Genomic DNA, 123332 nt, shown 5'->3' with positions numbered 1-123332 from the left:
ACAACTCTCTATCACGCACTTAATTGAATGAGAAGATTTTAAATGGTTCGCATACTTAATTTTAAATAGAGTCTTGCTATATTGATGCAGTTGCACATTTTTTCTTCCATTTTTTATGATTAAAAAAATGTAATGGTTATGAGAATTAATATTTGACTTTACCTTCGGCATTCGGCACAGGTAGCTAATTTTAATAGTGGTTCGGTTAAGAATTTTATGTAGTAAATGACCAACTTAAAAGTTTACGTCAATGATACTTAAAAATCGTTTATTTTTGTTGCGACGTTTTTACTGAAAAGGGGTTGCACAACATTATGTTACTTTTGTGATTTTTGCTATGAACTAATTTTTTTATTGTACTGATATTTGAGTTTGGAGGGAAAACCCGATTTTGAAGGAAAAACTTAATGCGTCGTGATAGGGTGGAGCAGTTTTTCCAAAAATTTCTTTGTTTGAAGTTGTGGTAGAAAAGTCTAGTTTGTTGGTTTGTGTTAGACTTTTTAATGCCCTTGATGGTTGGGGCACTGGAAATCATACAATCCTTCATCTTGAATATGTTGTCTTTGCCTTGATGAGAAGTTTTAACTCTCAACGCATTCAGGGAAAAGTCTGTTAAACAAAATTATTTGCAAAATGCAGACAAAAATAATATTCTTTTTTTTTTCTGAATGCACTTTAAATCCATATGGGGGTATCGGGATGCATATTTTGAAACCCTATACAGGCTCAGAATAGGCAGAAAAATGAGCAATCTGATTCGCTGGTTTTGAAAGAGAGGCAAGTGCGATTTTGTTGAAAAATATAATGAAAATCAAAACAAACAGATTTTTGAAATAAATTTCAAAGTTATGATATACTAAGTTTATCAATACAAGTCATGTGTTACTATTAACACAGGAAATTCATTTTTTTTTAATACTCTTCAGAGTATTTAAAATGTATCAAAATCTATTTGTACAAGAGAATTTTCACTCGTAAAAATTTCAATAAAGTTTATCTTGGTGATGAAGATTTTATCTATTGTTAATTTTAAGAAACGAAAAAAAAATGTGTTGAAGTAAATTTGAAAAAATCTACAAATGTGTTTCTCCTAAAATATGCTCTTGGCCTTAAAGCATTCTCAAATACATAGTTTATATAAGTATGTTGTACGAGACTAATAGTGAAGCACTTTTGCATACAAAGTTTATATGCAGTTTTATGTGACTACTGAAGTAAAGTTTTATGTGACTACTGGTGAAGAACTTTATTTATAAACTGATTTACATGTTTATTATAAAGAGTTGAAAATTAGAGTTTTTTAAAATAGAAAATTTTTACTAATTGCAAAACTAGCTTACATGTTCCATGTCAATATATGAGCTCTGAGGAGATTTTGTTTTCATGCTTTGTTTCAACCTTAGTTTGGAGGAGGCTGATATATTTTTTTATTACGTAACTTTAATAAAACATCGAGTTAAACCATTAAAAACTTTTTTTAAATTTATAAAAATTTTGGCAGGCTGCATTAAGTTATAAAATATTTGAAAATTTAACAAAATAAGTGATATTTATGTTTGTCTACAGAACAGTAATTTTTGTACAGTTTCATATAAACACTGACATTAAAAGCAAGAAAAAGTATTGAAGTCAAATAAGTTAACCAAATAAAAGTGGATTATGGCATAAATAAAAGTAGATTATGGCAAATGATTGTGGCATTTTTGTATTGCAGTAATTGAAAGAAAAAAAGATTTAAAAAACTAAACTAAGTGGTTAAAATCAATCGTTTTAATGAAAAAAGAGTAATAAAAAAAAGAAAAAAGAATTATCAAAAAAAAAGCTATTATAAAATGTGTTTTGTATGTATAAACTCTTGAAATATTTCACTTGAATTTGCATGTGTGCAATTTTGCAAGATTTCTAAATGTGTTTCTCATCAAATATAATGTCCGTGTTTTATAAAGCATACTCAATACAAAGTTTATATGCAATTGCACCAGACTTCTGGTAAAGTACTTATAATATGAAAAGTATAAATTTTAAGCTGATGTAGAGGTTGTTCTAAGCTCATTACTGCATCTTTATACCAACTTGTTAATTATAAACAGTTTAACATTTAAAATTTTGGAAAAAGAAAATTTTTACAGATGTTTTGCCAAACTAGCTTACATGTTCCATATAAATCTATGAACCCTGAAGAAGTTACTGTTCAACCTAAATTTTGAGAAGGCTGATAAGGCGTACATCAATATTTTTCTTTATATATATTATATAGGATGAAAATTGGATATTAATCTAGTGGAAATAATTTGAATAATAAATTGGATAAAAATCTAATGGAAAATTTAACAAAAAAAGTGATATTTGTTTTTTCACTGAACATTAAAACTGTACTGAGTATTAAAGTCAAAAAATTTAACCAAATAAAGGTGAATTATGGCAATTTTTGTAATAAAAATAACTTCATCAAAATTAGCTTTTACATTTGAAGTAGCAAGTTTTAAAAAAAAGATATTAATATTACATCAAAATAAAACATAACGCATCTCTGTTTTTATATTAATAAACAAGAGATATTAACAGAAATTTAAAAAAAGAACACTTGTTTTTATTGGTTATATTAAAAATTACATAATAAAACTATGAATAAAAATTGTAAATATGAAGTACATTTTATTTAAAATTTTTTTTCTAATTTTTTTAGAGCAGACATATTTTCTTTTTTTTCTGGAATATATAATGTAAAATAAATTATTAGCATTATAAATTTATAAAATTTATCAAAGTTTGCTGCTTTATTTAATATTATTTACCATCAGTTGCTATTAAAGGATACACATTTTATATTAATTATAGAATACAATAACAAGTATTTTGTTCAGGTTAAAAGCTATTTACCAACAAACATGTATTAAGTTTTGAAATTGAAATAAACAACAACATGAACTTGCATGTTGGCAATCTTTCTTGTTTCCGCCTTTTTACACTTAGTTTTTCATAAAGGTGTGTTAAGTTGAGATTTATTGCTTTTGGTAATCAGTTTACTATATCAAAACACACTTGTGTACATCAGGTTATAGATTTTTTCTAATAGCTTATTATGCTGCAATGCTTTGTGATCTTTTATTACTATACATTACCAAAGGATATCTAAATTCGCTCTTGCTTACAATTGCTTTTAATTTAAGAGTGTTGCAAATCATCTGGGCTAGCTATAACAACCAATAAGCAATATTCTCAAACTTTTTTAGTGTTGTATATAATTTATATATGGGAGTAATAAGTGTAAAGTTCTAAAAAGAAATTAGGTTATTTTTTCAAAATACTTTTTTTGCTAAATGATTGGATAAATGGGAACTTAATTTGAAAAATAATTATACCAAGTTAATAATAGTCTATTGATATTAGTAGGTAAATTTTAAAACTGTTTTAAAAAATCTATCGTATGAGAATCACAGCATAGTCAAGTTTCACCATCTGGTTTATAGTTTGTTACAATGGTTGTCTTTTTTATATCTTAGAATTATAAAAACAATTAGAAAAACAACTTAATTTTTTCAAATCTTTATTTTTAAGAAAAAATTCTGAAAAACACGAATGTTTGAGTTGTGAGGGTTTGTATAAGTATTTGTACTATATTTCACAAAATTGGATAGAAAAATCATAACTTTTTTTTGCTATTATTATTTGGTTTTATATGAAGTTACTCAAATTCACTTTTATTATTTAATACGTTTTTTGACATTTGTTTTGATTTAAACATACGCGCAATAGCCTCTCTTTCAAAATCAGCGAATCAGATTGCGCAAATTTCTGCCTATTCTGAGTCTGTATAGGGTTTCAAAATATGCGCAATCTGATTCGCTGATTTTGAAAGAGAGGCTATTGCGCGTATGTTTAAATCAAAACAAATGTCAAAAAACGTATTAAATAATAAAAGTGAATTTGAGTAACTTCATATAAAACCAAATAATAATAGCAAAAAAAAGTTATGATTTTTCTATCCAATTTTGTGAAATATAGTACAAATACTTATACAAACCCTCACAACTCAAACATTCGTGTTTTTCAGAATTTTTTCTTAAAAATAAAGATTTGAAAAAATTAAGTTGTTTTTCTAATTGTTTTTATAATTCTAAGATATAAAAAAGACAACCATTGTAACAAACTATAAACCAGATGGTGAAACTTGACTATGCTGTGATTCTCATACGATAGATTTTTTAAAACAGTTTTAAAATTTACCTACTAATATCAATAGACTATTATTAACTTGGTATAATTATTTTTCAAATTAAGTTCCCATTTATCCAATCATTTAGCAAAAAAAGTATTTTGAAAAAATAACCTAATTTCTTTTTAGAACTTTACACTTATTACTCCCATATATAAATTATATACAACACTAAAAAAGTTTGAGAATATTGCTTATTGGTTGTTATAGCTAGCCCAGATGATTTGCAACACTCTTAAATTAAAAGCAATTGTAAGCAAGAGCGAATTTAGATATCCTTTGGTAATGTATAGTAATAAAAGATCACAAAGCATTGCAGCATAATAAGCTATTAGAAAAAATCTATAACCTGATGTACACAAGTGTGTTTTGATATAGTAAACTGATTACCAAAAGCAATAAATCTCAACTTAACACACCTTTATGAAAAACTAAGTGTAAAAAGGCGGAAACAAGAAAGATTGCCAACATGCAAGTTCATGTTGTTGTTTATTTCAATTTCAAAACTTAATACATGTTTGTTGGTAAATAGCTTTTAACCTGAACAAAATACTTGTTATTGTATTCTATAATTAATATAAAATGTGTATCCTTTAATAGCAACTGATGGTAAATAATATTAAATAAAGCAGCAAACTTTGATAAATTTTATAAATTTATAATGCTAATAATTTATTTTACATTATATATTCCAGAAAAAAAAGAAAATATGTCTGCTCTAAAAAAATTAGAAAAAAAATTTTAAATAAAATGTACTTCATATTTACAATTTTTATTCATAGTTTTATTATGTAATTTTTAATATAACCAATAAAAACAAGTGTTCTTTTTTTAAATTTCTGTTAATATCTCTTGTTTATTAATATAAAAACAGAGATGCGTTATGTTTTATTTTGATGTAATATTAATATCTTTTTTTTAAAACTTGCTACTTCAAATGTAAAAGCTAATTTTGATGAAGTTATTTTTATTACAAAAATTGCCATAATTCACCTTTATTTGGTTAAATTTTTTGACTTTAATACTCAGTACAGTTTTAATGTTCAGTGAAAAAACAAATATCACTTTTTTTGTTAAATTTTCCATTAGATTTTTATCCAATTTATTATTCAAATTATTTCCACTAGATTAATATCCAATTTTCATCCTATATAATATATATAAAGAAAAATATTGATGTACGCCTTATCAGCCTTCTCAAAATTTAGGTTGAACAGTAACTTCTTCAGGGTTCATAGATTTATATGGAACATGTAAGCTAGTTTGGCAAAACATCTGTAAAAATTTTCTTTTTCCAAAATTTTAAATGTTAAACTGTTTATAATTAACAAGTTGGTATAAAGATGCAGTAATGAGCTTAGAACAACCTCTACATCAGCTTAAAATTTATACTTTTCATATTATAAGTACTTTACCAGAAGTCTGGTGCAATTGCATATAAACTTTGTATTGAGTATGCTTTATAAAACACGGACATTATATTTGATGAGAAACACATTTAGAAATCTTGCAAAATTGCACACATGCAAATTCAAGTGAAATATTTCAAGAGTTTATACATACAAAACACATTTTATAATAGCTTTTTTTTTGATAATTCTTTTTTCTTTTTTTTATTACTCTTTTTTCATTAAAACGATTGATTTTAACCACTTAGTTTAGTTTTTTAAATCTTTTTTTCTTTCAATTACTGCAATACAAAAATGCCACAATCATTTGCCATAATCTACTTTTATTTATGCCATAATCCACTTTTATTTGGTTAACTTATTTGACTTCAATACTTTTTCTTGCTTTTAATGTCAGTGTTTATATGAAACTGTACAAAAATTACTGTTCTGTAGACAAACATAAATATCACTTATTTTGTTAAATTTTCAAATATTTTATAACTTAATGCAGCCTGCCAAAATTTTTATAAATTTAAAAAAAGTTTTTAATGGTTTAACTCGATGTTTTATTAAAGTTACGTAATAAAAAAATATATCAGCCTCCTCCAAACTAAGGTTGAAACAAAGCATGAAAACAAAATCTCCTCAGAGCTCATATATTGACATGGAACATGTAAGCTAGTTTTGCAATTAGTAAAAATTTTCTATTTTAAAAAACTCTAATTTTCAACTCTTTATAATAAACATGTAAATCAGTTTATAAATAAAGTTCTTCACCAGTAGTCACATAAAACTTTACTTCAGTAGTCACATAAAACTGCATATAAACTTTGTATGCAAAAGTGCTTCACTATTAGTCTCGTACAACATACTTATATAAACTATGTATTTGAGAATGCTTTAAGGCCAAGAGCATATTTTAGGAGAAACACATTTGTAGATTTTTTCAAATTTACTTCAACACATTTTTTTTTCGTTTCTTAAAATTAACAATAGATAAAATCTTCATCACCAAGATAAACTTTATTAAAATTTTTACGAGTGAAAATTCTCTTGTACAAATAGATTTTGATACATTTTAAATACTCTGAAGAGTATTAAAAAAAAATGAATTTCCTGTGTTAATAGTAACACATGACTTGTATTGATAAACTTAGTATATCATAACTTTGAAATTTATTTCAAAAATCTGTTTGTTTTGATTTTCATTATATTTTTCAACAAAATCGCACTTGCCTCTCTTTCAAAACCAGCGAATCAGATTGCTCATTTTTCTGCCTATTCTGAGCCTGTATAGGGTTTCAAAATATGCTATCGGGATGTATTTGAAGGGTTATTTACTGTTGAGCAAATAGAAAGATGCGTCAAAGCACTTTAAAAGTTTAAAACGGCATGAAAAAAATAATTAATGAGCTCAAACTAATTAAAAACAGATCGAAAATAATTTCTTGATCGACTTGATCAGGAATATATACTAGAAACAATCTTTGTTCCTGATAGTGTAAATTAAAGTGGAAAAAGTGTGATATTATTTCAATATTTAAATGTTTGCCCAAGTCAATTTTAAATAAAGAAATTGTAATGTATTATTACTATTATGTATACATAAGAATGACAAAAAGAAATACCTAAAGCAAAAACATCAATAATACTTAAACGCCGTCACAAAGAGATATCCAGAAACAGTAGCTCTAACACAGTCAGACAACAATATCTTAAGCATACTGCATGTCATTTTTAATGAAAAAGAGAAGAAAGTTGATTCTGTTCAATATGAAAACTTGTTCAAAGACAACTAGTGATTGGGCTAAAATCTAATTCTATCACCTAAAGACCGTGATATTCAAAAAACCTATTATTAATGCTTTTGATTGCTTGATATACAAAGTAAGTTAAGTCAGAAAATGTAAAACATCCAACGATAGACTAGTTCTATCAGAAAAAGTCAAGTTCAAAAAAAGTAAACTTAACATGCAAAAGTGTGAACATACCGTAAATAAAAGAAATTTCTTTTTATTTATGAGTGCTTTATTGCCAGATGTTGTTACAAAATGGTACGGTGTTACAAAAGTGATGCTTGATAGTGGAGACGCACAGGAAGTATCACATGCTATTTTTACTACAAAGTTTAGCCACAAAATATCTTTTATGTCTTCAAAGCAGCAAAATAAATGGTTAATTTCATATTGATTTTAATCATACATTTCCAAAAATTACTATTAACAAAAATAGTTGTGTTAAAATTTATAAATGTAATCACTCAGACTGCAGACACAATAAGTATTAAAATTATCTTTTTTTAGTCTCGCCATTTTGTACTTTTTTAGTCTCGTCTAGCTCAGATAAAGTGTTAAGTGTTTTAAACGTCTTTCCGAATTAGCATCTTATCCCGTTTCTGCATAAATATTTAAGATACTTTTTTTTTGATGAGCTAGACAAGATAAAATCAATGACTAAAAAAATACGTCTTTATTAAGTCATTCTAAAGACTTTCGCCTTAAATCCAAATTACTTGTTAAGTCGCTTTTTTTACGCATTTAAGGATCGTTTCATTTATGAATATTTATGTATGGCTAAATATCACTCGTGATTACTATTAAAAAATATCTCTAAACCGTTATTCACTAAAAAATAAAGTTCTTGAAAATATATTTTGCTTTAAAAATGTATTGAATTTTAATCATTAAAATCCATTGTGGTCTTTCTTTATCCAAAAAATTGTTTTTATTATCAATAGAATATATTTATCGAAAAATAAAAATTAATGAAATAAAATTAAGCAGAATAAATAAAAATAAAAAATAAGATATTTATATTTTATGGGAGTTGTAAAATTTATTTTAACCAACAAAAATTTACAAAGCGTCAAAAAAAGAAAAAGAAAAAAAATAAAAAAATAAAAAAAAAAACGTTTTTAAATAAATTACACCATTGTCATAAAATTTCCACAAATAACAAAGTTATGTTATAAATATTTTATAAAAGCTAAATAAGAATATTTTATAAGAAACATCAACAAAACGTTTAAAATACGTTTTTGTTAGAGTAGTGAAGCGTTATGAAGTGTTATTTTGCAGCAAAGTTTAAATCTCGGTTTAACTGTAGTGCTACGTTGGCAGCAAGAAAAATGTTTAAGAACAAGCTGACTGGGGCAAGTAGAAGTCAAAATGACTTATCATCAAGCCTCTTTGTGAAATACAAGAAAAATACAATTAAATTTTACATCTTCCAATATTACATAAAAAAGTGAAATTAATAAGTTTAAAGAAAAAAAAAAATTGGGTTAGAAATTTTAGAAGGTTAAAAAAGAACTTAAAGTTAAAAAAAGAAGAATTTTAAGATAAAGTTAAAATATAAAATAACAAATAAAAAATTACAAATCTGTACATATTCGTATACATATTAAAGACAATAAACAAAAAAAAAAAAAAATTTAATTCGCTTCATATGCATATACATATTCAATACAATATTAAAATTAAATAAAGTACATAAAAAATTAAAAATACAAAATTATTTCGATTTTTTTTTAAAAAAAATGAGAGAATGTACGTAATGTTTAAATTTAGTAAGTGCTTTTTTATAGTTCTTTTAAATGTAGCAATAGATTTTATTTTTTTCATATTTTCGTCAAGAACCGAATTCCACAAGCGTGGTCCCCGGCATATAGTCGAGAAGTCAGATTTTTTGAGTGATGTTAGTGGGATGTAGTAATTACTCATTGAATGTCTTGTTTCATATTTATGATTAATTCGAGTGAAACTTTTAAAAAAGTATTTTGGAATCATTTCGTTTTGAAGTTTAAACATAAATAACAAGTTATGGTATATATTTGATTTGTATACATTTAGAGCATTTATTTCCTTGAGTAACGGCTCGGCACTTTCGTATCTACTTGCGCCCAAAACTAATCTACTTGCTTGCTTTTGTTTTGTATAAATAATTTTTAGGAAAGATAAATGATTGTTTGCCCAGGCAATATTACAATAGTTAATATGACTATGTATAAATAAAAAGTATAAATTTTTTAAACATAAATTATTTAAAAGATGTTTTGTCTCGTACATAATCCCCAGGGTCTTTGAAGGGTCTTTGTTCTCGACTAGCTTTATTTGGCTTTTCCAATTTAAATTCTCATCGAAAATTATTCCTAGTATTTTCATTGAAAAAACTCTTTTTATTTTAATATTGTTAATTGTTAGTTCAGGTAATTTGAGTGGAAGGTTCTCGGATTTAGATGACTTAGCAAACAAAATATATTTCGTTTTTTTAATATTTAATAAAAGTTTATTTGCTTCAAACCACTCATTAAGATATATTAATTCTGTGTTTACAATATAAAAAATATTTTTTTAATTTGAGTCAGAAAAGAAAATATTTGTGTCATCAGCAAAAATAATATAATTAAGTATTTTTGAAGACAAATAAATATCATTAATATAAATTAAAAACAGCAGGGGTCCAAGTATTGATCCTTGGGGAACTCCGCAATTTATTGATTCAAATGGGGAACATGTTAAGTCATATGGTACTCCTTGTTTACGATTTTGTAAATAACATTGCAGCCACTTTAAATTGGAGTGAACTACTCCATAATTGTGTAGTTTATAAATTAGAATCTTGTGGTTGACAGTATTAAATGCTTTTGATAGATCTAGAAAAATTCCGAGTGTGTAACTGTCGTTATCAAAACCATTTAAAATTTGGTTGGCAAGATCAATTACTGCATGTTCCGTGGAATGGTTGTTGCTCAAGGGTCAAAAACCAAAACGGCCTATTTCTTTATTTTACTTCAGATTAGTAAGTTATTTTGTCGGCGTAGAAAAAAATAAAAATAGAATTTTTTTTTCAATGTTTTATTAAATATAAATTCAATATATTTTACTTTTAATATTAAATTCACGTTAAAATGCGTAAATCTTAAACAAAAGCTCAGAGGAATTAGTTTTGAAAATCAAAGATCCAGAAAAAAACATTTAGATAAAAAAAGGTTAGATATTCAACTAAAACAACAACAGAGCAAGCATAGTGTAAAGAGATATTGAAAGTAAGAATGTTCAAAAAATGTTTAACTTCAATACAACGAACTTATCATATAAATTTCTGGAAAACAATAAACATTTTGTATGACAAATATTTTTTTGTCATGTTTATCATCTGCCCAAGCGCATAACAGTTTGTTTTTTAATTATAAAAGTTAGATGTTATCATATATTTTATGGTTCTTTATGGTGCTTGAGGCTTTCACTAGATGGTAAATTCGGTAAAACTTTAAAAGCGACGTCAATGAGGACGGCATCGGGAAACCTTTCTCATTTAATGCTATTTCGTGGTGCTCTTTGACCGCAAATTAGATCTTCGTGGAAGCCTTAAAAACACATAAAAAGGTTTGTTGACTTGGCTAAATAATTTATGAGCACTAATTAACTTTTTTTAAACTATAAACATAAGTTTAAATTCATGTTTATTAGAATGTGTAAGGGAAAGTTTTTATTCAAGTTAAAAATGTTTGGTTATAGTTTTTAATTAAGAACCATTGCCTGAGAATTCTAGGCAAAATAGGGCATAATCTATAAAAGATGTTTTCAAAATATCTTCATTTTCAGATATTTTGTACAAAACAATGAAAGTTGTCTTCAGGTAAACTTTTTTGTATACTCTTATTTAATCCAGAGATATTGGACCCTGAAGTTTATCCTACTTTGTTAAAAATTTGTCACGTTAAATGGGAAAATTTAGTTGTTAAAATACGATTGAAGTATTTCATTGTAATTTTTCTGCAAACATTTCTTTTGGTAAACTTCTACAGCGGGAGGCTGAAGAAGTGAGATTTTTATAAGTGCGAACTAGCATAAGTGCGAAGCAGTTGCAAAAACTGGCATAAGTGTGAACTGCATAAGTGCAAACTGGCTTAGTGCGCCAAAAGAATATGCAAACATTTGCATAAGTGCAAAGCAGTTACAAAAACTGGCATAAGTGTGAACTGCATAAGTGCAAACTGGTATAAGTGCACTAAAAGACTTAGCAGACTTAAACATTAGTACAAACTGGCATAAATGCAAACTAATGTGAGTGCGAATTGGCATAAGTGCAAAGCAAATACAAAAACTGGCATAAGTGCGAATCAGCATAAATGCAAAGCATAAATTGGCATATGTATGAACTGGCATATGCGCACCGAAAAAATTCGCACTAATGTTAAAGTTTGCTAATTCTTTTAGAGTACTTATGCCAGTTTGCACTTGTGCCAGCTCACACTTATGCCAGTTTTTGCAACTGATTCGCACTTGTGCCAGTTTGCACTTATGTCAATTCGCACTTATCTCAGTTTGCACTTATGTTATTTTCACTTATGCCAGTTCGAACATATGAAATTTGCACTTATTCACTCGCCTCCTTCTACAGTACTAGTAAATAATTAAGTTACAGTTTATTTTGTGAAGAAATCAAGGTCCGACGAAAAAAAATTTTGCATTTTTTCTTTGAGTATCATTATCATTTAAAGCTATAGTTTACAAAAATGTTTTTGGAACTTTACTGATTAAACAAGATGAATCAATTACAACTAATGTTAAGGAAGCACACATGATTAAAAGTTTTATACCCCGTTCATGCTGACCATAAAACGCTTAAAAAGAAAATAATATTCAGATAAAACTTTTTTCAGATAAAAAATAATGAGAAAACAGAAAAAAGTTTTCAATGAACTATAAACAAATGACAAACATTATTATTGTCCAATAAAATTTTCGTTTTTTATAAGAGAATAATCTTTGTCAATTGTAGTTAGTGCATTAGTTCTATAAACAACTTCTATATAGAGCTGAGTAAGACAAAATATTTTTTTTTTGGTTGGCGACCTGGTTGGCCATCTAGGTGGAGCAGCTGTTCCATATTCTTTACAGAAATGTAAGCTAATTTTAGAACTTCTGTTGACTTTTTTAACACAGGAACTCATTAAATTTTTGCATAAAAACAATGTAGTTTTTATAGCTAAAAATATCTAAGAAAGTTAAATATGTGTAAGATAAATATATTAGTGCAAGATATCGTTGCATAACTATGATTAGATAAATGTGGGAAGACAGTTTTTTTGTGAAAAAAAGCCGATAAACTTATAAGTTTATCGGCTTTTTTTCATAATCTTTTTTGCGTAATCTTACATTTTTAAATTTTCGGTACGCATAAGTTATAGCGCATCATTTATAACCATAAGCATAAGTTATAACCCATCGGATTTAACTAATTAGTTACCTAATTAGTTAAATCCGATGGGTTGTTGCGCTATTACTTATGCGTACCGAAAATTTAAAAATGTAAGATTATGCAAACCATAATGTTTGGTTAAGGAGTCAGTTAAACTGAAATACTATTGAATATTTTGTGTTGCATTTATAAACAAAATCAAATTGATCAAAGGATTTCTCGAAATATTGAAATACTTTTATAACAACAAATTTAAAGTAACTTGTGTTTAACACAAGTTATACATTCATTTTATGTTATTACAATTTCATTTATATGGAAACAGTTGCTTACTATTCTTATTGCAGAAACTGTACATTTACTTATGAAGGTACTGTAAATTTATATTATTATAAGCAAAAAGTCTATATATTTTTTAATTTATTTAAAAAAAAAAGTTTTAAGAATTGTTTTTTCGAAAATGAATTATTTAGTTCTTAACATATACTATTTAAATTATTTTATTAAACAATTACATAAAACTCTTGTTTGTCTATAAGGAATATTATTAGTGTAATGTTTCAATCCAATAATATTGCCAATATATTCAAAAAAAAAATCCTTGCCAACTCTTCGATAAAAAATTATGTTTAAAAGATATACAAAATCTATAATTTATTTCTATATATATATATATATATATATATATATATATATATATATATATATATATATATATATATATATATATATATATATATATATATATATAGTATATATATATATATATATATAACTTAGTTAGCTTATTATTATTATTGTTGTGTGTGTGTGTATATATATACATATACACACACAACAACAACAATAATAATAAGTTAATTAAGTTATATATATACATATACATATATATATATATATATAAATATATATATATACATATATATATATACATATATATACATGCTACAACAAGATAATAAGGTTATATATATATATATATATATATATATATATATATATATATATATATATATATATATATATATATATATATATATATATATGTGTGTGTAGACACACACATAACAACAACAATAATAATAAGCTAATTAAGTTAAAACATTGAAAGTTTATTTTACTGGCAAACAATTTACAACATCCTCTACTATTGATAATTCTATATTCGAAGTCTTGATTACAGGTTCTTCTCCTTTAAACTCTTGAAGGAAATCAGGATAAATTACAAAGACATTTCCTATATTATCTTCAGTTTTGATTTTTTCTACTGGTATTATTTGCTTGTTAATAATGCATTTTTTCCAACATTCTTATAGATTTTTTGTTTCCAATTTTATAGAAGATGATCTAAAATGCCTTAGTTGAAGTAACGAATCAGTTGGTCTTGAATCATCTTGAAATTTTATTCCTTTATCGGTTTCATAGCACCATACATATTGCTCACAAATATAGTCAGATATTCTTTCCAAATGACTTTGCCATCTCCATGGGTATTTTTTGATTATCCAAAAGGGAATATGTGATTTTTTTCTTTCAAAATGTAAGGCATTCTTACTTACATGGTGTTAATCTTCTTGATGATTGGAATATCCTTTATTAAATAAATGACGACTTTGTAATCGTAAAAGGCTATTCACAATAACATGATCATTATAGTGGTTTGTTGTGGTTCTATTGATAGTTTTTAACTCATTAAAAGTGTGCTCTTCTTCCTCTGTATTAGATGAGATTCCAAACACAATTCTTAACATTTGAGGACTGTGAACAGATAATGCATGTAAATATTTTCCATACAAAACTCACATGGTAATTGATCTTGGTTTATCTTTCATTAGTTCTTTTAAATATATCAAGTGAAGAAAACTTTGGTTATGAAGGTAACAAATGTTTTTTATAGACCTTGTTGATTCATTGGAATATAAAATGCTCTGTATATTAACCATTGTAGATATCAATTCAAATGCTAGTTGACCAATCTTACCCTTCAACACCAATACTAATTTTAACAAACTTTTTCTATAGTCGTCTCCACGTTTGCACTCTTTGTTATCAAAAGACAAGGTAACCATATCTTTAAAATATTTTTTTTTCGTCTTTACTGAGATGATTACCTATTTCATCATACAAATTTGATATATGACCTTTTATGTCATGTAATGGTTCACATGGTAAAACTTCATATCTATCTAGATTTAAATTTTTCATTGATGTATTATCTTCTTGGTTTAAAAGAGAAGGCAATCTTTGAATGCTATGCATTTCTTCATCAAGTTTAATTTGTAAACTGTTTTTATTTTATTTACAATAAAAGTGCTTTCCTCTTTCATGTAATTCGGTAACAATTTCATACTTCTTTAAATTTTTATAAAGTTTGTTTTGATTTTGGCGTATTTTTTCCTCGCTGCAATTAGTGCTCAAGATTTTTTCAATTCTGTCCTGAACACAGAATACTGTTTGGATAAATGAATAAGTTATATTTGCAGATTGGTGAATGTTTATTGGACACAACCAATGGATATTCACCCCCTTTTCATTGACCAATCTCTAATTGACAAGCTGGGGCATTACCATGAAAAAATCTCATCTTATCAAATAATAAAATGCCATCTACACTAATTGGATATTTTAGAAACCGATTTCTAGTTTTTGTGTACAAAAGTTGAGCATCAGAAGATTGACAACGTGCCAATATATAAAGTTCAGGTTTTTCGACAAATTGATTGGACATCTTTAAAATATTTTATATGAAACAACCATCGCCTTAAACGTTAAAAAAAAACCAAAAGCAATTTATGAGTATAAAAAGTTAAAGAAGGAATTAACGCATTAAATGTAAACGGCAAACTTGAAACAAATTATTTATCAATAGCGCATTCCTTAAATAACTATTTTAGCTCTGTTTTCACCAATGAAATTAGTGACAATATGCCATTCTTTAAAAATAGAACAAACATTATTTGTGATGACCCTACATTTTTACCGGACACAGTTTATATAATCCTGAAGTCACTAAATCCAAATAAATGTACAGGAGTAGATGGAGTTCACCCATTTCCTTTAAAGTGTTGCGCAGATGCATTCTCACTTCCTTTATCACTTATTTTTAATAAATGGTATGACACTGGAATAATTCCATCGATGTGGTTAAATGCTAATATAACACCATTATTTAAAAGTGGAGATAAATCGGAACCATCAAGTTATCGACCAGTATCACTTACTTCAGTTATAAGTAAAGTAATGGAACGTATCTTAAAAGCTACATTTATGTCGCACTTAGAAAATAACAATCTCTTGACTAAGGAACAACATGGATTTTCTAAAAAAAAAACTGTTGTACAAAACTTATAGAATCTATGGATCTAAAAACTCAAGCAATGGAAGATAATTTAGTAGATATCATTTTCCTAGATATGAAAAAAGCTTTCGATTCCCTGCCTCACAACAGATTGTGTCTTAAACTAAAAAGTTATGGATTTAACAAAAAAGCAGTTAGATGGTGCAAAAATTTCATAAGTAACAGAGTGCAATGTGTCGTCTGCAACGGCGGATTTTTAAATTGGTCTCCAGTTACAAGTGGAGTACCACAAGGGTCTGTCTTGGGTCCGTTTATGTTTATTGTTTATATAAACGACTTACCGAATGAGTTATCAACGAACTGTAAAATGTATGCTGATGATATTAAACTAATTAACATAATTAGATCATCTTCTGATATAGAAAAGACTCAAACAGGTCTAAACAAATTAATGACATGGTCACAATTATGGCTATTAAAATTTAATGTCAGCAAATGTAAATGCATGCATATAGGTAGCAAAAATACTAGGCATATATACACAATGTATGATTCAGTGCTAAATAGAGTTGAACTACCAGAAACAAAAGTTGAAAAAGATTTAAAAATTATGATTTCAAACGACTTAAAATGGTATAGTCAAGTTAGTTATGCGTCTGGTAAAGCTAATAAAATGTTAGGAATAATAAAACATTCATTTAAAAACTTAGACATAAACGCATCTAAATTGTTGTACACCTCTCTTGTAAGACCGCATCTAGACTACGCAAATTCAGTGTGGTGTCCTTACTTAGAACAAGATAAAAAAAAAATTGAATCGATACAACGTAAAGCAACACGAACAAAATGTCTTCAAGGGAAAAACTATGAAAGTAGACTAACCTACTTTAAATTAACGACTCTTGAATAAAGACGCGAACGTAATGACTTAATCCAACTTTTCAAAATAGTAAAAAAAATAGATAACTTAACATTGGAATACCCACCAGATTTAATAACTTCAAATACGAGAGGTCACAATACGAGGTTTCAAAGACAATTAATTAAAAATCCAAAGAGGTACTATTTCATAACAAACCGTGTTATTAACAGCTGGAATAATTTGGATCAAAACATTGTAGATTCTAAAACACTTAAAGAATTTAAATCAAAGTTGGACTTATTTTTAACATAAATTGGCTATTAAAACCTAGATTACCTAGGCTCCGTACATTGTCATTGTACATGTACACAGTTATTATTGAATGAATAAATGAATGAATTAACTTGCTCTTTATATTTTGTAAAATATTCATCATCTTTTAAATATATGGCTGGGTCATATAAACAGTTAACCATGAATAAAACATGAGTGTGATTGTTAATTGTAGATCCATTATGCCATAATTGAAGGTGGCGTTTACAACTGAAACTTTTCAATTTTTATAACAATAACTCTGTTGTTGTGTCCATAATATATGAAAATTCATTAATTCTAGTAAGTTCAAAGATTATATCTTCTCTTGACATATTTTGAAATTCTTCAGTGCTGTGCACTGAACTTTTTATGTTACTCTTCAAACTTTTTTCCTTATTTCAATTCAAGGGATTTTTCTTCCATAAAGCTCAGTTAAGATTTTTTCATACGAATTATCATTATTAATTTTTAATATTTCAAATGATTGTGGAGTTATTAGTTCTCCTATTGTGTAATCTCCAGAGCTTATTTTTATTTCATATTTTGTTTAATTTTGTTATTCGTAGGTTCTGTTTTACCCTTGTAATCAAACTTTTTTAAATCAATGCCTTTTTTTCAAGAAATTCTTTAACAACTTGACACCTGTTTGAAGGCAAAGCACCAGCCTTATTTTTCATTTGGAACTTTTGTGATAGTTTAGTAAAATTTGTATATGTTCCTATTTCATAATTCTCAACTACAGCAAAACATTCACTGTCCAACCAACTATATGAACCTATATGATTTCTTCTAGTTTTATTTTGCTTCGCACTTGCTTGTTGTTTTGCATGTTCAAATGTTTCAAAACTTTGACTTAGTCTCAGTTTTTTATGTTTAGAAAATAACATTTCTGTTCCAAACAACCTAAATGAAAAACTATTTTTGTTATACCTTAAAAATTATCTTAGATATAATAAATAAAAAAAATGAAAATACAACACTAGTGAAAAATTTAAATACTAGAACTCTTAGGCAGTGGCGTAATTTCAAATTTTGCTACTCCCCCTCCCCCCCCCCTACTTGCAAGATTTTCAAAACGGGACCCAAATCATAATAATAATACCCATACAAACTGAAAATACCCTACAACCTAAAAATAGCTTGAAAATAGGTCCTAATATAACCTAAAATCAGCTTTAAAATGGGCCTTCCTTTGCCTGCCCTTCCCCCCTTATTTATAGTTTTACTACTGGTCTGAGGGTTTAAAAAATTAATAATAAATTTTTTTTCAGTTTGAATAAATAATAATTTGTCAACTGCTGTTTCCTGTAAATGTGTGTCTATACTTGATTTAAATAACCTTGCATAACTATTTTTTTGAGCCATAACTACACTTTTTGAAGGTTTAGCTACAAGGGAGCTCTTTGGAATAGATGGCACTAAACACTCAATTGGAGTTTATGGAAATTTCTTTTTAAGTTCATTATCAGCCTTTTTTAAAAGAATTTTGGCATCATCAACCATTTTTGATTTTTCTTCGCCTGACTGACATAGTGTTAATGCTGCTTTTCTTCCATAAGTGATGCATTTTACTGGATATAATGTTAATAGATGTTTATAGATTTTACTTTTGATACAACCCTTGCAATTTGAAAAACAGTGCTGGGATTTTTCCGTTTCTCCTAGTTTATACCTGCTTTTGCTCGAAAACGATTCTAATTTTGTATTCTTGTTTGTTTTACTTGATTTCGCCATAGATTGAATTGGATTTTTAATTTTTGGAAAGTTGCGACGATGAATATCCGATGATACCATGAAGTGCTTGTTAAATATTAAATCGTAGCGATCTATTTGCTCTTTCAGTGTTACTCTCAATAAAACAAGCTCGTATGCAACCACTTTGGCAAAACCACATGTTGTTGGATCAATAATAGACATCTCAAATCACAATTTAAAATAAATCTGGCAATTTAAAAGTAAATATTGTACGCTAAAGATTTATATAAATGCAATAATCATACATATTATTATATATATTACATGTAAAATTACATATAAGATTATATATGATATTATAAATCTAATAATATTCATATGAATATTATTAGATTTATAATATATACACACATAACAATATAACAAATATAAAATATAGCACATAACAAATATAAAATATAGATTTCTAAAAACTTTTTTGTAAAAACTAAACGTTTTTGTAAAAAATATTTTGTTTTGAAATTTGAAATATTTCCCGCAATATCTATAAAACAGTTCCAAAACGAACGACTCAAATAATTAAATAATCAATTTACCGAAAATTATAGCCGAGCATAAGCGGAAATATAAAACAACCGAAACCATAAATAATTTATAAAATTGTATTACTTTTAGTGAACACGATAGACGATGTTTCGTCTGACTTTTTTTTTCCCGTGAACTTTGGGAAGTCAGACGAGAAAACTTTGGTTTTTGCGCTAATGCAATTTATCATCTACCGGAACAAATATGTTCCTGCGGCTTCGCTTTGATCTTTATGAAATATCGTAAAGTTTCGGGGGTTTTTATTTTAAAAATGCGTTATTTTATTAAATTATCAGTGCTATTCAGAAGCTATATAACAAGCAAAAAAGATAATTTAGAGTATGTTTTTAAATAGTTTCTGAGTTATTTTGTATTAAATCTTTGCAGGATTACCAAAAATAATCTTTAATAGCTCTCAGCAATTGGGTAAATTGTTTCGTTTGCCAACCAACAGGCAGTGAAAAATCAATTGTGTTTCAATGTCTACCCTTTTTTACCTTCTCTTTAAACTTGTTAAAATAAAGACAAGCACCTGATAGTATTCGATATGAATATGTATTAAGATGTGCAATAATAAAGTTTTAGTTGTTTCTCCGCTTTTGAGTTGAATGAAAGATCAAAAAAACAAATCAATTCAAATCAAATCAAATTTATTCTGAATAAAAGATCTTACATCAAGGATATTTACAAATAGTATTCTGAATAAAAGATCTTACATCAAGGATATTTACAAATATTATTCTGAATAAAAGATCTTACATCAAGGATATTTACAAATAGTAGTGATACTAATGTCAAGTAAAAACCTATCAAATTTAATTATATTAAATAGTGATAATAAAAAGAAAAGTAAAGTCAGATAAAAGGTGATAACTGTAAGAAAAAGAAGAAATAATAGTAACTGTAAAAGTTATATAACGATGTTAACCACAAAAATAATACCAACAACAATAATATAAATAATAACTATAAATAGAAATAGTTTCAGTAATAATAACAGGTTAATAATAATAATAGTAATAATATAAAAATAATATTAGTAATAACTGATATTATAATAGTATAAAGTAAATACAAATTAAATTGATATTAATAATAATAAAATATGAATAATAGTAGTAATTATTAGGTATATTATTTATATAATGATATAAAACAATAATAATAAGGAACAACACAAGTATTTATCAAAATTTAACAATAGTAATAGTAATAATAATAATAAAAGTCATTGTTACAAAAAATGTATAACATGTATAAATATATATATATATATATATATATATATATATATATATATATATATATATATATATATGTATACACACACATGAACACATACATACATATATAAATATATACACATACAGACATATACATACACATATACACACATACACTCACACATTTATATATATATATATATATATATATATATATATATATATATATATATACATATGTATATATATACATATGTATGTATGTACATACATACATATATATATACATACACATATACATACACATGCACACACACACATATATATATATGTATATATATATATATATATATATATATGTATATATATATATACATATATATATATATATATATATATATATATATATATATATATATATATATATATATATATATATATATATATATATATATATGTACAAACATACATACATATACATACAAACATACATATACACACATACATACACACATATACATATACATATATATATATATACACACACATACACACACAAAAAACACACACATATATATATACATACACACATACATACACACATACATATACATATGTATACATATACATATATACACATATACATACATACATATACACACGCACATACACATATACACACACACATATACATATAAACACACATATACATACAACATACATACCCATATGCATATACATAAATACATACACATACACACATATATACATACATACATATACACACATACACACGCACTTACATACATATATACAAATAGATACATACCTACATACATATGTACACACACATATACACGCACATATACATACATACACATATACATACACATATAGAATAATGTTATAATAATATTTATATCATGTATAACAATACAAAAGCAATAATAATAATGACCCACAATAATTCCAACATTTTACAAACAGTATCTCTCCAAAAAAAAAAGCATGAAGACAGTTTTAAAGGTGAAGTGTTAATTTATTTCAAGATTTTACGCATTGGTTTGTGATTGATTTATGACCGTACTTATCCGAAGAATGATTTGGGATAGATAATTTAAGGTTACATATACACACTTAGTAAAAAGGGAATCAAAGTAGCTTCTATAAAGCATAATCAACAAAGAAAAAATGTTGAAGATGATCAAACAGTTAATTATCATTAATTATCAAATGTTGAAGATGATCAAACAATAATTATCATTATTATACATTATTTTAGTTACTAAGTAAAGTTTTTCATTTCTCTAGAGAAGGTCTAGTTTTTGCTTGGTAATTACCCTGAGAAATTTTTTTTTCTGAATTATTGTTCATAAATTTTGGAATTTTGATTTCATTTTTCTGTAGAAAATATGTAAAATATTTTTTAGTGAATGCAAATAATTAATCATTTATTAAGAAATTTTTAATGCTAAATGCATTTAGATTGAAATTGCATTGAAGATTAGAAATGCATTATTATATTTCATTTATTCTAAATGTATTAAGCATTTATTATGAAGTATTATATTATTCTGATATTGAATTTAGACATGCTTCAAGTAAATTTTTTTTTTGAATTATGGAGTGTTGTTTATTGTTTAAAAGTATACTGTTTTTTTTAGATAAATTACAATGAAGCAAATGTAATATTTTGTTCACCTGAAGCCATTCTAACAACTTATAGATCAATTGTCAATGACTCTGCCTTTAATCAGAAACTTGTTGCAGTTGCAATTGATGAAAGTCATTGTGCGAAAAAGTGGTAAGTGATTTTGTTATATAGATAAATTTTCTACATAAAGTAAACATTGATATTTACAACTCTAATGTCAGAACTTCTTGTAATACATTAAATTAAATCAAAATTAAAAAAATTTTACTCATTGAAAAAAAAGATAAATACATTACCTATAGCATTATATAAGTAAAATCTTATGATTTACATGATTTTATTTATACCTTATTTGTCTGTGATTGTTATAGATGTTCAAGTACACAATCAGATGCATTTCGGTCTCATTATAATAGACTCTCGAATTGCTATCACTTGTCCCTAAAAGAATTCCAGTATTGGCATCAACAGCAACTGTAGCTAAAAGTACTGCTGACTTTATTATTGATAATCTTTGTATGCATAATTTGGTTATTATATCATCTACACCAGAAAGAAGAATTATTAAATACAGCCTAATACACATTGACTCTAGAGATCCAGAGAAATTTTTCTACCCAGTTGTTTAACATATTCTTTTGAATACTTATTCAGCTAAAAGAACTTTAGTCTTTTTTACAACTATGACTAATGTGAGATCAATTTATTGGTATTTTCACAAAGAACTAGGAGAAAAATATAAAAGCTTGATAGAACATATGGTCAATTTCATTCCAAAACAGATGATGATTTTAATGATGAAAAATATAATAATACAAAGATCAAGTTTCAATTTGTTTGTTCAAAAATATTTTTTGATCAAGCTTCATTTGTTTGTTCTAAAATATTCTACAATCCGTTTCTTCTGCTTTTGGTATAGATATCAATATTCTTTGTGAGTTTTCTTTAAGAATTTCACAACCTCTTGATATGGCATTTATATTTTTTTTTATTTTTGCTAATATTCTTTTTACATTTGTATAGCATGTTTTACAAATACAATGATAGTTATTTAAATAAGTTAGCTTTTCATTTATGATTTTTTCTATATTTAGGTCACCCTCTGTTACTTTTCCCTTATTATCCCATAGATTAATTTTCATAGAATCATCATCATGAATGATGATTTTATGAAAACTTGATAAATACTTTTGATATCATGATGAATACTTGTGATATCATGAAGATATAAAATCCACACGTTTAATGAAGGAGGTAAGAAAACCTTAGAAGGTTGTGACCTTTTTTTTTGTTAATGGTATAATGTTTTGTTTTTTTTTAAGTAATAAAACATTGTGATCATTGCATTGAAAATCAAACAACTTATCATCCATTTATTAAAAATTGGATACCATGTTGCAATAAAAGAGTTCACCGAAACTTATGAGTATATAAAAAGCAAAACAAAATGTTTGAATTGAATAAATTAAATTTGAAGTTAATCCAACTTAATTTGGCCACTTCTTATGAGTAAGAAAAAAAAAATGAATTTATTATTATTTTTATAAATCTGCAATCAGAAAAAACTTTAATAATGTGTCTTTTTTTAGTTTTAAAGTTAAAAATACGGGTTTACAAGATATATTTGACGTGTCTTAAATTTGATAAAATTGTTGATAATTTGTTGAAAATAGTTGGTAATTGGTTTTTAAAAAGTTTATTACCCCCGTCCTTAACCCTGCTAAGCGTAAATATTTTTCGCCATTATTAATTTTTTTAAATAACCAAAGTTTTCTCGTCTGACTTCCCGAAGTTCACGGCAAAAAAAGTCAGACGAATTATCGTCTATGAACACGACTGAAAACTGTGCACAAAAAGTACGTGACAAACGTTATCACTTTTGTTTTTGTACAATAAAAAACAAAGTTTTATTATTGTAAAACAAAAAAAAGATGGTTTTTATTTAATTTTTGAGCTCTATGTTAATTTAAAAGACTTTGACATGATGTAATTGTAGGGCTCAAAGCTCAACGGATATTCTGAAGCAAAATTTAGCCGAAAACGAGCGCTAATCTCTGTGCGCGGACATGTTTTGTAGTAAATATTGGCTACTTTCTAGCGCCTATCCTATCTCGTAGGTTACTTATAAAATATATATTTTAATTGCATCAAGAAATTCATCAATATGTGGCATTTTGTTTAACTTTTAAACAAAATATAAACTATAGCATAAGTACAGTTTTTGTTGAAAAAAACCCCTGGTTTCCCGCCTTAGTTCACTTGAGTACCGTGTATCTGCACACACGGCGGTTATTTTTTACTGTTTTTCTCCAAATGCTTTTTTTTTAAAAATACCAAAATTTATCAAAACTTGATCCAAAACGTTCGCAAATGATTTTTTTTTTTGCTAAATTGCCAAAAATAAAATCTTGAGCATTGAATTCGGGTTATATAATAGTATTTTAAGTATATTTTGTTAAAATGAAAATAAAGTTTGAAAATATATCATTCGTTTTTTCATAAAATCTGCTAGTTAAAAGTTATATAGATATTGAAATTCAATTTTTTTTAAAAACTAGTACTAAAACTAAAAATAACCAGCTTGACGACGTTATTAACTATTAATACTATTACTTATAAAGAGAGCTTTCTAGTTGATCTCAAATTTCAGTTTTCAACTATATGTCTAAATTAGAGTTGTATAGTAGTTTCAACCAAAATAACCATCAAAATGTCTGTTTTTTTTACAAAATACAAATATATTTACGACATCACTTAAAAGAAGATATATATTGTAAACTAGAATTGTAAATTTATATATTAGGAATCCATGCGGGAATTTTCAGATCATATGATTAATCATGGATGAAGGCTGTTTAAGAGTTTGTTAATTAGTTATTTTTTCAATTAAAAAGATGACTCAGAAACCATTATGGATTTTTAAAATATATTATTGTCGTTGTGTTATTAATTGATGCGTAAAAATTTAAATATTGATATTATATCATATGTTTGGTAGGGTAGAAAGTGTAATTTTGTTAATAAATTTTAAATTAAACTTTTTTAAATCTGGAAAATTTTAGTTCAAGATAAGTATGAAAAAAATTAGTTAGTATTTATTTCAACTAACTTTTGCATAACATTTCTGTCAATATCTTTCTATAGCACAATTTAATAACAACTTTTTTATTCAACTAGAAATTTTCCTGATTCAAAAAAAGTTTAAATTATTATATACTTAGTTTTTAAATATTGTATATTTAATAATTATTAATAATAATATAAATTTAACATATTTATTAAATATTTATACATTTTTTTAATTCATTTAATTACCTAACTTTTACACATTAATCTTTCTTTGCAAAGAAGATACTCCAGAAATATCAATAATTTATATTCTGGGGTAACATGGTTAAAGTAAAATTTACTTACAGTATTACTATTTGAAGTGAAAAAAGCTATTCAACTAAACATTGATGCTGACTAAGGTTGCCAGATATCCGGTTTTTACAAAGGAGAACACAGTAAAAAAAGTTATTTTTACAGTTTTGACGCTGATTTCTCCTCCGTAAAAACCGGATGTCTGGCAAACCTATTGCTGACAATTCTGAACAAGCAGACATTAAAAATGAGTTAAATGCATTAATCATCTAATATGAAAAAGACTGATTGACCTATAGTAATATGCAAAATCTAAATGGTCAAATAATTCTTCAACTGACTTTATGACTGTTGATAAACATGTTCAAAAAAATATAAGACAAAATGAGCCATTATTAAAAATTAATAAGAATGATGGTGGTATTTATGGTGTGTAGGATTTTTTGTATAGTAGTACTCTGAATTACGTAGTCATGGCATTATTATCTGGCAAAAAGTCTCTTGCATTATTTCAACATAATTAAATTTAATTGTTTATATTTGTTGTTATCACATACCAATATTTCAATTTTACACGTATTAGAAACTGTATGTATAGTGTGTATGTTTATATTTTTAAAATTTAGCTTTATATACAGTTATTTTATCTCATCTTTGTATTAAGCTTATGTATATAATGTAATATAATTGTTTTAATTTATAAATATATGGTCTTTTGTTTGTTTCATTCATATAGCACTTGTATATATAGTGTACTATAAACAAAATATTTGAGTTTTCCCTTAAGTGCAACCCAACCCTCAACCAGACCTTCATGGTTAGCCCGTTCCATATATTTCGTGTTTTCGTATGAGTTTTCTTTTTATACAAGCCAATTAGGTTTGTGTTTACAAAGTTATATTAAGAGTGTGCAAACATCAATTTTTTCAAAAGAAAACGACTTTTTATAATCTTCCTTTAAAACCTTTTGGCAAAAAGAAGCACCAAAAGTTATGCATGGTAATTTGCATGGTACTACTTTTATGTAATTTTTAAAACAAATTTAGTAAATATGTTTTCGTTACGTCCGTAACTAAATAATTTTTTTAAAACCTCGTAAAACTTAACAAGTGGGAGAAAAATTATTAAAAATAACTGCCGTGACACTACACTATAAAATTTTTTAAAAAAGAATGTTAAATCTTTGTATATTTTTTTGTTTCAGTAGATTTTGGGCTTATTTTGGCTTTTTTTTTCTTTTTTTTTCAATTCTGATTCACTCCCAACAAGGCTGCAAGCAACCACTGTTAAGTTGAGAGTTACTAGAAAAAAAGAATAGAGTTATAGAGGAAGGAAACGGAAAGAAGACAGAAGACTTAAAAAGTTGAAGGTTGTATAAGTCAGGAAAACAGAAGATGGGAGAGAGTTCCAAAGGGTGAGAGGAAAAAACTAAAAGAATAAAAGTTTTTGAAGCATGCAGGGACAGATACAGTAAAAAAATGAGACTTTGATGAATCACGAATCAATCGAGAATGAGTTTTAGTTAATGGAACTAGAGATAATAGCTCCTTTGAGCAGCAACCATGATAGTATTTGTAGAAAAGAGAAAGAGATGCAACTTTACGACGATGGGAAAGAAGCTCAAGCTTAGCAGATAGACCGGGTTCAACTACGTTTACAACGCGTTTTTAGAATCATTAGAAAAACCAGCCCAAATATCTACAGTTTTCTATACAGAGACGAATAAGAGGTTTGTAGAGGTAGAGAATAAAATCAAGAGAGAGAGAGAGAAAATGGTGAGCCCGATAAAGAGAAGCAACCTTAGCAGATGCTAATTTAGAAATCGATTGTACATGTGGTTTCCATGAACGGTCTGTAGTAAATAATAATCCAAGAAGACGTAAAGAAGAAGACTCAGTGAGAGGGTTGCCATTCATCAATATAGGAATGTAGGCAGTACTGCAATAGTTGTTTGCAGTAAATAACTAAGATTTGTTGGATGGAAAATTTACAAACCAAAGTGAGCCTCTGTTACAGAAGTGAGATCAGATTCAAGATGGGCTGCTTGTTCTAAGCGATCGAAAAGAAAAGACTTTTTGTCAAGACAGGAGTATAAAGTCGAGTTATCAGCAAAAATACTAGATAATCTCATAAACTTTTCCAGATACACCATACGAAACAGATTTATGGAGAAAACCAATATGCCAAATTTTGTCGAAAGCCTTAGATATGTCAAGAGCAATAGCCCTAATCCCTCCGCCTTCATCTAATACACAATAAAATCTTTGAGTCACAGCAGTTAGCAAGTCAGTTGTAGAGCATGAGGGTTAAAAACCGTATTGATTGTCTGACGGCAAGTTATTTGACTCAAGGTGGAATGTGAGAAATTCGTTTATCAAAAACTCAAAGACCTTGCTAGTAATAGAAAAAAGACTGATTGGACGATAATTTAACAACGCTGTTGAAGATTTTCCAAAAGTTTCTAGAGATAAGATTCGAGGTTTAGTTACGAGGTTACGTAGGAGGCGCATTTGTCAGCTGAGAGGAGAAAAACATCAGCCCAAGAACCGTCACGAAGAAAATCACGAAAAGAGTCCCAGTCAGCTATAGTAGTATTAAGGGTGAGTTTGAAAATGAAGTACGAGAAGAAAGATTTAAAGAGATCATTGCATGGTCAGAACCAACTAAGGGAAAAAAAGAAGAAACTGAACACAAGCTAGAATTAGAGACCAGACATAAATCAAGGAGTGAAGGTAAATGGTTAGGGTTGTCAGGAAAACGAGTCACATAGTTAACTACCTGAGTAAGAGATTAGAGCCAAGCCATTCAGTGTGATAAGCATTAAAGTCACCAGTAACAATAATATTGGCAGAGGGATAGAGAGAGAGAGAGAGAGAGAGAGAGAGAGAGAGAGAGAGAGAGAGAGAGAGAGAGAGAAAGAGAGAGAGATAGAGAGAGAGCATGGTCAATTTGATCAGAAATTATATCTAAAAGTCTTAGGAAGGAGAACAATAAAGAACAAAGAGAAAGGTGATAGAATGAAGAGATGCTAAGCGGAAACACATAAAAGAATGGTCAAAAGATTTGATCCTGATTTCACGACAAATAGATGAATTGATGCGTATGTATACCCCTAAGCCAAGCGTGTGACTATTAAAGTCTTTGCGAATCAAAGGATTGTACCCATCAACACTGAGATCAGAAGAAGGAATAGCAAAATTTAAATTAGTCTCACTAAGAGCAAGCAAGTCTGCTGAATTTTGCGAGAGGTAAGATTCAACTGATGAAAGGTTGCTTTGCAGACCACGAATATTAGTAAAAGATATTAAAACAGTTAGGTAGTGGACTTAACTTATTCATAAATAGAGCACGGCCTCCTAAGCAATGAGCTATGCAATTTTCTCAGTCCTGTTAATTAACTCTAAGTCGTAACATTGGGCTTCTTATGTGGCCTCGACAATGCACACCAAAAGCATTAACAGGGACACCACCCATTCGCAACATGGCACTATTAACACTCTGATATTTTGCAACTGTTGATAAAATCAGCCTCTCCGAAAGCTACCACAGAGTTTGGGAAACCTTACTACCAGCCAGCCTTAAAACCATTAAACTGAGTTTTAGACCTGTACCCTTATTAAGAGATAACAGGAAGAGTTGCATAGGCACTATCATTGAGGCACAAGCAAAAAACCTATGAAAAAAGTCAAGAAGCTCCAGCATTCATCATCCCAGGTAGGAAACAATGTAACACAGGTTTACATCTACGCCAGCCTAATAGATGAAGAAGGGGTTTAAGGCTGGTAAAGAGAATTATTCTGCGTACCCCTAGAGTCTTTGCCTAGGAGGCCTCCTACAAGACAGTAGCTGGATGCAGTTAACATCTGCCCAAAATGATATTTTTATCGAGACACCATCTCTAGCCTTTACTCAACCAAGAGCCCCAAGGCAGGGGATTTTTAAGTCGGAGGTTGTTTCTCCTAGCCTTTATCTATAAAAGCACACTCTACAAGGCAGCAGAATATGGGGCAGGTAGTACTGGGTTACATAATACCAGTCGTAGAGTAATCATGATGATCCTGATCTTGACCTGGAGTAATTAAAAGCTACTTTCTGTAATCAGCACCTTAAGATATTGGGCATGATATTTTGGAAAATGCACGAGGAAAAATATTACACCCAACAAAATACTAGAGATAGGGGTGAGCGTAGGTTTAATAATTGAAATGTCCAGTTAGTTAATGAGCTCATATTGCATCAAAACAGATTAAAACATTCAAACAGAACACATACACACATAAAGTAACTTACGAGTGAGTAAACACCGCCCCAAAGGTTCAGACAGAACACAAACATTCATATAAACATAAACAGACAGAACACACACATACTGATAGCAAACTTTTTTTGTAATGTCAACAATAGATATTAAGTGTTTAAGTTATTAATTTATATGCTCAATATTAATTAGCCTTATTTGTCAGATACGCTGTATTATCCAATGCTACCCAGCGGCCATTTGTTTTTAAAAGTTACGTTCTAAATGTCTTTTAAATGTCTTTTAAACGTCTTCTAAACATTCTTACGTAAAGAACGTTTAAAAGACGTTTAAAAAACGTTTAAAACACATTTAGAATGTAACTTTTAAAATCAAATGCCCGTAGGGTAGTTACGCGGATTTGCACTATCCCCGACGATATATTAATGCAAAGTTAATGATAAATGCAAAATCTGGTAGTTTCGGACTATTAATTTAGATAACAAAAGGTGTAACGATGTTAATTATTTACTAGTACTCAAGAAACCTACCCATTTTAGCAAAAAATGAATAAAAAGAAAGATGTTTGTCATATTCACGTGCTAAATTTGTCTTTTAAAAAGGCAGTTGCAAAACTCCATGTTTTGTATACATTTCAGGACCCAATAATCTCTAAAATAAATAGGAACTTCCAAAAAAAATTTTACAGGTGGCTGATTTTAATATTGTTGTATTTTTTTTATGGGAGGGGGGGGGGGGGCTGTTTTATAAAGCGGGCTAGACCGGTTGGCTGGGCTGACTAAAATAAATAACAAGAAAATAAATGTATACATTGGAATTTTCATTTAATTTTGAAGTGCCCATTTTTATGTATATTTTATTAGTTGCTTTAAAAGCAATCGAGAATGTTTTTGATTGGATGAAAAAATTAGCGTGATTTTATTTATCTACACTCATAGGCCGGACTAGCTCACTTATTCGTGTTTACATGAAAAAAAATCGTCTCGCCTGAGTGGGATCCCATTGAAATTAGGCGAGATCTCAGTTATCCATTTCTCATGTAAACAAGATTAATTTTTATATATAGATATTAGACATGCCGAGATCTCGTTTAAGTGAGTCAGTCCGACTAACCCGACTGGCCCGCCTCATATAAACAGCCCTTTAGTCATCCCGGCTAACCAGGCTAGACTGCTTCATATAATTATTTTTAATACCTTTGTTATTTTTGAAAATAAAGGCAGTTTAAAGATTTAAACCATAGGATTTTTTTAGACTTAGATTTTTCTGATATTGGCTCATAAAACATGTTTTTTTGGGAAGTGAGAAAAAAAGCACTGGCCTCATGACCCTGGTAACACGCTATAAAAAGTTTTAAACTGATATGTTAAAATAGCAAATAAATCTATTTAATTATTAACTAAAATAGTTTATAAAAATAGATAAGAATTGTCTTTTCTATTATTGATTATTTGACAGTGATTTGATAGTGGCATATCACAATTATATGTCTTTTTGATAAAAAATTAAAAACGAGGAGGGTATAACTATTTCTATTACACATAACTTTTTGATAATATTTTAAGCAAATTTATCGAGTTAAATTCAATAGAAATGAGCATTGTTAAGCATGACAAATGTACGTGCTAAAAGCTATGTAGCATATCATGAAGAAACTCTTCGTTTACTTTCAGCTAGGTATCCACAGTTTCACAAGGAGCATATGTATGTAAATTTTTCTATGGTTACTTTAAATTTACTATAACGGTCGTTTATTTTTTTTTTTTAAGTTAAGAAAATTTTTGAAAATTCTTCAAATTAATTACGTTTTTAATGGTAGTTTGAAATTTATTTAGAAACTAAAGAATCTCTTTTAATTTTTTTTCTTCTGAGTATGGTTTAAATATAACAAAGGATTATCATAAAATGTAATAAAACATAATCTTACAGTAATTATAAATGTAGTTGAGTTTAAATAGTGATTTAAACAATTAAGTTTTTTTTATCAAAGAAGAGTTCAATATATATATATATATATATATATATATATATATATATATATATATATATATATATATATATATATATATATATATATATATATATATATATATATATATATATATATAAAACTTGGGACCATTTCTTTAGAATTATATTAAATTGAATAGTTTCTTTAGAATTATATTAAATTGAATAAAGATAAATAAAAAACTTTCATTCAATGTTTTTAAAGATCTTTATTTATATGCTTGAAAAATGTCAAAATGTTATACATTTTTTTAGCAAACCACACATCTACATATCAAATAAATTTTTAAATTTATCAGTTATGAGCAAACCATATATCTACATATTTCAAACCATATATCTAGTTTTATTTAATAATCTTTTAATTTTCAAAAGTTGTGACCAGGTAAAATTTCAATTCTCCCCAAAATAAATAAATTTCATTTTCATCATTTACTCTTCTAATACAACAGCAGACTGACATTTTTTTATGTGGTAATGAGCAGTTTCAGTATCATGCAAAAAAAGTTGTTTTAATAGATCTCTATTTTTATATCAACATGTTTTCGTTGATTAATCAGTTTTTTTATGAACAGTATGAACAAACCATGTAACTACATTTTATTTTGAAAAATCGATTTAAGCTATGAAGATATTTTAAAGTTTTTTTAGTTTTTTTATTTGACTTGCACCATATAATTCTATTATTTAAACTTGATTTTAAATAATAGAATTAAAAGGATTCCCAGAAAACATCTGTAATTAGTAGTATACCAGTATTGTAATTTTAGAAATACTTATTTTTGAAACAGTATTTTGTAATACAACTGCCATAAAGAAAATGTGCGTGCTTGCATTATACTGAAAAAAACATACTATTATTATACTGTTATTATATTGTTAAACATTATACTCTACCTCTCCAATATCTATATTTTCCCGACTCACACAATTTACCATTTTTAAAGTCTTCCATCAATCTTTTTTTTTTTGTTAACAATTTTTTTGTTTTCTGGTAATTATTAACTTGAATAATGATTGCTGCCAAAAAGCAAGTATAATAGGTGTTTCACTCAGGCGCCAAGGCTTCCAAGGCGATAAATTTTCATTGAGTACTTTTTTTCTTACTGAGAATATAAAAGTATATAATTTATTAGAATAGTTATATAAAAATTGATATACTTATTATATGTAGAATAAGTATATAGAATTTATTTATGATAAAAACTATAATAACTTAAAAAAACTTTTTAAGTTATTATAGTTTTTCTTAAATTTTCTTAACAACAAATTTTCTTAAATTTATTTAGAGTATATTAGTGTACAATTTTTAAAATGTTTTAATTATTTAGAACAAATCATGCATATGCATTTTTCCGGTAACCAATCATTGATATGAATTGATTGATTGATGTTAAAAAGTATTGCTTTTATTTATGCCAATTTAAATAAAGAAAAAAATTATTGGATTGGAATCCTAATGTAGATAATGATGATCGAAAGATGTAGATAGTAGATGTAGAGGATAAGATCGGAGTTCATATTAATGAAAGTTTTCTTGGTTTTCATTTAAGTGAAGGTTCAACATGACTTGAATTATCAAATGTGATTATTAACTCTCTGGAAAAAATTAATTTGTCAGTGGAAAACATAAGGTCAGAGCTATGACAATAGTGCAAGTGTGAAAAAGGTAAGAAATATATTCCATGCTGCGTCATACACTAAATCTAGTAGTTGTTGATGCTGTCAGAGGTTCACCTGAAATTGCTATGTTTTCATTACCATTTATCAAGTTTACAAATTTTTTCTGCTTCAACAAAAAGATAATCTTGCAATCAAAGTGTCCATCTTTAACTGTTTAATCGTTAAGTGATAAGATGAGAAAGCCATATCAATTTTGTAAAAACTCTTTGGTTTGAAGTGCCAAAAACTTATAAAGCACTGCTAGATTTGGCTAAGAATGCTAATGAAACAACTTTTTGAAACAAAAATCAAAGCTTGTTTTTTAAAAAACAAGCTTTGATTTTTGTGTTTAATTGTAATTTGACATAAGTTTTATTTAAATTAGTTTAACAAGCAAACAATGTCAATCAGTTTCAAAGAATATTTCTGAAGCTTTAAAGTTAATGGAAAGAATAATTATTTTTTTAAAGAAATTTACAAACAGATATGTTTTATAGAAAATTAAAATTTTTGAAGCAGAATCTGTATTAAGAGTAAGAAAAAGCAAGGAATCCTTTGACAAACCTGAAAAAAATCTTGGAAAAAAAGACTTGAACAAAACTTTGAAAACATAAACCAAAAGGAAAAGTATAAGTAAGGGGTTTTTAATTAAATATTTGAAGGTGCTACTATTGTACATTCTATTTCATTACTATTGCAATAAAAGATTTCATGCTTTTAATACATCTTTTGCACCTTTTATTTAATTTTGTTAGATGGGCGATTCCATGTGAAAACATCCAGGGCATGCAACCCCAAGTCTCAGATTTTGCTGATTTTTAAACCACTTAAAGATTTTAGTAAATTATGAACATCCTGAAAATTTTATTGTCTAATTTCAATCGGTTCCTAAGATATAGCTGTTTTAAGTTTGCCTCCAACCAACAAAAATCTGCCATTTTTTAAAATGGTTTTTGTCTTAGTTTCTGTTATATGTGTATTGGAAAGCTGAAAATTTGTACCTTTACGTATTTTGGGCCAATGAATCAACTTTATTTAAAACGAACATAACACCTAAAATTTGAATGTTTACCACAGTTTTACTGGGGTGAGTCCAATCACAAAAATGCCGATGTAGCTTGATTTTTTTTTTAGAATTTGTCCTGAATAGTAAAGTTATATTTATTACAAAGAGTTGGAGAGTGGTCTTTTTTAAAACAGAAATAAAAACATGGTCAAATCTACTTAAATTTTGTGCTAAAAAACAGGTATTTTTGATCAATTAAACAAGAGAAAAAAAAGGTGTAATTTGACAGTTTTGTAACTGAAACTGTTTTGGCAACATCAAACTGTTCTTTTAGTTGTTGTTGACTAGCTGTTTCTGTTTTCTTTGTAATTTTATAGAATCTGATCCTAAAAAATTATAGTTTTAAAGGGGGAGAATTATATAATAGAGTTTTATAATATAATATTTTATAATAGAATTATATAATAGAATTATATAGTTTTAAAGGGGGAGAATTATATAAATGCAGATGTATATCACAAATTTAGTTTTTTTTTTCAGAGTTTGTATTAAATAGTTTAGTTGGAGTTATTACAAAGAATCATATTGCGGCCTTAAAACAGAAATAAAAACGTCTTCAAATATACTTAAATTTATTATTTATAAAACATTAGTTTCATATTTATCAAACTAAGACAAATAAACTTTAAAAAAAAAAGGCTCCAAATAGAATAGAGCACTTGGAAAGAAGTTCAAGAAATAAAAGTAATATACAAAATTTACAAATTAAAAAATCAAAAAAATTAAAATTTATTAGTTATAGTGTTATAATCATTTACATCAACGTTATATGTTCGGCCTGATTTTGTTGTTGGGACTTTGATTACTGCAATTAAACTCGACAATGGTACCCAACAGATATCATCTCTCTGTGGCCAAATGAAGTTTTGAGAAGGACCGTGAGGGTGCATAAACTTAATTTGAATATCATTTGTTATAATATATATCTCTGTAACCATACCTATCCACCAAAAGGAATCGTACTTGCATGCAACAAAATCATTTAGGTTGGGTACAATTACAACATCAGGCGTTACTGCTTTTGACAGTATAAATCTGTCATCACATTGATGTTTGCTTGTTCTTTTAAAACTAATTTCAAATTTTGAAATGGGTATGTAATGATGATAACTTCTGGTACCTGGAACAGTTTTTCCTGTTTCAAATCGCTCCTTTAGTTGCTGTCGTCTTTGAATTAACTGTTTTTTTGGTAATTTTATAAAATATGGTTGTGTTTACATTGGTGATGCAAAACTCAAGCATATCATCAACTGTCAATATTTGGTTTTCTAATGATCTTTGCAAACTTGCTCTTGCTGTTATTCTTTTACCCATACCACCTATGCCATTACAAGTGGATTTTCCATGGCTGGTTGCAAAAAAAACCCATTCAGCTGTAATCTCGAAATCTTCTTTAAGGTGGCATAGATTTATAAAGTTTTTACAGTTTTTATAATGAGCAGAACATCCATCAGAAAATATAAATTTTATTGATACCAACTAAATATTCTTTAATGTACTCTACAATTTTCTTTTGAAATTCATACACAAAGCATGTATCATGATCATTGTCATCACTTAAAAAACAGAATGACTTATGCTGAATATTTGTTTTAGAAATTTCCTTAAAATATATAACAACAGGATGTAGTGTATATTGTTGTTTATTCCAATGATAACTTTGTATTTCATCCTGTTTAACAAATTGATAGTTCTCTGCAAAATCTGCCTGTATAATACATTCATTGTAACCTAAATTATTTTTTAGCTCTTTCAAATAGCGAGTTTGGCATTTAGCAATATATGAATGTGAAGTTAGTTGATTAATGTGTGAAGCAACTAGTTCTTTATATTTAAATAAGTTAACTGTCTGAGTAATTAATTGAGATCTATCAGTACTTTGCCATTGATTAAATTGAATTTCTTCTTCTTCGTCAATCTCAATTAACTCCTCATCTAAAAATGCCTTTAAGTTATCATAACCTGGACATTTGGCACATCTATGAACCATGCATTCATTATCGCTTGTATCACAAACTAAGTGTGTACCGCTTGGTCCCACACTAATACACCATTTTGGATGCAAACTACAAAACTTTGAAAATCCTATTTTAAAATTAGGGTATTTACTTTTAAAATCAATATAAAGCTCATGAAACTTTAATCATGCTCAATAATAATCTTTTTTGTTGTGGAGGACCACTTTTAACCTTACCATAATCTTTTTTACCAGGCATAATTCTAGAATGTTCATCTTGTTGAAAAAAATCTTGAACCAAAGCTGTAAGAATGTCAGGTATTTTTTTGCCTATTTTCTTATCAGGTATAGCAAGATTTCCATTTTCACTTTTAAGTTTCCTAGCACATCGTATAAGATGTTCAGAAACTTCAAAATATTATGAAGCATATTTTTTAGACCAAGATTCAGGTGTAAGTGTTAATATTTACATTTTTTTATTAAATGGTTCAACTTTAAGTTTTTTTTTCATTAAAATTGTCAAATGATCAAGATCATTTGCTTTTTTTTATCTGTAGGATGACTAGGAAAAGTTAAGGCTACACTTAAGTTATCTATATTTACTCATTTCAAGAGATATGATTGTTTGACCTAAAATAAAATCATTAATTTTTAATAAACATTATACTATGCTTATATATATATATATATATATATATATATATATATATATATATATATATATATATATATATATATATATATATATATATATATATATATATATATATACATATATATATACATATATATATATATATACATATATATATATATATATACATATATATATGTACATATATATATATATATATATATATATATATATATATATATATATATATATATATATATTATCTTTAACCTTCTTTTTGTATCTTTTTAAAACATCACAACACTTATAATTTTTTAGTAGAAATATTGGTCCTAAAACCTGCTCATGATGATAACAAATAGTTTTTATCTCTTCATATAATGTAGTCTCAAGCAAGCCAGACCTCCAAATATAAGTATCCTGAAAATGCTTTTCTAGATTACAAAAAATTTTTAATCCTTGTTTTCGAACGAAACATATTTTATGACATTCATCATTTAAAATGTTTCCAAATCCTTTTGTTTTACAATATTATAAACATTTCTAAATAATAAAACTATTTAAAAAAACAGAAACAGCAAATCAGCAACATCTAAAAGAACATTTCGGTATAGCCAAAACTGTTTCAGTTACAAAACTGTCAAATTACACCTTTTTTTTTCTCGTTTAGTTTATCAAAATACCTGTTTTTAAGCACTAAATTTAAGTAGATTTGACCATGTTTTTATTTCTGTTTTAGGACATTCAGGACAAGTTTAAAAAAAAAAAAAATATCGAGCTACATCGGCATTTTTGTGATTGGACTCGCCCCAGTAAAATTGTGGTAAACATTCAAATTTTCGGTGTTATGTTCATTTTTAAATTTTTAAAGTTGTTTCATTGGATTCGTTGGCCCAAAATACGTAAAGATACAAATTTTCAGCTTTCCAACACACATATAACAGAAGCTAAAACCAAAACCATTTTTAAAAATGGCAGATTTTTGTTGGATTGAGGCAAACTTAAAATAAGTATATCTTTGGAACCGATTGAAATTAGATGATAAAATTTTCAGGATGTTCATAATTTACTAAAATCTTTAAGTGGTTTAAAAATCAGCAAAATCTGAGACTTAGGGTTGCGTTTTCAAAAAAAGTTGGATGTTTTCACATGGAATCGCCCATATTTGATGCAAGTAATCTGCGGTGTTTGAACTAGACTGAGCAATGAAAGCTCACAGAGAAACATGAAACATTTCTATTGAAAAACTTTTTATATAAAGGTGGATAAATAATAAAAAACAAAGAAAAACGAACAGGTATTCAGAATAAACTTGGAGAGTCACAACCATTATTTTGCTGTGGGACCAGGATGACCTAACGAAGGCCTGATTGCTTTGAGAATTCGTTAAGCATTACCAATAACTGTAGTGCCAAAAGATCTTTTTTGAAATTATAAAAAATTATTTAGAATCAACGATGGACCAGGATAAGTTAAAAAATCTTGCAATGACTGCCATTGAAAATAAAATTGCTGCTGATTTAAATATTGAAGATTTAGATTTAAAATTTTTTCAAATGAAAACTTGAAAAATTTACTTATAATCTTTTTTCAAAAAATTTTAAATTTCTTTTATTAAGATTTAATATAATTATTTTTTGAGCTCAGTTATTTTTATAGTTTTTTAGGAGAAACTTATTTTCATGTCTGCAGGATTTGTTTAAGGATGGACCAATTCAATAAAAAATCATCAATATTTTTATCTTTCAATTCCTATATGTATTTTGACAGCATGGTGTCTTTTGAATACTTTTTATTTTTAAAGGGTTGTTTATGGTTGGCAAAATGTTTTTTCCATTCACCTTCTGTTAAGCCATTATATTGTTTATCGAGTATATTCTTACAGGAAACAACACATTTATATAACACGTATTTTAATAAACATTTTCCACTTATTGGACAATTGTTTTTTTGTTTACAATTACAATTTTCTGTTGTTTTTCAGTTAGGATATCTTTTTTGTTTAGCAAAACATCAATGTGACCTTTTAATATTTCTTTCCATATTTTTTGTGCAACTTTAATTGTATTTTGATTAAAAATTTTATGTAATTTATCGACCAATTTTTAAAACACTTTTCCTATGTTAGTGGAAACATTTTTGCTATATGGGGGGGGGGGGGGTTGAACTAAATTCAATTTCTAGTTCTATTTCGCTTTTTTGTATTCTTTTTTTTTTGTGGTCAAATTTTAAAAAAATGTGAGTTTCAAAATTTTATCGTTTTTTAAAAGGCCACAAAAGCACAACTTTATAGATCGAAATGTTTTTTATTTTTTAATAAAAATAGAAACATTCTAAATGTTTTTATTTTTTTACTGTTTAAATGCATCAACTAACAAATGGTAAGTGACCAGGGCCCTGGCTAAAAATGGGACTTGTTACAAAATTGCAACCGCCTATCAACCCCTGCAAAATTATAAGATTTAGCAGGGGTTGATAGGCGGGACTAGGAAAAAAATTATAATACATTATATATTATAAATTTTTACACTAATTTTATAAAGTAAAAATAAAGATTTAAATAGTTTAAAAATTTATAGTATATATACTTCAAAAAAAATATAGATTACAAATATTTGTTAATAAAATTAATAAAGACATACCATGCACATAACAAACAAGCATCAGGTAACCAAAAACACAAGCTGACTCAATACAATATATAATTTGTAAAAGTGTAAGATAACCATAGCCGGAATAAAGTAGAGCCCAGGAAAGGAAAATTATTTATTATCATAGTTTGTTGTTACACATTAATCACCTCAAAGCAACAAAATACTAACAATATTAAATCTCTTAAACAAAAAACGTATTATAATTGTTGAAAACAACATAAAAAACAAAATACAAAAATAAACACTGGATAACTGAAGCCCTAATATGACACAATTTATGATGCTGTTTCAACTTCTTCAGTTGCTATCATCAGTTGCAATAGCAAATGCTGACAGGTAGTCAGCAGGGAATCTAAAAGAATGTTATTTTACAGGTAGTGTTTCATGTTATTAGACTTGAAATAAATAGCTTGTAAAAAAGGATGATATAGCAAGACTACATTGTTATTATTTAAATTTTTGAGTCCGCTCAAATTAACATAACATCAAATCCTAGTTATCTTGGCTGAGATATTTATATAACTTTATAATTTCAAAAAAATCAATATCAATAACATTTTGATTATATCTGATTAAACATATTATAACTTGAAAAATATTTTGTTTTTTAAAATTTATACATATTGAAATTATTATTGCTACATGCTTGGCCTGGGCGTTTACATTTATAAGAATTCACTCATTTGTCGGGAAACTAGGTTTGAATTCACAGACTGTACTTTTATGTGCTTTCGTGTAGCACCACTTCACTTGATTGCCTTTCTCTTTGTTCTATATCACTCTCCTTTATCTCAAAACTACACTCTTTTTGGTGTTATTTCTTTCAAATTGACTAAGCCCTCTCTCTTTATCCATCAGCCAATATTGTCGTTTTTGGTGACTTTATTGCTCATCACACTGAATGGCTTGGCTCTAGTGTCAGTGACTCTGCAGGCATTAAAGCCTACAAATTTTGCCTTTCTCAATCCCTAACTCAAATAGTCAACTTTCCAACTCGCTTTCCAGACAACCTGAATCATTTACCTTCTTACTCGACTTATGTCTTTTTTCCGATCCTAGTTAGTGCTCAGTTTCTCCACATTTACGGTTTGATCTCTCTAAAACTATTATCTCATTCTTCTTCATCATCTGAATCATTGTACTTCTTACAACTACCTCAAAGCTGACCAGGACTCTTTCTGTTATTTTCTTTGCGATGGCCCTTTGGTAGAAATCTTTCATCTTCCTGTTGACAAATGTGCTTCTTACATAACTTCATTGGTTCAGGCTGGCATGGAATCTTTTATTTTCTCTCGATGATTCCAGGTCAAGCCTCACTCTTCTCCATGGTTTTCCTCACATTGTGCTGCTGCAATTTCCAATTAAAACTGTCACTTCCATATCTATCAGCAAAATAATTCTCCGGAAAACAGACGTCTGTTTATTACTGCTAGAAATCATTGTAAAAAGGTTTTGTCTAACGCCAAAGCCCGCTATTCTCAAGTCATGAAATCTCGTATTTTATCACAAAAATTAGGCTCTCGTGACTTCTGGAGAATCTTTAATAGTATCAATAATAAGGGAAAATCTGTTTTTCCACCTCTCTTGTATGGTTCAGACTTTGTCACTCACCTAAAGACAAAGCTGAATTGTTTGCTAAGAACTTTTTATTAATATCATCTCTTGATTACACTAGTTGGGTTCTACCTATTATAGCCATCAAAATGGTTGATCCATTACTTGACATTCGTATCACTCCAGCATCTGTATCTAAAGTAATTTCCTGCCTGCTTAAACTCTTCTACAGCTTGTAGTGCAGACAACATACCTGTTATAGTCTTGCAGACATTTTCTCTGGAGCTGTTGTCTATACTTTCAAAACTATTCAACAAGTGCTTATCAGAGCCTTGTTTTCTAGCCTGCTGGAAAGCAGCATCTGTTATCCCTATTTTCAAAAATTCCGGAGAGCGATCTGACTCGTTTAATTACCGTCCCATTAGTCTTCTTCCTATCATAAGCAAGGTTTTTGAATCTTTAATTAAAAAACTCTTAATCGTCTTGAATCTAATAACTTTCTGATCATCAATATGGATTTTGATCTTCTCATTCTACAGCTGATTTGCTAACAGTAATAACCGATAGGTTTTATCGTGCATTAGATAAAGGTGGAAAGGTTAAGGCCATCGCTCTTGACATTTCTAAAGCTTTTAATGAAGTTTGGTATGCTGGTCTTCTCCATAAGCTTTCTTCTTACGGTGTATCTGGTAACATCTCTAAGATTATTGAATCCTTTCTTTCCAATCATAGTATAAAAGTTGTCCTCGATGGACAGCATTCTTCATATTCTGTAACTTCAGGGGTTCCTCAAGTTTCAATCCTTGGCCCTATACTCTTTTTAATTTACATTAAGGATCTTCCAGATATTCTCACAACAACAAAGGTGGCATTGTTTGCTGATAATACTACCATTTTTTCTTATCATGATAAGAAGCCAACACTCTCTGATTGCTTGGAGGGGGCATTTGAGCTTGGTAAGGATCTCCCTTCTGCTACAACATGGGGCTCACAGTGGCTGGTGAACTTTAATTCAGATAAAACTCAAATTTTTTCAGCCAATCATTATCACAATAATTTAGATCTTCCTATATTTATGAATGGTAATGTACTCGATGAGTCATCTACCCTTTTACTGCCGATCTTTCTTGGAAGCTGTATATCAAATCCGTGGCAAAATTAGCATCTGCTTAAGTTGCATCTCTTTATCGAGCTGGACACTTTCTTACTCCGGATTCTATTCCTATAGTATGAAATACTGTTGCCATATCTGGGGCAGATCTTCTAATGATGTCCTTTCTCTTTTAGACAAGGTGCAAAAACTCATTGTAAACATAGTTGGGCCTGCTCTTGCAGCCAACCTTCAACCATTATCACATCGTCGTAATGTTGCTTCTCTTTCTCTTTTCTACAAATACTATAATTGGGCACTGCTCTAATGAGCTAGCGCCTCTTATACCATCTACTAAAATTCATTCTCGTGTTACTTGTTTTTCAATCAAATCTCATCCTTTTTTCTGTGACTGTTCCTAAATGCTCCAAAAACTCTTATTCGTCTAGTTTTTTTCGTCGAACATTGGTCCTTTGGAATTTGCTTGCTTGCAGCCTTGTTGGAAGCAAAGATGTTAAAAAAAAAAACTCATTATAGATAACTTAAAAAAATACTTCAGTATGATTGGTGGCTTAACATGAAATTACATGCTACCATATACAATTTGATAAAATTATTACTGAAAAGATATTGCATAAATAACATACGTCCTTTACCATGTATGTGAAAACCCCTGGAATTGTATATTTACTTCAAATTATGTCACATAAGTATATTTATCTTTTTTAAAAGATTTTTTTTTGAGTATTTATTTATAACATTTTATTGAAAACAATGCAAAACAAACTAATCTTAATCTTAAAAAATGTGCAACACCTGAATGTACCATTCACATCTACTTGTAAATAACATCATTTTCTAACCAGCTCAAATCCCGGCCGTAGCCCATTCACAGAAGCCCAGCCTTTGTTTTTTGCTTATTTTATAAATAATATTAAAAGTAGTAAAATTATTTCTTATTATTAGTATTATTTCTTATTAATTATTCTTAGAGAAAAAGCTTTGAGTGCGACGGGTTATAAAAAAATAGAAGATGTAAGCCATTGGTAAGTTTTTTGGAAAATTTATTTCAAGTTATAAATACGTATATGTATGTTTATGTATATGTGTGTGTGTGTATATATATATATATATATATATATATATATATATATATATATATATATATATATATATATATATATATATATATATATATATATATATATATATATATATATCAACCCTTGGAATAAGAATCCGCATTCAACAATGCCAACCTAACTGCCGACCTAAAATTGTTTGAGTTCAGCAAAAAATTGCCGACCTCATTTCTATGTTTTATAGTAAGACCTTTGTATCAAATTTTATTTACCAACCTGATGCCAACCTCTTAAATACTGAGGTCAGCAAATTATTGCATACCTCATTTTTCCTAACTCCGAATGTTTATATATATATATATACACATATATATGCATATGTGTATATATATATATATATATATATATATATATATATATATATATATATATATATATATATACATATATATGCATATGTATATATATATATATATATATATACATATAAATGCATATGTGTATATATATATATATATATATATATATATATATATATATATGTATATATATATATATATATGCGCAGCCGTAGTGAATTGTTTAGCGCGCTTTACTTAGAAACCAGAGATCCGTGGTTCAATGCCACTTCTGGGTAAGCTTAATAACTTCGGTAAGGAAAGAGGCATGAATTTCCTTTCAAATGGTCTTCCGCTGTGCTCTGTGATAAGACTGTAAGGACTTCTTGGGGCACCTAATATAATTAACAATAAAAAAATTAAAAAAATTATATATATATATATATATATATATATATATATATATATATATATATATATATATATATATATATATATACCTATAGTAAAGATGTTAAATATACCATTTGTGGTATATCTATATGCACTAGAGTGTATATATATATATATATATATATATATATATATATATATATATATATATATATATATATATATGTATATATATATATATACAGGCCTTGTTATGATATTTTGTTGCATAATGGAAAAGTGTAGCGTAAGTTAATGTAACTTTACTCAATACTCATATTTACATCTTTAAAAGTTAAATTACGTCAATTGCGTATTTTAAAGGACTGCATTGTAATTAAAATTAACTTGAAACCATGTTAAAAATCATTTAAAGACTTAACATCTTTAAACTAAACAGTATTGTTATAAAAAAAATATATTTTCTTGTTTTAAAAACTTATACAAGTATAAGTTTATACTATTTATTTCTTAAAACATTCAAAACAAAGCATTATTGTCTTTTTTTTTCACGATTTTCTTGAGTGCAAACTTTTGTTTGTTCCAACAAGAGACCATATATAATCTCCCATCATAGTAGTATCCCATTATCCTTATATTTATGTCCTTACTTATATTTTTGCAATGTCCTGATAAAATCATCATGCTCCTCACTGACTTCACCCATGTTTTCGGGGGAAAGAAATCTAGGTGTGAATCTTGAAACTCTTATTCTTGGCCTTGACCTTAAAATTCTTGGTCTTAGCCTTGTCCTCAGCCTTGTAATTTTTGGCCTTGGTCTTAACCTTGACCTTTTAACATGTGGCCTTGGCCTTGCTACTTTTGGCCTTGTTAATAACTCTGCCTCAGATAGCTTTGTAAACATGAGAAGTAAAGAGGTTTTTGCAAACCTTTATAATCTGAGGCTCTTACAAACTGTTTTACCAATCCTAGTTTGTTATGAAGTGGGGGTAATAAGACTTTGTTGGAATCTACTAGAGGCTGCTTGAGAACATAGAACAATCCTGGTTGTAGTTCCACTCATAAAGGCATTGAACTTTCTTGTAATGTTCATTACCAGCCCTGCTGTCCCATTAGCAAATGAAATATCAGGCTTGGTCAGGAAGGCGTGCAATCAGACGCCGTTATATGACCGCACAAATAATATTTTGTTTTGACTATTTGACCACAAAACTTAATTTCAAAAACATGTTGCATAAAATAGATTCTGATTTATACCTTAGAAATAATAACATCAAAACTTTTATCTACACTGATGTTTTTATATTAGCAAAACACTTTTAAATAAAATAATTATTTTTGTTTAAAGTATCAATGAAATTTGTATATAATTGTTTTAGTTTGTGATATTTAAATTATATAAGTATGCATTTTTTATAATAAATGTTATAAAAAAAAAATTATTTAGTTTTTATAAATGACAACTTTTTTAGACAATGATTGAAGTTAATATACTTGAAAAAAATAAAAATTTTATTGAATAAAAATGACAAATGTTTTTGAAAGATGTTACAGTTGAAGAACTTTAATGTTTTTATATTATTGAAATGTTTTTAAAAGAAGTAACCAAACACTTCTAATGATTTTTTAAATGAAGTAATAATGAATATTATATATAGTTTTTTTAATTTATATATTTATGTATTTTTTATGATAAATGTTAATCTTTAAAAACAAGTTTAAAAAAATTTTTATTAATGTAGGTTTAACCAAAGCATGAAATAGTTTTAAAAATAGTTAAATTATCTTTTTATTTTAAAGAGTAATTATTTTCAAGCTTGTGTTTACATGGAAACTATTTTTAAATTAGTATAATAAATACTATAGTTTAAGTTATATGATAATATTTATTAAACAATCATTAGAAGTAAATTGTTCCTTTATTTTAAGGGTTTCCCATAATATTATATAAACATTAAAAATAAAAGATTCAAAGTTTGTTATTCCAAACAAAAATAAAAAATAAATAAACTTTGTGTTTTAATTTTTTGGCTTTTAGTTTAGTTGAATTATATTTTTATTTTTTGTGTTTTAGTTGAGTTCTTTTAATTTTCTCTTTAATTTATATTTCTTTTATCTTTTAAAATAAATTTCACTGAAAGACAACTTTTAATAGTCATATAAAGGTGTGCAGGCCATTACATGACCAAGTCAGGAAACATGAATATTTTGTGAAGATTCATCAGGAAGAATCTGATTCTTCCTGATGTCTTCCTGATGAACCTACTGATGGAGAAACACTGTGTAGAAGAAAGAAAAAATTAGATAAGTGTTTTTACTAATTTATATATATATATATACATATATGTATATATACATATATATATATATATATATATATATATATATATATATATATATATATATATATATATATATATATAGAGAGAGAGAGAGAGAGAGAGAGAGAGAGAGAGAGAGAGAGAGAGAGAGAGTGAGAGAGAGAGAGAGAATATAAATGCATGTGAAATAAAAAAGTAAAACCTTCTGAATTGTCTTTTGAAAACCATTAGTTTACAAATGATTATGTTTATTATAATATGATATGATGATAATATAATATTTTTATTATAGTATTTATCATAATAATGATGTAATGATGAGAAAGCAAAAACTTGTTTTTTTATGTATCTTATGTATGTCATTTGCTGATTAATGGTTTTTTTGTTATTGGCTAATATAATAGTATTTTTGTTATTGGCTGATATAATGATATTTTTGTTATTGGCTCATATAATGATATTTTTGTTATTGGCTGATATAATGATATTTTTGTTATTGGCTGGTATAATGATATTTTTGTTATTGGCTTATGTAATGGTATTTTTGTTATTGGCTGATATAATGATATTTTTGTTATTGGCTGATATAATGACATTTTTGTTATTGGCTGAGATAATGATATTTTTGTTATTGGCTGATATAATGGTATTTTTGTTATTGGCTGATATAATGGTATTTTTGTTATTGGCTTATGTAATGATATTTTTGTTATTGGCTGATATAATGGTATTTTTGTTATTGGCTGATATAATGATATTTTTGTTATTGGCTTATGTAATGGTATTTTTGTTATTGGCTGTTATAATGATATTTTTGTTATTGGCTTATGTAATGATATTTTTGTTATTGGCTGATATAATGATATTTTCGTTATTGGCTGATATAATGATATTTTTGTTATTGGCTTATGTAATGATATTTTTGTTATTGGCTGATATAATGATATTTTTGTTATTGGCTGATATGATGATATTTTTGTTATTGGCTTATGTAATGGTATTTTTGTTATTGGCTGATATAATGATATTTTTGTTATTGGCTGATATAATGGTATTTTTGTTATTGGCTGATATAATGGCATTTTTGTTATTGGCTTATGTAATGATATTTTTGTTATTGGCTGATATAATTATATTTTTGTTATTGGCTGATATAATGATATTTTTGTTATTGGCTGATATAATGATATTTTTGTTATTGGCTGATATAATGATATTTTTGTTATTGGCTGGTATAATGATATTTTTGTTATTGGCTGATATAATGATATTTTTGTTATTGACTGATATAATGGTATTTTTGTTATTGGCTGATATAATGGTATTTTTGTTATTGGCTTATGTAATGATATTTTTGTTATTGGCTGATATAATGGTATTTTTGTTATTGGCTTATGTGATGATATTTTTTTTATTGGCTGATAATAATTAAATAATTAAAGTAAATGCTAGCCATTTGTCATTATTTTTTAAAGAGATTTATTTTAAGAGCTATTTTAGTATACTAGAATGTCCGGACCCATAAAACGGATCATGATAGGTCTGATTCACACCACTTATTTTTTACTCGTTTTCAATATGTTATAGAAAATGGTAAAAAGTAATGATCTTAGCTTCATTAGAGATCTAATTTAACATTTTCTTTTGCGTTGTTCGAGCATTTTATGCATATAGCATAACAATGTCGATATATATAAAAGATGACTTGAATCTTTTGGCCTATAACATCAAAGCCTTTGTTTCCATGTGCGCGTGTGTGTATGTGTGTGTGCGTGTGTTTTAACTATAAAGCTTTTAAACTTGGTTCTGTTCAATTATTTATCTTTATTTAATAAGGCAGCAGAAATTAAAAAAAATACGATAAGGGAATATATCGGCCTAATTTAGAGCTGCCAACCAACATTTAACATATGCCAACCAAACATTTATTTCAGCATTCATCCGAGTTATATTTTACTAATGCGAAAAATATTTAGCAAAAAGTATCCGGAATATATTTTGCCTTGCCTTCATCTTAATTTTGCATTAAAATTATTAGTTTTAATCAAATTTTTTCTTAATTTTTGTTTGTAATGGGCTGAAAAGGTTTGAAAAAAGACATACCTCAAAAAATATATATTTAAACATGTGTTTATGAAAAATCTTCCATATAATCCATAAAAACATTAACTCATTAAATCTTAAGAACAAATTTATTTCAAATGATATATAATTAAATATTTAGTAAAATAATTAAAACAAATAAAGCACAATATTTGTCAATTTTTTTAGAAAATTAGCGCTGAAGACAGCACAACTTTTGTAAAGAACGTACTTTTTAAAATCAGTTATAACAGCCGCCATTTACAGGACTGAGGCCTAACACAGCCTTTTATAAAGAAAACCGTTTTATAATAATTAAAAATGTTTATTACTGATAGGGGCGATTTAATATGTGTTAAAAAAATTACATAACTCCATAGTAGTGGGAAATTATTAGTTAAAAAAAAAATGAAAACATCAAACATGCCCATGAGAGAAACACAGTTTTTTTAGATGCACGCCTACTCTATCAAATGTTTGACTTTGACTTTTATTCATTGTCATTGAATAAGCCAATCTGAAAGCAAACTGGCAACTTTTTAGAACAAAAGGTAAAAATTAGAATTTGATGGAGCTAACTGAATTTGAGGAACAAAGACTTGTTTACCACCAGAAACAGGTTTCAAAACCTCTGCATCAATAGAGTTATTTTGAAGAGGACAAACTTTCATTTGAGTGCCTTTGTATAACCCAGCTAATGATCATTTGCAAAATGAAGTAAAATAGGTATATGTGGCAAACCACGCTTTTGAAATTCAAACCTCGCATTTGAAATTCAATAACCTGAACCTGAGTTACAACTTTTCCTTAATGCACCATGCTTGAAAATATCATTTAGGAGATTATTTAAGATTAAATACTCTAGCAACTAAGTCAGGTCTATCATTTGCAGTCTGTCCTGGATATAAATTTTTAGTAATCTTGCGCCATTTGGGGTTGCAGGTAAAGGTAATAAAAAGATCTGGTTTACCATACTTTTTAATCATAGCATCTTAAAAGTTTTCTTTTAAAGCTCTAGGACTTTCTACATAAGTTGGCGGCAAAACTACAATACACCCTGGTCTAACATGATCATTTCCAATATTTTTTACATGTTCATGTAAGGCATCAAACTGCTCGCTTCTTAGTGTGTTTTAGTTATTTCCGATGAAAGCAAGACTCTGCCCTTCAATTTTGACACATGCATCAACACCATGTTGCTGAAATAGTTTCTTTCTATAAAATATTGAATAGAAGTTTTGTCTTACTGAATGTCTATAGTTGTAAAACTGAGATAATGTAACATGATTTCTAACAAGTGTTGCATGTTCAGGGTTGTGCACTAATTGATTATACAAACCAGCATCACCTTTTGGAAAAAAAAGTGGATAAACCATAGAATCTAATTTGGCTGACATACTCTATATAATTTCTAGAGGATGACCTCATATATATATTTTCGAAAACAGCTTCCTCTGGAAACAGGTGGAGCACTGTCTTCACCAACAAATATAACTGCAACTTCATTATGTGAAGGCAGATTATAATGGCGCTTATTTTGCCCTTCATGTAAAAACATTTTTACAACTGAGACTGAGCAAACTTTTATAGCTGTTTGATGAATTTCTTCATCTTCTACTTCATATTTTTAAATGCAAATGGCAAGCTTTACTAACTATAGTTTGCAAATGAAACATTAAATCACATAAGCAAAGATCATTGTCATGTTGTTGCATTCGAAAATTTACTGCTGCAAGTGGGTCATATATATATACAGTTGACAAAATGTTGGGGGAACATCTTGATCTGGCCTAAGATTACCTAAACAACTTACCTAAACTTGACCACATATTCTAAAACAGGTAGGTTCATTATTCCTAGGTTGAACCACAGCTGTAAATATAGCAATGAAAGACACACATAGTTTCTAATATATTTTCATATTGGAAATATGATCTATATAACTCCATGTATATATCTTGTAAAGCTTACGGAAGTGGTAAAGGTGGAGGCAAAATTACATTTTCGTTATGGCAACATAGAGAATGTGTTTCATCAGGAAACTTTTTATGCACCACAATGTTGACAGATCAGGTTCAATTCTCCTTTAAAATTATAATCTGGAGTGTTATTACTTTTTGCTATACAATGTGTTTTTCCTTGTCTAGCTACATTTCGTACACTTTGTAGATTAATTTCTTGATGATTTCATCTAGCCTAGCTCCATTTCTTTTGATTCAATGACAGTTATTATTAACTTGCTTAAACACATTATCCTCATAAGTGTTTAAATTAATTTCTGCTCAAAGAGCAGCGTTTCTTACGTTTTGTAGATGATTAATTTCATCTTGCCTAGCCTCATCTCATTAACTCTCTTTCATTTTGATGGCGGTTATTATTAACTTACCTAAACACAATATCTATATTAGGGTTCAAATGAATTTCTTTTTGCCGAGCAGCATTCTTCCATTTTGTAGATAATTATTTTCATCTTGCCTAGCTCCATCACTTTAATTTCGACAACGATTGTTAATAACTCACTTAACCACATCCTCATTAGGGTTCAAATTAATTTCTGCTCGCCAAGCAACATTTCTCACATTTTGACGACTATTAATTTTATTTCATCTTGCTTATCTCTATTATTTCAACGATTATTTTCAAGTTGTCTATTAGCATTTACACTAATAACTTCTTCAACCCCAATATCATTCATTTCAATTTCACTATTATCATGAAGCATATTACCAGTAGTATTAATACTGTTTATAACAAATAAACATAAAGAATCTTGTGATATTTTTTTTTATATAATTTAGTACTGCTACTTTAAAGTGAAGAAAAGACAAAAATAAGTAACTTTAATAAACCACTGTTATTTAAAAAAAATTAAAACTAAATCAAATCATGAGAGACTAAATAAAATTAAATATATACTATTCTCAAGTTAAAAAACAACAACATATTTTTAACATACTAATAAATTGCAGGGGACATTTATTAATTTTGGAATTTTTTCTTATTATTTTTTACCTACCAGGGACGAAGCCTGTTTTAGTACTGTTGGAGTGGTATGAGCGCCCAAAAATTTCTTTATCTTTTAATTTTTCTTTTGCTTTTTATTTAAAATAGAAAATAAAATTTTGGTTTTAATTAGTGGTTAGCACATTAGCTTAGATTTTTCATATATAGCCAATTACACATTAGCAGATTCTATTTTAGCCAATTACATTCTTTTATAACAATTGTAACAAAGCGCATTAAACAGTAACTAAGCGTATTAAACAGTAACTAAGCGCATTAAATGTTAAACATTAAATTGGACTATTAATATTTAGATAAAAGTATAGTTTATTAGTATATATTTATTGCTACTATTTTTATTAATCTTTCCATTTATTTTGTTAGGTTATTATCTCACTATAAAAGTGATGACTTCAATGATCCAATTGAGCGAGAGTTTATTGCTTTTTTATGTCCGACAGGCCCACTTCTTGAGGAAATATCAAAGTTTTTTGAACTTTCACTCATAAATTGTGGAATTAATGCAGCTCATAATTTGTTTCCACATATCACTCTTTCTTCATTTTTTAAGGTTGATTAGTGAATGTTTGTATTTATATAATTATGAATTGTTTTTTTTTTCATATATGTAATTCATATATATTCTTTGATGTTTTATATAATTTTATTTAGGTAAGTGATTCAGTCTTACCTTATGTTTTGGACATTTTCCAAAGTAAAATGCAACAACATTACTGCAAGCCAGCCCAAGATATCCAACTGCATTTGCAATGGTCTGAAAGTTACATTGGGCTATTTTTAGATGACCAATCTATTAGTTGGTTAACTGAAGCAATGTGTTTTATCAGCAAAACAGCTGAGATAGAGCGAGGTAAAATAAATTTTTGGATTTAGATTTTTAGATTACTTTTAAAAAAAACCAATATACAATGTAAATGACATCACTCAATATAAGATAATATTGACTTAGCTGGATTAATTTATGGGGGACCTTTGTTTTGAAAGTGGTTAGAGTCAAAGAGCTATTAATATATAGTATATAAGCTTGTTAATCCATGTAATATATTTTGTGCCTAATTTTATCCTGTTTTTAATTAATTTTATCCTATTTTTATAGCTAATCTTAATCTTAATTTAAAACATTTATTTATTAAGCTTGATTTATTAAAAATCATGTTATAAAAGATTTCTAAAAAAGGTTTCCAAATTATTATTGTGTGGTGCTTTAATTATTAAATTATTTTTTTCTGAACTAACTTTAAAATAAACTTGTTTTGGCTAAAAAAAAATATTGATGTTGTAAAAGTAATGGTTGAGGTCACATGTTGAGGTCACTGACTGTTTCTTTAGAACATGTACATTTTAATTTCAAAAATACTTTTCAAAATACTTTTGCAGTATTATGTTTAATAGCACTTTTGAGATTCGAGTGACATATCTTTACTGAATAATTTAATATTTATAATATATAAAATCTTATTGGAATATTGTTTGTGTTTTTCCAAAAAATAAACAAATTCATTTTGTACTATATATAATAGGTATTTAAATTTCATAAAAAGTAATTTTTGATATTAACAAAAGTAATATTTAATAGAAACAATATTTAATTGACCTCACTTTCAGCTTATTTTGAAAACATTTTGAAATTTTTCCCAAAGTATTTTTTGGGTTTAAAGCCACGTCATCACTACTCTCTCTTTTTTTACTTCTACATTTAACTTTTTGTCCTGAAAATGCTTTCTCTCTATATGCTGATACCCAAACATCCGCATTTTTATAGTCTACATGCCCAAACAACCTTAATCTTCCCTAATGAACCCTATCAGAAACACTCAAAATTTCTATTAATTATTTCTCTGTTTAATCATAACACATATTTAATTGTCTTCTCTGTTCTTTCTAGATGCTGGACATAACAATACTAAGAGCACCACCAACAAAACTTGGGTGTAACATTTTCTTTGCTCAAAAATAATACCTTAAAGCTTATCACACTACCTATCTTGGTACTAGCATCACCAATACACCTTGCGGTGTAACATTTTCCTCCTTCAAAAACAACAATATTCGGAGCACCACCACTACACCTTGTGGTGTAACATTTTCTTCACTCAAAAACAATATCTCAAAGCTTACCACACTACCTCTCTTGATACAGTCAAAATCTTTTTCATTTCCGAAATCTTTTTTAAATTTGGTTTACAATAGATATTGTGTCTGTTGTCCTATTTCCTAAAACCTTACTGCATGCCTTAAAATGGCTTTTTGCCTGCCTTAACTGCATCTTATTGATGAATGCCTAGTTTAATTTTTTGGCAATAACTCATTCAAAAATCTTCAGTTTCATTTTTTTATACCAGCCACATTCTAGTGTCTCTGTCTCCTTTATAAAACTTAACCATCCAACTTTTCAGCTAATCATTTAGGATTTTACCTTCATGTACAATTTCATTGCAAAAATCTGACTCAACCACTGACCCACCCTCTGAACATCCACAATGATTACAAATCTTATGATATAGTATTATGAATAAATTGCAACTTTTATTGCGCAAATATATTTTCATGCATTGTATTTTTATACAAAATGGTAAGTTCAATGCATGCATATATATAGTATATTTTTTAGTTAGAACTTCTTACAAAGTCTAAAACATCCACATCCCCTGAAACCTTCAACATCTTAGCCAATATGCTAAAAGAACAAGCGGCCTTACCTAAATGAGCTTATTATTTCAGCTGGTTAACTTTATTCACTACAGATAAACCTTTTTTATTCTAGTTAAACTCTTCATTAAGCCATTTTTCAAAATGAGCCATCCAACTTGTTTTTACTCAACTTCATTTGTAATTATCTTTTCACCTATCATTTTTTAGCCTTCTCCAAAAACATCCCTGTCTTTTCCTGATCATTTGCTTTAGTGCTCTGAACACTGCATCTCTTTTGTCCTTTATCTAGTATCTCACCAAATAACTTCTGCTCATTTGATTGAGATTTGTATACAGCTTGTTTTAGCCACCTTGTATCTTAAAGAGACAATCTACCTGCATGTACGTGTATATATATATATATATATATATATATATATATCATATTTATAAATATGTTTTCAACAAATAGATTTAAAAATATAAATAACAGTTAAACAGGCTGAAGTTGCGTGTAGATGAAATTAACATAAAGTAATTAATTATACATTAATTGATAACTATTTCCTAATCCGTATGCATAAGTTCATAAGCTTGAACTTGCATTATGAATTAGTATTAAACATTTATAGTATACAATAAAAAATATCATTTATTTTCCTTCTAGCTATCTTTAAAAAAAAACTTTTTTTTTTTTTTTCTCTAAAATGAAAAATTTTTCTCAGGACTGTTCAAAATTTTTAGCAGCCTCTATAAGTTTAGGCTTAAAAAAACATTGCTTAAGTTTATGTACATAGATAGGAGAGGATTACTTATTATAGACGTTTTTACATTGTAAATTGTATTGAAAAGTACATTTAATAGTTTTTATCTGCAATTCAAATACTATTCACAATAGTAATTATCTTCAAGCAAAATATATTAGTTCTTTTCATATAGAAAATTAAATCCTATTTAGTAGCAATATTAATCCGCTCCTAAATTTAAAATGGTTAAATAACTTTGAAATTTTGAATTTTTTATGTAAAGAAAAAATTTTGTTAAAGAAAACTTTTTTTATTAAAACATAAAGTTTATGTTAACAGTTTGGATTTTTTTAATGAGATAATTGTCTAGCTGATAATATTTTGTTGTTGCTAGTATTAAATAACAGATGCTGTGGCTTGATATATCCAAACATTTAAATATTTTATTGCAACTTATTAATTATGTAAGTTATTTTTATATAAATATTATATACTTATCTTTATTAATTTTTTTAAGAATAAGTCTGAAGTATGTGGTTCTTGATTTTTATGAACATAAATATACATTGACTTCTTTTTTTTTGTTGAAATCTGTTCAATTTTCATCAGTACTTTTTTTACTTTTTAAGTTTTTAAGTTTCTACTTTTTAACTTTTTGGCTTTTTTCAAACTGCACACAAATTAATAAATAATAAATTTGTAAATGCAAAATAATAACTAAATAATAATATATTATAAATATATAAATACATAGTTATGTATAATATAAATATGTATAATATTAAATAAACATGATAGTAAAATAAAAAAAGAAATACCAACTAGGTGAATAGGCGACAACCAACTAGGTGACTAGGTGACAACCAACAAGGTGACTAGGTGACTGAAAATAAGACATTGAACACAGACCGTTTGGTGCAACAATAACAAAAACAAAGGAGGAATAGTTTATCATGGCTAAACTATTATTATCAACAATAAACTTATCTTTTATGATTATATGTTCCTCTATGATAAACTCCTTTTCCACGATAATCTCCTCCATGATAAACTGTTCCTATTAATTTGTCAGAGGTTAATTTGTCATGCATAAAGGTTAATAATAACAATAAAATTTTTTCTTGTTTCTTTCATTATTTTATATTATTGGTGTTCTCTTATGGTTAGATTTTTATTGTTTTTTATTATTTGTTAATTTTTTTTTTATTGTTGTTGTTGTTATTATTATTATTATTGCTGTTGTTTTTATTAACATTGTTAACAAAAACAACATTGTTTATTGTTGTTGTTGTTATTATTATTATTATTGCTGTTGTTTTTATTAACATTGTTAACAAAAACAACATTGTTTATTGTTGTTGTTGTTATTATTATTATTATTGCTGTTGTTTTTATTAACATTGTTAACAAAAACAACATTGTATAGGAATGAAAAAATAAAAGATTATTTTAATACTTTTATTTTATGTATATTACTTTTTTTTTACATTATACTAAAACTTGTAAAAACGCAAACTCAGATGTAAAAGTTATAATCTATATAAAAATATTTAGTCATTTCTACCGTGGAATATATTTCATTTGTATCTTTTGAATATTAATCTCTGTAATATTTTGATAAAAATGTTTCCTCAAGTTCTAGTTACTTTTTTAATGATTTTATCGTCATTCATGTCCTGAACTCTTTATTATTATTATTTGTTTATGATGTGTGTGATGTATTGTTACCAGTGAGTATGGTTATAAACACACTATGACAGCTGTACATTCAACTTTATCACATTTCGATTTGAAGGCATAATATTTTTTAAATTCAACTTTATCATAACCATTAAAATAAAAAATAGTTTATTATTAAATCATATCACATGGGTGTCTTCTAGCTACAAGTGAGGCAGTGTGAAACAAATAAGGGTATTCAATGACAAGTTGATCTTTTTTCTTAATGAAAAAAAAAAATTTGAAATTTTATATCATGTCAATGTTAGGAAGTCTGAGCTTCCCTTATAAACTCCCTATTCATTTCACACCTGTCTTGACCTCTCAGACATTTGAATGATTCTATTGAATATTTTCTACATAATTATTAAATTATTTTTGATTTTTCTGATGCCATTTTTGTAGTATTCAGTATATATGTAAAACATTAAATGGCAGGAGATCTAAAAGAATATTTTATATATATAAAGGGAGACCGGGGAGACTTTGGACAGTTTTTACTTTAATTGGGCTTATTTAATAACTATTGCATTTTTCAAAGTAACATATTTTTTTGTCAAACTACAATGATTTATCTTTTGAGATTTTAACTTTCCTTATATTTCTTGATTCTCGATGTTTAAAAGCTATTTTAAAAATGCTAGTCAAGTGTCCAAAGTCACACCGCATGCATGGGGTGACTTTGGACATGTATAGGGAAGATTATGGACATCAAACAAATAAATGCGCAATTTCAACAATGATAGTTTATTTTTCATTTATAAATTATTGCAATTGGTATTTATCCAAATTGCACTTAAAATATATCATGTCCTTAAAACGAGACCTCTTGTCTTCTGTAAAAACTGGCAATGCACGCACTATATCCATAAAGGCGATGAATGCAAATTCTTCAATATTTCTTATAAATTTATTGGAAAGGATTTTTCTTTTGTAAAACTCTGAAAAATTTTATAAAACTTTTCCTTTTTTTTTTTTTTTTTTTTTTTTGTTATTTCACCTCCTTAAGGCCCAAAGGTAAAACTTTTGTAAAACTGAAGACTTTAGACAATGTCTGAAATGTCTGAAGTCTCCCCATAAGGGATATATTGAAAAAAATCAAGGGAATCATTACAAACTCATATATAGATTACAAATACTTACATTCCCAATGTCCACAGGTAACTGTTTGTTCTAAAAAAGTTGCATGAACTCTGGCAGAGTTCATAACTAGGATCTGAATGATTCACTTGGAATTGAAAATTTTACATCAATAAATATTACTGTCACCTAACTATTTTAAAGCTAAGAGCATGTCTACCAACATATCGACTATAGACAACATTGTCCTAATGTTAACAGGGTAGGAGATTTCAAAGTGTCCATTCTCTACCTGTGTCCGAAGTCTCCCCGATCTCCCTTATAAAAGATTATATATATATATATATATATATATATATATATATATATATATATATATATATATATATATATATATATATATATATATATACACTTTATATAAAGTATATATTAGAGCAGTTAAAAAAAAAATCTTTTTTAATAATTAAGTGGCTAGATGTTTAAATGTTGTTAATTGATGAAAAAAAAAATCTTTAAAATTTCAAAACATTATTTTTAATGATATTGAAACATTATTTTTAATACTAAGTATTGGAATATAATATTAACATATTATATTCCAATATTTAGTAACAACTTAATTAACTTAACAACTTAATTTCCAATTGGGTCCTAATATTTAAAAGTAAAAAGTTCTTTAAAGGTATGTCAACCTGGTACTCAAAAGATGCAAAATAATATAGAAATTTCAAAAATAATAATTGTTTTATAAATAATAAACTAAAAAAAATTTTTTTATTAAAAACTTGTAATGCACTTGTAAATGCATTTTTTTAATCTCTAATTAAAAAAACATAGTTTTATGCAAATAAATCTAAATAATAATTGTAGTATGAAATGGTTATTTTTTTTTTAATTTGTATTTAATTTCGTTACTTTTAAGATCCAACATGACATACTTTTGAAAAAAAAAAAAAAATTTTAATATTAGGGACTTGTTAAAAAGTAATGTTAATTGAGCTGTCCCTAAAACACATTATTTACGATTGCAATTTTGAACTGACGATGTTATTTTATATAAGTTAAGAAATGATCACATCAAAATCCTGATTACATCAAAAGGTAGCCCAATTAAAATTCAAAAATTTTTCATGAGGAAGTTTCCTGATGAGCCTAATAAGCATAATGGTAAAACAAATTGTTGAAGAAAATTAGATTTATTTTAGCACCTTATTTTCTCTCCGTTTATATATATAAAAAGATATATAGTTATATATCTTATTATATACAACTCTTGTTGCTATTTTTTATATAGTTGTAAGTTATAAAGTTAATGAAAAATGTAAAATATGTTTTTAATAACTTGTTTAATCTGATCAGGGTATAGTAAAGAATTTCACATGCTTAAAATAGATATGCAAATATTTTTAAAACTCAAAGATGGTGATGGCGGCGGTAAAGTAGAATGATAATTAGATTATACTTGTATAATCGTGCTATTTTTATTGTTTATGTTTTGGTAATAAACATAATAAATGTCGAAACAGTCTGCTTCTATAAATAAACCTGTATAAAGTTAAAATTATTGTAAATTATATTTTTATAAGTTTTGATTTTTATATTTCTTGGAGTTTTTGTAATTTCATACTCAAATATGAGTAAGTTTTCATTAAATGAAAATTAATACGCTTAAAACCTCTTGTTTTAATTATTTAAAGATTGGGCATTCTAGAAGTCTTACAAGGGTAATCTAAAGATTTTGTTACGCAATAAAACATAATTTGCATAAATTATTAGGAATTTATTTTTTTGTTTTTAGATGTTTTGTATGCAGCTGTGCACATAATTTAGGTTTAAAATAACAAATGCTTACAAAACTAATTACCAACAGCGATTGTTTACAAAAATAAAATTTAAATCTCAATGTATTGAGCTTGATTTTAAATTTAATATTAAATAAAAGTTTAAATTTAAAATGATAGTATTTTTTTGAAGTACTAGCCATCTTTATTTAGGGAAAGAGCTTGTGATGGAAGCTTGTGAGAGCAGGTGATGGCAGCTTGCGTTGACAATGTGCATTGTGGAAAAAATCATGCAAATTATCTAGAACGTTAACGCTTTTTTACATGTTTTAGGCGATAAATTATAGATCATAAATATATGCGCTGATTAAAAATGAGGCGAAATAACTGTCAAAGTTATTGATTCTCTCGTTATATAGAATCAGTTATATGAAAGTAAATGCGTTGTAAATATTATTTGTTGCGCAGCGATGTTTATATAACGCTCAAACGAGGCGTTATCTCGGTTTATCACAAGCTTTATAAATCTTTTGACGTCACAAGCTTTAAGGAATTTACAAATTGCCTAAGTGCGAAGCTTTCCATATGCAGAGCTTGCTTTAAAATTTTGTAAATAGTTTTTTTTAAATTATCAAAGTCACCGTCACGCAAAAACCTATTTCAGTGACAATTTGTTTTTTGTAAAAAATTTTAAATCTTTCTTGTAACGTTTAGTTTTAATTTAATTACTTATACCGGTGGAAAGATTGTAATAAGAAATTAATCTTTGCTCAATGAAATTGCTAATATAGTATTAGTTGAAGTTCTGATTATTAGAGAATACTCGTTAATTTTTTATTTATTTTGTATATTTGATATTTAATTATTGAAATGGAGTTGAACGTTTTGTGTGTGCGCATATATATATATATATATATATATATATATATATATATATATATATATGTATATGTATGTATATAAAAATTATAAGGAGTTGCTTTAATTAGATAAAAGTAAACTTTAAACTGAACTTTCTTAAACAGTTTTTGTTCTTCTGTTGCTTTCTTGATTTTATATGGTCTATTTTTTTGTATAATTTTTATTCATGGCTGTTCTTTTTTTTTTTAGGGATTTATATTAAACCACATGATCGAAAGTTTCATTTAACACTTGCATACAATTTTTCACAAGACCATTCAAGCAAACTGAAAAGTTTAGCAAAAAAAATTGATCTTCGGTCGTCTGCGAACTGGCATTTAAAAATATATTCAAGAGAGAGCAGGTTTAACGGAAAACAGGTGTGTTTTGTTTAATTCAAAACCGACTTGTTCTTATGGTAAAAAATGTTCGGTAAACAAATGCACATGTGCTTATATTACAGGTACACGTCGTTGTTGAAGACTACAAAGCGACTCATCCAAAGGAGCTAGATCTGTTGGTAAATAATCACGTGATCATGACCTCTGAAAATCACAAATATCAACCGTGTAGTAGTTGGAGAGAAGGTAAAAGTTACGAAACTGGAAAAACTGGATATTTTCCAGAAAGTTCTACTAAAAAGACTGCAGAATGGAAAATATGGTCGAAGAATTTGTAAGTCTGTAAAAGTTGTTAATACCCTTCTGACCCACAATTCATATGGCAGTAAATGTTTTACAGAACGATTATATGATTGTTTTTTACAATATTTTAGATCCATGACCGTCTTTAAAAACAGTACCCCGCAGAAAACTGAGGTACATCAGCCAATTAAAATGGCCAGTCGATCTCAGTCTTTTAATGCTAAAAAAAACAGAGCGAATCATTGTCAAGATAATCAAAATCCTACATGGAGTCCAATTGTTTTGGGTGCAACGTCTTCAAGTAAAGTAAATTTCTTAAATTCTCCATTTTTATCTCGAAAATTAACTTCACAAGAAAGAAGCTCTGAAAATCCTATTGAAAATTCTACTTTAAAAAAGACTATAAAAATGTACGACTCTAACGGGACTATTAAAACTGCGCCGGCGCCAGAAAAGGACACATTTAACAGTGAGCTGCGTCGAATCTTTGTAATGCGCCATGCTGAGCGTGTTGATTTGACATTTGGACATGACTGGTTTAATGTCTATATTGACGATAAAGGTTATCATCGGCGAAATTTAAATATGCCTCGTCGCATACCGACGCGTCGTGGCGGTCCAAAAGATTTTTTTATGGACGGTCCAATAACTGAAATCGGTATGTTTCAGGCAAAATTAATAGGGGAAGCAATGCGTGCTAAAGGTATCAGTTTTTCACACGTGTTTTCTTCTCCATCTCTTCGTTCAATACAGACAGCTGCGTCTGTATTAGATGGAATGGGAGATCAGCAATCCAAAATTAAAATAGAACCTGCTTTATTTGAATGGATGATGTGGTGTAAGAACAATTTGCCAAAATTTATGGCCAACAATGAATTAGCTGAGTTTGGTACGAAGGTAGATGAGAACTATCAACCTTTTTTTTCTTTATCCCAGTTTAATCTGCACGAAAAATGCGACGAATATTATTATCGCTCACACGCCTTTGTCGATCACGTAGTTAAAAATTTCTCTGGTAATATACTTATGTTAGGACATTCCGCGTCATTAGATGTTTGTACGAGGATTCTAACTGGAGGGAGCTTGAGAAAAACAGACGATTTAATTAGGGTTATTCAAAAAGTGCCGTTTTGTGGGCATGTTGTAATAGAACAAGTTTCAAATAAGCGCTGGTCGCTAGTACAGTCAAGTATTCCCTCATTAGCGCATAGTCAAAATCAATCTTTTGATTGGAGAGTCTTGCAAGATTAAAGGTATTTATTGGCATTGTGAATTAAAACTTGCGTTATGTCGTAACGTAAAAATATCAAATAATTTATAAATGCATGCGTTTATCATTTATTTTTATGATAAAGGCGTATACATATATATTATATATATATATATATATATATAATATATATATATATATATATATATATATATATATATATATAACAATTGCTTCTAATGTTGATTATAACTACTTTTAATTCGCCTTTTTGATGATTGACGTTGACGTTTTGAATGACGTCAATGGCTTTTTTTATTCTATTATGATATCTCCATAAACTAATTTGCAGAAGGAGGAGGAAGTTTATTTGTGTACACTTAAGAATAAAGTATCCGTCTAGGATGCTTTCACAAATTATTAAAATTGTTTTTATTGGACGCTGTCACAAAGATTTATTGTTTGTCTATTTTGTATATAATGATCCGTTTTTATATTTACATAAATATTTATTTGAATCGAATATTGTTATTATTTCGATTTTTACAAATTATTATGTTTGTTGTGAATTTTTTATGACTTATCAGTCCGTGTTACATTTATTCATTTGATTCCTTGCGTATTAAATTTCTCCAGGCGTTTTGTTTTAATATTCATGGATTTTTTTGTTAAAAAAAAAAAATTCGTACGCAAGTTTTAGCAATATGCAAGATATTTTAAAATTTTAATTGAGATCACTTAATTAAATCTGAAAAGAATTTAAACGATCTTTTTTTTTTTTTTTTTTTGTCTGTAGCAGCTATTAAATATGTTGAATACTTCCTTAAAAAATGCTTTCAACAAAAATTCTCATATTGGTCGGTCGGTTTTGGTAGAATTATTACAAAAATTGTGGAATATTTGGCTAATATAGGGTAGTTGTTTATCATTAATTTGGTTTACTGTTAAAAGTTTAATTTAAAGGTGATTTTGCAATACTAAGTTTTTTCTTTTGTAATGATGCTTCCGGCAATATTAACATATAATGACGATATTTCCGACCATTTTTGATATCTATTAACAATTTATTTGCTTATAACAAAGCGACGTTTAATAATAAACAATTAACAAAATGTTTTATTTAGGATATTCTTAGTGAAAACTTAGAATTAGATACACTTCTCCCTTAGCTTCCTTAGGTAACGAAGAAGGTTCATTCCTTTGGTATTTTCTCATCTCCTATATTTTCCCTTAACACCCTCATTCTCCCTAACTTGTGTTAACTTTAAAACTCTGAGAGATTTTTTAATCAATTTCAAAATCTGTCTATGAATTTTGATCTAATTTAAAATAGTGCAATCTTAATAAGTTCGTATTTTTTTTTTATTAGTAGCTAACACTTATCAGCGAAATTACGATTATCGATCTGCACCGATAATCGTAATTTTTTGCGATACGTCCTCTTTTGAGATAAAAACATATATATTGATTATTATTGTTATTAATTATATATTGATTAATACTTATGGTAATAAAGTCCCTATAGACATAAAACACTTTTAAATTCTATCAAATTAAAGTTTACGCGATTTACTTTAATTACCAAGTGGATTATTTTTTCGGGTTTTTAGGTTTACTTGGTTTCGTCGTTTTCCGTAATATAAAACTCGGTATGTAATAGAAAAATATTTTATTCTTCATATTCTGGAGTACAAACACTCAATGTTCAATAAACTCTGGGACACTGATATTATATAAACAAGTACGCATAGGTTTAAATTCTATTGATCTCGCGTTATAGTTGTTAATAATAAAGATAAGCTCATCTAAGTTCATTAATATCTATTAAATTATAATCAAGGTTAATTTTTAAGCTTAAGTATAATCGTTCACTTGTCTTATTGCATATTCCAAAATGTTACTTAAAAAGTAACAAAGAAATATTTAAAAAAATTTTTTATCTGTGTAAGAAGCTAATACCTAAAAACTTTAAATTTAAAAAAATGGATGACCTAAGTTCTCTTAAAAGGACTGATTTGCAATTATAACTCAGTTTTCAGAAAACATCACATGTGACAGCAGTTCAACAGTAAGAGGTAAAAGTTAGAGTGCTTGTTTTAGAAGCATGAAATCCAGGGTTTGAAGCGAGCTCTGGACATACTTTGGGCCACTGGTAAAAAAGGATGCACGAACTTTCTAGTTAAATGCTCTTCCGTGCAACTCTGTGTCAAGACCGATAGATCTTGTTGGGCCACCTAAAAATAAAAAAGTTAATGAAAGTAATAGAATGAGAATATACAGAGTATTTTTAGAGCATTTACTTGACTCGTGGTTGACCACTAACTATTTTATATTTATATGAAACTGAAATTAAGAAGTTATTCATTTAAAAATGACTTTATTATTGTAAACTGTACAAATAAAATAAAGATCATATTATAATCGGGAAAAGAAATTTTGGAAAGTTTGAACACTTATTTTGCGGGCTGTCGTGACCAAAGCTTTGACAATGAGGTCAACATGTCAGACAAGAATTTTCTCCTGACATGTTGACCTCATAATTAATTTATTTAGATATGTTTGAGTCTTTCTAAATCAGAAGACGGTCTAACTATGTTAATTAGCTTTACACCATGAGTAAACATTCTACACTTGTCAATAATTGATATATTACTAGATATTTCAATAAATCCTAGTGATTTATTATTTTCTAAAGAAAAATGCGCTCCTTTAAATTCTTTATAGTTTAGTTCATTTTTGCATAATATAGCATCATAAAGTGGTTTTGATATATGATAAATGATTCTGATGTAAGAATTACTTTATTCACATGCTTTGAACTAACATTTGTGAAATACTTATTAAAGCCTTTTAAAGTTTGTTTTTAATTAAAGAAAAGTGGTTTAGAGTTTACATTTTATATTAGTGTTGTCGAGTTTAACTCTGTAAGGTAGTGAAGATGCGTTTGTTTCATCCCTTCCCATTATGTCATTAATAATTGAGTCGTGCTTTTTTTTATATTAAAAATCGGATTTTGAAAACTTACGTATTCTAGTTAACTATTTTTTGCAATTTTAATAAGATTTTGGTAAAAAATTTTATAGTCTTTTTAATTTTTAGTTGTTTTTACATTTTATGAATTTATGTTACAGTTTTAATTTCTTTTTTGACGTTTCGTCAGCTTGGAGTACAAGTGTCGTATCAAAAATTGATACGACACTTGTACTCCTGTACACTTGTAAAAAATGAAAATTATAATAATGAAAAAAATAATTTTTGAATAACGTTATATTGTAACGTTATAAAAAATTATTTTTTATATTTACATATCTTTAAATTTACATAAATTAGATAATTTCATATTTATATATAATTTTAATAAATTTTCGATACGATTTATATACATCTGCGACTCTTGTTTAAATTTACATATTAGTTCCTTTGTATTAATAGTTTTTAGGTTGTGTTCTTTTAAATTTTTAACTTTTGGACTCTCAGACGCAATTTTATATATTTTACCTTTATAAAAATTGGAAGGTGTTTATAAACATTTGTCTTAAAAACAACGGTTTCCAACGTTGCCTTTAGGTAGTTAATTCAAAAATTTTCAATCGCAATTACTACTATTTTTGTCACGGTTTATTAATAAAACATTGAATTTAAAAAGCATATCGAAAAAAGAATTTTCGTGGAAATGTTTTAAAATAAAAAAATTCGGTCATTTCATTAACATTAAATTAGTAAATTAATTGTTAAATAAAATATAGAAATCATTTGTTTACTGTCATCTGCTTAAATATCACTATAAAACTTTTGTTATACCGTTATAAGAATGTGCAGTGCTTGGTCACACATACAATAAAAGGTTGTATTTATTTGAAAAGATTCACCATTGTTTATCTAAGCTATTTTTACCAGTTTGTAGCATGTCATATGACGATTGTCTTAAAGTATTTGAGAAAAACTCATTATTGACCTAAAATAACTTGTTGGTGATAAAACAATGAGGAAATTCAATGCAACTTTTTGCATAAAATAGACAAAACAGAATTAATAATGAATAGCGAGACTTTATAACACAATTTCATTTTTTTTTTCCAAGGGGTTAAAAGGTTAACCTGAATAAATTTCCACTTTATACTATAACGTAAGCACAGCTACATTTTTTCGAAGTATAAGGGTGTCTGGCAAGGGGTTATAACTTTCAAGAAACTTTTAGAACTTTAAAAAACTTTCTCGAACAGTCCAAACAAGTATAAAAGTACAGGTGACCCGAACCAACATTTCAGGTGACCCGAACCAACATTTCAGTTTGTGTTATGGTAATTCAAGAGCAACTATTTTTTTTTTTTTTTTTTGCCATTTAAATTTACTAAAGTCGTAAACCATAATATAAATACAAATAGCAGGGGTAAGAAGAAGACATAATTTGTCTTATCACCAAGCCCTTATCAAAAGCATTCAAGCAAATACGCATAATCCTGAAGCTTTCCTTTTACACTAGCATATACCTTGAAGTATGCGTATAGTTCTTATAAACCATAATTTTTTATATATATATTATATATATATATATATATATATATATATATATATATATATATATATATATATATATATATATATATATATATATATATATATATATATATTTAATCTAATTGGAATCTAGGTGATCATTTTGAAGCGATTGGTATCACATGTAACACCGAGTGAATGGCGCCTATTTACAGATAGTTTATCCCGCATCCTCAAAAATATGTTGTTCAAACAACGGAAACAACTCGAAACTTCTATTTTTTTTTTACCATTCTAACAACTAAACCCGATGAATAAAATTTTTAAATAACGTGAGAACCACGAAAGAACTTTAAGAATAATAATAAAAAAATTTTTTAAGAATAATAAAAAATTTTTTAATAATAATAATAACAAAATTTTTTAAGAATAATAATAAAAAAAAAGAACTTTAAGAGAGTAATAAAAAATACTTTTTTTTTTTCTTAACGAAATTTGTAAACATCTATAAATTTTTAAGTTTCATCCAAAGTTTTTATTAATAACAAATAGAAACTTAAAAAAACAAGTTAAATCATATTTGAAAAATTAAAATTCAAAGATTAAATATTGTTCTATAAAAATTATAATAACAATAATAGCAATAATTATAATAATAATAATAATAATAAAACAGCAAATGTGTTTTATTAACAACTTTAAATTAAAGTTATCTTAAGAGTTATAACAAAATTTTTGAGATATTTTGACTATGAATATATATATATATATATATATATATATATATATATATATATATATATATATATATATATATATATATATATATATATATATATATATATAAATATATATATATATATATATATATATATATATATATATATATATATATATATATATATATATATATATGTGTGTGTGTATATATACACATATATATATACAGACAACGTTAAATTGTTTCTTCCTTTATAACTCAATAATAATCAATAATGTGCTGATTTTGTAGAGTTCATACCCAGCGGGACAAGCGCCCGTATGAGGTCTATACAACGTCTTATAGGCATCAAAGGTCCTTACAACATTCTTGAGACAAAACTGAATAGAAAAAAATAATAATAAAGTTCCTTAAAGAGTCACCCGCTTTATTTTTACAACAAGCACCGAAGTTGGATGTGGGACAACAACTAGTTAAATTTGGATTTTCAAATGTTTTTATTTGAGTTTTTAATAACTTTGGTAACTTAAATGTTTCAATTTCATTTTCTAACCGTTAATGGCTTCATTTTCTAACCGTTAATGGCTTCATTTTCTAACCGTTAATGGCTTCATTTTCTAACCGTTAAAATTGAAGGGATAAAAATAGTTAAGAAATAAAAATGTTTACTCAGGATTTTTATTAAGTTTTTCACAATTACTACCATTATCTTTTACTTGATTTTTTATCACTTTTTCTTTTGTTCAGTAATATTACGTAATATGCTAAAAAGATTAGCACATTAATCTAAATACATGGAGACATGTTTAAACATTCTTTTGGAAAAGGATTAAAATATTTTAAAAGAAAAAATTATAGCGAATTAAGTAAAGTGTTGACGACTTTAATTTTAAAAAATAATGTCCGAAAAAAAATTAAATTAAAACTTTGATAATTTTAATTTAACTGTACTTTTAACTTAAATGTAATTTGCATGATTAACGGTTAATGATTCGGCTTTCTTCAAATTTAATGTAATAATGTAATTTAACAAAATACTTTTATATATCAACAACTTTAGCATTTGTTAAATATAGTTTAAATTATCTAATTTAACCAAAATGCCCGCTTATCTGATGACTTCAATACGAAACTAACTTGATTTGTTTGTTCTGTAGTGTAGTCAAGGGCAAATCCATATGGGGGAACAATGAGGTTGATCGCGTCTTTCCTCCTCCTTAGAATTTTGGAAAGAATTTTTTTTTAAATTTGAATATTTAACCCTTTATTTCCAAGTGATGCCATATGACGCCATTGACTTAACATAGCAAAAATACGTAGTATGCTAACCATGTGGAGGAAATAACTGTGATCGTTTGCAAAGATTGTGTGAAAACACTACTTTTACTCATAAGCACAAAGGTTTCCCTCACATGGTCAGTATAATGCCTATTTTTACTATATGAAGTCAATGACGCCATATGACGTCACTGGGGAACAAAGGGTTAAAAAACCATGTTGTTTGAAGACGGAAATAAGTTAAGGAGATTGTTGAAAAGTGATAAGAAAATTAGCTTCAAAAGTTTTATGATTTAAACCTGAAAATCGCTTCCTCCTCTTCCCTATATTACTAGATCTGGAACTATCAAATCAAAAAAATTCCTTTTTCTTTTTAGATGGTCTGGATTCACCCCTGAGTGTAGTAATAAAACATCTGCTTATAGTATTACTATGCGAAGAAAACAAATATAGTTTCACATAACTAGAACTTTTGTTTGAAACCGTGCCGATATCTAAGTAATATGAAACAAATTTGGTTTTTTATGCTACAACGCCATTTAGTGAATATGTATTTTTATACATATGATATATGAATAAATAATTTCCAAAAAAGTTTTAAAAAAAAAAACACCTTTTTATACCTTTATATATATATTTGATTATATATTATATAACTTTACTTGTTCCTATTTAATTGGTGTTAAGTATTGCTGTTTTATTGTTTAAGATTTTAAATGAGTATATATATTTTTTTTGTTAAAATGCTTTAGAAATTAAGAGCAAATATAGGGTTATTATTAAATTAAGGTTTCAAATAAACGAGTGTTTGATGGTTTTGTTAGAGTTTAAAGGAACACTGTGTAGGTCTCAGCGGCTTCGACTTTAGAATTAAAGCCTTTGTTACAAAATATTCACATGATGAAATATTGATGCTCATATATATATGTATATATATATATATATATATATATATATATATATATATATATATATATATATATATATATATATATATATATATATATATATACATATAAATGTATATATATACAAATATATATATATATATTATAAATATATAATATATTATATATATAATATAGTATATATATATAATATATATATATATATTATATATATAAATAATATATAATATATTTGTATATATATATATATATATATATATATATATATATATATATATATATATAATATATATATATATATATATATATATATATATATATATATATATACAAAGTGTAAAAAATACAAAACTGGTGCAAGGTTGTTTTAAAAGCTTGTTTCATTTTTATACCAGTGTGTTGACTATAAAAAGTTAACCATATTTATTATAACAAAATAAAACATGCACTGGTGTTTTACAGAAATGGTTTAAGTGCAAGATGAAATAATGAATTCTGAATAGATTTTGTTTTCAACTTAAACTATGACAAGCTCCTATGAAAATATATTACTTGAGATCTATAGTTTCATTAATACACCATTATTGTTCGTTATTAAACTAATTAAGTCTCTAAACCTATAAACACTTAGTGATGATTTAAAAAACGATTGGTAGGATAAGTACAAAATTTATGTTAATAAATTTAAGCCGTGAACATTTCTAATTAATTGTGTTAATAATTATGTAATTATGTTAATAAACTTGTTAATAATGTGAATATTTCTAATTAATCTCTGTCAATATATGTATAAACTGATAAAGCAGAACTTAGAGATCGTCCATTAAATACGCAACGCTAAATTTAACTAATCGACAATTACTAAAAGACAAAACAAAAAATTTTGAATAAAAGTAGTAAAAACTATGATACTCGAAAAACTTAAAACAAAAGCTGAAATCTTTTTTTAATTTTGCTCAAAGCAAAACTAAACATTTTAAAGTCTAAAACATTTTAAAATGTTAATGTTAGTTTAAAACGCTAAAACAAATTTAGCGTTTTAAACTAACGTTTATAACGCTAAATTTGTACTTAATGTAGGGGTTATCATGCGCAACAGTAGGAACCACAAGATGCAATAAACAAAATTGTCATTTTAAAAATTAATTTCTGAAGAAACGCGAACATAAATGAAAACATCAACTAAACGCGCAGCATAAATTCAACAACAGCAAAAATTGTAAAAAAATTGTGAAAAAAACTTCATAACACAGTAATAAACAAAGATTTTTGGGTTTTCCGGTAAGAAAAAACAACCAGGTTTTTCCCTAACCTGTTTAAATACAAATTTATATTTAAATTCATATTTAAATATATATAAAAAACCATTGTTAAATGATTTTTTTTAACATTTGAGTAAAATTTACATTTTAACGCAAAAAATAATTTAAATGCTTTAGTTTACTTGCTGTTAAGCAAACAATATTATACACGGTTGAAATTTCATTACATATTTATTATGAGTTTTGATGAGTGAATTAACTTCATCTCAATTGCCGACAACACGGGTTTCGAATGGGGGGAGGGGGACACAATAGTCAATTTCTAAAAAAAATCCTTCATATCCTGAATTTTCTAAAAAAAAAACGGTCTTTTAGAAAAAAAGTGGAGGGAGGGAACACGTGCGCACCCACTCCCTCCTCGGCGTCGTCGGCCCTGATTAACAAAGAAAAATTAGCAAAATGCCTTTGAAAAAAGGCATTCTCAAAACAATAACTTTAAAATATTTATTTCCAGTGAAAGTTACCATGTCTAAATGCGCCAGCTACAATTATGTGAATGTCTGCTGTAAACCTAACATGAAGTAAAACCTCAACTTTTTTTTTTTGTTTTTTTTTTTGTTTTTAACTTAAATAAATTGTATCCAAGTCAGTCAAACGGGAACCCAGGTCCCCCTGAAACAACTTTAAAGTAATGTGACTTAAAAACAAAAAACTTAGCAGAGAGATTCGCGTCTGTCTGATCTTTTTTACGTTTATGTACTTTATTACTTTTATGAATGTGCATTTAGATTAAGCATTTAAACAAGATACGGTTTATGAACGTCTATAGAAGTGTGTAGGTACATTTTAACATAACTTAGTACACTAATAATTAAAGGGCTATTTTTATTTTGGTTTAATTAAAGATTCTGCGAAGGAAAACTTTTGATCTTATTTTTTTTGTCTATTAGTTAAGTTTAGCGTTGCGTAATTAAGGGACGATCCTTTTATACGACCACAAAACTCTTGGTTACGGCACCGGATTCAAATTTTAAAGACATGTGCACATATCTTCAATATATCAGGACCGACGACACAGTTTTCGAATTTTTTTTAACAAAAAAATAAAAAAATAAGGTTCTTTTAGAAAAAAAGGAGGGGGTAGGGGGCACGCGCTATCCCTGGCCCCTTGGTGTCGTCGACTCTGTGTATATATATATATATATATATATATATATATATATATATATATATATATATATATATATATATATATATATATATATATATATATATATATATATATATATATATATATATATATATATATATATATATATATATATATATATATATATATATATATATATATATATACATATATATACATAATTCAAGTGACATCTTTAATAGTATGTGTAATTTATTTTATTTATTTTTTATTTTTTATTTCGTCATTAAAAAAAATAAGCTTTTACAATGTTTTTACAACATAAAAACATAACATTAAAGTTTCGAACGGAGCCGGCAGAAGACATGGTCTTATCATCCAACCCCGTTAATATAACTAAAAAATTCAGCCGATAAAAATGAAAAAGGAAAGTAGAAACTAAAGAGAAAACTGATTTAACAATCAATTTACTATTTGCAGAAAAAAAAGAAGAAGAAAAAATTTTTTTAATTATTTTTTTAAAATTATTATTATTTTTTTTTAATTCTCTATTTTATTCTACTTTTATTTTTATTATACACGCACGCACACACACACACATATACATACATACATACATACATACATACATACATACATACATACATACATACATACATACATACATACATACATACATACATACATACATACATACATACATACATACATACATACATACATACATACATACATACATACATACATACATACATACATACATACATACATACATACATACATACATACATACATACATACATACATACATACATACATACATACATACATACATACATACATACATACATACATACATACATACATACATACATACATACATACATACATACATACATACATACATACATACATACATACATACATACATACATACATACATACATATATACATACATACATACAAATATATGTCCGCTCATATATAGGGGAGATGGGGGCGCATTGATCGCCGGGGCAGTATGATCTTTTGGGTTTTACTCGTTTATTTTTGCCTTACTAGAAGTGAGGTTGCAATTTAATTAACCATTATGCTTCCCTAATTGATTATTCGTAATATTTTTTCATAAGGTTATCAGCGTCAAAAAAAATAAAGAAAATATTGTTTTTCGTCATAAAAAGTGATTTTTTTAAATCGTACTATAATTCAAATATATTTTTATTTAGATGTCTGTATGGGTTAACAACAATTTTATTTTAAATTTGTAAGTGTTAGGTGTATAATATAATATATAATTTTTATTTGGCTGCAATTTATACAGTAGATATTGCTATCAATATGTTACCTATACCTATTGGGGTACATTGATCTTTGACTATGCGGGGCCCATTGATCGGAGGATCAAAGTGCCCCATAGAAGACGAAGTGCCCCATGTTTTTGTTTATAAGCAATACAGTTAAACGAATGGAGTTGTATTTATAATTAAAAAAAAAAACTATATATAAACAAACAATAGCTTTTAGCATTTCATTTTTTAAATCTACTTATGTTATAAGCTAGTAATAATAATACTATTATTTTATGATATCAAAAGAATAATATTTAACATAATAATTAAAAAATATTTAACATAATATTATTATGTTAAATATTAGCATTTATTAAAAACATATGTTTTTATTGATATATTTTTTTACAGATCTTAAAATGGTTAGAAATAGAATTAAAAAAACAAATAAAGTTGCTATACCAAGTGAAACAATGAAAGTAGCTGTTAATAAAGTTTTAGAAGGAACACAACTGAATGTTGTAGCACATCAGTTTAAGATAGATAGAATGACTTTAAAAAGATATTGTCGTAAAAAGAGGCTTAATCCAAATGAAGCTTTCAAGCCTAACTACAACAATAGACAAGTTTTTACAGCAGAAGATGAAAAAAGTTTATCAAGTTATTTACTAATTGCATCAAAAATGAACTATGGCCTTTCAACTAGGTTAACGCGATTATTGGCATATGAATTTGCTTTAAAAAACAATAAGATATGCCCATCATCATGGATCAAAAATAAAATTGCAGGCATTGATTGGTTGCAAGGTTTTATGAAAAGACAACCAGAGTTGTCTCTACGAACACCTGAAGCAACGAGCTTCGCTCGATCAACAGCTTTTAACAAACACACTGTAAGAGAGTTTTTTCAAAATCTTAAAACGGTAAGAAATCGATATAAATATAATCCTAACTGTATATATAATGTTGATGAAACTGGTTTAACAACCGTTCAAAAGCCGGTAAAGGTTTTAGCTGGTAGAGGAAGCAAACAAGTTGGAAGAATCACATCTGCAGAACGAGGAACATTGGTAACTGCATGTTGTGCCTCTAATGCTATTGGAAATTCCATTCCTCCATTATTTATTTTTCCTAGGGTAAAGTTTCATGATTACATGATTAAGGAAGGACCTCCTGGATGTGTGGGATTTGCAAATCCTTCTGGTTGGATGAACTCAGAAATTTTCATAGAATGGATTAAACATTTTGTTAAATATTCAAACTGTTTAAAACAGTTTGAATATTTAACAAAATGTCAAACAGGAATCTCCAGTTTTGTTACTTCTCGACAGTCATGAAAGTCATATTTCTGTTAAAGGCTTGGAGCTTGCAATTCAACATGGAATTACAATGATAAGTTTTCATCCCCATTGCAGCCATAAATTGCAGCCATTAGATAGAACTGTTTTCGGACCATTGAAAAGGTTTTACAATTCTGCATGTGATAATTGGATGGTTTCAAACCCAAGACCAATGACCATTTATGATATTGTTTCAATAGTTCGAGAACCGTATACAAAAGCTTTCTCACCATCTAATATACAGACAGGATTTAGAGTAGCTGGCATTGAGCCATTCAATTCTGAAATTTTCAAAGATGGCGAATATTTACCATCATCAGTTACAGATAGAGCTGCTCCAGATACAGTTACTATCACTCCTGTCAACAACATGGAATCTGAAATGATACCAGGACATGTTGATCACATAGAGTCTGAAATAACTATAGTAAATATTGAAACAAGTATTTTAAACAAAGTGTCAACAAGTGTTGCTTCTATAATCTCACCTGAGGTTTTAAAACCTTACCCAAAAGCATCTGCCAGAAAAAAAATGTTAAAAGTAGGCAGTTAAAAACAAGGATCTTGACTGATACTCCTGTCAGAAATGAAATTCGTTTGTCAAAAGAAAAGAAAATTTTGAAGCAAACCAAAAATCAACAAAAAGTCTCCACAAAAGATAAGAAAGAAACTAAGAATTACTTGCTTAGGAATAAAAAACAATGTAAACCAAAAGCTGCTTCAAAACTTGACTTTCACAAATGATGAAATATTCTTAATCAAAATATTGTACTTTTAACAAGTTTTGTAAACTTAAAAGTTGTATTCTTATTTCAGTCTTTATATTTCAGTTCTTATAAATTTCAAGTTGTTGTAAAGTTTTAAACGTATATAAAGCGGGTAGCTTATAGCTGCTGTGATTTATACATTTTTTAATTAAAAATTAGACTAGTGGGTTTAACTGCTATATTTAAAAAATAATTAAAAAATTTAGATGTATTATATGTTATACAATATTACCCTTTGACTAAATTATTTACAAGATTTAGTTATAGAAGTGTTAAACGTTTAGATAATATTACGCATATAAGATCAATGTGCCCCAAGTCGGAGATCATAGTACCCCATAGTTTGGGGTACATTGATCTTTTGAGAGGGTTGTTTAAAAGTTAAAATTATTCATGTTTATCATTTTTTTAAATCAAAATATTTATATATTCCAAAAGCCAGATAGTTCTACATGTGTTTCGTAGTTAATAAGTTTTTCAGGTTCTGCGCAATTTTCAAAACACTGCTACGGCGATCAATGCGCCCCCATCTCCCCTACATACAAAACCAAATAAATTCTGTTTTATATTTCATCTTCGAATGGCGTAAGATATAATAAATATTGCATTTACAAATTGCGTTATTATTATAATATAGAATAATATCAAACATGTTTTAAGTAATACACAATATAATTAACATGTTGCGTCAATTTATTAGATATTAAATAATTAACATTATCAAAATTTTTAATAAAAGGATAGTAATTGCTTTGTATCAAAATCAAATAAGTGTTGTTTTGTTGCACGTTTAAATTGTTGAAGTTGAAGTTAAAGTTTTTATTACTCGTTAAAACCAAGTTCCATAACCGCGGCCCTCGGCAAGATATCGAAAAATCAGCTTGTTTTAATGTTTTTGGTTTAAAAAAATTATTTATTGAGTATTTAGTTTCGTATTTGTGGTTTAAAGAAAAAAATAAAGTTTGGAAAATGCTTGGTAGCATACCATTTTTAAACTTAAACATAAAAATAAGTATATTAAGAATATTAATTTCATAGACATTAAGCACTCCAATTTCTCTTAGTAGTGGTCTGGCACTAGCGTATTTATTTGCATTTAATATTAAGCGACTTGATTGTTTTTGTATTTTGTAGATTGTATTTAACTTTGAAGGATAAGTACTTGCCCAGATAACGTTGCAGTAGCTGATGTGGCTATGAATAAATGCAAAATAAATATTTTTTAAACAATTTGCGTTCAGGAGATGTTTTGTTTTATACATAATACCAATAATTTTAGATATTTTATTTTAGAAGAGGTGTGACACCTTTCCATCAATGGTTTATTCGTTCATTTAGTCGGCAAATTTGACCATTTTTGACAATTCAGTCGGCAAATGCAGACCTTTCAGACAAGTTAGTCGGTAAATTTAGACAGTCAGTCGGCAAGTGTCGATAAGGCAGTCGGCAAATTTAAAAAAACGAGGACATTATTATTACTTTTTTTTCAGTCAGCAAAAGTTGTAATGGACCCCCTCCCCCACGTGACACCTACACGCACCGTCCCTATATATATATATATATATATATATATATATATATATATATATATATATATATATATATATATATATATATATATATATATATATATATATATATATATATATATATATATATATATCAAATACCTTTCCTTTTCACAGGCATGCCTAAAAAAATCATCAAATTTTGAATGGGACCCCTAAATTTAGTAAAATTAAAGCCACTAAATTTCCCCTCCTGTTTCCCCTCCTCCACTATCTGATAGACCCTGCGTTCATGATTTTATGTAATCAAATAGTCTAATCCATTTGATCACCATTAAGACTAAAATACCAACCAGAAGGAGTCATATAATACAAGAATTCTATAGAATTCGCATTTAATAAGTGCGATTTTCATATCTATGAATCTGCATAAATCTAATCTAGTATAAATGTGAATCTTTTGTAAGGGCGAAGTAGTTGCAAAATAATTTAAGTGTTAAATGCAAGCATAAGTGCAAACAAGCATAAGTGCGATTTGGTTTAAAGAGCTGTGCAAAAGCTGTGCACTTTTTTATTCTCTACTCTATATAAACACCATATAAAAATTTCAACTTGGGTTGTTTTCCTCCCTGCCCACAATATTGGCCGGTGTGAAACTTGTTTTTGCTGTTTTTTGGTAATTTTTTATGGTTTCCATAGCAACATGTTACCATTTTATTTTTTTGGGTACTTTTTTCTTATTTTATTTATATATGCTATTGATCTGACAAATTTTTTTTACTCAATTATTAACTAAATTATATAATTCGAATTTGAGTAAAGTTATTTTTTTCATGTTATTTTAAATTTTTTGTAAGATCTAGTACGTTTCTTCACCTACCGTGGTAAAGCACCACCTACCGTAATCGATTCTGCACCTACCGTGTATGAAAAAAAATCGTATATTTTAATTTTACTTTTATATATTTAAATCAAGAAACAAATACATAAATTTAATACGATTACAAAACAAAGAAGACATTGGTTATAAAATTATCCACCAAAGCTTTATTCTGAATTTAAACTTTTTTTCTTTTTAAATTTTTTTTTTAAATATTTTTGTTTTTTGTCTTTTATTTTTATTTTCTTTTGTAACAGCATGTTTTCTTTTAGATTTTTCTTGTTTTTCTTTTTCTTTCAATTCTTTTTTTTTCAGCAGCTTTATTTTTACGTTCAATTTTTTTGATATCTTCTTCTTCCTTTGCATTTTCTGTAGTTATTTGAATCTCTAACCATTTGGATAAAGTTACAACGCTCGGTAATCGTTCAACTTGTTTCAGCCTTTTTTTCGCGATTGGTTATTTTGGCCATAAAAGAAAGTCGTGTAATGGGTTTACATCTTTTATTATTTGTTTATTTGAATCTGGTGGATCTGCTGCTGATTTACTTTCACCAGATTCATCAATTATTACGTTTTTTCCAAATTCGCTAACATTACTAGATACGATTTCATTTTACGTACTGCTAATATCTAAATACGATTCTTTATCGATTTCATTGTTCAATACATTATTGTTGGCTTCTATTAAATTTATGGCTTGTTTGGAGCTATCGTTAAATTTAAGTTTTTTCCAAAAATTAAATAATTCTCTGAAGTCAGTTTTACCTCCCCATTCTTTATTTCCAGTTTTTTCAAACTGTAGCAATACTTCAGGTGCAATGTTGTTTCCAAATAAGTTTCCCACATTATTATGGCTTGAAAGATTCGTTTCATTATTATCAATTGTGGAATTCAATTTAACACGTTGCCATTTTTTTATTGGTGCGAAAACTGGTGGAGTGTGCATTTTCATACATAACTCTTTAGATTTTAAACTGCGTAAAGAAATGTGCTCAATAACAAAGGATTTTGAGTTACTAACCGTTGAGGTCTTAAACGATGCCAGCAAAAACGTAATTCTGCACGTCATATATAGACCGCCTTCAGGTAATATAAAAGCATTTAGCAAACACTTTAAAGGTTTAATTACAAAAAAAGATACTTATGGCAAGCTAATTTATTGTGTAGGCGATCTCAATTTAGATTTTCTCGATTATGAAAAAACGTCAGAAATCTTACTAATATTATATTTCAAAATGGTTTTATTCCAACAATTAATAAACCAACTCGCATAACAAAAAATAGTGCTACACTGATCGATCAAATCATAATAAACAATTTCAAAAACATAAAAGTTAAGACTGAAATTTTTGTCACTGATATATCAGACCACTTTCCGGTTTTTATAATTTCACAAAAAAGCATCAATAAAATATCAGAAAAAAAAAGAAATTAAAAAGCGAATAATTAATGATACATCCACTATGACTTTTATGAATCTGTTATCCACAACAAACTGGGAAACTATTTTAAAAACTAAAAATGCTCAGGAAGCTTATAATATTTTTCATTGCATATTTCAAGACCACTATAATGAAGCTTTCCCAATTATTAGCAAATTAATCAAAACCAAATCCCATCAGAATCCCTGGATAACGGCGGGAATAATAAAGTCATCGCACAAAAAAAAACGTTTGTACGAAAAATTTATAAAAAAAAGAACTTATAAAAATGAAACAAAATATAAAAATTACAAACGTCTTTTCGAGACAGTTATAAAGTATTCGAAAAAACAGTATTATACCAACCAATTACATAACTGCAAAAATGATGCACAAAAAATGTGGCGCATAATGAAAAAGGTGATAGGAAAAAAAAACATAAGCGCTAATGAACTTCCCAAAAAACTCATTATAAATAATTGTGAAATTACTAATGAAACGTTAATTTCTAATTCTTTCAATCATGAGTTTGTTAATACAGGCCCGAGTTTGGCTTCCAAAGTAAAAAACAGCAAAACTAGCGTCGAGTCATATTTGACCTCTAATAAAGATCTCATGGAAAATAATAAGTTATCTGAACAAGAACTACTTGATGCTGTAAATTTATTAAAATCAAATAAAGGTAATGGAGTTGATGATGTAAGTAGCAATATAATAATTAAATCAATATTTTATTTAAAAACTCCGCTTTTGCACATTTCAGTCTTTCTTTAGAACAAGGTATCTTTCCTGACAAACTAAAAGTGGCCAGGGTGATACCAGTTCTAAAATCTGGAGATGCAACTTGTGTCGCAAATTACAGACCTATTTCAATACTACCATGTTTTTCAAAAATACTAGAACATATTATGTATAAAAGATTGTACCATTTCTTAGATATTAATAACATCCTTTATAATAAACAATTCGGATTCAAAAACGGTCACTCTACTGATCAGGCAATTGCCTATCTTGTTCACGATATTCTGAAATCTTTTGATGAAAATAAATATACTTTAGGCGTGTTTATTGATCTCAATAAGGCTTTTGACACTGTAAATTATTATTTTATTAACCAAACTAAAAAACTATGGTATTAAACACTCGAACTTTAAATGGTTTAAAAGCTACCTGTCAAATAGACAGCAATACATTTCTCATAATTGCAGTAAAACTAACAATATGAATATAACTTGTGGAGTACCTCAAGGCTCTATATTAGGACCGCTCTTATTTCTAATATATATCAACGACTTAAGTAAATCTTGTAATATATTAGACTCAATCTTGTTTGCAGATGATACTAATCTATTTTATGCTCACAATGACATAAAAATCTTATTTAAAACTGTAAACATAGAACTTCAATATCTTTCTAAATGGTTTAGAGCAAACAAATTATCTCTAAATGTAATAAAAACAAAATATACTTTTTTCCATCGCTATCATGAAAGAGACAAAATTCCATTAAAACTTCCAAATCTTTATATTTTCGTATTAACAATTATGAAATAAAAAGAGAGGTATCATTAAAATTTCTAGGCGTACTCCTGGACGAAAATGTAACTTGGAGATGTCAGATAAAATATATTGAAGATAAAATATCAAGGAACATCGGCATGCTATATAGGGCAAAACCATTTTTAAATCTAAGTTGTTTAAAACTCTTATATTTCTCCTTTATTCATTCCTATCTTAATTACGCTAGCATTGCATGGTGTAGTACCAATAAAAATAAATTGAAAAAACTCTTTAATATGCAAAAACATGCTATCAGAATTATATCCAATAAAAGCCGCTATACACCCTCTCGACCCTTATTTATTAACTTAAATATACTAAATATCTACCAAATAAATATTTATCATCTCCTAATTTTTATGTTCAAAATTAATAAAAGTATCATTCCAAAAATATTTAACCCGTTCTTCAAAATAAAGGAAAACATATATTTAACTAGATATTCAAATAACAGGTATATACAGCCCAAGAGTTATTATGCAGCAACTGATTTTTAAATTTCAATAAGAGGACCAAAGGCATGGAATAAAATACTTTCAACTGAACTTAAAACTCTAACAATGCTTAATGAGTTTAAGACAAAACTAAGACAGCTATTAATAAAGAATGATTTACCACAAAACTATTTCTGAAATTACATTATGATTTATCTATCAAATACATGAAAAGTATATTAATCTTAGAAAAAGACTGAGTTAAATTTATTTATATCCTAATATATATATTCTTATTGTTTTTGTTTTTTGCTAAGCCTATAGCGCTTCTAGCTAATTCTTCACTTTTTTTTTTTTTATTAATAGATGTTTTATTTATTATTTTACCACTTTTGTACATTTGTTTATTTTATAAATTTAACGAAGTTTCTTATTTAATTTGCAATTAGCAAATTCTCTAACAAAAAACGCAGTGTAAAAAAATCTTTTAAAAAAAGTAAAAATATTTTTTGTGAAAAAAAAAAAAAAAAAAAAAAAAAAAAAACTGACACATTTAATGGTTGTAAGATGTGCGTAGCATTAGGAAACAACGAAATCAAATGAGTTCTTTCCGAAGAGCAATACATGCTGAGCTCTTTAGACAGATGCGAGCGATGTCCATCCATGAACATATATATAGGTAATTGTGTATTAATAGATTTCAAATATGGTACTAACACATTTGTGAAGTACTCATAAAAGCATTCGGCGGTCATCCAGCCGCTGTCACTTTTACCGAATCCCCAACCTGGTGGTGCCGCAGCAGCAATAGTTTTTAGCATTTGAGCATACTTGTACAATGTTAATGATGGTGCAAATTCACCATTTGCATTTACGCAAAATAGAGTTGTAAGGTTTTCCTTATCGCTGTTGTTGCATTTTTCATAAACATTTCTTCCTCTAATGCCAATTACTTTTTCAGTTTTTGGTGGTAACTCGAAACCAGTTTCGAGTTAGCACCAAAAACTGAAATGGATCATTAAGGTATTGCGCATCATCGCCTAATAATTCATACATTTCATTAAACCATTTTATTATCGATGCTTTAGTTATAAGACCTCTAGCTCGATTAATATGCTCTGCTCGTTTTTGCGATAATTCCTTATGACGACGCATAAATTTATAAAACCAGTTTTTACTTGGGATATCTTTTTTAAATGGTGTTTTTATACCTCGCTCTATAACTATTTTTTGTACCGCCTCAATTAATAACTTTTTTGTAATCGCAAAACCCATGTTAGTGCACTGCATTAACCAAGCAAACAATTCATTCTCTATTTCTTCTCCAAGATATGATTTAAAGCCAGAGTTTTGCCGTTTGGGTTGGCTTTTACCAGATAATTTGTTGCGTAAGGTACTTTCAGGAGCATTAAACTTTTTGCTGACGCATAAAATTTTTTCACCTTTATTTAAAGCTCTAAGTGCTGCATGCAGTTGTTCTTCTGAATACAAAAGCTTTTTTCGAATATTTTTTTCTTATTTGAACCTTGCATCTTTCGAATTCATTTCACATAATAAATAAAATATAAAAAACATATCAAATAAATACTCCCTAGGGTTAAATTACCTTTAATTGGTAATTGAGTTGAACTGAAATTTTTTTAGAGAGAAAACTTCACAAAATAAAACACACCTAAAAGATTAAACAATGTTATACAAATAATACTAATATTTATGATAAAATTTAAAATATTCAATGTTTTTACAACTAATTTAAACTTTTATGTTTAAATTAGTTGTAAAAACAGTTTAAGTTTTGAGCCGTAAAAAAACTAGACAAACTTTTTTTCACTGTTAAAGATTTTCTTAAGAAATCAATAAAAAATCATTTGCGGGTAAAAAAACATCTCAAATATTTAAAAATACATCTTTTTAAAAATTATTTATTAGTGAAATAAGTTAGTTTTGTATAAAACAATACTAAAAAATTAAATTAAAAAAAAACAACATAAAAAATTTACTGATTTTTTCAAAAACCACGGTAGGTGTTTCTTCACGGTAGGGGGTGCCATGACCCTATATTAAAACTTGTCTTTATGCCTTTTTTGGAGAGATACTGTGTGTAAAATGATGGGCTCTTTGCGGGTTATTATTATTATTGCTTTTGGTATGATTATAAGTAATATATTATTATAGCATTTTTTTACTATTCCTCATATCATTATTGTTATTGTTTATAATATTATTGCTATTTTAATATTGTTATTGCTAATTTTTTTTAGATTAGTACTAGTATTATTTCTAAATATCCATGAACTATGGATGTTTTATACACACACATGATATATGCGTGTGTTTTCTTTTTAGCAATCTCAAGTTTCCAAATATACGCAATGTAAAGTAAGTAAAGAAAACATTACTTTTCAATTAGTAAATTTAATATTAATAATTAATTTTGTTTGTTTTTTACATTCTTTTATCTTTATTTTTATAACATGATCTAATTAAATGCTTCAGAACAAAGTTATTAGAAATTGGATGCTAAATTTACTCAAAAAAGGACCTGGGTAAATAAATTTTAACAGTTAATTCAGGGTAAATAAATTTTAACAGATAATTCTATCAACTCTGTTAACACAGTTAACAGAGTTGATAGAAATTGCAACAGTTTTAGAGAAATACCCATGTTTCTCTAATGTGACAGGGGTGGGATTTTTTTTTTTTTATAGTTGATTTTATATTTTTATTGGAAAAAATCTAACAGTGTTTCAAAATCACAAATCCTTTCTAAAGTGAGTAGTTATTTTTTCAAAACTCCAATGTCCTAAGGGATATATATATGTATATATATATATATATATATATATATATATATATGTATATATATATATATATATATATATATATATATATATATATATATATATATATATATGTATATATATATATATATCAAAGTAAGGGTTTCTAAAATTTTTACATATGAAAAGATGTTAATGTTAAATTTTAGATTTGAATTTGTTAAATTTATTTTCAGATAAAATAAATCCTTATCATAACAGACGATGGAGACGAGGCAATCGTTATGCATGGCAAAAAAATTATTTTTACGAAGTATTTCATTTTCTGACGCCGTGATTGGACTTATTGGAATACACTATGTAATGGACATGGATTATGACGCCCATGTCATGACGGCATACACAATTTATATTATATTTTACACTTACATTATATTTTATTTAAAGATAAAAACTCAACAGAAACTCGTTTGAGTCAGATGAGTAGCCTATGGGAGGAGTATTGCCGCTACAAACATTACCAATAACTGGACATTCCAAACAACAATAAGTTTTATTTCAACGATGAGATTTGTTTAAATGTATAAATACTTTTTGAATATTTTTATTTTATATCATTCTAATTTCAAAATGTTTTATTTTTTCCATAGAAAAAATACTCTTGTAATATTGTTTTACCGTTCAAGGAAAATATTATTGAAACAAGATAATAGAATCTTATTTAAGCAAAAATTTCTTAAGTCCTTGAAATAAGAAAAAAATTCTTACTGATAAAAATAAATCTTAAAACAAGAAAAAAATATCTTTATTTGAGAAAAAATATTCTTGAAACAAGAAAAAAAAATCTTATTTTAAGAATGTCAATACTTGTAACAAGAAACAAAATTCTTGTTTTAAGAATATAAATACTTGAAACAAGAAAAAAAAATCTTATTTTAAGAATATCAATACTTGAAACAAGAAAAAAGAATCTTATTCTTAAGAATAAAAATTCTTGAAACAAGAAAAAAAAATCTTGTTTTAAAAATAAAAATTCTCGAAACAAGATAAAAAATTCTTGTTTTAAGAATAAAAATTTTTGAAACAAAGAAAAAAAATTCTTACGTTTTTTTTCTTGTTTTAAGACTTTTTTTGCTTAAAACAAGAATCGTGGATTTTGCTGTGTGTGAATATTTTACTATTCCAGATGTATACCAGTTGGCTTTTATAACATTATTTTTATGTTCTTTTTTTTTTTAATTATATATTTCGTCGTTAATAGTATTTACAATAACAATGTTCATGAATAAAAAACAATATATGACAGGGGCAAAAAGAAGACTATAGTTGCCTTATCACTAAGCCCCGTAATAAATATACCGTAAATAACAATGCTTATAAAAACCGTAAAAGTTACATATGCTATAAATTATTTTTTTTTATTAACGCTTAAGTTTACTTTACTTAATAAAAAGACCAACAATAAAGAAGAAAAAACAAACAAACAAACAAACAAACAAAAACAAAAAAAGACAAAACAAAAAACAAAAAAAAAATAAACAGAAACAAGACTAGAGACAAGGTTATTTATCATATTTATGTATTAGAATAGACAATAAATAGACAAGTATTTATACATAAACAATTATTAATACTAAATCATTAATAATAGTACTCTCATTTTAAACGCTTTAGAAGAAATTTAGTTCATTGTCGTTTAGTAAAAGATTTTGCTTAAGTTTAGTTTTAAATTGATTAAGCGAAGAAAGTGGTGTAAGATCATTATTTAAAACTGTATTCCAGAGTTTAGGTCCTCGGTTTGTGATTGAGTATTTAGTGGCAGAATAATAGGTTTTGGATTGAGTGTAGTTATTATTTGAAAATCTTGTGCTGTATATGTGATTTATTTTTTTTAAATAAAGAGTTGAATAAATATGGTGCCATTTTTTTATCAAGTTTAAACATAAATATAAGAACATGATAGAGATTTAAATTATAAACATTTAGAATATTAAGTTTACTAAAAAGTATTTTTAAATGAGAGAAGCGATTTTCATTTGTAATAATCCTAATACCGTGTTTTTGTTTACATAGAAGTTTACTTAGCTTTGTAACATTGGTGCTGCACCAAGCAATGTTAGCATAGTTTAGGTAACAGTGTATAAATGAAAAGTATATGTATTTAAGACAAGATTGGTTTAAGACCTGTTTAGCTTTATACAGTATACCAATATTTTTACAAACCTTATTCTCAACAACACTTATATGTTCTCTCCATGTAACATTTTCATCGAGTATTACGCCCAAAAACTTTGACGATATTTCCCTTTTTATTATATTTTTATCAATAAAAAGATTTGGAAGTTTAAGTGGAATATTTTCTTTTTCATGAACACGATGGAATAATGTGTATTTAGATTTAGTAATGTTTAAAGATAATTTATTGGCTTTAAACCATTGGGTTAGGTTATCAAGTTCTTTGTTAACTGTTAAAAATAAAATATTATTGTCTTCATGAGAATAAAACAAATTCGTATCATCGGCGAATAAAGTTGTGTTTAAAATATTAGAAAATTTATATAAGTCATTGACATAAATTAGAAACAAAAGGGGCCCAAGAACTGATCCCTGGGGAACACCGCATGTAATAATCATATTATCCGTTTTACCATCATCGTAAGAAATATATTGCTTCCTATTAGACAAGTAACTTTTAAACCAAGCCAAGTTAGAATTTTTGATGCCATAGAACTCGAGTTTGGACAAAAGAATTAAATGATCGACAGTATCAAAGGCTTTACTTAGATCTATGAAAACACCTAAAGTATATTTTTTTTCATTGAAACCTTTAAATATCCACGATATGGACAAGATGTAAGATTGCGTGATCAGTAGAATGACCAGATTTAAAACCAAATTGTTTATTGTACAAAATATTATTTTGGATTAAGAAAGAACAGAGTCTATTATACATAATTCGTTCAAGAACTTTTGAAATACATGTAAGAACAGAGATCGGCCTATAATTAGTAACGTCACTAGGATCGCCTGATTTGAAAATAGGGACTACCCTAGCAATTTTTATTTTTTCTGGAAAAACTCCCTCTTTTAAAGATTAGTTGAAGATACACAAAAGCGGGATTGTAATCAGCTTTATTGAATTTATAATGATATTACCACTTATATTGTCGACGCCTATACTTTTTTGGGCTTAATCGAAGAGACTGCGCATAGTAATTCTTCTTCAGTTGCATTATCATTAGGCATAATATTAGTTTTATTATAGACTAAGTATGCATCAAAGTTGATCTTAGAGGATTCAATTTTTGATGCTAAAGACGGACCAATATTAATAAAAAATTTATTAAGTGCTTCAGCCACTAATTCCATTTCTATAACATAGTTGCCTTTGAATTTAAGAATTTTCGGTAAATTATTTCTCTCTGGATTATTTTTACCAATAACTTCGTTAACTATGCGCCAAGTACCTTGAGGATCATTTGAATGCTTTTTTAGTTGATCTGAATAGTAGTTTTTTTTTTATCTTTTTATAATTGACTCAAAGAGTCGTTTGTAGTTTTTATAATTGCTTTCATTACGTTGGGTTTTTTTTTTAAGAAATTTATTATATAATCTTTGTTTTATTTTAGAAGATTTAAGGATACCCTTAGTTATCCAAGGATTAGATAACGTTTTTGATTTAACTAATTTTGTAATTTCAGGAAATGCTTTGTTATAATATTTATATTATTCTGATATAAATATATCGTAGGCTTTATCAGCGTTTAAATTCAATAACAAGTCATCCCATTTAACACTTGATAAAAGGTCATGAAAATGGTTAACTGAAGAGTCGTTTATTATTCTTGTTTTTATTTTTTTATTTTTTTGGCAGTCACTTTTATTATATTTTTGAACAACGATGAATATGGGAAAATGATCAGAAATATCTGTTTTAAATATTCCTGTTTTTATCTTTATATTTATGAAGTCATTGGTGATAATTTGATCTATCGAAGTTTCACTTTTGTTGGTTATGCGAGTAGGTTTGTTGATGACAGGAATGTAGCTATTTTCAAAAATGACGTTAAAAAATTGTTTAATGTTTTTATTTGAGTCATAATCCAAAATATTGAGGTTCAGGTCACCAACCATGTAAACAGTCTGTCTGTATAAAGCATGGATTATTATATTTTTGGAGGTTTTATTAACGAGTTCAATGCACAATGACTCATAATCATTAGTGGTTGAACTTAAATCTGACTTAACTTTGTACAATAGTGAGTTTTTAATAAAAATACACAAACCCCCGCCTACCTTGCCCGAGGTCCTAATTTGGTGAATCATTTTATAATTTGGTAAATGGAAATTATAATTATTCTCGATATTTTTATCATCACACCATGTCTCGCTGAGACAAATAATTTGAAAATTCTTGAATTCTATAGACAAATAATTTGAAAATTCTTGAATTCGTTAAATCTTTTTTCTTTTTCACTAATATAATATGTACCACATGTGCAATCGAGTTGGTACACTCCTGGATGACTATTCGGAGGCAGTTTAGACTTGCTCAAGGAATTACCAAAACGGAAGACTGTTTTAACGCCAACTTTACGAAATTCTCTTCTTAAAACAAGGCCTAATTTTGAGGCCCATGTTAAAATAACTAAATTTTTGGTATCAATTTTTTGAGAGTAAGATGAATTTGTGGTGTGTTTATAATTTTTAGCAATATCTGACAGAGCCGACAACGCCCCTGCCCCTGCCCCTCCTCCCCTCCCCCCCCCCCCCACGCTTTTTTTCTAAAGGACTTTTTTTTCTTTTTTTTTTTAAGAAAATTCAGGATATAGAGGACTTTTTTTAGAAACTGACTATTGTGCGTCCCACCCCCTCCCCATTTCGAAACCCCTGTCGTCGGCCATGTCTGAATACTGTTTATAGGAATGTCCATTTTCAATAAAAATCTTTATAAGACAATTAATTTCATATTGAATGTTATGTTCTAAACAAATTTTGTATGCTCGAGCTAAAAAACCTTTAAAAATACCAACTGCGATACTCGGTGAAATAGATGATTTTGGTTTTATAAGTGCGTTTGTATTTGCATCTTTACGGTGTATGGAAAACTCATATTTGCGAAGGGAATGATTGGTTAAAATAAAAATATCTAAAAAATATAATTGGTGTTGAGCATTTTTGTATTCGCATGTATATTGGATAGATTTATCTTGTGAATTTAAAAATGTTAAAAAAGAATTTGCGTCATCAATATGAGTAAATCGAGCATGGCTATCATCAACGTAGTGTTTATATGTTTTGGTGCAATATTGACATTTAAAGCCTGTTGAATAGTATTAGATTCAATATGTTGTAAATATGCTTCTGACATGACGACAATTATGGATAGACCTATTGGACCAGAGTTTTTTTAAATATATATTTTGTCTTCCCATAAAAAATAACACTTACTAATACAGAGATCAATTAGTTTATGAATTTCTACTAAAGATAATTTAGTTCGTTGTATTAGATCAACTGTTACAATTATTGATATTCTAAACCATCTTTCTTTAGAATATCAATAATTGTAACAGTTGCTTTATCAAGTGGCACTAATGGGTATAAATTAATAACATCAAATGACACTTGAACTTCGTCATTAAGAAGCCATTTTTTTGCTGTTGATACAAATAAAGATGAATTTTTAACGCGGCATTCATTTTTATTTAAAGTTGGTTGTATGATCTCAACAAGATGCTGCGAAAGTTTATGAGGTGGTGTGCCAATTGTCGAAACAATTATTCGCATTGGTTAACCTTTTTATGTGCTTTAATACAACCATAAAAAGGGGGTGGATTTGCATCTGAAGGATATATTTTACCATAAGTTTTTTTTATCTAATCTTTTTTTAATTTACTAAGGGTACGTTGAATAAAATTTTGGAACTTCTGAGTTGGATCAACTGCAGATATTGCGCAATTGCCAAGTTATTCTTTTATTATTTGTACTGCTGATTCCGAATTTAAAATGGCAAACCTTTATCAAATGGTCATTAATTTATTTTGGTGGAATGATTGCTGTTTATATGAGGCGGGCCCGCCTCCTATAAACAGCAATCACTACAATAGAGTGCCTTTAAAAATCTTTCTTAAAAAGTTACATAAACTATACATTACAAAAAAAAATTGAAAAATAACAAATTTTTTTAATGTGTTTCCATAAAAAAAGTAATGTTCTTAAAGTTTTAAAGTCAAAATAGTAGATTTTGCTAATATTCGATCGAAGAAAATACTTATGAAAAAATTTTAACAAAAAAATATTCGAAAAAACGTTTGGTAGAAGGTTATTTTTAAATTTATACATAAATTTAAGAATCTAAAACGAACAAAGTTTCGCTATATCTAAGACCTTTATTGTTATTATTACACGGATTGCATTGTCTAATTTATTTATAAAATTTATTACTTTTCATCTATGGATTTGTAATTTTTGTAGTTTTTTCAATTTCGTTTTATGTGTATTTGCCAATACAATATTGCCGCATGAAAGATGAACATGGCTAAACTACTACGTTTTTCGTAATTTAATATCAAGAAAATATCTTGAATTATGCATTACACCTAATGCAGAAGATATTTTTAATTTTCATCAAAATTATCTTCTGCATCAGTAATTGAAGTGGTTAATCAAATATGATTCCTAAAGACTTTGAATTATTTTCTCAAAGTATTTCTTTTTTTATCAATAATCAATTTTGGTAACTTTAATGAAAGGTTAATTGCTTGTTTTGTAACGTAAAGTTTTTTTTTTCACAGATCAAAGACAGTTTATTGGGTTTAAACCAGAGATTTTGACAATTATTAAAACGAGTTACATGTTGGAAAATATCAAGTTTCCTCTTATTGGTATAAGCCGATGCAATATTTATTGGTATACATTGGTGTTTTGTATTGGTATTTACTAGTGTATTATTGGTATTAGCCGATGCAATTTTTGCATAGTTAACATGGCTATGAATAAAAGAAAAATATAATTAAGTTGAAAAAAACTTCTAACCTTATATAAATACATTTTGATGTTTTTTACATAAATTTTCAATGTGATTTGTCCACGTTTAACTACCCAATAACATTGGGCCAACATATATAAAACCATCGCAACATATATAAAACCATCGCAACATATATAAAACCGTCGCAACATATATAAAACCATCGTAACATATATAAAACCATCGCAACATATATAAAACCATCGCAACATATATAAAACCATCGCAACATATATAAAACCATCGCAACATATATAAAACCGTCGCGACATATATAAAACCATCGCAACATATATAAAACCATCGCAACATATATAAAACCATCGCAACATATATAAAACCATCGCGAGCTGTTTTTTCTGATGCGTAGCGCAGCGGTTAGCGCGCTTGCCTCAGAAACTAGAGATCATGGTTCAACGCCACCTCTGGGGAAGTTTTATAAAAAATTGGTAAGGGAGGAGGCGTGAACTTCCTGCTCTTCCGCGGTGCTCTATGATAAGACTCTAAGGACTTTTGGGGCACCTAAAATAAAAAAATTGAAAAAAAAATGAAAAAATCCATCGTTAATCTAATGTTATTTTCTTAACAATAATATAGATAAAAAGCTTAATGCCAACGCAACTGAAAATAGCTTGCACAGATAGATTGGGTCAACGTATGTAAAACCATCGGAAAAGTTGATTGTTTTTACGATCTAAACCCAACGTTGATCCAATGTAAATAATCCAACGTTGATTCAATGTATATGGATTAAAGTTGACCCAATGAATATAACCCAATACTGATTCAATAAATATTAACCAACGTTGAAGCAAAGTATACAACACATCGTTGCGAGTGCAAAAATATATTCAATATTAATTATCTTATAAAATATTATCTAAAATTATCTTAAATAAAATCTTCCGAAAATATTAAAATATCAAACCACAAGTCAAATATTTATCATTAGGTGTAATAAATCACGTGGTTCTTGCAGAATAACTGTAAAACATCTTAAATACTCCTATAACAACAACCTACAATAACAACAACAAAGTAACTTGATAAAGAGTTCATATCAAGTAAACTCAAGTCTTTGTCCGTACAACCTTATTACATTGTGTGCAATTCCTGTCCGCTTTCTCTATGTTATCTTTCTAACACGACTATTTCTGTCTTTCAGTCTAATATACCTTCTTTCTTTCCAAACTCAAATTACTCTTGGTTCTTAGAGCATGTAATGAAGCTCCTTGAGGAGCTAAACTTGTCTTTACGGGCCTTGGTAATGTGGACTCCTCAAGACAATTAGCTGGAAGAGAATAAACCACAATACCTATATCAACAACCTACTTACATGGCTTTCAAAGTTTAATAACAATATCTTCAATAATGGAGCGGTGCCGGAGTACCTATCAACATCCATAATTGTTCCTATAAAATTCCTATAAAAAATCTCTTGATAATCCCGATAACTATCGCGGAATTAGTATCATGTCTATTTTGACAAAGCTCTTTGAACATATTATTATGGAAGAATGTCCGGAAATATCAGATAGCCATTCTCATCAATTTGGTTTCAAGCACAATAGCTCCACTCTTCATGCATAATTCCTTTACAATGAAGCAATAAAATATTACAATAATAATAACTCATCAATATATTTGTAGTTTAGATGCAAATAAGGCTTTCGATAGTTGTAACTGGGATTTGGTGTTTGAAAAACTTTATTACCACAAAAAGTTACCGTTATCAGTAGTTCGCTTACTACAATCACTATACTTATGGGTTATTGCTAATATATCGTACCTTGAGCATAAATCAAATCATTTCTGCTTGTCTCAAGGCGTGCGATAAGGATCAATTTTATCACCAAATTTATATAATATATACACTCAAAGTATATTAAATCAAATTGTTTCAGATTGCAAAGTTGGAACAACAGTAAGTGGTGCATATACTGGTATTATTGCCTATGCATAAGATACAACCTTACAAAGCCCTAATCTTTCTGATCTACAAGCATTTGTTAATAAAGTTCAGTTTCAATGCTAAAACCTGCATATCAAACTAAACACCAAAAAAACTGAGTTTATTATATCCGGTAAAAGTTTAATTACAAAAACACAATTCAAACAAAAGGTTTTTCCCTCCACCTTTATAATAAACTGAAACACCTCGGATTCCTATAGATAATCAAAATCATACACAAAATATAGCAACACTTCAAACAGCAAATATAAACGAACGTATTATTCAGTTTCAATCAATCTCCAGAGCTCTTATAAAATCCGCTATTTGTTTTTGTCAACCATTAACTATAGTATATTTGTTCAAATCTCTGGCTGTACCAAATCTATCATACGGCTTAGAAACTTGTTGTTATAATAATTCACTTTTTAATAAATTGGACGCTGTTGGAAGGTCAGGGTTAAAATTCCTCTTTAATATATCAAAATACAGCAAAAACTACCTGCAACCCTTCTTTAAAATTGATGACATACCTACCACCCTCATTCGAAAAAAATTAAATCTGTTTATCAGACGACTGAACAATCCGACTTGTTTTTCCCTGATTTTGTCTCAGATATCTGATTTTACTAAACATAATCTATTTATCAACGAAGTAGTAAAAATGTGCATTCAACTTAAGCTAAGCTTTGTCCAGTGTTTGATAGAGGGGGAAAAAATAACGATTAAGCGTCACTACGATGACGTAGGAGACAATATAGCGGCATTTTTGAACCATTCCTTTGAATTTTGGAACATCAGAGAGCTTAGACTTATATTTACAAATTTGATGAAGGAAAATATTCCAAGAAGAACTTAAATTAGAATTTAGACTGAAAGTATAAACCCTTAATTTTATTTGAACCAGTTAGTGGTTAAAAGAAAGTGTTTAAATAAACAAAAAAATTGAATTTTTTATCATAGATTTAAAACTAAAAAAAAAAGAAAAAAAGAATTGTTAAAAAAGTATATTGTTTAAAAAAGAAAACAATATAATTGACGCAAGGATTGGCACTTTTAAAATATTGATTACGTAAAACATTAAAATATATCAGATAATTGAAAATAACTTGGTATAAAAAAATATATCAGAAAATTTTAATCTTTTTTATTAACCCATTCGTTTCTTATTGCCTTGGTAACATTATTAAATTACGGGTAACCGTTGTTCGATAAATTTAAAATCCATTTTATTCATTTTTTAAGTTTAAAATCATTAATTGTAATTTAACAATCTAATAATGTTAAATTATTATGTGAACGAAGGTCTTGAAAATCTTCTTGTTGCAAATAGTTACGATTTTTTTTATCAACATTTTAGAATTTCTTAAAACAATGAATGTTTGGAAAAATATTTGAGTTTCTGATTCAGGTATCCATTTCTTATTCATCAATCTATTTCTTATTCGTCAATTCATTTCTTATTCGTCAATCTATTTCTTATTCATCAATCCATTTCTTAATGATTATTATTTCTTAATGATTATTTTATTCTTATTTTATTTCTTAATGATTATTATTGTTATTCCCGTGGGCAATGTTTTCTTTTACGTAAATCAGAACTTTTCTAACTTGTTTATTAATTTATCTATCGGACCAAACTCATTACGGCATTTTTACAATTCTCGACAGCCGCTAATAAAAAGTTTTAAGCTTTAGAGAATTTTAAGCTGTATTTCAATATATCCAAATCTAATAATATTTTTAAAGAAACTTAATTTAAAATTGATTTTTTGATTGGTGTAACAAAAATATTTTGTTTTTAATTTTTTATTTTCATGTTTTAAAATTTATCAAGCAAGCTGCTTTTAAGCTTGCTTCATAAACTTCAAATTTAAAAAGCCAATTTCCGAGAAAAAAAAGTTTTTAAAGTTAAAATAGTTTAAAATTTTAATAAGTTAGAAACTTATTAAATATCAATGAATCAAACTAGAAAGTAGCAGCTCAGTAACTTTATTATTTTTTTATTTTTATTTATTTACAACAAAATCAAAGGTATAAAAAAACTTTTAGAAAACGAAATACTTTTAGTGATTTATATTTTTTAATGCTTTTCGCTCACATTATTTATAAATTGTACACAAAACTAAAGATAAAAAAAAGTATTGATAAAGCATATCAGACTAAGCAAACTTGAAATTAGTTTAAATATAAAAACCTATATTTCCTTTGGAAAACAATTTTATTCAAGTAGTCTTTGGCTAAATAGTAGCAAAGATTTGTATTTGTAGTTGATACTTTTTTTCAATTTGCAAATGATGCGGACATCAGGAATCCACTATTGGCTATCCACTGATGGCCATTTAAACAGCCGCGCAAACATAAGTTTCATAAGCACGTCTTTTTCTTTAAGATTAATGTCTCCAACGACCCTTATCCACCAATTTTGCTCATAAAACACAGGCATAATTACCTGGTACTAAGTTTACAGCTGTTACCTGAATGTTACCAAAGTCATGAATTAAAACAAATTCTTTATCAACACTGCATAGCTTAGTGCCTATCTAGAAAAAATAGCATATGCATTTAACCCGTTTTACTTATTTTTTAAACATGTTTTATTAAAGGCATTAAACGGAAATTGAAAGCCCAAAATAAAAAAAAAATATTTTTGACAATGATTCTACACAAAAAAAAATTTATTTCAGTTTATTAAAAAAAATTATGCATGTTTTTTTTAATATAATAAAAGGTATATTAAATGTCACATCAATAGGAAGTAAAAGCAGTTTTAAATCCTGATGAATAGCACAAACACATATGGAATGTGTTCCTAAAGCACCATCAGTAATACACCATTTTAGTCACAGTGTGCAAAATCTTGAAAACACTATTTTTATTTCTAGGTTCTTGGTTTTGAAGATAATAAACAATTTCTTTAAATTACATAAGGGCAAACATTTTTCTTTATGCTTGACATAATAATGATGTAGTCCTTTTTACCAGGTATTATTCGGCTATGTTTATCATCATCATAAAAAGTTGAACAGTTACACCAGGAAGAGCTTTTCCTAATTTAGGATTAGGCATAGCTAAAATACCTTTTCATGATGCTAACATACTTCGGGTTACGCAGTTGGAGTGACGCAGTTTGAGCTACATAATTGTATCATCATCAGTCACATCAGCTGTATTTTTTTTAGATGTTGCTGTAGACTCCATAGACGGATCCAGCATTTTTGTGGTCTTTTGATAGATATCTTCAGACATGGAGCAAACTCCAAACATTTATGTTTATACTTATGTCAAAAAAGACATAAGTATAAACATAAATGTTTGGAGTATAAATAAGTATAAACATAAATTTTTGACATAAGTATAAACATAAATGTTTGGAGTATAAATAAGTATAAACATAAATTATTCTTATTCAGACTTATACTCATAATTATAAACATAAACTATTCTTATTCAGACTTATACTCATCGATAAATTTTATGACCATATAAAGTTTGAACACCCCTCATTTTGAGGGGGTTACAAATTGTACATAGTCATAATTTTTTAACGCTGAAATATTTTACTATAAAACATAAAACTTGTCAATGAATATAAGCCTGAATGAGAATAGTACAAAAAATATTTTATCAACTTGTTGCTTTCATGTTTGGGGCAGGGGATAAAATGTTTTAGGGCTTTTTGTTCCCTGGCTCCGATCGTCACAATTTTTTGCAAAGCATCCTTATTTGACATAAGTATAAGCATACAAATGTTTGAAGTTTGTTCCCTGTCTGGAAATTACCTATCAAAAGACCACAAAAATGCTGGATCCACCCAAGTAGACTAAGCAATTTTCTTAGCTAACAATACTGTCATGTTATCAAACAAGTTTAGTTTTTCCATATACTCATTACCAAAAAATGACTGCTCTTCAAAACTTTTTTATTAGAGGTTGTTAATGCTGTCACTTTTCATTTACCTTCTCTGATTTTATCTGACTTATGCAATCCTTTGAACTTAGTAGGAGATACTCCAGCAACTGTAAATTGTGTATCTATGCTCTCTTTTTTATTTTGAATGATTTATAAACAATATCAAAATCTTCATAAATTTTATTTTCATACTTTTTGACTCATACTTTTTAATAAACGTTTCATAACTTTACTTCGAAAGGTTGGACACAACTTTTTTTATAAGATTTAAACCTACGGTTTCTGCTTCTAACACAGTATGCATTGTAATCACACATAGAGATACTGAAAAGAAAATGTATTTATATTACTTAAATACTATAACATTAATTATATTATTATTATAAAACAATGACATATCCTATTACCAAAAAAACTTATAAATAACTTAATAAGAATGGTATTACCCATTAAAATATAAATATATAAATGTTCACCTTTGCACACTTTTATGCGAGTCGGAAATGCATTATAGCAACTTTTCTTATTACTTTCATATTTCATAATAACATATCATGATGGTGTATGGATATATTTGTTTTTTTTTCAAATTTGTTTGTTTTACAAGAAATTTATAACATTCCTGTCAATATTTTCAATCAAATTTCTTACTTGGGTATATGATTGTTTACAAGCTCCATCATTATTTTTAAAGGAACAATTGATTTTTTTATTCATATAAAACTAATTCATATAAATTATTCATAAATTCATAAAAATTATTCATATAAAACTAAACTAATCACAAACACTTAAATACAAGAAATTACACTTGAACACAAACAATATATCCAAAAAATAAAAATACAGTTATATTTATAAGGAACATATTGCTTGAACAAATAACTAACACTTTCAATAGACATTTAAATGCCTAATTATCTACTAAACTTTGTCAAGTCTCTACTAATTATCTACCAAAAATTTGAAAGTAGATTATAACTAAATATAATTATAGTTATATAATTTAACAAGGTAATATTTATTGGACATTATTATATACATTTGCCATTTTATTACTTATTTTATTGATGAGATAATCACTATTTTATTACAATAAAAAAATCAATAAAAAAAAAGTTTACATAATATTGTTTAAATTAATGACATAACTATTATGTAATGAAAATAACAATGCAAATGACATAACTATTATGTAATGAAAATGACAAGTAACAAATTTATAAAATTACCAAATAGTAGACAATATTTTGAACAACTTTGCAAGATTTTAAATAACATCACACACATACTGTTTTTATAAATCAACTGACTCTATTTTAATTTAAAAACAAATATAATTGTATTTAGTTCAATACCAAAATGCCCAAACCAAATAAAATACCAAAAATAAACCAAAATTTTAGCTTCACAACATTACTTACAAGCACCTTTTAAAGGTATTAGGAAATGGACACATTTTTGGCACTTTTCCTCATTTTTCAGTCAAAATCTAACAAACTTCAAGTTACTGTAAATCTTAAAGGGTAAAAATTTCCGGAAAAAAAATCAGTCTTTCCCAACTTAAATCTTTAAAAGTTGAAAATTTGTTTATTCGTTACCTACAATTTTTACACAAACAATTAAAAAACTAAATATATATAACAAAACTCCATTAATCAATATGTCAGGTTGGCCGAGCGGTCTAAGGCGCCAGACTCAAGGTTATATCTTCCTTGCGAAAGGAGCATTCTGGTCCACGAATGTGGGCGTGGGTTCAAATCCCACATCTGACTTACTTTTGTCTTTTTACATAAACTTTTTAAATGTTTTGAATTAGATTTTTGTTTATGGCTTTTAGGCTTTTACGTAAAATATAAATAAAAAAAAAAATTTTGGTCATCAGCGTCACGTTTTTTTATATTCTGTTTTGCATTTGGGCGGTGTTTCAAAATGTGGAATAGTTTTTTTAATTTTTAATTTATGCTAACTTTTATTTGTAAAGTAGTAAAGTTTCAATTCAAGTGATTGGATACAAAAGCGTCTTTAGATTTAACTGCCCCCTTACTTACAAAAGCGTCTTTAGATTTAACTGCGCCTCTACTATACTGGATTGACGGGGAAGGGCTTTAGTCCTGAATCCTGCAGTTTTTGGAGCCCCATTTTTTCATAAGGACCTTTTTTAAGTTATTTTTTATGGCTTATAAAAAAGTATAATAAAATTCAACAACCGTTATTTTGTATTGCTACTAGGGTTGAAAATTTATTAAACATCAAAAGTAGATGTTTTCCGCGTTAACTTGACTTTTGAGTTAGCGTATAACACATCTAGCTTTTACTTCTTTTTTTTTACTTTTCTTTTACTCTCAACTACGATGTAAAATATTCATAAAAAATACAAAGAATGAAGTCTTTTTTAGAATAATAAATTTTGTTATGTATTATTTTTGTCGAGTGTTTTAAAGAAACAAAGATTTTTTATGTGTTCATATTGCATACAAAGACGATTTTAAGGAGAGGGTATGTGGGGAAGCGAGCGTTTTACCGCCTCAAAGAATGTGACTTTTAAGTTATAGCCGGTTTTTTGACGAATTTAGTCGGCTAGTATTTGACACAATTCGGTCGGGTGAGTTTTAAATTTTAAGAACCTCTTTTACTTTTATTTTTAAGAAACGGTACTTTTTACGTACCCCCCCTTCATTTTTTAATATATTGATTTATAAAGTCAAAAGTCTCCTAGCAAGATTGTGGCGAGTGAGACTTTTTTTTTATTTTTTTTTGGTGCCCCAAGATGTCTTTACGCTCTTATCACAGAACACCGCGGAAGCATATTTGAAAGGAAGTTTACGCCTTCTTCCTTACCGATGTTGTAAAACTTGCCCAGAGCTGGCGTTGGATCTTTAGCTTCTGAGGCAAGCGCTAACCGCTGCGCCACGGCTTAAACGCACTTATTTAAATGGTAAGCAGAAGATAGTATGGCTCAAAATGAGGTTTTTTAGCTTTCAAAAAAGCAGACCAGATAATATATTAATATATTGAGAACATAAAAAGGAGAGCTGCTATATCGACTGATTTAGGTAGAATATGCAAGGGGATGCAACTACATTAACTGAGGTTTTGGGTTGAGGCAGGTATAAATCGGTAAATTTAGTAGCACTCTTACGTTTCTCACGAAAACAGTATGATCTGGTCTGCGTTTTTTTAAAAACTCAAAACCTCATTTTGAGCCATACTATCTTCTGCTTACCTATTTAAACATAGCAGTGGACTTATGACCTCAAAATCATTAGTTCTTTATTTTTATTGCTAACTTTATTTTAATTTTTTTTAAATTTAAATCTTGCAAAAAAATTGTCCTTACTTTTTGCTTTTCATTAATTAATAACGTCTTTAAATCAAGAAAAAATTGTAAAATACTGCAAATATTTATATCAAATCTTTTTATATATAATTTTACAGTTTTCAGTAATTTATCGGTCAATTTAATAGATATTGACAAATACAGCAATCAACATCAATATGCATAGCAAATAACAGGATAAAACAGTTTTAGAAAATTTTGAAAACAAATGATCATAGTTGCTACTTATAGTTAGAATAAAAAAAACTCAAAAAAATACCAAAAAAAGTGTTTTTTAAATGGGGCATTCTAAAGTTTGTATGATCTGCTTCACAACATTTTACCATAAAATTGTCCATAACAACCGCCTAACTAATACATGAAATTTTTCTGGAAATTTTGCAACCCTAATTGCTACCTAATTGCTACCTATGTTTTTTTAACTCGATTTAATAATTAAAATATTACTAAGTACGAAAAATTCATTTAATAATGTTTAGCTTTAAAACCTTTTCCGTCGACAATTGGTTTGTTTTTAGCAATGTTTTTAGCATTTCACATTTAATGTGAACGATTGAAAGTGCTAACATTCTCCCTCCTTTTTTAAAAGTGCAGCGCTCTTAATTCGTTTTATTGTGATGAATGATCTAAACAGCCTGTAGCGGCGGTTCTGCAGTTCAATATCTACGTTGAATATGAGCGTTTAATTGGAGTTTCACGCCTTCTTCCTAATCGATGTCGCAAAACTTGCCCAGAGGTGGGGTTTGAACCACGGAGATGTTATTAGTTTTTGGGGATCCAGACCATCTAGTAAGGAGAGGAAAGGAGGGCGGAATTTTCTGGGTTATACTGTCTTAATCAAAGTGATTTTTGGAGAAGGGGCAAATGACTTCATTGCTACCCAACCCCTCCATTCCCTTCCTTTGGGTCCGTCCTTGCCCAGGGTTCAATATTTAGTGCTCTGCTATTCCTCATATATATAAACGAAAACCAGGCAGTACTCAAAAGTGATATTCTCGCCTAATTTTTTATAGAGTAATGCTAATTAGGGTAAAAAAGAAAAAAAAAAGTTTTTTTAATTATTTGTAGTTCCTGAGTTATGATCGGTCACACTTTTGACCTTTTAACACTTGGAAAGTCATCATTTGGAATTTTGTAGTTTTTAAACTAAGTTTAAAGGCAATGAAACAACTGCACTCTAATTTTTTTTTATATTAGGGAAGTATAAAAAATTAAAATAATTGACGAAAACTTTTCCTTAGTTTAATTAATCATAAGATTGAATCGCACATTTTTGAATTTGGGGACTATTTTAAATACATTTATCTCAAAACTTAAAAGTTTTCCGCAAGATATCTAACCGTTTTCGAAAAAGATATCCCATTTTAATTTATATGGGTTTTTAATTGAGGAGCTATTGCTTATGAAAACACTCATGAGTCATCAAACTGTCAAAAAATGTTTTAAGTTCAAAAATTGTGAGAAATAAAAAAGGTCTCACGATTGAATGTAAAGATTATCTATTAAATCATATACTATTGTTTTAATGCAAAAAAAAAAAAAAAAAATTTTGGGGTAATATCGCATTATTAAAATAATGTAACATCAAAATATTGCTAAATCTGATTTAGTTCGGTTTATTGAGCATTTAGTTAATTACTTATAAATTGTTCAGAGTAGAGTACCCTATCTTAATGCCGACGTCGGACTTAGCTCGGGTGCCGATACCTGCCACGTGTTTGTTTTTGTCTGTACAAAATTGCGTCAACTTGTCGGGCTCAAACTATGTTTAACAAACACCAGGTTAAGAGTGTTTACATCTCTACAACAGTATAAATTAAAGAAAAGAAAATTTCAGATTTAGCATTATTTTACTTAACATTATTTCAACGATGCGATATTACTCTCTAAGTTTTTTGTTTTTTTTTACATTAAAAGATTGGTAATTTGAAGTAATTACCAATCTTTAGTTTGAATTGTTTAGTATAGTTAATTATGCAACTCAAATTCAAAACTTGTAGAACTTCAAACTAAAACAAGTACCAAAACAAGTACTACCACTATCAAAGATTTAGTTAAAGACACTACTGATTTTTTGAGCCATTAGAAAATTTACTTTCTGAAGGAGATTTACATTTACTGATAACATAACCTCTGACATCAGCCCTTTTCAGAATAAAAAGATATCTAATCTCAGAAACGCAACAAAAAAATTTTTTTTTTTGAGATTAGATAAGTAACGGGTAAACATATTGTACTGAGGGTACACTTACTATGGGTAAACATATTGTTCAGTGTTTAGTAGAACATAGTTATGAAAATTTTTGGATACTCTAAATTCAAGATAGACTGGGTACGAACAGTGAAGGTGTAACTATTTTTGTCAAAAAAGAAATTACGTAAAATAGACTAGATCAGTAAAAAGCAGAATATATACTTGATTTTATATTTAACAGCAGCCTTCTTCTTCTCAGGATCTATGATATACTGCAGATATAAATGGTCTATGATGCAATATTTATCTTTGGAGTACAAAAATAGAAAGTATCATGCTTGAACGCAGCAAAGAATATTACAAAACTAATTTCCAGTTCAACTGCAATGTGACCTACCTTAATTCTCCCTCTGTCCAATATTTGCTTTGAGTGATTTTACCGACAAACAATAGCAACAGATTTCAGTAGCACCTAATGATACAATTTGTCATGAGTGTAAAAACTTAAGCAAGTCCTTAGTTGAGCTAAAAAGATTAGCATCAGATAATTCAGCTGGCGTGGACACATTTTATGATATTGAAGTTGCTGAAGAAGATATCATTGGTTATAAAAAACATTTAATGCGTGATTGTTAACAGAAAAAAACCATAGTTTTTGCTTTTAATAGATTTGATGAAAAATCTAGACTATGATTAAAAGACCATTGCCAAAAAGTATTCTGGGATTATAAATGAGGTACTTCATTTTCATTCAGTTTGAAAATATGTGTCTTACGAACATTAATCGATCATTTTGATTGTGTCACTAAAATTTAAACAAAGTTTACTTTTGAATCATTACTCCTAACATGTTGTCAGTGAATACAGGTTGTCAGTGGTTACATGGTGAGCTGTATGAATTAGAATCAAGAACCATTTTAAGCGGTCAGCTTTTCAGGCTTTAATCACCGCAAAAATTGCGGTGATTAGAGCCTGGGAACCAAAATACCCCAATAATAGCCCTAAATGTGAAAACAGTAATAATTAAAATATTTTTTTACTATTTTATACTAAACATAAACTTATCGACAGGTTTTTATTATTATTATTTTGTTATTTTTTACTTTTTTTTGTGTGTTTGTATTACATAATAAAATCCTTTAAAATATGCAAAATTCATGTACTTATAAATTCAAAAATTAAAATACAAACAAAGGATTTTAAAGAATACCTTTATACTTTACTTTGTTTAATAGAAGATCCTAATGATCTTATTGCAAGAACCTTTTTTTTCAAAAATAACATGTATTATAATACCAGAAAAAAAAAATACTTATAATATAAATATACAAATTGTAGCATAAAATTTAATTATATAATGTATAACAACGTTATCAGAAGTATTCAAAAATATTTACCAATGAGAGAATGAAGTTTTATAACTTATTTTTGAAGACTGGAAAAGTAATCAATAAATCAAAATTTGGCAAAACAATCCTATTCCAGAGGTATGGTGCACATTATAAAATACAAAATTAATTAAATCTTGTTTTACAAAACTGTTCATTTACAAAACTATCATTTCTTAAGGTGTATTTTTTTCTGGGTTTCAAAATGAATAAATCTTTTAAAACTAAAATCGTTTTATCGATGTAAAAACTAAAGTTGCAAAAGTAAATAAAAAAGTTAAAAAAAATTAAAAACATTTAATTCATACATACTGAGTATTTTGTTTTCCATATAAAATATTTGCTAATTGCAAAATCATCAGTATCGAAAATAGAAAACGAAAGAAAGAAACTAAACTTTTTAGATATAACAATAATAAATAACAATAATTTTCACAAAGATTTCAAAATCAATCGAAAGTTCGCACTTACGAATGTACAAATAAAACCTAATGCAAACATCCTGCAATAACTTTTATACTACGATAGGTAAAGAAGGATTTAATATTCTTAAAGATGTTACCTGATACATCATAAGAAAAGAGTTTATGGAGAAGACTAACATGCCAAACTTTATCGAAGGTTTTAGAAATGTCGAAGAGCGTTAGCCTTAATATCTCCAGATCTAACTATTGCACGATAAAACTATCGGTTATTACCGTTAACAAATCAGCAGTATAAAGAGAAGATCGAAATCCATATTAATGATCAGAAAGTTATTAGATTCAAGATGAGAGATTAAGTGTTTGTTAATTAAAGACTTTTAATAGAAAGAAGACGTTAGTTAGACTAGTCAGATCGCTCTCCAGATTTTTTGAAAATTTTTGAAATGTCCTTCAATTTTTGTGATCTTTATGACATAAAACCTAACTTTAAACGATCTTTAAGCATAACGGGCACTTTAATTGAACATTTAAGCAAAACTATACAGGAACAATTTAAAATTACATATCGTGTTCCTCAATTTGGAATAACATGTTAGGAAAAGATAATAATTAAAAACGCGTAAAAAATATTATTGCTTTCAAATATTAATTAAGAATATTTTAGAGTATGCAAATATTGTTAATACTTCTTTGAAATTACTTTTTATATTATTGTTTAAATTACATCTTCGAATTTTTTTGTTTGTTCTTAATACCATTTATTTTATATCATGTTCATTTTAACTTTATTTTTTAACACAGTTGTCAGAAGTTTAATGATGTAAAAATACGAATGCTACGCGTTTACGACTTGCGTGACTTCTGCGAGTCTCCCGCGTTTTTTTAAACTACAACACTGTAATTTTTATAAAAATTTTAAATAATTTTAACCATAATTTATAATAGTTGTAACTTTTATACGTATTTCTTATTTTGCTTACATACAACTTGTTTAGTTTTGAATAACAGTTTTTATACTATGAACTTTAATTGTTAAAAAACGAAAATAATAGTAAAAAATAAAAATAAATTCTAAATAAATAGGCACAAGCCAAAAATCCATCTCAAAAAAGAAATTTTAATTCAATTTTATTAGTATATTATTATATGGTGCAAAATTAGCTTGGAGTTACTATTAAACGTTAAATTCCCTTTTTTATATAACAATAGATTTTATTTTATTGTATGAATGAATTAATCAGGCGAAAAATTATTTAAGTAATATTTTCAAACACATAAGATTACAACAGTTCCTATTTTTAAAATTTACATCAAGTCTTCCTAGTAAAGATTTCAACAATTTATTCGCAAATTCAAAGTACAAGTGATGTAAAACTAAGCGATCTTTTTAAACTAAAAAAAAGTTTTGTTTAGTAATAAAGACTATTCCATTAGTAACAATTTTCAGATCATAATAATATAAATATAATTCATAATTGTTAATAATATAAATAATCATTAAATTAATTATTAAATGTTTTCAGATCATAATTATATAATAATAAAAAATGTTGCATACGTTATTTGCCTCTGCCTCTTCCTCTGTTTCCGCCTTCACCTCTGTTTCTATTTTCGCCACCACCTCTGCCTCTGTGTTCGCCTCCACCTCTGTTATGACCTCCGCCTCTGCTTTGGCTTCCACCTCCTCCACCTCCACCTCCACCTGCACCAGCACCAGCACCAGCACCCCCTCCTCCCCCTCCCCCTCCCCCTCCACCCCCACCTCCTCCACCTCCACCTCCACCACCCGCGCTTCTACCGCCCCACGGATCTTCAACTTCAATTCTTAATCAAATTAAATTACCATTAAAAAATAGCAAATCAAATAAAGAGATTAAAATAAGTTTTAGACTAAATGAGAATAAATAAATTAGCAAACTAAGTTATGCCGCATTAAAACTAAATTTAATACAGAAAAACTTACAACTCTCTTTTTCCGTAGCCATATCCACCATATCCACCATATCCAAATTCTTTATTATTGCTGGCTTCATTTCTAAACAAAACTACTTTATTTTGAAGCTGCATTTATGTTTAAACTAAAAAAACTACGATTTTAAAACGATTTTTATTTTTTTCGTGATTAGAAAGTGATTATTGTCTAAATGAAATTATGTTTAAAACTGCGACTTAAAATATGAAACTAAGAGTTAAAAACTAAAAGTTTATTTTTCACAAATTGAAATAAACTGTAAAAATACTCACTTTATATCGGCAAGAATATCATAATTTACATGGTTAATAGAAGCTCCTTTACTTAGCTAAAAAAAAGTATTTATGCGGTTATAAAGTAAATATAGCATTTTTTAAATAAATATGAAATATCATTTACTTACTAGATTTTGAAAAAAAATCACAAAAACAGCAAGTATGCTAAGATGAACCATTTTTCTTAAACAACGCTTTTTTCATTCAAGGATGATTTTTTTTACCCATTTTATACTAGTATCAACTAATTACTAAAGCATCAAGAATGTAATTTATTTTGGCTTAAAATTTTAGTAATGGAAAAATAATAGTTTGCTATCAACATAAGGCTCCTAATTTTAATTACACTCCATTAAGTATAGTTAAAATTATAGAAACACCAACAAAATTACGTCAGAATAATTATATTTGTACGTTTTTGAGTAGGACATTTATTGATCAAATATTTCAAATGGTTGTAGGTAGGATAGTGTAGCAGCGGTTGCATGTGTTTGCGTTACACCTTTAGAAGTAATGAAAGAAAAACCACAACAGCAAAACAATTTCATTAGAATATGTTTAAGTAGTTCAAAATAGACCAGAATAAATAACAGACCAGAATAGATAACAGACCAGAAGCAAATTAAGTCAACAAAAAATGTTTTTACAATAATTTTTGGAAAAAAATAATTATATTTTATTTTTGTTTAAGTTTTTAAAATAAATTTTTTTAGATTTTTATTACCTGCACCTGCTACCTGCACTGGTCGTTTTAAGAATAGAAAAACTTTTTTAAGTTTCAGTTTCTTTGTAGATCAAATGGTTGACTTAGCGTCAAGCGAATATGTTGAAATTAGGGGTGAGCTTTCACCGAAATATTTTCGGTAAATCGGCAAAATTGTTTTACCGGTTTTATGGTTTTATGAAAATTATGTCGGTAAATTTCGTTAAATAACAATTTTTTCTATACTAACAGACAAAAAGATGGCAACAGAATCAAGAAAGTGTAAGACTTCAGCTTTTTTCCTAAAGCAACTTATTAAAAAAGTGATTTTAATACGTACAACGCTGGAAGGTTTTAGTTTCCAATGACCGTGAATGAAAAAACAATTTTAAACTATTAGAAAACATTTGAAAACGCTTTGCATTTACACTGGATAACTTATCAAAGAAGACACTTCTTTAAAAAATTGAAGGTATATGAGTATTAATATTTATTAAAAACACACTGTAATCTCAGCTTGACTCGAATTACTGGATCTCTGCCGGCTAATAAAGCTGGAGCAATTATCACAGAAAAAGTGGATGAATATGGGTTGAATATTGACGACAACATTGTCTGCTCATTTACGGATGGAGTTTTCTTCATGGTTAAGTTTGGAAAACTGACACGTTCCTTATTCCCTCTACTACTTCAGGAAGTTGTGTCACTTAAAATGAATTGATTGAAGTGAACCAACAGTTAAAAAAGTTTAGTTTCTTTTGAATGCATAATACACTCCTTGAATGGGTTTTCCTTTGCAACATCTTTTGCATCCATAATTAACAAAGTATTAGCTCTTTGTTATAATAATTTATTATTTCTATTAAAAAAATATTCTTCATTTATTTTTGTAATGAAACGAACTACCTATAGTATTTTTAGTATATTTGGCAAGGTATTTGGTAAGAGCTTACTTTAGTTTCAATGTGCCCCAAAAACTGCTTTAGTAACTCATTACTGTAAAGTTATGAGATACCTTTTGTTTAGCTTCAATACCAGAGGTGGGCTCTTGTTTTAGACTTTCAGCGACACTACTGATAGCATTTTCAGTTTTTGAACAATTTTAGATTTGCTTCTTGCTTTTTGCTGCTTTTACAATAATTTATGAACTGTTTTCAACGCGGTTAATAATGGATTTTTTTCATTATAGCCCAAGTCTATTTTTTCTTTTGTCGAAAAAATTATCACCCATTTTGGCAAAGAAATTAGATATGTTGAGGCATCAAAACTAAGGAAATTTCTATTTCTTTCGCTGCAGGAGTTCTTTTCGAATTATTTTTGCTGCCTCAAAAAATTTTCTTTAATCAAATTTTATGCAGAATTCCACAAGGGTCAATTCTTGATCCATTGCTTTTCTTGATTTATGTAAATGATTTAAAAAATGCATAAGTAAAGCTTAACTCAACAATCTTCACTGACGACACAAATCTCTTCCTTTCAAACTGTGACATTAATCAACTGTATTCTGACATGAATTTAGAATTAAAGAATGTCGATGAACACCGTTAGCATGGATCCTGTTAATGCCTACCTAGCTGACCCAAAAACGCCACTTATACGGAAAGATAGCGCACACATTAAGGTACCCCGTGATGCAAATTTTGAAATCTTTTAATTTTGTCCGCGGAAAAAAATTTAATTTGAATGTTTAAATTGAATAAAATTTTGACTTCATTGTGCGCCAATAAAAACAGTTGTAGAATATGAACCACTCTTATAATTTGATAAAAATTGGTGCAAATGTAGCCTATAGCCACACCAAACTCTTGACAAAATTATAGTCTAATTGGTTGACTAGTTTAGGATTTATGGCAGTTTTAGTTTAAAATTTGTCAGTTTTTTGCTACTTACATATGATTCACAAGACTTGATAAATCATTGCAGTGAGCAACAACTCAAACTGTACCAGAATCTCCTTTTCCGTCCGTGATTTTTAATTCACTGCAGGTGAAGAAATCGCTAAAGTGTTTACCTGCTCTTAAAAAATTCATGTAGAAATTTGGTTCTACCATCTTGCTGCTTGATGTTTGGTTTACAGTTTTAACAAGTTTTTTTAATCCGTTATTTGATAGGCCCGTATTTAATTGTACATTTACAAGGTTTATAATGGTCAATTGATGCACTTGATGCACTTGATGGTGGCTGAGCACTACTTTGACCTAAAACCAAAACATACATATTTTATAGTTACAATAAACTTTGTTTATAAACTTTGTTTATAAACAAAGTTTATTGTAACTATCGTGGGGGCCAGTTTGAGGGAAATAAATGCAGGAAACTTCTTAAAAATGTGGAGGTGCTGTAACGACTTGCTGTTACAAACATGGTTCCCAACATTTTGTGCATAATTGAATCATTCAAAAGCTTCAGTTTAGTTGTGAAGGCTTGCTTTGGATACATCATTCAGCCGGATTTCGTTGAAAAAATTCAAAATTTCAAAAGGTGTTACTTAATAATAACTGGTGCAAGCGTAACACTTAAAGTTCACGCTGTTTTCCACCACATCAAGGATTTCATCAGTCACAAAGGATCCCCCTTGGGGCCCTATAGTGAACAAACTGTCAAAACTTCTCATCGAGATTTTTATCAACATTGGTCGAGGTATAAGCAAAACAATAATCATCCAGAGTACAAAAAAAGATTGTTGCGCTGCATAATTGATCTAAATAGTAAATATCTTCTAAGAACTGCTAAAATAATTTGAGTTATTAGAGATTGGGCAGCTGAAATTCATAGCATACGGCTTAGAATGAACATTTTTACCATCTTTAAAAATAGCATTATAGAGTATTTTTATAAAAAGAGTACATTGAGTTATTTATTAATAAAGATTTTGTGGAGAAAATCAAAAAACAAGTAAAACTTAAAATGTAATCACTATTTTATGGTAATACAATATAAAAAATAGGGTTTATGTAGTTATTTTTTTACTTAATTTTGAAAGTAAATGTATTTAAGATGGTTTCAAGAATCAACAAAAAAAAATTTAAGAGATCTGCTTTTTTGTTTGTTTTACCAACTGGTAGTCATTTGACTAGGTTGTGCACTTTTTTTAGCATTTTGGATGTAGTTTATACCTTAGGAAATGTTGATATGTTCACGCTATGCATTCATGGCTAGGGGGCCGTGGCCTACTCACTTTTTTTTGAGGACCTTTTGTTTGAGAAATGTAGACTCTTTTTTTAGAAATGTTGTTTTTTATTTAGAAATAGAGGAGTTGCCCCCTCCCCCACTCACACACACACTTTGAAAGGCGTGTCGACGGATTCAAACCACGCTTGAAGTAGCAAATCAATACTTTGGTCTAAGAAATGAAAATGGTACATGTACCAATAAAATATTTATAATAAAAATTGTCGGTATTACATAGTAGAACACTCATGTAACCATTATTGATGTGTACGTATAAGTGGCGTTCTTGGGTCAGCTAGGTAGGCATTATCAGGATCCGTGCTAACTGTGTGAATGGTTTAAAGCTAATAAACTTTCACTCAATGAAGACAAACAAAATATACTTTGTTTAATAAAAAATCACAAGATGAAAAACTTCCTAGCAAACAAGCTATAGCGGAATTTTAGTGGACCTATATAGGCATTTTGGTCTGTCTGCTGTAGTTTTGGTCATCGGTTACTTAGTGGACCATTAGTCACAGCTGCCAAAAATGGCTAGCCGATGACTAGCCATTAATAACATATCGGAAAGTTACTGGCTGATCATTTATAGCGGCTACCACTAATGGTCCACTAAATAATCGATGAGCAAAACTCCAATAAACCACTAAAAAATGTCTATATAGGTCCACTGCAAATCCACTAAAATAATGTTTGCTGGGTTCCTTTAAAATTACCTGATCTGATTTTAAATGATCAATAATTAGTAAAAATGATTCAATAAAATTCTTAGGAATTCTTATTGATGAAAATTTATCATGACTTCCCCATATAAATTATATTCAATCAAAAATTAGTAAAACAATTGGTTTGATGCACCGAATTTGTCAATATGTAACATCAGAAAGTTTGAAACTAGTATATTTTGGCCTAATACGTTGTCTTATATATTATTCCAATATTACATGGGCTAGTACTCAACCAACAAAACTTAAAAAAATATTTTCTCTACAAAAGCATGCATGCAGACTTATATATAAGAAAAAAATATATGAACATGCAAAGCCATTAATAAAAGACATGCAAAACCATTAATGAAAGGTGAATATATACGAAATCAATATTTACCAACACCTAATTTTTATGTATAAATGTAACAATAGCTTGATTCCAAAAAACTATAATGTTAAATTTACGAAAAATGTAAACAAAAAGTATTCTTTTAGAATAAACCAATGGATCACTTATAAATTGCCAAGAATTATTTGTTAGTATTCTGGGTGCGGATTCACAACACTTTCGTAAGTCCAAAATTTGCGTAAAGTTTTCGTAAGTTTTGCTTAAGTTCAAAGTTACGCTAAGTGGTATTTACAAACCTTGCGTAAACAAAAACTTACGAAATTCCTAAGTTTTTACGTAAGTTATTACTTACGCAAAAAGTCTAAAAAACGGTATTCACAACATTTTCCTAAAAAGTGCTCAGCAAACTTTACGCAAGAAAAGTTACGTCTGCTATTTTCTGACTTAAGTTTGGCGTAACTTTATAAATCATCTAATAATATTTAAAAATGGCGTTTTTATTATTATGAAACATTTCAGATTTTGTTTGTTATTGCCAATAAAATATAATTTTATCTTAATTTTATACTGCTATGCGTTAAGTTATTTATTTAAATAATACAATTATAGTTTTTCTTTTTAACAACATCAACAATAGCAGTATATTTACCAAAAGTTTAGATGTACTACATAAACTTATTTTATAAAACTTGTTTTCACCTTAAATTTATGGTTAAAAAATATACACACAACCTATATAATAGATGGTTCACTCTCTCATAGCCTAGCTAAAACAAGGAGAGCGACCATAGTACGAATATATCATAAAGTTTTGTAGTATACCAATAACTTATTAAATAAGTTAAGTTAACATAATAACTAGTTATTGTCATACATCAAAACTATATGATGATTCCATACTATGTTAACTTATGGTACAAATCTATGCTATACTATCTATACTATATTATACAAAAATATATACAATAATATTATTGAAGTATATACTTTAACTTGCATAACTAGCATAAAGCGTCTCTCTCACTCTCTCTGTGTTAGAGAGAGACTCTCTCTCACACTCTCTCATATCTAGGCTATGAGAGAGTGAACCATCCATTATATAGATTGTGTGTATATTTTTTTAACCTTATATTTAAGGTGAAAAAATATTTGTGCTAACATAGATACAATATTCACAAAAATATGTAATCAGTTCATTAGTTTTTCAGATATCTATTTTTTTAAATTTATAAATGTAAACAAGACTATTTAAAAGTATAATAATGCTAAAGTTATCTCTGAGTAATCAGGCTATTGAAGTAAAAAAGTATTATAACCTAAATATTAAACTTACTTTGAATAACGATGCTATGTTTTTCAAAAGTTTCAGTTATTCAAAGGTATTAACAATATTAAGATTGTTTTGAATAATAATGCTCTGTTTTTAGTTATTTCAATTATCAGGAGATATTAATATCTATGAATAGTTAAATTATTAAAAAAAAGAGCATTGTTTTTTAAAGCCTAATTTCTTGGTAAATAATATTGTTATTTGCAAATAATAAACATATTCTGTAATAGTTTAAACTGTTTTGGTAGATTTTTTTTTGTATTTCTATATGAAATCTCATTGTTGTATTTTGTTATTGCAAAGAGCACATAAAAAGTTCCTTGATCCACCAGTTAGTCCAAATGGAGTAATAGCGCTTTTCACAATTCAGTAGAACTATTAACTGTTGCTGTGGAAAATAGTATTACAACTCTTGAGACGACAGCATATTGTTCACACTGGTTGTAGCTATTAGATTGTACTGTATTTGGTGTCTTGAAAACCTACTACAATACTTGTTGTTGTGATTTAATCAATACTTGCTCAGTCAAAGAGTCAAACTTTTTTATACTGCACATACCTGATTCACAGAATTAACTTTACGCTATCCATCAAATATAAAAATCATGTTTTTATTCGTGCAAATATGATACCATAAATTCTCAATCTGAAATATCACTGAAAAAAAACTTACAAAAAACAAGTGGGTTTTAATTCAAACTCAACTTTTATTAAATAATACAATTGAAACATTTTCCATAACATGTTATGAAAATGTATTTTTCATAATATGTTATGGAAAAGTTGTTGAACTTTTGCTTATGTTATCAAAATGTTTCTTATATTTCTGACAATAGAAAGTTTGTTTATAAATGGTTTCAAATATACTAGAATGCAATCAAATGTATTTCTTGAATTTATTGAAGCAATTTCTTTATTTAATGAAACCGTCATTCCCTATTGTAAATAAAAGTGTTTTCGATTCAAGTCAATAATATGATAAAACAAGACCACTGAAAAGAAAATTTAACAATTATCATGATTTTTTCTTATACCCTAGGGTATGAGAAGTAAGTATGAAAACAAGAATTAAAAAAAAACACTTTAGTTTAGCACTTTATTTTTTTATGAACGTGAAATTTTTGCTAAACTAAAGTATTTTGTTTTAACATCCTGAAGCAATGCAAGACAAGTAGCATGATCTGATCAGGTGTGAACCCAGACCTTTTTTGGTACTATAGGACTGGTATGGGCGCCAAAATAATGCCTCAAAATATTAATCTCATGTTGTTTTTCTTTTTCTTTTTATATTAAAAATAGAAAAAACGGTTCCTTTAAATGCTAGTTTTCTGTATATTTTAGCTAGTTTATTTAGCTAGTAATGTTTACAAATAAGGTTCGCGGCAGGTTTAGAGTTAGTGTTAAATAAAACCAATGGGCATTCACTGATGGCCTCATTCAGGAAGCCGAATTATTATCTTATATAAGCCCAGGATAATACAGTTTATATTACCCATTTGGATTTGAATAAATATGCCCGAATTACTTCTTAATGAGTGCTTGTAATGTTTATATTTAAAATAATAGATGTGTAGCATTTTGTTAATAATCGATATCTCATTTAAAAAACCAATCGACTCTTATTTGTTTCATTTTTAATCCAATTATTAATTATTTTGATTATTTTGCTAATAGATATACAAAATAGATTGAAAGATTGTTTATGCTATTACTTTTAAAAGTAATTGCACGTATATGCTATATGGGGCTATTCAAATAATACGAAACACTTTTTTGCTAGACTCTCTTCTTTGTATATGAAACATTTTAAACAATATCTCCCCGCCTTATTTGTGACGTGACATTATTTTTAAACAAATATATCTTTGAGTTTGCTCTTTTATGCTAAAGGTTTACTATTCCGCTGTGATTAGAATTTATATTTTAAAAATTTTGTCATGTCACACTGTGACTAACCACCCCCTCTTCCATGTGATATTTGGTGACACTTTCAAACACCTCCACCCTATATAAGAATGTCAAGTATTATTTGAATAGCCCCTATATGGTTTTGCTACATTTTTAAATATAGCAACAACAACAACAAAATAATAGTAGTAAATTTATGCCCTGACTCTAAGAAAGAAACATTCACTGTTTGGTCACATTGCCCTGTGTGTCTTAATAAAAAAAGAATTAGTAATACTAACTACTTCCTTTATACAAATAGTTATAAAATGTTTGCCTTAAATTTTGCGTAAGTTTTTGCGTAAGTTTTGCGTAACTCATGCGCAACCTTAACTTTACGCAAATGCTGCGAAAAAGTTGTGAATACCAAATAGTTACGCAAAAAATATTTTGCGTAAGTTTTTCGTAACTTTTGCTCAGCTACGCAAGAGTTACGCAAAAGTTGTGAATCCACACCCTGAATATGGAATATCATACCGCGGACCAAAACTGTTGAACACTTTTCAAAAAACAAAAAATTTAAATACGGTAAAATCGCTAAATTCGTTTAAGTTTGTAATAAAAAATGAAATTTTTAAATTGGATAAATAATTTTCTTGATTTTTCAAAATGAAAATCGAATTTCATAATTCTTATATTTTTTTCACTTGCTTAATTGGTTATTATTTTGATATTTAACAGAGTTGCCAGTATATTTAAATGACTATTGCTAAAACTATATTGATATAATTTAATTTTTTTGATTTATGCAAGCTTTAACCTTTATATTACATTGTGCAAAGTTTTTTTATCTATCTTATTTTATTTCACTTGTAAAGCCCTCATAGGGGCTCCATGAAAAGATTGTTGTGACTTTAGTTATCCGTATCATTTTTGAGCCCCTGCCTGTTTTTTATAAATCCACTTTTTTTGTATGTCAACGTTTCTTTGTAATTATATTTCTTATTATATAAAAAACAAATATATATATATATATATATATATATATATATATATATATATATATATATATATATATATATATATATATATATATATATATATATATATATATATATATATATATATATATATATATATATATATGTATAAAAGTCCAATATCATCCAATTCTTGAACTTTTTCTTGCTATAAATTTGATAGATGTTTTTGCTGTTACTTTACACTTTAGGTATATATATATATATATATATATATATATATATATATATATATATATATATATATATATATATATATATGTATAAAAGTCCAATATCATCCAATTCTTGAACTTTTTCTTGCTATAAATTTGATAGATGTTTTTGCTGTTACTTTACACTTTAGGTGACAAAATTTACTTAACGTCATTTGCAGCAACGTCGTCAGAATTTGGAATATTGTTCATTCTAATAAAGAAGTCTTGATCATTAAGTGACTTGGAAACTAATATATATAACTTCAAAATATATAGTTAATTTTCTTTGTTTAAAGAGTTTTTCCTTTAAAAAATACTTTTTTTTTTACTTTTTAGGTGCCCCAAGAAGACCAAACGATCTTGTCACAGAGCACCGCGGAAGAGCTTTTAATTAGAAAATCTCCGCCTCCTTTCTTACCGATGCCTCGAAATATGCTGAGAGCTCGCTTCGAACCCTGGATTTCTTGCTTCTAAAGAAAGCTCTCTAGCAACTGCGCCTCGTCCGCTAAAATTACTGGCCAGTATAGGGACTCTGAATACTCAGCCACTATTAGTTAAAAAGTATTTTTTTTTTTTTTTGACTCTGCGTTCAGATCAACGTCTTTTAAGTCTGACTTTCACAAGCACGATTTTGAAATTTTTATATTTTGTTTACGCATTTTAATTTTGAAGTCTGACTTGACAAAGTCATTTATTTATTTATCTAATAATAACTGTGTACATGTACAATGACAATGTACGGAGCCTAGGTAATCTAGGCTTTAACAGCCAATTTATGTTGAAAATAAGTCCAACTTTGATTTAAATTCTTTAAGTGTTTTAGAATCTACAATGTTTTGATCTAAATTATTCCAGCTGTTAATAACACGGTTTGTTATGAAATAGTACCTCTTTGGATTTTTAATTAATTGTCTATGAAACCTCATATTGAGACCTTTCATATTTGAAGTTATTAAATCTGGTGGGTATTCCAATGTTAAGTTATCTATTTTTTTTACTATTTTGAAAAGTTGGATTAAGTCATTACGTTCGCGTCTTTTTTCAAGAGTCGTTAATTTAAAGTAGGTTAGTCTACTTTCATAGCTTTTCCCTTGAAGACATTTTGTTCGTGTTGCTTTACGTTGTATCGATTCAATTTTTTTTTAATCTTGTTCTAAGTAAGGACACCACACTGAATTTGCGTAGTCTAGATACGGTCTTACAAGAGAGGTCTACAACAATTTAGATGCGTTTATGTCTAAGTTTTTTATATATATATATATATACATATTTATATATATATATATATATATATATATATATATATATATATATATATATATATATATATATATATATATATATATATATATACATATATATATATATATATATATATATATATATATATATATATATATATATATATATATATATATATATATATATATATATTAATACAACAAAGGAAGGAATGGGGTGGGTGGGTGTTTTAGTCCAGATCTAACAAATTTTCTTAATAAAAAGGTGGCTGGGAATTTTTTACATAACATGAATAAAATATCAATAGGATTTAATATACTTACATAAGTTTTATGCTATGGTGAGAAATAAACCAAAACCTAAATTTTGACAAATCGAACTATTCGAGATTTTTTTGTTAGTCGGCGTTTTTTAAAGCCTAATTATACTGTAAGTTTTTATTCATATCAACAACTGATATATATTTTCGCTGATTTTTTATTTTTTTGATTATAAAAAAGTAAAAATTAATAAACGGGAGGTCTTAATAAGCATGGAGTGGGTGAGAAAAATTTCCTTAAATTAATAAACGTCCCCTCCCGTGTATTAAGCACCAACAAGAGTAAGAATATTAAACCATGTTGAAATTATGATGAAAAAGCTGTTAAAAAACACAGATTTGACCGCAAGCCACACTAAAATCAAAATTATTTTATTCGTGTTTTGTAAAAACTCTCGCCCACTCTTTTATTAAGACCCTCGTCAATTAGATCTGGACTAAAATTCCTCCCCCCCCCCCCCACCTTTGAAAAAAGCACCAAAGAGAATACTTGTAAGAGAAATGAGGCAGGGGGGAAGGAAGTGCACTTATAACAGGGTGACCACATAAAATTTTTATATAAAAAAGAGGATATTAGAGGATTTTAGAGCAGAACTTGTATTTAATTTAGAGGACTTTTTTTTTACAAGTACAAAACTTTGAATAAAAATAGAGGATTTTAGAGGATTTTTATAGGCTTTTTTAAGTTTAATGTCTAAGTTTGTTTTGGGGTTTGGATAGGGTCTTAGAGGGTCATTAATGCCATTTGGACAGCATTTGAGGGTTTTTAATGGGTTTTAAGGTCATTAATGGGTTTTAGAGGGTTAATAATATCATTTTTTATGTTAGATGACATGGGTTTGCTAAAATTGATTTTTACAACCCAATGTACTTTTAGACAATAACCAGTTTTGCAGAACCAGGAATTTTTAACATTATAATACCATCAAGAAATAAAAAAAAAAGGAATTTAAGAGGGGATATGATCATGTTTTTAACTTTTTAGAGGATTTTAGAGGAGATTTTTGAAAAAAGAGGACATAAGAGGAGGTGTAAGCTTCTCTTTCAAAGACTTGGATCTGCTTTTTTATTTTTTCTGCTGACCTCTTTTAAAAAACTTGTCACTTTCATCTGAATTCATTTCCAAAATACACACTTATTTATGATAAAACATGAACTAAGAACACAAGACTATGTACAATTAATTCGTTTTTAGGTTAAGTTATACAGTACATTAAACAAAGCAACAACTACCTCCTCTTACCTGTTACAGTCAGTTGTGCAGCTACGTCTGCAGACATCATAAGATAAATGTTAACGCAAAAAGGGGATTAGTCAGTGACTTAACCCTTTTAGCACGAGTAGCTCTACAATCGATTGCAGTTACTGCTTTAAGCAAGCATCTAACATGTCTCCTTTTAGCATAGGTAGTTGAAACCTCTTCTAGAAACCCCAAAGCCATTAACTTAAAATGTCAACTTTTTCGATTGATCTCCTTTTAGCATGACCCAATTTAATTCCATTTACAATTCGAGTACAGGTATATTTATTTCGAAGTAAACGTCTTTTTTTTCATAAAAAACTAGTACTAGAAGACCTAATATCTAAAGAAACTTTTAGTACTAAGTACTTTTCAATAAGAAACTTGTCTTTTTAAGAGTAGCAGCCGTGGCGCACTTGCCTCAGAAACAAAGTATCCGTGGTTCAAACTCCATCTCTGGAAAAGTTTTGTGACAACGGTTAGGAAGGAGGCGTGAACTTTTAATTAAATGTTCATCCGCGGTGATCTGTGATAAGACCGTAAAGACTTCTTAGGGCACCTAAATAAAATAAAATAAAAAAGAGTTAAAGGAATATTTTCTAATTTTTCAGTTACGTATTACATTAACACGAAGTTGAAAAGCAACGGAGAACAATAGTCTAAATTACTTTTTTTCCTTTAGATTGCGCGTGCAAAGTAAATGTAATTCAATTTGCACGCGCAATCTAAAGGAATCCCATTCGATTGCGCGTGGATGATGAAATTCCGTTCGATTACGAATAAAGTACGTTAAAAACTTAAGAAACATTTCGCACTAGATTGGGAAAATAAAACTATTTTAAAATTTTTTTACTAAAAATAATTTTGCCCCAGACATTTTTTTTGAATGTTCCCTTACTTAAGCATCAAAAAAAGCTGTAACGTTCTTGCACAAACATGACACGAAAATGGAATCATGAATCGATTAAAAACAACAGCAATTAAAAGTAAAATTTGATCTAATTTATTCATAAATATAAAACTGATCAAAAATATTACAAATTCACGTATTTAACAAAAAATAATACTAAATATACTTATAACTTATTTACAAACTTAACAAAACCTTTATATATCATATTAAAAACCATAATTTTTTACATTATTAAAACGAAAAGCACTTTAATTACACAGTTGCATTCATTATGAATAACTTCATACATTCATTACTTACTAAAATACATTATATTTTATCTACTAAACTTGTATAAAATTTTATCTACATACATTTTTATAGACATAAAACATTTATAAAAATTGCTTATTTTAAAAACATATAACTCACGACCCTCGGTCGTAAATATTTGTCACCAAAATTATTTTATTTTACATTTGTAAGTGTTTTTTAAAGCAAAATGCAATGGTGTGTAGTATGCCAATTCCTGAGAATATGCAATTATTATGTTGACGATAATTTTTTAAACTACCTCAGTTTTTCATGTTATTTATGAAATACAATGAATAACATTTATACTCAAAATATAATTTTAAACATACATTTATAGATATTAAGAAATTTAAATGATTGTATTTGCTTATATACCAAAAACTTGTTGGCTTAAATTTTACTTAAATACTTCACTAATTTAAAAAAAATTTAATTTGAAAATTGATTCAATTTAAACACTGATTTAATTTAAATCATATAAATGATTAAGTTGCAAAATGCATTGAACACAGCCATCATTTGCTATAAAATCACACATAAAAATATTTACCCCCTTCATTTTTGAAGTGTAAACCTTATCTAACCAATTTGTAATAGGCGTTTTTAATTTTTCATCAAGTTTTGAAAGTTTGTGCGGAGAACAACAACAACATAATAATCCTTTAAGAATATCGTTTGTTTGTGGAGTAAGAATAGCTTGAAAGACACTTAGTTGTTTTGCAGAATATTCATTTAGTCTTTCATCTAGAAATTTTATTAGTTTGCTAGTAGAGCTTGTATTTCTCCACGGTGAATATAAAGTATTAGAAGCCCAAAACTCTGGATAGCTTTGTGGTGAAAAATCATTGTTGTACCTGACAATTATCTGCTTACCTGTTGCCCAAATTTCCTGTAAAGTAGAAGATGCCCCGTTTCCTACAACGTATGAATAAAGCTTTCCTTTAAAAATTTTCACAACATTATCAGCAAATATTTCGTGTAGCTTTGGCGTAAATTCATGAAACTCTTGAAAATCAACAATTACAACTTCTTTTGGGTAAATTTCGCAAAAATCGGCAATAACTTGAAGTAAAGAGAACATTTGAAACCCATAGCAACCATGTACAAAAAAAAAGTCGTTTTTAGAGTTTAAATATCCTGTTCGCATATCAAAATAGCGGACTCCTAATATTAATTGTTGCTTTATTGGATAACATTGAGTTAATGACCATTCTATGACGATGTTCTTGAAATATTTTCCTAATGCTTTAATTGCAGAAGGTTCATCTAAATACAATTAACTGCAAATTAACAGCAATATTAGAACAAACTAATTCATGAAAATATTGTTACATATTTTCAGACTAGGTAGCAGACTTATGAAAACCTTATGGCAAAATGTGTCAAATTATTTTAGATTTCAAGTTATTTTATTGTTTTTTTAACAGCTAAAAAAAACTTTTGATTCTAAAAAAACATTAAACAAAGAGAAACAGGTAATTAATTCAAAAAATAAATTAATTAAAAAAAAAATATTTCGCCTTAATGAAAGCAAACATTATTAGGGGTCGTCCATAAAGTACGTACGCCAAAAATTTTGAAATTTGACCACCCCCCCTCCCCCTGTTGCCATGCGAACTTTTATGTCCCCACCCCCCCTTAAAAGTACGTACGTTTCTCAAATACCCCCCCCCCCTCAAATATCCCCCCCCATCCCTCCTGTTTTTTTTTTCTTAATTAAAAAGTTTAATTAAAAAAAATAAAGACGGAGGGTACCTTAGATACTTTATACTACCCCAAAGCTTTTTGCTTACGCATTTTTAAAAACGTCTTTAAGTATAAATGCAAATAATAATTTAAATATATTTAAAATTTACAAATGCAAGTATGTATTTGGGCGAAAGGTTTATGCAGCGGCAATAGTCGACGGAGATCGAGGTTCGATTCTCGGTGAAATTTAGGAAAACTTTTTTTGTTTTTTTAACGAATCAAATGTAAATAAACTATACTTAAGGTGGACGTTTTTTTCAGGCACCCCTCTTTAGTAGGTAAAAAAAGAGTCTAAGGTGAGATCAGTAATATTGAAAACAAAGGGTAAAACCCAGTGGGAGGGAGCAACAGCAAATTTTGTGCCCTTTTGCTATTTTAAGAAACTTTTTATTTTAGCAAAACCTAGCGGTCTTTGAGACGCCATTGACACGTTTTTTTTAGGGTGACTCCGTCCCATCAACCACGGCCCTCAGGTCTTACTCAGGGCCAGTATATAAGGGCGGGCATGTGTGCATGGGCCCCCTCAGGATTTTTTGATGTTTTGATTTTTGATGATAGAACACTTTCACACAACGAGCAAACTTAAGTTTGTTAATATGCCAAATGAGGTGGCCTTGCAAAAAATTTGGATGGCGGAGGCCATCCAAATTTTTTTCCAAATCTAAAAGTTATAACCATGCAAAATTTACACCGCTCTCATTTTGGGGGTCGGGAGGGTAAGCGTTTTAAGGCTTTTTGTTCACAGGCCTCCGCCATCCCGATATTTTGCAAGGCCTCCTCATTTGGCATAGGTATAAACAAACTTAAGTTATGAGTTTGCACGATGTGTGAAAGTGTCCTATCTGGAACATCAAAAAATTCTGAGGGCGCCCATACATGTGTGTGCATAGAGGAAAACTATACCCTCTACTTCATATACCATACATCTTTTTATGTTGGCAAACTAGAATCTTTAGTCAGAATGTAACTTTTCTATTGATTAGCTGGTTAATTGTGATAAATTAGAAAATCGAAGTATGTACTTTTAAATTGAACCCTCCCCCCCCCCTCCCATACGCATTCGTACGCTTTTTGAAGACCCCCCTTCCTCCCCCCTATGAGCGTACGTACTTTATGGACGACCCCTTAAAGTAAAGTAAAAAATTTTTCAGTCAAGCGTAAAGGTTTTCTGCGTAACCGCGTGCTTAGCATAAAAGTATTCTTTTTGCGTAATCACATGCTAACTTGAACATCATTCATTGTTTATATTTTATCA

The 123332-nt window shown here is 27.7% G+C and overlaps 4 protein-coding genes, 2 long non-coding RNA genes and 1 other non-coding gene across 7 annotated transcripts in view; 4 read left to right on the top strand and 3 right to left on the bottom strand.

Annotated features, from left to right (window-relative positions):
• Nucleotides 1-12874: 12874 nt before the first annotated feature.
• On the top strand, nt 12875-23413 carry LOC136074861 (uncharacterized). Its single transcript, XR_010635511.1, has 3 exons — nt 12875-13183; nt 22456-22595; nt 22817-23413. It is a non-coding gene; the product is annotated as an uncharacterized LOC136074861 (long non-coding RNA).
• An 8023-nt stretch (nt 23414-31436) lies between these two features.
• LOC100208431 (ecdysteroid-phosphate phosphatase) lies at nt 31437-63165 on the top strand. The gene is made up of 7 exons (XM_065787869.1): nt 31437-31770; nt 43686-43739; nt 52297-52483; nt 52585-52783; nt 61004-61173; nt 61257-61468; nt 61569-63165. Exons 1-7 carry the CDS (start codon nt 31676-31678, stop codon nt 62686-62688), a joined length of 2037 nt encoding a protein of 678 aa, XP_065643941.1. The 5' UTR covers nt 31437-31675; the 3' UTR covers nt 62689-63165.
• An 11007-nt stretch (nt 63166-74172) lies between these two features.
• LOC136074321 (tigger transposable element-derived protein 4-like) lies at nt 74173-75090 on the top strand. The gene has a single exon (XM_065786626.1). The coding sequence runs from the start codon at nt 74173-74175 to the stop codon at nt 75088-75090; it is 918 nt and encodes a 305-aa protein (XP_065642698.1).
• Nucleotides 75091-96087: 20997 nt separating this feature from the next.
• On the bottom strand, nt 96088-98068 carry LOC136075276 (uncharacterized). Its single transcript, XR_010635796.1, has 2 exons — nt 97816-98068; nt 96088-97663 (listed from the first exon to the last, which is right to left on the bottom strand). It is a non-coding gene; the product is annotated as an uncharacterized LOC136075276 (long non-coding RNA).
• A 936-nt stretch (nt 98069-99004) lies between these two features.
• Nucleotides 99005-99114, top strand: trnal-caa (transfer RNA leucine (anticodon CAA)). Its single transcript has 2 exons — nt 99005-99042; nt 99069-99114. It is a non-coding gene; the product is annotated as a tRNA-Leu (tRNA).
• Nucleotides 99115-106245: 7131 nt separating this feature from the next.
• LOC136074320 (probable H/ACA ribonucleoprotein complex subunit 1) lies at nt 106246-107112 on the bottom strand. The gene is made up of 4 exons (XM_065786625.1): nt 107062-107112; nt 106931-106986; nt 106650-106721; nt 106246-106510 (listed from the first exon to the last, which is right to left on the bottom strand). Exons 1-4 carry the CDS (start codon nt 107110-107112, stop codon nt 106246-106248), a joined length of 444 nt encoding a protein of 147 aa, XP_065642697.1.
• A 12989-nt stretch (nt 107113-120101) lies between these two features.
• The window catches only part of LOC101240380 (PI-PLC X domain-containing protein 2), a 14693-nt gene continuing 11462 nt past the window's right edge, over nt 120102-123332 (bottom strand). Inside the window, exon 2 of the mRNA XM_065787868.1 lies at nt 120102-121594. Coding sequence (XP_065643940.1) covers nt 120792-121594 — 803 coding nt within the window. The 3' untranslated portion in view covers nt 120102-120791. The remainder of the gene's footprint in view (nt 121595-123332) is intronic.

This window comes from Hydra vulgaris, chromosome 01, assembly GCF_038396675.1.
Source record: "Hydra vulgaris chromosome 01, alternate assembly HydraT2T_AEP".
Taxonomy (NCBI): domain Eukaryota; kingdom Metazoa; phylum Cnidaria; class Hydrozoa; order Anthoathecata; family Hydridae; genus Hydra; species Hydra vulgaris.
Note: the sequence above shows the minus strand (reverse complement) of the source record. Positions and strands in the feature narration are given on the sequence as shown.

What these genes read in the sequence shown, in the direction of transcription:
- LOC136074321 (XM_065786626.1), top strand. Translation starts at nt 74,173, where the DNA reads ATGGTTAGAAATAGAATTAAAAAAACAAATAAAGTTGCTATACCAAGT.
- LOC100208431 (XM_065787869.1), top strand. Translation starts at nt 31,676, where the DNA reads ATGACAAATGTACGTGCTAAAAGCTATGTAGCATATCATGAAGAAACT. An exon ending in AACAGCTGAGATAGAGCGAG is followed by an intron (nt 52,784 to 61,003) that starts GTAAAATAAATT and finishes TTTTTTTTTTAG; the next exon opens with GGATTTATATTAAACCACAT. An exon ending in AAAATATGGTCGAAGAATTT is followed by an intron (nt 61,469 to 61,568) that starts GTAAGTCTGTAA and finishes ACAATATTTTAG; the next exon opens with ATCCATGACCGTCTTTAAAA.
- LOC136074320 (XM_065786625.1), bottom strand. Translation starts at nt 107,112, where the DNA reads ATGGTTCATCTTAGCATACTTGCTGTTTTTGTGATTTTTTTTCAAAAT. An exon ending in TGATTTTTTTTCAAAATCTA is followed by an intron (nt 106,987 to 107,061) that starts GTAAGTAAATGA and finishes ACTTTTTTTTAG; the next exon opens with CTAAGTAAAGGAGCTTCTAT. An exon ending in GGCTACGGAAAAAGAGAGTT is followed by an intron (nt 106,511 to 106,649) that starts GTAAGTTTTTCT and finishes AATTTGATTAAG; the next exon opens with AATTGAAGTTGAAGATCCGT.